The sequence below is a fragment of the Mobula birostris genome, chromosome 16 (genome assembly GCF_030028105.1).
Source record: "Mobula birostris isolate sMobBir1 chromosome 16, sMobBir1.hap1, whole genome shotgun sequence".
Lineage (NCBI taxonomy): Eukaryota > Metazoa > Chordata > Chondrichthyes > Myliobatiformes > Myliobatidae > Mobula > Mobula birostris.
In genome coordinates, this window is record NC_092385.1 from 602,941 (window position 1) to 731,522 (window position 128,582).

The 128,582-nt window shown below is 45.3% G+C and overlaps 1 long non-coding RNA gene and 2 pseudogenes across 1 annotated transcript; 1 reads left to right on the top strand and 2 right to left on the bottom strand.

Annotated features, from left to right (window-relative positions):
* The first annotated feature begins 26,070 nt into the window (after positions 1 to 26,070).
* LOC140210912 (uncharacterized) lies at positions 26,071 to 114,721 on the top strand (annotated as a pseudogene).
* LOC140210917 (uncharacterized) lies at positions 34,745 to 79,734 on the bottom strand. Its single transcript, XR_011889336.1, has 3 exons — positions 79,658 to 79,734; positions 56,682 to 56,935; positions 34,745 to 36,474 (listed from the first exon to the last, which is right to left on the bottom strand). It is a non-coding gene; the product is annotated as an uncharacterized lncRNA (long non-coding RNA).
* Positions 50,746 to 55,872, bottom strand: LOC140210908 (uncharacterized; annotated as a pseudogene).
* Positions 114,722 to 128,582: the final 13,861 nt, after the last annotated feature.

Below are 128,582 nucleotides of genomic sequence, written 5' to 3' on the forward strand. Positions count from 1 at the left end.
GGAATCAACATTTTGGTCTAAGACCCTTCATTGGGACTCTTGATACCCACATATCTGGAAAATCAACAAGCAAAGGGAATAGAAAGTAGTGCAAAATAGGGAAAACCTTTGACAAAATTTAGTTCAAGGCTCAAAAAACTCTGTCAAACAGAGCTCAACAGTAAACAAATACAAAAAAGACAATAAACACTTTCATCAATACCGACATTGACTTTTTTAATATAAAAAAATCTTGGTCCCATTTGAATCAGTAAAGTTTACAAAGATAAATAAGAAATTTAGAAAACTTTAGAAAAGACTATTTACACTCAAACCCACTTAGATTAACACTATCTTGGACAGAAACAGGAAGAGAAATAACACACATGAAAAAAAATCACACAACAGTCAGATAAAACTTCTAAGTATATACTTTCAGCAAAAGTAAACAGGATTCAGCACTCTATGTGTGTATATGCAATCGTGATAAGAAATACAGACCAGAAATCTTAAATGAGAGGCCAACTCATAAAAATGAATCATCACTATGGGAGAAAACATTAACTAGTGGAATGAGTATGACCCTCCATGGGAGACATCCCAATGATCTGAGCAGACGAGATGGTGACAAGGAAGCATCCAGCACCTGACTGAGAGTTGGAGACCTCTTACCAGAAACAGAGGGGTTCCTTGCAGAAATACAGGACAAGGTGGTTAACAAAAAGAAAACAAAATCGAAAATACATGAAATACAGAGAAACAAGGCAGTAAATGCAGAAAATGCCAAGAGAAACCAGACACAATCCAATATATTCCAGGATCCTGCAGCAGTTTAACTCAATCTGATCACTTACACAGGTACAATCAAGTGGCAAATATCATTCACCAAAATCTTGCTTTAAAACACAAATTCATGAATGCCCTCCATCACTTCATAAAGGCACCATAAATTCACGCCTGATCCAGTTTTAGAATCAAAATCTTACAAATTATATGATAATTAATACATTAAAGACCCCTCACACCCTCTCCATGAACTGTTTGTTCTTCTGCCAACAGGTAAACGTTACAGGAGCATCAAAACTAAAACCACAAGGCTACAAAATGGCTTCCTTCCACAGGCAGTTAGACTGCTAAATAGCTGCTCTACCTGACTCTGCTTTGGACACTTTTAACTTGCACTGGACACCTATAACTGATTTTAACTGGCATGTGGCTGTTGTGTTTTTTCTATTTATTGTTATGTTTATTATTCAGTGTTATGTTTGTTATGTTATGATTGCACTGACCCTGAGGAGCGCTGTCTCATTCTGCCCTGCAGAGCTGATGTATGGTTAGAATGACAATAATTTTTTTTTTTTTGAATCTTTGAATGTTTTGAATTATTTCAAGTAGGACAATCCATAATAACCATCTGGATATAATATTACTGGATAAACAACAGAAACAACTCCCTGAATTGATAAAACAATTCCCAACATACAAACATTCCTCAACCAGTGGAGCACCTCGCCACAGGTATTGTGCCATCAGTCAGACAACAGAAAGATTTTCTCTGTCAATCAGCTTCCAAATGTTGCTACTCTGTCATTCGTTGCCACGCCCCACTGCTGATTCCCTTCTCCTCATCATACGTTCTTATCCCAACCATCATCCAGAGCCCCAAACTCTGCCCTGTGCAGACCCGCCTCTGGTTTCTGACCCTGCTCTGTTGAACATCCAACTAATGGTTTCCCATTCTGCTTTCAGTCTTTAGAGGACAGTTGTGTTTTCTATCAACCCTTTAGAAGCAGGGAGAAAAAAACATAATGTGGAAATGAGTCATGATTAAGGGGGTTAACTACCTATGTCATTCTTCCTCAGCCCAGAGACTTGAGGGGCGAAGAGCATCAAGACAGAACTGCAGTCAGCTCGACTTCTTCAGTCTGTAGAAAATTCAAGGGAAACCTCTTCACCCACACTATTTGGAACCCATCACCACAGGGAGAGCGAGAGAGGAACAACAGGGGAGGATTTAAAAGGACTGTCGTGGAACTGAATCACTGGCAGGGTCCAGCTGGCCTGAGTTGACTTTCTACTGTGCACTAGGTGTGTTATAAGTTCACTAAGTACCAGAGACAGAGGTTAAAATAAACTGATTTGTTTGTCTCAGATCCAGAATATTAAACACCAGTCCCATTAAAGGTGAATATGCAGCAGAAGAAACTCCTCCCATGCCCAGTGACCAGGGTGCAGAACTGGGTGTGGTGAGCAGCAGCAATAATTGCAGAGTTCAGCACCGACAGTCACTCTCAAAATTGCATTCAGCAACGGTGATGGACAAATACTGTATACAGCATGGTTTCACTTATCGAAACTTCCTCCCCAGTGTGAACCCGGTAGTGTGTCACAAGTGCAACTTGCTGTAAGGTTTCACTGCTAATGTAATGGCCTCTCTGCAATGTTTCACTGCCAAGGTAATGGTTTCTCTGTAGCAGCAATGTTTAGGTTACGACTAGAGATAACAGGGTTTTGGAGTGCGGGGCTATCCAATGACAGAAATGTTCTTTCTTGTGAGTCTGGAAGAGAGATTTTCATGGTCTTTTGCTGGGGAAAGATGAGAAGACACGAATGGAGAGAGTGGGCCATTTTTCTTTTTTTTTGTGTGTACTTCACTAACCCTATGGTCAAAGTAACAATTATAAAGCTCAATCGTTTAATCACATACTGTGTACTGTTTGTTATTTCAGGTTACTGATTTGTAACAGGGGACACTGCACAGCATCCACCCAAACGAGATTTCTTAAGTTTGCAAACATGAGAAAATCTGCAGATGCAGGAAATTCAAGCAACACACACAAAATGCTGGTGGAATGCATCAAGCCAGGCAGCATCGATAGGAACAATTACAGTCGACGTTTTGGGGCGAGACCCTTCACCAAGACAGTCCTGACGAAGAGTCTGGACCCGAAAAGTCGACTGTAATTCTTCCTATCGATGCTGCCTGGCCTGCTGCATTCCACCAGCATTTTGTGTGTGTTTCTTAAGTTTGGCCGGGCTGGGGGGCTATCATCCTCTATATTAAGCTGCTAGCCAAAGCGAGAGTTACATGAGGTTAGATGACTGAGTGAATCGCTTCCCACATTCAGAGCTGGTGAAAAGCTTCTCCCCAGTGTGAATGTGGTAGTGTGACATAAGGATAGATAACTGAATGAATCCTTTACGACATTCACAGCAGGTGAATGGCCTCTCCCTAGTGTGAACTTAATGATGCATATTTGGTTGATTTGGCTGAGAGAATCTCTTCCCAAAGTCTGAGCAGATGATCAGCCTCTCCGCTGTGTGAACTCATTGATGTACCTTAAGTTGAGATGACGAGGTAAATCCTTTCCCACAGACCGAGCAGGTGAATGGCCTCTCCCCAGTATGAACTGACCAGTGTACTTGTGAGATGACTGAGTGAATCCCTTCCCACAGTCTGAGCAGGTGAAAGGCCTCTCCCCAGTGTGAACTCGCTGCTGAGCCATTAGGTCAGATGACCAAGTGAATCCTTCCCCACAAGTTCAGCAGATGACCAGCCTTTGCCCAGTGTGAACTGACTGGTGTGTCTGCAGCTGGGAAGACCAACTGAATCCCTTCTGACACACAGAACAGGTGAATGGCCTTGACCCAGTGTGAACTTGCTGATGTACCTTCGTGAGATGACCTTGAATCCCCACGGTCCGAAAAGGTGAACAGCCTCTCCCCTGTGTAATCAGATAGGCATGCCAGTCAGTCAGATGATCGAGTGAATCCCTCCCCACAGTCTGAGTAGGAAGGATGGTCGAGTGAATCCCTTGCTTCACTTCTTAAATACGTGGACAGAGACAGCAAAACTGGTATGTTCTGCTCGAGATTCATGTAGATAAATTCCTTGTTGTTTTTAACCTGAAAAAAGATTTACAAAATTCATCAATGAGTAAAGGACAACATTTCAAATGAGATCACTTGAGTTACCAAGATGTGATCTGGCATCACACTGTTACAGTGAAGTTCAACCTCTTGGAGAGATTATCTTCTAACTGGGAACAGAGCTGGTATCTAGAATGATCATCCAACTCTCTGATGCTCTTCTTGTCTCTACAAGAATGGGGCATTACTTCCGTCACCAATTTGTGACTTGGCTCAGTTTGACTCTCTCCATTGGTGTTATTCCCTGTTCCCACTGAGCTGCATGGGTTCCTGGCCCCACAGGAACTGAAACACTCTCACACAAATAGCCTTTGTTGACGTGCAGCTGGGATTTTCTTTTATCTACTGTCAATTTAAAGTGCCAGTTTTAAAGCCATGTAAACATTTCCTACCCAGATGAATGGTTGCTCCGCACAGCTGTTAAAAGGAAGAAAATGAATATTAATATGATTTCATATTATTGTCACAGAGTCATGGAAAAGTACAATACAGAAACAGGCCCATTGGCCCATCTAGTTTGTGTTGAGCTATTTAAACTTTCTACCCCCGTACCCCTACCATCCAGGTACCTATACAAACCCCTTAAATGTTGAAATTGAACTCGCATGCACCAGTTAGGCTGTCTGCTCATTCCACACCTGGATGATCATCTGTGTGAAGAAGTTTCCCCCCATGTTCCCTTTAATGTTTCGCCTTTCACCCTTAATCCATGGCCTCTGGTTGTAGCCCCACCCAATCTCAGTGGAAAAAGCCAGCTTGCATTTACCCCATCTATAACCCTCATAATTTTGGTACACCTCTATCAAATCTCCCCTCAATCTTCTACATTCCAAGGAATAAAGCCCAGACCTGTTCAATCTTTCCTTATAACCCAAGTCCTCCAGACCTGGCAACATCCTTGCGAATTTTCTTTGAACTCTTTCAACCTCTTTTACATCTTCCTGTAGGTTGGTGACCTGGCAACATCCTTGCGAATTTTCTCTGAACTCTTTCAACCTCTTTTACATCTTCCTGTAGGTTGGTGACCAAAACTGCACACAATACTCCATATTAAGCCTCACCAATATCTTGTACAAAATCAACATAACATCCATCTCCTGTACTCAATTTATGAAGGCCCATGTGCCAAAATCTTTCTTTCCGTCCCTATCGAACTGTGACACCACTTTCAGTGAAATATAGACCTGTATTCTGAAATCCCTTTCTTCTACAACACTCCTCAGTGCTCTACACTGAGTAAGTCCTACACTGGTAGGTCCTACCAAAGTGCAACACCTCGCACTTGTCTGATCAAATTCCATTTCCCATTTCTCAACCTATTTTTCCAGTGGGTCCTGATCGCACTGCAAGCCATGATAATCTTCCTTGCTGTCCACTGCACCACCAATCTTGGTGTCATCCACAAATTTGCTGATCCAGTTAACCATCATCCAGATTACTGATATAGATGACAAACAACATCAGATCCAGCACTGATCCCTATGGCACACCACTAGTCACAGGCCTCCGGTCAGAGAGGCAACCATCTGCTACCACACTCTGACTTCTCCCAAAGACAGTGTCTCATCCAATTGACTATCTCATCTTGAATGCTGAGTGACTGAACCTTCTTGACCAAGCTCCCATATGAGACTTTGTCAAGTGCCTTGCTAAAGTCCATGTAGACAACATCCACTGCCTTGCCTTCATCCACTTTCTTGATAACTTCATAGAGAGACTCTATAAGATTGGTTAGTTATGACCTACCATGCCTATCCTTAATCAGTTCACATCTATCCAAATACTTATATACAGTATCCGGTTCCTGCACATACGTTCCAATGACTTTCCCACTACTAATGTCAAGCTCACCAACGTACAATTTCTTAGTTTATTTTAAGAGACTTTCTTGAACAGCGAAACAACATTGGCTGTCCTCCAATCCTCCAGTACCTCTCCTGTCACTAATGATGATTTAAATATCAGTGTTGTCCAAGGGAAGGGCAAGGGCCAATACAGCTTGGCAGCGGTGTCATTGCAGAGCAATCTGTGATTCTCCTTCACCTTGTCTGCTGGGGCAACCTCATGCCTTCTTTTATTTCTTTCATAAGTGTTCACTTGAATTTCCTGTACTTCATAAGTACACCATTTGTTCCTATTTGCCTGTACCTGGTATGTACCTCCTTTTTATTGATCTGGGAGATGGAAGCCAAAGGGGTGATCGAGCTGCATGGTGGGAGGTGAGGGTAGGTGGAGATTAAACTAAAGTTGCAGGGGGAATGGGAGCCTGATTAACAGAACAGATAGTGGAGGGGTTGTGGAGACAGATGTTGTTCAGCATTCAGACAAAGTCTGAATGAAAACTTTGAGCATAGTGCAGTGAATATGCTGAGCCCGGTATATTTCAATACAAGGAGCAGCGTAGGAAAGGCGGATGTGTTCAGGGCATGTATCAACACCTGGAATTATGACACTAGGATCTGGCAACTGTGGACTGGGACAGGCTTCTTTATGGTAAAGGTGTGCTTGGTAAATGGGAGGCCTTCAAGGCGAAATTTTGAAAGTAAAATGCAGGTATGTGCTTGTCAGAATAAAAGGTAAAGATAGAAACTGTAGGGAACCTTGGTTTTCAAGAGATATTGAGACCCTGGTGAGGCACAAAATGGAGTTGCATAACAGGGATAGGCAGGGAGGTTCTCATGGAGTATAAGAAATGCAAGAGAACAAATAAGAAATAAATCAGTTTGGCTGATTGCCCTCGCAGAAAAGATGAAGGATAATCCTAAGGGATTCCAGAGATAGATTAGGAGCAAAAGGAGAGATAGATTAAGAGCAAAAGGACTGCAAGGCACAAAGTTGGTCCTCCAGAAGACCGGAATGGCAATCCACGTGTGAAACCAAAGCAGATGGGGGAGATGTTAAATATTTTTTTTCATCTCTGTTTACTCAGGAGATGGACACAGGGTCTACGGGAGTATGGAAAAGCGGCATTAAAATTGTGGACCCTGTACAGATTAAAGAAGAGGAGATGTTTGCTATCCTGAGGCAGATTAGGGTGGATAAATCTCCAGGGCATGACAAGGTGTTCCCTCAGACCCTATGGGAGGCAAGTGCAGAAATAGTCGGGGCCCCAGCAGAGATAATTAAATCATCCTTAGTGACAGGGGAGTTATCAGAGGATTGTAGGACAGCCTAGGACAGATGTCGTGGTGCACCTCGGTACCAATGACATAGCAAGGAAGAGTGAGGCAGTCCTGGAGAGTGCGTATAGAGAACTTGGTAGGAAGTTGAAAAGCAGGACCTCGAGGGTGGTAATCTCAGGATTGCTACCTGTGCTACGTGCCAGTGAGGGTAGGAATAGGATGCTCTGGAGGATGAACAAGTGGCTGAGGAACTGGTGTAAGGGGCAGGGTTTCAGATTTCAGGATAATTGGGACCTCTTCTGGGGCAGGTGGGACCTGTACAAGAGAGACAGGTTACACTTGAACTGCAGGGGGACCAATATCCTTTCAGGGAGGTTTGTTAGTGCTATTGGGGAGGCTTTAAACTAGATCTGCAGGGGGACGGGAACCAAAGTGCCAGAGTTGACAGTGTGGCTGGGGTGAAAATAAATGATGTTAAAAGTTCAAGCAAATCCGCTAATAGAAAGGTTGTGAGTGGTAGTAAAAATCTTCTGAGGTGTATATATTTCAATGCTAGGAGTATTGCGGGGAAGGCGGATGAGTTGAGGGCATGGATTGACACGTAGAATTATGACGTTATAGCAATTAGACCATAAGACAAAGGAGCTGAAGTAGGCCATTCGGCCCGTCGAGTCTGCTCCGCCATTTTATCATGAGCTGATCCATTTTCTCCTATTTAGTCCCACTCCCCTGCCTTCTCACCATAACCTTTGATGCCCTGGCTACTCAAATACACCCAATGACTTGGCCTCCACTGCTGCCCGTGGCAACAAAGTCCATAGATTCACCACCCTCTGACTAAAAAAATTTCTTCGCATTTCTGTTCTGAAAGGGTGCCCTTCAATCCTTAAGTCATGCCCTCTCGTACTAGACTCCCCCATCATGGGAAACAACTTTGCCACATCCACTCTGTCCATGCCTTTTAACATTCGAAATGTTTCTATGAGGTCTCCCCTCATTCTTCTAAACTCCAAGGAATACAGTCCAAGAGCGGACAAATGTTCCTCATATGTTAACCCTCTCATTCCCGGAATCATTCTAGTGAATCTCCTCTGTACCCTCTCCAACGTCAGTACATCCTTTCTTAAATAAGGAGACCAAAACTGCCCACAGTACTCCAAGTAAGGTCTCACCAGCGCCTTATAGAGCCTCAACATCATATCCCTGCTCCTATACTCTATTCCTCTAGAAATGAATGCCAACATTGCATTCGCCTTCTTCACTACTGACTCAACCTGGAGGTTAACTTTAAGGGTATCCTGTATGAGGGCTTCCAAGTTCCGTTGCATCTCAGAACTTTGAATTCTTTCCCCATTTAAATAATAGTCTACCCGTTTATTTTTTCTGCCAAAGTGCATAACCATACACTTTCCAACATTGTACTTCATTTGCCACTTCTCTGCCCATTCTTCCAATCTATCCAAGTCTCTCTGCAGGCTCTCCGTTTCCTCAGCATTACCGGCCCCTCCACCTATCTTTGTATCGTCAGCAAACTTGGCCACAAAGCCATCTATTCCATAATCCAAATCGTTGATGTAAAAAGAAGCAGCCCCAACACGGACCCCTGTGGAACACCACTGGTAACCGGCAGCCAACCAGAATAGGATCCCTTTATTCCCACTCTCTGTTTCCTGCCAATCAGCCAACGCTCTATCCACGTATGCAACTTTCCCGTAATTTCATGGGCTCTTATCTTGTTAAGTAGCCTCATGTGTGGCACCTAGTCAAAGGCCTTCTGAAAATCCAAATATACAACATCCACTGCATCTCCCTTGTCTAGCCTACTGGTAATTTCCTCAAAAAATTGTAATAGGTTTGTCAGGCAGGATTTTCCTTTAAGGAATCCATGCTGAGTTCTGCCTATCTTGTCATATGCCTCCAGGTACTCTGTAACCTCATCCTTGACAATCGACTCCAACAACTTCCCAACCACAGATGTCAAGCTAACAGGTCTATAATTTCCTTTTTGCTTCCTTGCCCCCTTCTTAAATAGCGGAGTGACATTTGCAATCTTCCAGTCCTCCGGAACCATGCCAGAATCTCTTGACTTTTGAAAGATCATCGCTAATGCCTCCGCAATCTCCACAGCTACTTCCTTCAGAACACGAGGGTGCATTCCATCTGGTCCAGGAGATTTATCTACCTTTAGCCTATTCAGCTTCCTGAGTACTTTCTCTGTTGTAATTGTGACTGTGCACACTTCTCTTCCCTGCCACCCTTGAGTGTCCGGTATACTGCTGTCTTCCTTAGTGAAGACTGATGCAAAATACTTGTTCAGTTCCTCTGCCATCTCCTCATCTCCCATTACAATTTCTCCAGCATCATTTTCTATCGGTCCTATATCTACTCTCACCTGTCTTTTACTCTTTATATACTTGAAAAAGCTTTTGGTATCCTCTTCGATATTATTTGCTAGCTTCCTTTCATAGTTAATCTTTTCTCTCTTAATGACCTTCTTGGTTTCCTTTTGTAAGGTTTTAAAAACTTCCCAATCCTCTCTCTTCCCACTAATTTTTGCTTCCTTGTATGCCCTCTCTTTTGCTTTAACTTTGGCTTTGACTTCTCTTGTCAATCACAGTTGCATCCTGTTTCCACTCAAAAATTTCTTCTTTTTTGGAATATACCTATCTTGCACATTCCTCATTTCTCGCATAAACTCCAGCCACTGCTGCTCTGCCATCTTTCCCGCCAGTGTCTCTTTCCAGTCAACTTTGGCCAGTTCCTCTCTCATGCCACTGTAATTTCCTTTACTCCACTGAAATACCGACACATCAGATTTCGGCTTCACTTTTTCTAATTTCACAGTGAACTCAATCATGTTATGATCACTGCTTCCTAAGGGTTCCTTCACCTCAATCTCTCCAATCACCTCCGGTTCATTACACAATACCCAATCCATTACAGCCGATCCCCTAGTGGGCTCAACAACAAGCTGTTCTAAAAAGCCATCTCGCAGACATTCTACAAATTCTCTCTCTTGAGATCCAGTGCCGACCTGATTTTTCCAATCTACTCGCATGTTAAAATCCCCCACAATTATCATAATACTGCCCTTCTGACAAGCCTTTTCTATTTCCAGTTGTAATTTGTAGTTCACATCCCTGCAGCTGTTTGGAGGCCAATAAATAACTGCCATCAGGGTCCTTTTACCCCTGCTATTTCTTAGCTCAACCCATAAAGATTCTGCACCTTCCGATCCTATATCACCTCTTTCTGATGATTTAATATCATTTCTTACCAATAAAGCCATGCCTCCCCCTCTGCCTACCTTCCTATCCTTCCGATACACCGTGTATCCTTGGATGTTCAGCTCCCAGAGACATGCATCCTTTAGCCAGGTCTCAGTGATGGCCACAATATCATACCTGCCAATCTGTAGCTGTACGACAAGATCATCCACCTTATTCCTTATGCTGCGTGCATTTAAGTACAACACCTTAAGACCAGTATTTGGTACCTTTTGCTTTGATTTCACTGCAACTTTATTGCACTGCAACTCATCCCAATGGCTACAAATTTGCCCTATCACCTGCCTGTCTTTCCTGACATCTTTACTGCTCACTATCTTAGATTTATTTCTGTTTTCCCCTTCCTCCGCTCTATCATTCCAGTTCCCATCCCCCTGCCAAATTAGTTTAAACCCTCCCTAACAGCTCTGTTAAACTTTCTCGCCAGGATATTGGTCCCCTTCGGGTTCAGGTGTAACCTGTCCTTTTTGAACAGGTCATACTTCCCCCAGAAGAGATCCCAATTATCCAAGAATCTGAAGCCCTGCCCCCTACACCAGTCTCTCAGCCATGCATTCATCTGCCTGATCCGACTACTCTTGCCCTCGCTAGCATGTAGCACAGGTAGCAATCCCGAGATTACTACCCTGGAGGTCCTGCTTCTCAGCTTCCTTCCTAAATCCTAACTCCTATTAGTGAAACTTGGCTACAGGAGGGGCAGGACTGGCAGCTTAATATTCCAGGGTTCCAATGTTTCAGATGTGATCGAGGCAGAGGAATGAAAGGTGGGGGAGTAGCATTGCTTGTTAGGGAAAATATTACAGCAGTGCTCAGGCACGACAGATTAGAGGGCTTGTCTACTGAGTCCTTATGGGCGGAGCTGAGAAACAGGAAAGGTATGGCCATATTAGTGGGATTGTAATACAGACCACCCAATGGTCAACGAGAATTGGAAGAGCAAATCTGCAGAGAGATAGCAGGCAACTGCAGGAAACATAAAGTTGTGGTGGTAGGGGATTTTAATTTTCCATATATTGATTGGGACTTCCATACTGTTAGGGGTCTAGATGGTTTAGAGTCTGTAAAATGTGTTCAGGAAAGTTTTCTAAATCAATATATAGAGGGACCAACTAGAGGGGATGCAATATTGGATCTCCTGTTAGGAAACGAGTTAGGACAAGTGACGGAAGTCTGTGTAGGGGAGCACTTTGGTTCCAGTGATCATAACACCATTAGTTTCAACTTGATCATGGACAAGGATAGATCTGGTCCTAGGGTTGAGGTTCTTAACTGGAAGAAGGCCCAATTTGAAGAAATGAGAAAGGATCTAAAAAGCGTGGATTGGGACAGGTTGTTCTCTGGCAAGGATGTGATCGGTAGGTGGGAAGCCTTCAAAGGAGAAATTTTGAGAGTGCAGAATTTGTATGTTCCTGTCAGGATTAAAGGCAAAGTGAATAGGAATAAGGAACCTTGGTTCTCAAGGGATATTGCAACTCTGATAAAGAAGAAGAGGGAGTTGTATGACATGTATAGGAAACAGGGAATAAATAAGGTGCTTGAGGAGTATAAGAAGTGCAAGAAAATACTTAAGAAAGAAATCAGGAGGGCTAAAAGAAGACATGAGGTTGCCTTGGCAGTCAAGGTGAAGAATAATCCAAAGAGCTTTTACAGGTATATTAAGAGCAAAAGGATTGTAAGGGATAAAATTGGTCCTCTTGAAGATCAGAGTGGTCGGCTATGTGCGGAACCAAAGGAAATGGGGGAGATCTTAACTAGGTTTTTTGTGTCTGTATTTACTAAGGAAACTGGCATGAAGTCTATGGAATTAAGGGAAACAAGTAGTGAGATCATGGAAACTGTACAGATCGAAAAGGAGGAGGTCCTTGCTGTCTTGAGGAAAATTAAAGTGGATAAATCCCTGGGACCTGACAGGGTGTTCCCTCGGACCTTGAAGGAGACTAGTGTTGAAATTGCAGGGGCCCTGGCAGAAATATTTAAAATGTCGCTGTCTACAGGTGAGGTGCCGGAGGATTGGAGAGTGGCTCATGTTGTTCCATTGTTTAAAAAAGGATCGAAAAGTAATCCGGGAAATTATAGGCCAGTAAGTTTAAGGGCAGTAGTAGGTAAGTTATTGGAGGGAGTACTAAGAGACAGAATCTACAAGCATTTGGAAAGACAGGGACTTATTAGGGAGAGTCAACATGGCTTTGTGCGTGGTAGATCATGTTTGACCAATCTATTGGAGTTTTTCGAGGAGGTTACCAGGAAAGTGGATGAAGGGAAGGCAGTGGATATTGTCTACATGGACTTCAGTAAGGCCTTTGACAAGGTCCCGCATGGGAGGTTAGTTAGGAAAATTCAGTCGCTAGGTATACATGGAGAGGTGGTAAATTGGATTAGACATTGGCTCAATGGAAGAAGCTAAAGAGTGGTAGTAGAGAATTGCTTCTCCGAGTGGAGGCCTGTGACTAGTGGTGTGCCACAGGGATCAGTGCTGGGTCCATTGTTATTTGTCATCTAGATCAATGACCTGGATGATAATGTGGTAAATTGGATCAGCAAGTTTGCTGATGATACAAAGATTGGAGATGTAGTAGACAGTGAGGAAGGTTTTCAGAGCCTGCAGAGGGACTTGGACCAGCTGGAAAAATGGGCTGAAAAATGGCAGATGGAGTTTAATACAGACAAGTGTGAGGTATTGTACGTTGGAAGGACAAACCAAGGTAGAACATACAGAGTTAATGGTACGGCACTGAGGAGTGCAGTAGAACAGAGGGATCTGGGAATACAGATACAAAATTCCCTAAAAGTGGCGTCACAGGTAGATAGGGTTGTAAAGAGAGCTTTTGGTACATTGGCCTTTACTAATCAAAGTATTGAGTATAAGAGCTGGAATGTTATGATGAGGTTGTATAAGGCATTGGTGAGGCCGAATCTGGAGTATTGTGTTCAGTTTTGGTCACTAAGTTACAGGAAGGATATAAATAAGGTTGAAAGAGTGCAGAGAAGGTTTACAAGGATGTTGCCGGGACTTGAGAAACTCAGTTACAGAGAAAGGTTGAATAGGTTAGGACTTTATTCCCTGGAGCGTAGAAGAATGAGGAGAGAATTGATAGAGGTATATAAAATTATGATGGGTATAGATAGAGTGAATGCAAGCAGGCTTTTTCCACTGAGGCAAGAGGAGAAAAAAACCAGAGGACATGGGTTAAGGGTGAGGGGGGAAAAGTTTAAAGGGAACATTAGTGGGGACTTCTTCACACAGAGAGTGGTGGGAGTATGGGATGAGCTGCCAGACGAGTTGGTAAATGCCGGTGCTTTTCTAACATTTAAGAATAAATTGGACAGATACATGGATGGGAGGTGTATGGAGGGATATGGTCCATGTGCAGGTCAGTGGGACTAGGCAGAAAATGGTTCGGCACAACCAAGAAGGGCCAAAAGGCCTGTTTCTGTGCTGTAGATTCTATGGTTTCTAAGGTTTCTAAGTTATTTCACTGTTTAACATAGAACGTAGAGCATAGAAATCTACAACATATTACACACCCTTCAGGCCACAAAGTTGTGCCGACCATGTAGCCTACTCCAGAAACTGCCTGGAATTTCCCGAACCCATAGCCCTCTATTTTTCTGAGCTCCATGTACCTATCTAAGAGTCTCTTAAAAGACCCTATTGTATCCGGCTTTACCACCACTGCTGGCAGTGCATTCCACACACCCACCACTCTCTGTGTGAAAAACTTACCCCTGACATCCCCTCGGTATCTATTTCCAAGTATCTTATAACTATGCCCCCTCGTGTTATCCATTTCAGCCCCGCGAGAAAACCTCTGGGTAGCCACACGATCAATGCCCCTCGTCATCTTACACACCTGAAAAAGGCAGGAAACATAAACAAGGAAATTATACATTCCTTTGAGGATTTGTTAGAAGTATACAAAATATAGATAGGGTAAATGCAAGCAGCTTTTTCCACTGAGGTTGGGTGGGACGACAACCAGAGGTCATGGGTAAGTGGGGAAGGTGAAAATTTAACGGAAACATGTGGAAAAGCTCTTTACTGAAATGGTCGTGAGAGTGTGAAATGAGATGTCAGCATAAGCGGTGAACATGAGCTCGATTTCACCATTAAGTGAAGTTTGATAGGTACCTGGATGGTAGGGGTATGGAGGGCGATGGTCCCGGTGCAGGTAGTTGCATTACAACACTCCTCAGTGCCCTACCAGTCACTGTGTAAGACCTCGGTCCTACCAAAGTGCAACACCTCACACTTGTCTGCATTAAATTCCATTTTCCATTTCTCAACCCATTTTTCCATCTGGTCCAGATCATACTGCAAGCCATGATGGTGTTCCTTGCTGTCCACTACACCCCCAATCTTAGTGACGTCCACAAATTTGCTGATTCAGCTAACCATGTTATCATCAGATTACTGATATAGATGACAAACAACAACAGATCCAGCGCTGATCCCTGTGGCACACCAGGTCTCCAGTCAGAGAGGCAATCATCCGCTTCTCCCAAAACCAGTGTCTCATCCAATTTACTATCTCATCTTGAATGCTGAGTGACTGAACCTTCTTGACCAACGTCCCAGGTGAGACTTTGTCAAGCACCTTGCTAAGGTCCATGTAGACAACATCCACTGCCTTGCCTTCATCCATTTTCCTGATAACTTCCTCGAGAAATTCTATAAGATTGGTTAGACATAACCTACCATGCACAAAGCCATGCTGCCTATCCTTAATCAGTCCACATCGATCCAAATACTTATATATCCGGTTCCTGCACATACATTCTAATACCTTTCCCCCTACTGACGTCAAGCTCACCAACGTACAATTTCCTAGTTTATTCTTACAGCCTTTCTTGAACAGCGGAACAACATTGTCTAGCCTCCAATCCTCCAGTACCTCGCCTGGCACTGAGGATGATTTAAGTATCTGTGCTTGGGCCTCGACAATTTCTGCAGTTGTCTTCCGCAGGGTCCTAGGGAACAACTTGTCAGGCCCTGGGGATTTATCCATGGTAATTTGCCTTAAGAAAGAAAACACCTCCACCTCTGTAGTCTGTACAGGGTCCACGAAGTTGATGCTGCCTTGCCTCACTTCTATAGATTCTGTGACCATCTCCTGTGTAAATACAGATGCAAAAAAATCAAAATCTCCCCCACCTATTTTGTCTCCCCATGTGGATTACCATTCTGATTTTCTAGAGGACTAATTCTTTCCCTTGCAATCTTTTCGCTCTTAACATATCTGCAGAATCCCTGAGGAATCTCCTTCACCTTGTCTGCTGGGGCAACCTCATGCTTTATTTTTATTTCTTTCAGAAGTGTTCACTTGAATTTCCTGTATTTCATAACTACCCCATTTGTTCCTATCTGCCTGTACCTGGTATGCACCTCCTTATTTGTAAAAAGGGTTGTAAATTTAGTCAGCTCCATCTTGGGCACTAGCCTACAAGGTATCCAGGACATCTTTAGGGAACGGTGTCTCAGAAAGGCAGTGTCCATTATTAAGGATCTCTAGCACCCCAGGCATGCCATTTTCTCACTGTTACCATCAGCCTGAAAGCACACACTCAGTGATTCAGGAACAGCTTCTTCCCCTCTGCCATCTGATTCCTAAATGGACACTGAACTCCTGGGCACTATCTCACTTTTTTAATATATATTGTTCCTGTTTGTTGCAAGACTTCTAATCTATTCAATATCTGTATACTGTATAAAGAATAATGAATAAAATTTACTTATTTATTTAATTATTACTATTATTATTTTTCTCTATATTTCTTGAGATTCAAAGCAAGAAGGCTGTGAATAGAACGGCCAAGTATTTTTTGAAGCGAAGGCATTTTACTACTCGTGGTAAAGAGAGGCAAGACTGTGCAGGCATGTGACTTCAGCCAGTGGAGCAGGAAAAGTTTGGAGGGAAGACCGCCATATCCAGCCGGCAGTGTTTGGAGCGTGTAGCGGAGTGAGAGGGTAGCAGAGTGGGTTTGGCTGAAACGGGCTTAGGTGGTATTGGGATGAGGCGAGGTAGGTTTACCTGTGTTAATTGCAGAAAGGAAAGGAAAAACGTGTGTGAGGCCGGTGTTCTGTGCTCAGTGTCAGATGTGTGAGGTCCTGCAGTCTCCCAGCCTTCCGGACGGCCATATTTACATCTGGTGGGTCGAGCTGAAACTCCTAAGGAACCGAGTTAGGGAACTGGAGATGCAGCTCGATGACCTTCGTCTGGTCAGGGAGAGCGAGGAGGTGATAGAAAGAAGTTATAGGCAGGTGGTCACACCAGGGCCACGGGAGACAGACAAGTGGGTCACAGTCAGGAGAGGGAAGGGGAAGTGTCAGGTACTAGAGAGCACCCCTGTGGCTGCACCCCTTGACAATAAGTACTCCTGTTTGAGTACTGTTGGGGGGGACAGCCTACCTGGAGGAAGTGACAGTGGCCGTGCCTCTGGCACAGAGTCCAGCCCTGTAGCTCAGAAGGGTAGGGAAAGGAAGAGGATGGCAGCAGTAATAGGGGACTCTATAGTTAGGAGGTCAGACAGGCGATTCTGTGGACGCAGGGAAGAAACTCGGATGGTAGTCTGCCTCCCAGGTGCCAGGGGCCAGGGTGTTTTAGATCACGTCCAAGATATCCTGCAGCAGGAGGGAGAACAGCCACAGGTCGTGGTACATCTTGGTACCAATTACCTGGATGAGGACGTGGAGGGATGGGTTAGTAATTTTGCTGATGACACAAAGGTTGGGGGTGTTGTGGATAGTGTGGAGGGCTGTCAGAGGTTACAGCAGGACATTGACAGGATGCAAAACTGGGCTGAGAAGTGGCAGATGGAGTTCAACCCAGATAAGTGTGAAGTGGTTCCTTTTGGTAGGTCAAATATGATGGCAGAATATAGTATTAATGGTAAGACTGTTGGCAGTGCGGAGGATCAGAGGGATCTTGGGGTCCGAGTCCATAGGACACTCAAAGCTGCTACACAGGTTGACGCAACACACACAAAATGTTGGTGGAAAGCAGCGTCTATAGGAAGAAGTACAGTCGATGTTTTGGGCCGAGACCCTTCGTCAGGACTAACGGAAAAAAAAAGCAGTAAGAGATTTGAAAGTGGGCGGGGGAGGGGGAGATCCAAAATGATAGGAGAAGACAGGAGTGGGGAGGAATGGAGCCAAGAGCTGGACAGGTGATTGGCAAAAGGGATACAAGGCTGGAGAAGGGGGAGTATCATAGGACAAGAAGCCTGAGAAGAAAGAAAGGGGGAGGGGAGCACCAGAAGAAGATGGAGAACAGGCAAGGAGTTATTGTGAGAGGGAAAGAGAGAGACAGAGAGAGAGAAAAAAATAATTTTAGGGTTGGGGTAAGAAGGGGAGAAGGGGCATTAACGGAAGTTAGAGAAGTCAATGTTCATGCCATCAGGTTGGAGGCTACCCAGATGGAATATAAGGTGTTGTTCCTCCAACCTGAGTGTGGCTTTATCTCAACAGTAGAGGAGGCCATGTATTGACATATCGGAATGGGAATGGAACGTGGAATTAAAATGTGTGGCCACTGGGAGATCGTGCTTTCTCTGGCGGAAAGAGCGTAAGTGTTCAGCAAAACAATCTCCCAGTCTGCGTCGGGTCTCGCCAATATATAGAAGGCCACATCGGGAGCACCGGACACAGTATATCACCCCAGCCGACTCACAGGTGAAGTGTCGCCTCACCTGGAAGGACTGTCTGGGTCCCTGAATGGTGGTAAGGCAGGAAGTGTAAGGGCATGTGTAGAACTTGTTCCGCTTACAAGGATAAGTGCTGGGAGGGAGATTGGTGGGAAGGGATGGGAGGGGGGGACTAATGGACAAGGAGGTTACATAGGAAGCGATCCCTGAGGAAAGCAGAAAGTGGGGGGAGGGAAAGATGTGCTTGGTGGTGGGATCCTGTTGGAGGTGGCGGAAGTTACGGAGAATTATATGTTGGACCTGGAGGCTGGTGGGATGGTAGGTGAGGACAAGAGGAAGCCTATCCCTAGTGGGGTGGCGGGAGGATGGAGTGAGAGCAGAAAGTTTCCCATCCGGACACTTCACGCCATTGCACGGTAGCTACTCTGACCGTGACTGTGAGGAACTGCAGAGACCTTTGGATACAGATCAGCACATCACAGAAACCATTCTCTCTTCTAGACTTCCCAGTCCCATGGTAAAGCAGGCAGCGAAATCATCGGTGGTGCGCAAGTGGAACAGGTCAAAAGCTTTAAGTTCCTCGGGGTCAATATCACAAATGACCTGACTTGGTCCAACCAAGCAGAGTTCCCTGCCAAGAAGGCCCACCAGCGCCTTTACTTCCTGAGAAAACTGAAGAAATTTGGCCTGTCCCCTAAAACCCTCACTAATTTTTATAGATGCACCGCAGAAAGCATTCTTCTTGGGTGCATCACAACCTGGTATGGAAGTTGTCCCGTCCAAGACCGAAAGAAGCTGCAGAAGATCGTGAACACAGCGCAGCACATCACACAAACCAATCTTCCGTACTTGGACTCACTTTACACCGCACGCTGTCGGAGCAGTGCTGCCAGGATAATCAAGGACACGACCCACCCAGCCAACACACATTTCGTCCCTCTTCCTTCCGGGAGAAGGCTTAGGAGCTTGAAGACTCATACGGCTAGATTTGGGAACAGCTTCTTTCCAAATGTGATAAGACTGCTGAACGGATCCTGACCCGGATCTGGGCCATATCCTCCAAATATCCGGACCTGCTTCTTAGTTTTTTTGCACTACCCTACTTTCCATTTTTCTATTTTCTATTTATGATTTATAATTTAAATTTTTAATATTTACTAATTTTTACCATTTTTAATATTTTTAATATTTAATATTTGTAATCCAGGGAATGGGAAGCGCAGAATCAAATATCGCTGTGATGATTCTACGTTCTAGTATCAATTGTTTGGCGACAATAAAGTATAAAGTAAAGTAAATCAAAGGTCCCCGCAACCTGGGATGTTCTCCTTTCTCTCCCTTCTCAATCGGGGAGAAGACACAACAGCTATAAAGCTCAAGGAGAAATGCGGGGAGCTTCAGGAAGCGAGGCGGGTTGGGGAGTTTAACAGGACTCAGTGGCCAACATCAGATTTCCCAACAAAACATGGAAGAAGCATCTCCACCCATCCAGGGTATAAGAGCACACATCTTGCATCACAAAGCAGAGGGCGGGGCAGATCTGTGGTAAACAGACTCACGTGACCATTTCAATTCTGTGGAAACAGACAGCCTGGGCTCCTAGTTCAGATCGTTCAATCCAGATTAAGTGAAGTCTACACATATTTGATGAGCCTGGATAACTCGTTACTAAATGAGTAATTGGCCCTCAGTTTGGGGCTCACGGCCAATATCAGATCACCCCGCTTGGGATCGGTCTCAATAATCACCGATGGGAAAGTGATATCTTCGGCCCACAGATAGTGATTCCATCCCAGGAGACGAGGATCCCTTTCCAATTCTGCGGTCGATGAGCGGAAAGGAAAACACTGTGAGTAACCAACAGTGAGCACGCGCAAAGTGATTGTTGTGTCATCTGAAGGGCGGGGCCTTGGAGACAGACGCACAGATGCTGCCCATCTGCGGTTAAATGGGAGGGGTGAACGGGATCACGTGACCGGTTGGGTCTTCCACCCCAGGCAGAGCTTCCAGCTACCCACCACTCTGTGGAAAGAAATAAACAGACGGAGCTTTGGAATGTCAGAGGGAAACTTAACTGAACTATTGTCATTTTTGAGGAAAGCAAATAAATACAAAAGGCTTCAATCTCACATTATGATCTGCGGTAACTGGGATCAGATGACCAGTGGTGGGTCTCCCATACCAATATCAGAATCAGGTTTAATAGCACCGGCATATCTCGTGAAATTCGTTGTCTCCGCGGCAGCAGTAGAACCTAATTCATAACAATAGATTTTAACAACTGTGAATTACAAAAATATACATATTAAATAGTTAAATTATATGAGTAGTGCAAAAATAAAAATAAAAAGATGTAATAAACTCTTTCAATTGTGTGGAAATTCTGAAGCAAAGCTTAACTAAACTGTACACATTTATGAGAAGCTCAGAAAAATAGAAAAGGCTAAATTCTCATATGAATGGGTCATACACCCAGAGATATTGGCTGCCCTTACGCAGGTCAAGACAGTGGAATAGACCAAAAGACCATAAAATATTGGAGCAGAAGTAGGCCATTTGGCCCATTGATTCTGTTCCGCCATTCCATCATGGGCTGATCCAATTCTTCCAGTCATCTCCACTCCCCTGCCTTCTCCCCATACCCTTTGATGCCCTGGCTAATCAAGAAACTATCTATCTCTGCCTTAAATGTACTCAATGACTTGGTCTTCACAGCTGCTCATGGCAACAAATTCCACAGATTTATCACCCTCTGACTAAAGTAATTTCATCGCATCTCTGTTCTAAATGGACGTCCTTCAATTCTTTGCCATATCTAATCTATTAAAGCCTTTTAACTTTCAAAACTTTCTATGAGATCCCCCCCACCACACACTATTCTCCTGAACTCCAGGGAATACAGCACAAGAGCTGCCAGACGTTCCTCATATGGTAAACCTTTCATCCCTGGAATTATTCTCGTGAATCTTCTCTGAACACTCTCCAATATCAGTATATCATTTCTAAATAAGGATCCCAAAACTGCACACAATAGTGTGTGTGATCTCTCGAGTGCCTTATAGAGCCTCACCATTGCATCCCTGCTCTTATATTCTATTCCCCTAAAAATGAATGCCAACATTGCACTTGTCTTCTTCACCACCAATTCAACCTGGAGGTTAACCTTTAGAGTATCCTGCACAAGGACTCCCAAGTCCATTTGCATTTCTGCATTTTGAATTCTCTCCCCATCTAAATAATAGTCTGCCCATTTATTTCTTGCACCAAAGTGTATGACTGTACACTTTCCAACTTTGTATTGCATTTGCCACTTCTTTGCCCATTCCTCTGAACTATTAAGTCTCTCTGACAGCTCTCTGTTTCCTCAACACTATCCACTCCTCCGCCTATCTTTGTATCATTGGAATTTTAGCCACAAATCCATTAATACCATAGTACAAATCATTGACATACATCATACATACATGTCAAATCATTGACATACATCGCAAAAAGCAGCGGTCCCAACACCGACCCCTGTGGAACTCCACTGGTAACCGGCAGCTAGTCAGAATAGGATCCCTTTATTCCCACTCTCTGTTTTCTGCTGACTGGCAATGCTCCACCCATGCTAGTATCTTCCCTGTAATTCCATGGCCTCTTATCCTGCTAAGCAGCCTTATGTGTGGCACCCAGTCAAAGGATTTCTGAAAATCCAAGTACACTATAGCTACTGCATCTCCTTTGTCTACCCGGCTTGTAATTCCCTCAAAAAATTGCAGTAGGTTTCTCAGGCAGGATTTTCCTTTCAGGAATCCACGCTGGCTTTGACATATCTTGTCATGTGTCTCAGGTACTCCATAATCCCATCCCTAACAATCGATTCCAACAACTTCCCAGCCACTGATGCCAGGCTAACAGGACTATAGCTTTTTTCCTTCTGCCTCCCACCCCTTCCTAAATTGTGGATAATATTTGCATTTTACCAGTCATCTGGTACAATGCCAGAATCTGTCGATTCTTGAAAGATCATCATTCATGCCTCCGCAACCGCTCCAGTTACTTCCTTCAGAACCCGAGGGTGCATTCCATCAGGTCCAGGAGCTTTATCTACACTCAGACCATTAAGCTTCCTGAGCACCTTCTTAGCCGTAATTTTCACTACACAAACTTCACTTCCCTGACACTTTTGAATGTCCGATATACTGCAGACGTCTTCCACTGTGAAGACTGATGCAAAATACTCATTCAGTTTCACTGCCATCTCTGCATCTCTCATTACAATATCTCCAGTGTCATTTTGTATTGGTCCTATATGGATCCTTGACTCCCTTTTAATCTTTATATACTTAAAAATGCTTTTAGTATCTTCTTTGATATTCGTCACCTGCTTGTTTTCATAATTCATCTTTTCCTTCCGAATGACCTTCCTAGATTTCTTCTGCAACTTTTTAAAAGTTCTCCAATCCTTTATCTTCCCTTTAGCTCTGGCTTCCTTGTATGCCCTCTCTTTTGCTTTTACTTTGGCTCTGACTTCACTTGTCAGCCATGGTAGTGTCCTTCTTCCCTTTGAAAATTTCTTCTTATTTGGAAAAAAAATCTGTCCTGTGCTTCCCTCATTTTTTGCAGAAACTTCAGTCATTGCTGCACTGTTGCTCTTCCTGCAAATGTCACTTTCCAGTCAACTTCGGCCAGTTCCCCTCTCATGTCATTGTAATTTCCTTTATTCCACTGAAATACTGACACACTGGATTTCATTTTTCCCTCTCAAACTTCAATGTGAACTTGATCATATTGTGATCACTGTTCCCTACGAGTTCCTCGACCTTAAGCTCCCTTACCACCTCCGGATCATTGCACAACACCCAAATCAGCACAGCCGATCTCCAAGTGGGCACAACAACGAGCTGTTCTAAAAATCCATCCTTCAGACAAATTCTCTCTCTTGACGTCCAGTACTGACATGGTTTTTCCAATCCACTTTCCTGTTAAAATCCCCAACGATTATCATGACATTGCCTTTCTGAGATGCCTTTTCTATCTCTTGCTAAATTTGTAATCCACATCCCGGCTGCTGTTTGTAGGCCTGTATACAACTGTCATTAGTGTCCTTTTACCCTTGCCATCTTGTCATTCCTTAATTCAACCCGTAGAGACTCTACACCTTCCAATCCTATGTCACCTCTTTCCAATGATTTAGTATTATTTCTTGTACACAGGGCCACACCACTTCCTTTACCTACTAACCTATCTTTCTGATACACCTTATATCCTTGGACTTTCAGATGGTAATCGCAACCATTGTTTAGCCAAGTTTCAGAGATGGCCACAACTCATATTTGCCAATCTGTAGCTGAATTTCAAGATCGTCCATTTTATTCCTTATGCTGCGTGCATTCAAATACGACACTCTCAGTCTGTATTTGTTGCTTTCTGTTTTAATTGCACCACGCCTCCATTGCCCTGTAACTCATGCCACTGGTTTTGATTAAGCTTTATCTCCTGTCTGTTCTTTCTATAATCTCTGTTGCACGCTACCTTTGATTTATTTCTGTTTTCCCCTTCCTCAGCTCAATCACTCCGGTTCCGATCCCCCTGCCAAATTAGTTTAAACCCTCACTAACAGCTCGATTAAATGTACCCGCTAGGATATTGGACCCCTTTGGGTTCAGGTGTAACCTGTCCTTTTTGTACCGGTCGTACCTCCCCCGGAAGAGGCCCCAGTGATCCAGGAATCTGAAGTCCTGCCCCCTACACAGGTCTCTCAGCCACACATTAATACGTCTGATCATGCTATTCCTTCATCGCTAGCACGTGGCGCAGGCAGCAATCCTGACATTACTACCCCAGAGGTCCACAGGGGTCTGTGTTGGCAATGCTTATGTTTACGTTCCATGTCAATGCATCGGATGACAGTATTGATGGCCCTGTGGCCAAATTTACGAATGAAGTCGAATATTGAAAGGACTGGATAGAGAGATCGTGGAGGGCTGTAGTTTCTGGTTATCACAATGCCGATAAATTCAAATTAAATATACAAACGATAGGTTTGCTCCGCGGCTTGAGTTTCTAAATTGGAGATTGGCGCTTTATTCACAAAAACTTCATAGCCCACAGTGACTGTACACTGATCCCAGCAATGGAACCCGCCACTGCAGCCCCACAATGCACTATGTACTGATTGCAAAGCTACGAAATTGCATGTGAATTGCCTCCCCTCCCCGAACTCCACTCTCTCTGCGTCATCAGCAGACTGGGACATCTCACATCTCGCTGCCTCCGCCAGGCCATTAAACTGAAATACTGTGCTCGGGGACTGATCTCTGGGGAAATCCAAACACTACCTCCTTCCAGTCTGATAACGACCCACTCATCCAGCCACCCACTACTGGCAGTTTATCAGTCTCCAACGAAAAAGCCTAATCACCTTCTCCTGAGGTTCAATACCATTGCTGACTCTGAGTTTACCACCGTCAAATGCCAGGAGGGACATAATAATCAGAAAGTCTCCAGCCGCAGCCGTGTAAATAAAATGTGATCTTAGCTGGTGTGTGGCGCATGCTCAGAATGCGAAGGAGACGGACAAACTGAGCCAAGTCACAGACTGATGAAGGGTAGGAATGATTCATTCTGATACAGAGAGGGAAGCAGAGAGCTTGATATTGTGTCTGATGCCTGAACTGTGGCTAGTTAGAAGATGAAGTCTTGTTCCTCCAAATTGTTTTGAGCTGTGACAGTGTTTTTTTCAGGAGGCACCATGGAGACTAAAATTAGCTAAGTTGAAATGCTGTCCATCAACCACTGACGTGTTTTGTAAACTTTTAACAGTGTCGGAAAGTCAAAGGATTTGTGTATGGGAATCACAAACACAACAGTACGTTAGTTCCGCTGTATCTCTCAGTTCATCAGCGCTTGAATGCCGCCGATCCTTGAATGTGGAGGTGAAGATGCTGGAGAAGACAGCGCCCCGCTCGCTACAAGAAGAGCCCGAACACGTGTCCATGTCCGTAATCTGATTGGATACATTGCCATGACGTTTTTAGCAGTGAGATGTCATTCATTGGCTCTCATTTTGGAAGGGCTTCATTTGGCCATTGCAGATACACCAACAGCTTCTCACTGGGAAGCGGCCTTTCGCCTGCTTCATGTGTGCCAAGAGACTCATTCAGTTAACCCAACTTGTGGTGCTCCAGTGAGTTCACAATAAATAGAAGCCACATTTCTGTCCAGAGTGAGCAAAGAGTTTTACTCAATCATCCCAGCTGCTGCAACACCAGCAACTTCACATCAGGGAGGAAGTTCAAATCAGCTCTGTGATAAATATTCAACTATCACGGTGACTGAAGGCAGCTGCAGGTTCATGAGGGACTGTTACTGTCAGAATCTGCAGTTCTTGCGGCTGCTCATCACACCCAGAACTGAACCCTGGTCGTTTTGGGTCATTTCCACTCACTTCAAAGGACTGTGCCTCAGACGGCTGGGTTGTTGCAGTGCACCTCTAACGTCTCCATAAGGTCTCCATAGGGCTCCATAAAGAGATGGGGCCTAGAGTTTACGAGATGGAGGAGGAGGAAGAGGAATCAGACCAGCAGGATGTGGCTACGAAAGAAAGATTAGAAACTTTTGGAAACTGGTTGATCGAAAAGAAAAGGTGGTTGATTTCTGCAAAATACTGGTGGATATCAATAGATCAGGCAGCAAATGTGGAGAGGAATAAATAGACAATATTTAGGCCGAGCCCCTTTGGCATGCCTAGACTGTGTACTGTTCAGTTGTTGCCTGAACTGCAGAGTTCCTCCAGCATTTTGTGTGTATGTGTCCACATTTCCAGCAACAGCAGAATCTCTTGTGTTTTGTATCTGCATTTGTAAGAAGGTTCTACTTTGACATTAGACACGCGGAAAGTTTGCTGATATTAAGTGTATTGTTTATGGGAGCTGCTTCCTGCATTAAAAGAGCTGCTGAGTTTTCTACACAAAAAAACTGAGGTATGGACATGGAGCCGGTGCTTGCAGAAACTTTTAATGGCACCGTGATTACCCAGAAAGCTCTGCGCCACAATTTTCGCCTCCGCCGAAGCACCGATCGAATGCGCAGGCGTCAGGGCTGCGATGTTGCCGAATACTGCGCATGCGCATAGTACTCAAAAGGCCTTGAAAAATCGGTTCCAGGTAAGACAAGGTTTGTGGGCGAGTATTTTTTCAACACCGACTGCGGGATAATTGCTGTGAGTTCCGGACGCCGTGACCCGCAATCCCGGGACAGTCCTACTCTCGTCCCTCTCTCTCTCAGCCCTACCATCCGTACATGGGCCCCGGGGAGCTTCCGGCTGATGAGGGAATGGGAACCGATGGATCTCAGACAGAGCTGAGCTCCAGCTGTCTAAATGCAAGGATTGGGAACTCGGAGAAAGGGAACAAAATCTTTTACATCAGCTGTAGAGAAAATCACCTTTGTTCTTCCTCCAGTCACAAACGAGAAAATCTGCAGATGCTGGAAATCCGAGCAACACACACAAATTGCTGGAGGAACTCAGCATTAGTACTTTTTAACATAGATGCTGCCTGGCCTGCTGAGTTCCTCCAGCATTCTGTGTGTGTTGCTTGTTCTGCCTCCTCTTGTTCTGGACTTTTCTACCCATGAGAGCATGTTGTGACCCATTGTCTCTGGGTATACAAGTAGTTTTCACATCACAAATGTGCCAGACTCCAATGAGACAGATTACTGCCCTTCCCTTCATATTCATTGGCATTGCCATCAATGAGTTCACCACCGTCAGTTACCTGGGGGAGGGTTCAGGGGAAATATTTATGTACAATACAGAAACTGCTGTTACCTGTGTGTATTGTGGCAATGCAAAAGTTGCTGGAGAATTTGCAAGTGGGAGGAAGTAGAGTGATATTTGGAAATCTGACTTTTTAAAGCGTCGTTTAGCAAGCAAATCAGAAATGGACAGTGTGCAAAAGCGGGAGTGAGGAAATCCTTCATAACCCTCTACAGGCCTGCTATATAGGTTGTGTGAGAGTGTAAATGAACTTGATCAAACCCAGAGGATATCAAAGTTCTTATTAACAGTGATTTACTAGCTGTTAAAATAAATATCTCTATTTAAAATTCAGTGTGCACATGTTGTCACTGGGTAAAAATTGCACACCACAAGATATTTTGGCAGACATTACAAATTAGACGGGACATTGGTGGGAAGGTGGGGGGACCTCCAGTGTCCTTGATGCCGTCACCTACAAGATGTGCATCCAGCTGCAGCTTGTAACCCTGCACATTAGGGAGTTGGAGCTGGAAATGAATGAATTCCAGATCATCTAGGAGTCGAAGGGAGTGATTGATATGACATGAAGAGAGGTGAGTTGCACCCAAGGTGCAGGAAACTGGGTGAGAGTCAGGAAGGGGAATGAGGTTAAATAGGCATCGCAGAGTACTCTTGTGGCTATCTCTCACAACAGCAGGTGGATCACTTTAAATACTGTTAGGGGGGATTTCCTAGCAGAGGAATCTCAAAGGGCTGGTAGGGGATTTGTTAGTTAGGGAATCAAAACTAGCAGAGAGCAAATATCCAAGTGGTAAGGCTTACTAGTGCTAGTGTGTGGTGGGGGTGGGTGTGTGGTTAAACTACAGTTGCAGAGGGGATTGGAGCCAGAATGCCAGAACAGATAGTGGAGAGGGTGAATTAAAATGACTTGTATCCTTAATATACATGAGGAGTAGAAATCTTTTCCATCCAAATGTGTAATGTGTAATTTCTAGTAATTTACAATAAATAGTTAGTACATAGGACAGGCATTAAAACATAGAAATACAATTGCATCAGTATGAATTAATCAGTCTGATGGCCTGGTGGAAGGAGCTGTCCAGGAGCCTGTTGGTCCTGGCTTTTATGCTGTGGTACTGTTCCCCAGATGGTTAGCAGCTGGAACAGTTTGTGGTTGGGGTGACTGAGCTCCCCAATGATCCTTAAGGCCTTTTTACACACCTTTATAAATGTCCTGAATAGTGGAAAGTTCACATCTACAGATGCACTGGGCTGTCCGCACCACTCTCTGTAGAGTCCTGCGATTAAGGGAAGTACAGTTTCCATACCAGGCAGTGATGCAGCCAGTCAGGATGCTCTCAATTGTGTCCCTGCAGAAGGATCTTAGGATTTGGGACCGATACCAAACTTCCTCAAGCATCTGAGGTGAAAGAGGCACAAAGCCACATACCACACAGCCAGTATGTACAGACCACATGAGATCCTCGGTGATGTTTATGCTGAGGAACTTAAAGCTGTTCACTCTCTCAACCCCAGGTGCATTGATGTCAATAGGGGTCAGCCTGTCTCCATTCCTCCTGTAATCAAAAACCAGTTCCCTTGTTTTTGTGACATTGAGGGAGAGGTTGCTTTCTTGACACCCAGACAGATGTTGTTCAGACAAAGTCAGCAATCACAAGGTTGAGCATGGTGCGATGAATGTGCTGAGCTGTGTATATCACAATGCAGGAAACATCACAGGAAAGCCAGATGAGCTCAGGGCATGAAATCATGATATTGTAGCCATTACTGGGACTTGCTTGCACCCAACAGTCTGAGGGATTTACAGGAACAAATTTGTAGAGAGATCGCAGACCATGCCAAGAAACAAAGGTTGATTCAGTAAGTGATTATAACTTTCCATATATTGACTGGGGCTCCCATATTTAAAAGGCCTAGATGAGGTAGAGTTTGTCAAATATGCCCTTAATCAGTACGTAGAACTCCTGATGTAGAAGTGTGCAATAGCTGTTACGGAATGATCCAGGGCTGGTGACAGAAATTAGTGATCATTGTTATGTACCCCATAACTGGGTTGCCAAACCAGCAGAAATGGACCACTTAGTTGGAGTCTGGATTACTGGAACTAAGAAAGTTTTATTAAAGAAATAAGTAACACAGTATTCTAATCGTAAGGATATAAATGCAATGGGTTAGCAATGATAAAACACACATGTACACAGAACTAGGATAATAGGATCAATCAAGCTCTATCGCAGTTTAGGGGTAAAATGATCAGTCTCAAGTGACGCAGAGTTCAGTTCAGCTCAGTACAGTTCGTGGCAATTGCTGTTGTGCCGTTGGAGAGAGAGAGCGAATGATGATATTCAAATCAGATTCAAACAGACCTTTGATGTTCCTTGCAGTTAGCTTTCGGGCGAGCCCTTTTTAATGTCTTCTGAGGTCATTGACTGTGACCCCTCCGTTCCAGATACGATCGTTCTTCCGCGGTGAACCCGGCACCCAGGCAAGGGCGGACACACACACCAGGTTCCCGCCGATCGTACCTTTTCACCCTGTGCATCTATGGTCGGTCCCGCGACCAGATCAACAAACTTCCACCAACTTGTGGGGGCACACCGCACTTCCAGGCTCTCGTGATCTCGTGGTCTCTTGCCTTAGCGAACCTGTTCCTTTTATCCCCCTGCTGGGGTATCGCCTGTCCATCAAACTTCAAAAACTTCAGGTTCAAAGCAACCGGTCTGTCAATACTCGGAACTGTGTCTCTTTTCGTTAATCTCTCTCCTCTCTCATTAACATTTTGAACGCTTCTCCCTTTGTCTCTCTTATTTCTCTCATCAGTATCAATCTTCTGATAACTTGGTTTTTCGTCACACCCCTACCCTTCAAAGGATTTTTACCGGGGTAAAAATTATAGGCATGAATACATTATTAGATACACACTAATATACAGGGTCATCAGCTATTCGGCTAATACAGAGAACTTTAAGTTGTCAACACCTTGACAGACAGTCAGCAATCACCTTTCCGTTCCTTTTATATGTGTTATTTTGATATCCTCTAAGACCAGGCTCCAACTTAGCAAACCTCATAGTGGCCAAAAACACTAATGAGTCGTGATCAGTGTAACTTCTCAGTGGTTTTCGTCCCGGACACAGGTAACAAGGGTCGTCCCATACCAACTTAGCATTCTTTGGCAAGAGCTTAGTAAGAGGGAGGGTAATATCCGCAAAGTTTTTGCAAGACTTCCGATAGTACCCCACCATCCCCAAGAACCTTCTCAGGGCTCCCTTGTCTGTTAGGGTGGGGACTTCAGAGATATCCCGCACCTTAGCCTGCATCGGTGCCAGCTGCCCCTGTCTTACCACAAATCCCAGATAAGTGATCTTTCCGTGGCTGAATTCACTTTTTGCGAGGTTCACTGTCAGGCTGGCTTCAAACAGCTTTTTAAGCAGTGCCACACTGTACTCCTCCCACGTGTCACTCCAGACCACTAAATCGCCAATGTACGCTTCTGCGCTCTTTAGCCCTTTTGTCACTGAATTAATCATCCTATAGGGGTGTTGCTCACTAGGCTAATCTGATGTGACGACAACACCATGTCCCGGCTCTTTGCATCGCCATGGGGCATCCGGACATACGTGTGCGTGCCGTTTAATTAGCTTTATTGGCAGCAGCTCGCTTTGTTCGGGGGTTAAGTGAGAGAACTCATCAGCAAAACCGGCCAAAACAATAGAGTTCTCCCATCTGGCCGGCACCACACTTATCTTTTCAAAATGGGTCTTCCCCTTATCAGGTGGCACCCTAGCCTCATTAATTTTCGTGATAACACCGACTAGGTTTGTTCGCCTATCGTGGCAAGCTGTTAACATATCAATAGCCTGTAATTGTGTTAGCTCACGTGTACAATAGTCAAATCTGCGGGCACGGTACGTGGTCTCCATTTCCTCATTAGTACTCCCTCCTTCACGTAATAGCCCACTGGCTTCCTTTTTAATTCTGCTTCAGAGAGAGCTGTCTCCGCCAAAACCATCAGCTCCTCGTCTGGCTCCTGTGCCTGTACAAACTCCTTCCTTGCTAATGATAAGTCTACCTTAACTTCCGTTTCACTACGCAAACAACAGGAATTCTGCAGATGCTGGAAATTCAAGCAACACACATCGAAGTTGCTGGTGAACGCAGCAGGCCAGGCAGCATCTCTAGAAAAACGCAAACAACAGGAATTCTGCAGATGCTGGAAAAAACGTAAACAACGTCCTGACGGAGGGTCTTGGCCTGAAACATCGACTGTACCTCTCCCTAGAGATGCTGCCTGGCCTGCTGCGTTCACCAGCAACTTTGATGTGTGTTCTGTTTCACTACGCTGCTTCTTTTCACTTTCTAACCCCTTCTGACACAAGGCTGGTAAAAACGTCTCAGCCAAAGCTATATTAGCTTCGGCAGCCTTTCTGGACGTGCGCCGAGTCACTGCGCAAACGGGATAAACCTGTGAGTCCATGGCCGGGGCCTCAATGCTGGCAGGCTGACTTGTCAGTCTTTCTGCTGGGTACACCTCTCTGCCGGCGAGGTCATTACCGAGTAAGACCTCCACGTCTTCCATCGGTAGTTCGGGCCTCACCCCGATCGTGACCGGTCCAGAGACCAAGTCGCTTTTTAGGTGTATCTGGTGCAAAGATACTGCTTCAGTCCCTTTCCCAATGCCTTTTATCACCCTGACCTCCCCAGTCTGGGTCTCTGAACTAAAGTCTAACACATTCTTTAATATCAATGACTGACAAGCTCCAGTGTCTCTCCAGATCCGCACTGGAACTGGGTTTAGCCCCTCCCTCACCGACACCAATCCGGCCGAGATAAACCTCTCGCGCCCTTCCTGAACTTTATCAGACCTCTTCTCCCCTAGCGGTTTGTTTACCAGCTCAATACAGCCAGTCGGAACCGCCGTTTTTCCTTTCCCCGTCTCCTTCTTTGGGGCAAAGCACCTGGACGCAAAGTGTCTGACTTTCCCACAATTATAGAAACATAGAAACATAGAAAATAGGTGCAGGAGTAGGCCATTCGGCCCTTCAAGCCTGCACCGCCATTTATTATGATCATGGCTGATCATCCAACTCAGAACACCGCCCCAGCCTTCCCTCCATACCCCCTGAACCCCGTAGCCACAAGGGCCATATCTAACTCCCTCTTAAATATAGCCAATGAACTGGCCTCAACTGTTTCCTGTGGCAGAGAATTCCACAGATTCACCACTCTCTGTGTGAAGAAGTTTTTCCTAATCTCGGTCCTAAAAGGCTTCCCCTCTATCCTCAAACTGTGACCCCTCGTTCTGGACTTCCCCAACATCGGGAACAATCTTCCTGCATCTAGCCTGTCCAATCCCTTTAGGATCTTATATGTTTCAATCAGATCCCCCCTCAATCTTCTAAATTCCAACGAGTACAAGCCCAGTTCATCCATTCTTTCTTCATATGAAAGTCCTGCCATCCCAGGAATCAATCTGGTGAACCTTCTCTGTACTCCCTCTATGGCAAGGATGTCTTTCCTCAGATTAGGGGACAAAAACTGCACACAATACTCCAGGTGTGGTCTCACCAAGGCCTTGTACAACTGCAGTAGTACCTCCCTGCTCCTGTACTCAAATCCTCTCGCTATAAATGCCAGCATACCATTTGCCTTTTTCACCGCCTGCTGTACCTGCATGCCCACTTTCAATGACTGGTGTATAATGACACCCAGGTCACGTTGCACCTCCCCTTTTCCTAATCGGCCACCATTCAGATAATAATCTGTTTAACTATTATTGCCACCAAAGTGGATAACTTCACATTTATCCACATTAAATTGCATCTGCCATGAATTTGCCCACTCACCCAACCTATCCAAGTCACCCTGCATCCTCTTAGCATCCTCCTCACAGCTAACACTGCCACCCAGCTTCGTGTCATCCGCAAACTTGGAGATGCTGCATTTAATTCCCTCATCCAAGTCATTAATATATATTGTAAACAACTGGGGTCCCAGCACTGAGCCTTGCGGTACCCCACTAGTCACCGCCTGCCATTCTGAAAAGGTCCCGTTTATTCCCACTCTTTGCTTCCTGTCTGCTAACCAACTCTCCACCCACACCAATACCTTACCCCCAATACCGTGTGCTTTAAGTTTGCACACTAATCTCCTGTGTGGGACCTTGTCAAAAGCCTTCTGAAAATCCAAATATACCACATCCATTGGTTCTCCCCTATCCACTCTACTAGTTACATCCTCAAAAAATTCTATGAGATTCGTCAGACATGATTTTACTTTCACAAATCCATGCTGACTTTGTCCGATCATTTCACCGCTTTCCAAATGTGCTGTTATCACATCCTTGATAACTGACTCCAGCAGTTTCCCCACCACCGACGTTAGGCTAACCGGTCTATAATTCCCCGGTTTCTCTCTCCCTCCTTTTTTAAATAGTGGAGTTACATTAGCCACCCTCCAATCCTCAGGAACTAGTCCAGAATCTAACGAGTTTTGAAAAATTATCACTAATGCATCCACTATTTCTTGGGCTACTTCCTTAAGCACCCTGGGATGCAGACCATCTGGCCCTGGGGATTTATCTGCCTTCAATCCCTTCAATTTACCTAACACCACTTCCCTTCTAACATGTATTTTGCTCAGTTCCTCCATCTCACTGGACCCTCTGTCCCCTACTATTTCTGGAAGATTATTTATGTCCTCCTTAGTGAAGACAGAACCAAAGTAATTATTCAACTGGTCAATTATAACATACGACCCCAAGAGACTTCCTACCAAACTGCTCCCGGTCTACCTTATCCTTCTCACTAGCCCCCGGCTTACTTTCTGACTTTTCTGGCGGACTCTCCCCGCCGTCCTGACTACTCTTCTGGTAGCCTTTACTCGGGGCAAACTTCGTTTTATGTGTCAACGCGTACTCATCCGCTAACTTAGCAGTTGCGGCTAAAGTGTCTGCCTCTTTCTCATCTAGGTAGGGTCTCATACCTTCAGGGACACAACCTTTAAACTGCTCAGTCAGGATCAGCTGTAGCAGTCTGTCATAATCCCCATTGACCCCTTTCGAGGCGCACCAACGCTCACAATACACCTGCATCTCACGGGCAAACTCTAAATACGTGTGGCCCCACTGCTTCCTCGCATTCCGGAACCTCTGCCGGTATGTCTCCGGGACCAACTCATAAATCCTGAGTATGGCCTCTTTCACCACCTCATACCTCTGGGCATCTTCTGCGGACGAAGCCGAGTAAGCTTGTTGGGCTTTTCCTTTAAGTACACTCTGAAGCAAAACAGCCCACCTATCCCTCGGCCAGTCCTGACTTGCAGCAACTTTTTCAAAATGGAGAAAGTACCGATCAACATCGGTCTCCTCAAATGGGGGAACCAGCCTAACCTCCTGGGTCGCCCTGAACCCTCCACCTTGGTTCGGCATGGGCCCCTGTGCTATCATCATCTTTAACTTCTCCAGCTCAAATTCTCTTTCCCTCTGTTTCTCTCTCGCTTCTCGTTCTAACTGCCTGTCCCTCTCTTCTCGCTCCAACTGCCTGTCCCTCTCTTCTTGCTCCAACTGTTCTATTCTCTCTTCACGTTCTAACTGCTTCTCTTCTCGCTCCAGCTGCTTTACCCGGAACTCGTGCTCGAGTCTCAGTTTTTCAATCTGCAGCTGTACTGCTTCTCCTCCAGGTTTGCTCATAGATACCACTTCCAGCTCCCCTTGGGGAAACACACCTTTAGATACATAATGCTCTGTGATAGCTCTGTGCATCTCCACTCTCCTCATTGTCGACTTCCCCTTAAAAAGATTCAACCGTTTGGCCACAGCTGCCAATTCCGCTTTCCTGGCATCCTCGAATGCCTCCGCGGTCTGCGCCTTTAGAAATTCCTCAATCTCCATTTCTGCTGTTTGCCTTTTCTTTCTTTTGGGAATTTTAACCCAATCAATTTACCGCGTCCCAAATTTAGCGTTCAAAATCCCGGACGAGAACCCCACTTATGTTACGTACCCGGTAACTGGGTTGCCAAACCAGCAGAAATGGATCACTTAGTTGGAGTCTGGATTACTGGAAATAAGAAAGTTTTATTAAAGAAATAAGTAACACAGTACTCTAATCGTAAGGATATAAATGCAACGGGTTAGCAATGATAAAACACACGTACACAGAACTAGGATAATAGGATCAATCAAGCTCTATCGCAGTTTAGGGGTAAAATGATCAGTCTCAAGTGACACAGAGTTCAGTTCAGCTCAATACAGTTCGCAGCAATCGCTGTTGTGCCGTTGGAGAGAGAGAGAGCGAATGATGATATTCAAATCAGATTCAAACAGACCTTTGATGTTCCTTGCAGTTAGCTTTCGGGCGAGTCCTTTTTAATGTCTTCTGAGGTCACCGACTGTGACCCCTCTGTTCCGGATACGATCGTTCTTCCGCAGTGAACCCGGCACCCAGGCAAGGGCGGACACACACACCAGGTTCCCGCCGAATGTACCTTTTCACCCTGTGCGTCTATGGTCGGTCCCGCAACCAGACCTCCAAAACTCCCACCAACTTGTGAGGGGACACCGCACTTCCAGGGTCTCGTTATCTCGTGGTCTCTTGCCTTAGCGAACCTGTTCCTTTTATCCCCCTGCTGGGGTATCGCCTGTCCATCAAACTTCAAACGGTTCAGGTTCAAAGCAACCGGTCTGACAATACTCGGAACTGTGTCTCTTTTCGTTAATCTCTCTCGTCTCTCATTAACATTTTGAACGCTTCTCCCTTTTGTCTCTCTTATCTCTCTCAACAGCATCAATCTTCTGATAACTTGGTTTTTTGTCACATCATAATGCCATGAGATTCAAAGTAAATATGGAAAAAGAGATGTCTGGACCATGGGTTGAAATTCTAAGTTGGAGAAAGGTTAATTTTGATGGTATCAGAAAGGATCTAGAGGAACAAATTTGTAGACAGATTGCAGACTATGCCAAGAAACAAATGTTGGTATAGTAAGTGGTTTTAACTTTCCAAGTATTGACTGGGTCTCCCATACTGTAAAAGGTCTAGCTGGGGTAGAGTTTGTCAAATGTGCCCTTAATCAGCATGTAGAATTCCCAACGTACAAGTGTGCAATAAGCTATAAGGAAATGATCCAGGGCTGGTGACAGAAATTAGTGTCTGGGAACACTCTGTATCTAGTGATCATAATGCCATGAGATTTTAAGTAAATATGGAAAAGAGGGAGCATTTTAGGTGCTTGAAAGTGTATACCGAGGGGATGTCAGGGGTGAGTTTTTCACACACAGAGTGGTGGGTGAGTGGAATGTGCTGCCAGCAGCGGTGGTCGAGGCGGATACAAGAGGGTCTTTTAACAGCCTCTTAGATAGGTACATGGAGCTCAGAAAAATAGAGGGCTATGTGTTAGGGAAATTCCAGGCAGTTTCTAGAGTAGGTTACATGGTCGGCACAACTTTGTGGCCTGAAGGGTGTGTAATATGTTGTAGGTTTCTATGTTCTATGTTAAACAGCGAAACAACATTGGCTGTTCTCCAATCCTCTGGTACCTCCCACATCACCAAGGATGATTCAATTATCTCTGCTACGGGCCCTGACAACTTCTGCACTTACCTCCCGTAGGGTCCGAGGGAGCACCTTGTTGTGCCCTGGAGATTTATCCACCCTAATCTGCCTCAGGATTGCAAACATCTCCTCTTCTTTAATCTGTACGGGGTCCATGATTTTAATGCTGCTTTTCCACACTCCCATAGACCCATCACCTGAGTAAATAGAGATGAAAAAAATATCTAAGATCTCCCCCATCTGCTTTGGTTCTACACATGGATTGCCGTTCCGGTCTTCCAGAGGACCAACTTTGTGCCTTGTAATCCTTTTGCTCTTAATCTATCTCTCCTTTTGCTATTAATCTATCTCTAGAATCCCTGAGAATTATCCTTCGTCTTTTCTGTGCGGACAATGTCATGCCTTCTTTTAGCCATCCTGATTTATTTCTTATTTGTTCTCTTGCATTTCTTATACTCCATAAGAACCTGCCTGCCTATTCCTGTTGTGCAACTCCGTTTTGTGCTTCACCAGGGTCTCAATATCGCTTGAAAACCAAGGTTCCTTACAGTTTCTATCTTTACCTTTTATTCTGACAAGCACATACCTGCTTTGCACTTCCAAAATTTCGCCTTGAAGGCCTCCCACTTACCAAGCACACTTTTGCCATAAAGCAGCCTGTCCCAATCCACAGTTGCCAGATCCTAGTGTCATAATTCCAGGTGTTGATCCATGCCCTGAACACATCTGCCTTTCCTATACTGCTCCTTGTATTGAAATATACCGGGCTCAGTGTATTCACTGCACCATGCTCAACTTTTTCATTCCTGACTTTGTCGGAGGTCTGCACAACATCTGTCTCCACAACCCATCCACTATCTGTCTGTTATTCAGACTCCCATTCCCCCTGCAACTTTAGTTTAACTCCCCCTTCCCCACCTCCCACCATGCAGCTTGATCACCCCTTTGGCTTTTCATCTCCCAGATCAATAAAAAGGAGGTGCATACCAGGTACAGGCAAATGGGAACAAATGGGGTACTTATGAAATACAGGAAATTCAAGTGAACACTTATGAAAGAAATAAAAGAAGGCATGAGGTTGCCCCAGCAGACAAGGTGAAGGAGAATCACACATTGCTCTGCAACGACACTGCTGCCAAGCTGTATCGGCCCTTGCCCTTCCCTTGGACAACATCGATGGCGTGGAGAGGGGAGACTTGCAGCATGGGCAACTGCTGGTCTTCCATACATCCTTGCCCAGGCCTGTGCCCTGGAAACCTTCCAAGGTGCAAATCCATGGTCTCACGAGACTAACGATGCCTATTTAATTTAAGTGATGGGTGACAGATTGGAGCACAGCCAATGTTGCTCCGCTGTTCAAGAAGGGCTCTAAAATAAACTAGGAAATTATACGTTGGTGAGTCTGACATCAGTAGTGGGAAAGTTATTGGAATGTGTGTGCAGGAACCGGATATATAAGTATTTGGATCGATGTGGACTGATTAAGGATAGGCAGCATGGCTTTGTGCATGGTAGGTTATGTCTGTCCAATCTTTTAGAGTTTCTCGAGGAAGTTATCAGGAAAGTGGATGAAGGCAAGGCAGTGGATGTTGTCTACATGGACTTTAGCAAGGCACTTGACAAAGTCTCATATGGGAGGTTGGTCAAGAAGGTTCAGTCACTCAGCATTCAAGATGAGATAGTCAATTGGATGAGTCACTGTCTTTGGGAGAAGTCAGAGTGTGATAGCAGATGGTTGTCTCTCTGACCGGAGGCCTGTGACTAGTGGTGTGCCACAGGGATCAGTGCTGGATCTGTTGTTGTTTGTCATCTATATCAGCAATCTGGATGTTAACATGGTTAGCTGGTTCAGCAAATTTGTGGATGACACCAAGACTGGGGGTGTAGTGGACAGCGAGGAAGACTATCATGGCTTGCAGTGTGATCTGGATTGGCTGGAAAAATGGGTTGAGAAATGGAAAATGGAATTTAATGGAGACAAGTGCAAGGTGTTGCACTTTGGTAGGACCTAGGTCTTACACAGTGACTGGTAGGGCACTGAGGAGTGTTGTAGAAGTATGGGATCTGGGAAAATAGGTCCATGATTCACTGAAAGTGGTGTCACAGTTAGATAGGGAGGGAAAGAAAGATTTTGGCACATTGGCCTTCATAAACCAAAGTACTCAGTACAGGATGTTATGTTGACGTTGTACAAGACGTTGGTGAGGCCTAATTTGGAGTATTGTGTGCAGTTTTGGTCACCAACCTACAGGAAAGATGTAAAAGAGGCTGAAAGAGTTCAGAGAAAATTCGCAAGGATGTTGCCACATCTAGAGGACTTGGGTTATGAGGAAAGATTGAACAGGTCAGGATTTTATTCCTTGGAACATAAAAGATTAAGGGGAGATTTGATGGAGGTATACCATTATTATGAGGGGTATAGGTAGGTTAATGCAAGCTGGCTTTTACCACTGAGATTGGGTGGGACTACAACCAGAGGCCATGGGTTAAGGGTGAAAGGTGAAATGTTAAGGGGAATATGAGGGGAAACTTCTTCACACAGATGGTCATCCGGATGTGGAATGAGCAGCCAGCACAAGTGGTGCATGCGAGCTCAATTTCAACATTTAAGAGGTTTGTACAGGTACCTGGATGATAAGGGTATGGGAGTAGACTAAGATTCGCTCGAATTCCTTTTAACAGCTGTGCGCACCAACCATTCATCTCAGCAGGAATTTTCTACATGGCGTTAAAACTGTGGCACTTTAAGTAATAATATATAAAAGAAAATCCCAACTGCACGTCAAGAAAGACTATTTGTGTGAGAGTGTTTCAGTTACTGGGGCCAGGAACCCATGCAGCTCAGTGGGAACAGGGAATAATACCAATGGAGAGAGTCAAACTGAGCCAGGTCACAGATTGGAGATGGCAGAAATGCCCCATTCTTATAGAGACAGGAAGAGCATCAGAGAATTTGGTCATTCCAGATACCAGCATTGTGTCCAGTTAGAAGATGATTTCTCTCTCCAACTTGGGTTGAAACTCACTGTAACAGTGTGATGCCAGATCAGACCGTGGCAAATCAAGTGATCTCATCTGAAATGTTGTCCTACACCCATTAACGGATTTTTAAAATCCTTTTACAGGTTAAAGAGGAGAAGGAATTTGTCTCCAGGAAACTCCAATACGGAATCTCCAACACGGCACATCATTTTTGCTGTCTCTTTGTGGATATTCACACCGGGCAGAGGCTGGCCATCTACTGAACTTCTGGGAAAGGATTCACTTGGTCACCTGAAGAAATGGCTCACCTGCAAGTTCACACCGGGGAGCTGCTGTTCACCTGCTCAGACTGTGGGAAGGGGTTCACTCGGTCATCCAACCTACAGAGTCACCAGCGAGTTCACACCGGGGAGAGGCTAGTCACCTGCTCAGACTGTGGGAAGGGATTCACTTGCTCATCTAAACTGAAGGTACATCAGCGAGTTCACACTGGAGAGAGGCCGTTCACTTGCTCAGACTGTGGGAAGGGTTTCACTTGCTTATCCCAACTGAATGTACACCAGCGAGTTCACACCGGGGAGAGGCCGTTCACCTGCTCAGACTGTGGGAAGGGATTCATTCGGTCATCTGACCTGATGGCTCACCAGCGAGTTCATACCGGGGAGCGGCCATTCGCCTGCTCAGACTGTGGGAAGGGATTCACTTGCTCATCTAAACTGAAGGTACATCAGCGAGTTCACACTGGAGAGAGGCCGTTCACCTGCTTAGACTGTGGGAAGAGATTCACTCAGTCATCCGACCTACAGAGTCACCAGCGAGTTCACACTGGGGAGAGGCCGTTCACCTGCTCAGACTGTGGGAAAGGATTCACTTTGTCATCTCACCTACTGACACACCAGCGAGTTCACTCTGGGGAGTTCACCTGCTCTGAATGTGGGAAGGGATTCACTCAGTCATCCCACCTACAGAGACACCAGTCAGTTCACACTGGGGAGAGGCCATTCACCTGCTCAGACTGTGGGAAAGGATTCACTCAGTCATCCGACCTACAGAATCACCAGCGAGTTCACACTGGGGAGAGGCCATTCACCTGCTCAGACTGTGGAAAAGGATTCACTCAGTCATCCACCCTACGGAGTCACCAGCGAGTTCACACTGGGGAGAAGCCATTCACCTGTTCAGAATGTGGGAAGGGATTCACTTACTCATCTAAACTGAAGGTACATCAGCGATTTCACACTGGAGAGAGGCCATTCACCTGCTCAGACTGTGGGAAGGGATTCACTCAGTCATCCGACCTACAGAGTCACCAGCGAGTTCACACTGGGGAGAAGCCATTCACTTGCTCCGTCTGTGGGAAGAGATTCACTCATTCATCCAACCTGCAGAGACACCAGCGAGTTCACACTGGGGAGAAGCCGTTCATTTGCTCAGACTGTGGGAAGGGATTCACTCAGTCATCCCACCTACAGAAACACCAGTCAGTTCACACTGAGGAGAGGCCATTCACCTGCTGTAGCTTCAATCAGTAATCTAACCTTGTGACATGCTACTGGGTTCACACTGGGGAGGAATTTTCAATAAGCTGCATGCTGATATTTGTCCATCACCGTTGCTGAATGCAATTTCAGAGTGACTGTCGGTGCTGAACTCTGCAATTATTGCTGCTGCTCACCACACCCAGTTCTGCACCCTGGTCACTGGGCATGGGAGGAGTTTCTTCTGCTATATTCACCTTTAATGGGACTGGAGTTTAATATTCTGGATCTGAGACAAATAAATCAGTTCTATTTTAAACTCTGCCTCTGATACTTAGTGAATTTATAACACAACTAGTGTACAGTAGAGAGTCAACTCCGGCCGGCTGGACCTGGCCAGTGATTCTGTTCCATGACAGTCCTGTTAAATCCTCCCCTGTTGTTCACCTCTTGCTTTCCCTGTGGTGATGGGTTCCAAACAGTCACCACTCTGTGGGTGAAGAGGTTTCCCTTGAATTCTCTGCAGACTGAAGAAGTGGAGCTGACTGCAGTTCTGTCTGAGATGTTCATCACCCCTGAAATCTCTGGGCTGAGGAAGAATGACATTGGTAGTTAACCTCTTTATTCAGGGCTCATTTCCACATTATGGGTCATTTTCTCTGCTTTTAAAGGGTTGTTAGAAAACACCACTGCTCTCTAAAGACTGAAAGCAGAATGGGAAAGCATTGGTTGGATGTTCAATGGAGCAGGGTCAGAAACCAGAGGCGGGTCTGCACAGGGCAGACTTTGGGGCTGTGGACGATGGTCGGGGTAAGAACATATGATGAGGAGAAGGGAATCAGCAGCGGGGCATGGCAACAAATGACAGAGTAGCAACATTTGGAAGCTGATTGACAGAGAAAATCTTTCGATTGTCTGACTGATGACACAAACAATACCTGTAGTGAGGTGCTCCACTGGTCAAGGAACGTGTGTTGGGAATGGTTTATCTATTGAGGGGGTTGTTCCTGTTGTTTATCCTGTAATATTATATCTGGATGGTTATTATGGATTGTCCTATCTGAAATAATGTATTATCATATAATTTTTAAGATTTTGACTCTAAAACTGGATCAGGCTTGAATTTATGGTGCCTTTATGAAGTGATGGAGGTCATTCATGAGTTTATAATTTAAACCAAGATTTCGGTGAATGATATTTGCCACTTGATTGTACCTGTGTAAGTGATCAGATTGAGTTAAACTGCTGCAGGATCCTGGAATGTGTTGGATTGTGTCTGGTTTCTCTTGGCATTTCCTGCATTTATTGCCCTGTTTGTTTGTACTGTGTATATTTTTGATTTTTTTCTTCCTTTTTGTTAACCACTTTGTCCTGTATTTCTGGGAAGAGGTCTCCAACTCTCAGTCAGGTGCTCGATGCTTCCTTGTCACCATCTCGTCTGCTCAGATCAATGGGATGTCTCCCATGGAGGGTCATACTCATTCCACTGGTTAATGTTTTCTTCCACGGTGATGATTCATTTTTCTGAGTTAGCCTCTCATTTAAGTTTTCTGGTCTGTATTTTTTTATCACAATTGCATATACACACATGGAGTGTTGAATCCTGTTCAGTTTTGATGAAAATATATACTTAGAAGTTTTATCTGACTGTTGTGTGATTTTTTTTTTCATGTGTGTTATTTCTCTTCCTCCTTCTGTCCAAGCTGGTGTTAATCTAAGTGGGTCTCAGTGTAAATAGTTTTTTTCTAAAGTTGTCGTTTTGGTTCTTATTTATCTTTGTAAATTGGGACCAAGATACTTCCATAAAAAAAAAAGTTAATGCCGGTTTTGATGAAAGTGTTTATTACCCTTGTTGTATTTGTTAACTATTGAACTCTATTTGGCAGGTCTTTTTAAACCTTGAACTAAATTTTTTCAAATGTTTTCCGTATTTTGCACTACTTTTTATTTTCTTTGCTTGTTGATATTCCAGTACGTGGGTGTCCAGAGTCCCGACGAAGGGTCTTGGCCTGAAATATTGATTCCCATCCATAGATGCTGCCTGACATGCTGAGCTGCTCCAGCACTTTGTGTGTAGTTCTCTAGATTTCTAGCATCTGCCGGTCCTCTTGTTTCCCAGATACTTACTGTATATGTTTCTTGAGAGAACAAGCCAAGAACAAGCTGGTGGTGGGGTTGTGTGGCTCTATTGGTAAAATATTAAATAAAATCATTAGAAAGAGGTGGCATAGGGTTGGAAGGTGTAGAATCTGTGGATAGGATTAAGGAACAGCAAATTTAAAATAAAAATCCCTGATGGGAATTGTATAGAGACCCCCAAACAGTAGTAAGTATGTGGTGCACAAATTACAAAGGGAGATAGAAAATGTGTTACAATAGTCATGGGGGATTGTCATGCAGGTGATTAGGAAAATTAGGATGGGGTTGGTCTCAAAAGGAGGAATTCCAAGAATGCCTGCAAAATGCTTTTTTAGAGCAGCTCGTGGTTGAGCCCACTTGGGGATCAGCTATTCTGGATTGGGTGTTGTAATGAACCAGAATTAATTCGGTCACTTAAGTTTAAAGAACCCTTCGGGGCAAGTGATCTTAATCTGATCAAGTTCACCCTGACAATAGAGAAGGAGAAGCTAAAGTCAGATGTGGAATAAAGAGAATTAGAGAGGCATGAGAGTAGAATTGGTCAAAATTGATTTGAAAGGAACACAGGCAGGGATGAAAACAGAGTAGCAATGGCTGGAATTTCTGGAAGCAATTCAGAAGGCACAGGATATACACATCACAAAGAGGAAGTAGTATTCTGAAGGTAAGGTCACAAAACCGTGTCTGATAAGAGAAACTAAAGACAACATAAAAACCAAACAGAGGGCATAGAGCAAAAATTTCTAGCAAGTTAGAGGATTGGGAAGCTTTTAAAAACCAACAGCATGCAACTAAAATAATTAAGAAGGAAAAGATGGAATACATAGGTGAGCTAGCCAGTAATATTAAAGAGGATACAAAATTTTTCTTCAGGTACATATAGTAAAAGAGAGGCGGAAGTGGATATCAAACCACTGAAAAATGGTGCTGGAGAGGTGGTAATGGGGTGGGGTGCAAGTTGATGGCAGATGAACTGAATAAGCATTGTACATCACTCTTATCTGTCGAAGACACTGGCAGGAATATGGAATTCCCAGATGTCAGTGGTCAGAATGTGTAAAGTTACATTACTCGGGAGAAGGTTCTTGGGAAACAAAGATGGTCTGAAGGTAAGTAGGTTACCTGGACCAAATGGTGTACACCCCAGAGATCTGAAAGTGGTGGCTGAAGAAATGTGGAGGCATTAGCAATACTCCTTTGAGAATCGTTAAGGAAATTATATCCTAAGAAGTTTTTTCCTTCACTACTCCCTCTCTCTCAGTTTCATCTATCACCTACAACTTCTTCCACCCTTTTCACCCCCACACTTCTTGCTCTGATGTCTCATCTTTTTTTTCCCAGTCCTGATGAAGGGTCTCGGCCTGAAACGTCAACTGTTTACTATTTCCCATGTAAGTAGCAGTATAAGACCATAAGACATAGGAGTAGAATTAGGCCATTCAGCCCATCGAGTCTGCTCCGCTGTTCTATCATGTCTGATCCCGGTTCTCGCTCAACCCCATGCACCTGCCTCCTTGGCATATCCTGTAATGCCCTGACTGATCAGCAAACTATTAGCTTCTGCCTTAAATGTACCCACAGACTTGGCCTCCATCGCCATCTGTGTCAGAGAATTCCACAGATTCACTGCTCTCTGACTAAATAAAATCCTCCTTAACTACTCTAAAATGTCGCTCCTCAGTTTTGAGGCTGTGCCCTCTGTTATGGCTACCCCCACCATACGAAAAGTCCTCTCCTCATCCACACTATCTAGACCTTTCCACCTTTGGTGGGTTTCAGTGAGATTTACCCCCCCACCACCCATATTTATTAAACATAGGTCAGTGCAGGAGTACAGACCCAAGGCTGGCAAACGCTCCTCATATCTTAACCCCTTCATTCCCGGATCATCTTCTTGAACATCCTCTGGACTCTCTCCAATGACAACACACATTTTCTAGGGTAAGGACATGTTCAGCACAGCTTTGTGAGCTGAAGGGCCTGTATTGTGTTGCAGGTTTTCCATGTTTCTAAGGTGCTGCACGTGAAGCTGCTTAACAAGGTCACAGGAAAGATACTAGTATGGATAGAAGATTGGCTGACTGACAAGGGAGAAAGAGTCAGAATAATGTGGAGAATTCTGTTTTGCTGTCGGTACTAATGGTGCTCCATAGGGGTCAGTATTGAGACAGCATCTTTTCATGTTAAATCTGAATGATATGGATGATGGAATTGATACCTTGGTGACGAACTTTGCAGTTGATACAATGGTAAGTACGGTACAGGTAGTTCAGAGCAAAGCGGCAGTCTGCAGGACTTCGATAGGTTTGGAGAACAGGCAACGAAGTAGCATATGAAATGCAGTGTATGTAAGTATACACTGGTAGAAAGAATAAGGGCGTAGAAAAAAAGTAAATGGGAGAAAATTAAAAAAATAAGAGGTGCATAGGTACTTGGGAGTCCTTGAGCAGGAGACCCTAAAGGTTTGCTTGCAGATTGAGTTGATTAAGGATGACAACTGTAATGTTAGCATATAAGAGCAAGGATGTGACACTGTAGCTTTATAACGCATTGCTCAGATCGCTCTTGGTGCATTGTGAGCAGTTTCCGACCTCCAATCTGAGAAGAAGATGTGCTCGTATTGGAGCAGGTCCGGAGAAGGTGCACGAGAATGATTCCAGGAATGAAAGGGTTAACATATGAGGAGCATTAGATGGCTTTGACCCTGTACTCGCTGGTCTAGAAGAAAGAGAGGGGATCTCATTGAAACCTATTAAATATTGAAGAGCCTCAACAGAGTGGCTATGAAGAAGATGCACCCTATACTGTGAGTCTGGGACCAGAAGCCACGGGCTCAATAGATAGGGCATCCACTGAGAGCAGAGATAAGGAAGAATTTCTTTAGTCAGGGGGTGATATACCTTCGGAATTCATTGCCACGGACGGAGTAGAGGCCAAGTCATTGAGTGTATTTTAAATGGATGTCCAAAGATTATGGGGAGAAGGCAGGAGAATGGGTTGAGAGAGATAACCAATTGGACACGAAGGAATGACGGAGCAGGAGCAGACTCGATTGGCTGAGCGGCCTCTGTCTCATATCTCATGGCCTGAAGAAGAGGCGAGTGAGGTTGCATTGGAGTTAGGGTATCCACACCTGGATTATTGTATTCAATTTTGTTCATTTTGCTATAGGAGAGAGGACGTCAAACTGGAATGAGTGCAGGGGAGATTTACGAGAATGGTGCTGGTACTGGAGGGACTGAGTTCTGGAGAGAGGTTGGGCAGGTTGGGACTTCACACCTTGAAGTGCAGGAGATTGAGGCTGACCTTATGCAGGTGTTCCAAACCATGAGTGTACAGAAATATGGAATGTGCGCAGTCCTTTTCCCCACTTTTGTGGAATCAACAAACAGAGGGCACCGGTTCAAGGTGAGAGAGGATTGATTTAATAGGGATCCCAGGGGAAAATTATTAATCCACTCTCCCTTCCGGTTCATTGTCTAACTAACTCGATGAGTGCACTCTCAGGTTGGAGGAGCAACACCTCATATTACATCCGGGTAGTTTACAACCCGAAGGCATGAACATCGAGATCTTTAACTTCTACCTCCACCTCTTCTTTTCATCAACACACTACCCGTCCCCTCCATTCTGTCTCCCCACTTCTCTCTTCTCCACTGCGGATCGTCTCCCTCTGGTTCCTCTTTTACCTCCTTTTTTCCCGTTGTCCACTCTCCTATCCTATCAGATTCCTTCTTTTCAGCCCTTTGCATTTTCCACCTACCACCTCGCAGTGTCTCACTTCATCTCCCACCTCCCCGACCCACTCACCTTCACTCTTATCTGGCTTCACCGATCATCTACCAGCTTGGACTCTTTCCACTCCCCGCACCATCTTCTTCCTGCTTCTCCCCACTTCCAGTCCTGATGAAGGGTCTCGGCAGGAAATCTCTGTTTTCCTTTATACACCTCTATCGAAGCTACCTGACCTCCTGACTTCCTCCAACATTTTGTGTATGTTTCTCTGCATCTCCAACATCTGCAGAATCTCATCGGGTCAGAGTGCAGAATGCAGAGACGACATCGGGTTTCACTAATGTCGAGGAGGCCACACCTGGAAAACTGGAAACAGTAGATGACCCCAACAGTCATGATGTTGAAAAGTTGCCTCATATGGAAGGACAATTTGGGACCCTGACTAGTGGTGAGGAGAGTGGTTTGGGGCAGAGTTGGCTTCCAACCCCCTACACCCCTCCTTATCGCTGTAAACCTCTTCCTTTTGTGGACAACACTTCCACTTGGTGGTGATTTGCCGCAATAACAGGACCCCCGATCTGTGGACTCCATTGTCACCAAGTGCCGCTCTGCCGCAATAACGCTGAGAGACAGAAATGTGACGCTGCTGCCTGCTGAAATGTTTATTCAAGATTCAGGGTTGTTTAATTCCATTTCCAGCAGATAAGTGTAAATGAGATCGAAATAATTATTACTCCGGCTCCAATGCAGCACAAAAACACAATAGTAAAAACAGATATCCGCAGTTTATATACTGTGAACAGTTTGATTGTGAATCAAGCGACGCTCAGCATAGATTGTCTGCACATAAGATGGCAGACAGGAAATGATGAAGTAGAGGTGTTTGGTGGTGTGGAAGGGTGGGTTAGTGGGTAGAGATATTTATCAGCCTTTCTGCTTGGGTAAAATAGCTGTCCCAGAGGCTGGTAGTCGTGGTGAGGATGCTGCGTAGTCTACCCCCTGATGGGAGTGGGACAAACAGTCCATGAGCGGGATGGTTGGAGGTAGATTATGAAAATCAGGTTGGTGCTTGATCTCAAGAGAGGGAATTCGGAAAATACCAATAAGATGCCTTTTAGAACAGCCTGTAATTGTGCCCACTAGAGAAAAGCTAAGTCTGGATTGGGTGTTGTTTACTGAACCAAATTTGATCAGAGAGCTTATGGTAAAGGACACGTGGACGCAGTGATGATAACATGTTACAATTCACCCTGCACTTTGAGAGGGAAAAGGTACAAGATGCATCATTATTAGTGGAGTGTGGGGAACTACGGAGGCACGGGAGAAGAGCTCACCAAAGTTGACTGGAAGGGGACACGAACAGGGATAACGGCAGAATAGCAATGGCTGGAGTTGCTCAACTTGACAGCCTCAGGGTTGAAGAGAAACACAGCATATTCCACCTGCGTAGCTCCAACTTGAAGGCATGAATATCGATTTCTCCTTCCAGTACAAACAAATTACTGCCCATCGCCTTTCCTTCTACTCTCTACTCTGGGCATTCACCTGAAAAGTTATGTAAATATGATGTTACCATTGTATTCATTGATGTTATATTGTATTCATAAGGATACAATGTTGAGACGTTCTAAGGCATTGGTTAAACCACGCGAACTACCATGAGCAGTGTAGGGACTTACCTCAGGAAAAATGTGCTGGAATTGGACAGAGTCCAGAGGAGGTTCATAAAAATGATTCCGAGGCTGACAGGGTTAACGCGTGAGGAGCATTTGATGTCTCTGGGCCTGTATCCAATAGCGTTTAGAAAAAAAAAATGAGGGAGGCTCTCGAATACCGAAAAGCTGAGAAAGAGTTTATGTGGACAGGATTTTTCCTGTAGTGGGGGACCAGGGGAACCCGCCCACAGAATAGCGGGACCTCCGTTTAGAATAGAGATGGAGAAAAATTCTCCCGCTGTGTCTTATGATCTGATGATTATTCAATACGACCGTGTATGATCTAAGATCCTGTGTCCATTCCTCTCGCTCCTAATTAATTAATTATCTATCTCCACCCCAAAAATACCCAGCCAACCGGCCTTCATACCTTCCGGGCAGTGAATCCCAAAGATTGTACACTCTGATAGATACCTCATTGAACACAAAGCGAAATTAAATAGAAGATATAAAATTCCAGGAACTTTCACACATTTCCATTTGACGTGAGCATCCATCGTCGACCCTCTCTGTGGCTCTCTAACTTACAAGGAGAGATACTCTATCAGGATGCTCCACAAATACCCTATCGTTTGTGAATATGTTCTAAATTCAGGGCCAAATCATCTCACCTCTGCTAGTAAATCATCCCATGTATTACACTGGTAAAACTGCTCTGGCTGGCTCCATAGCTACTCTTAAGATTTCTTTCTGCTTGGGCATTAAAACCCTGCATAGGATTCCAGGTGTGGCCTCACTAACACCCTGTACAATGGTAGCTGCACCGGCCCAGTACATAATCTCTCCTCCAGGGGTCGGCAACCTTTTTGCCTCTGTGGGCCGGATCGCGTATTAATGAGCCGATGGTGGGCCAGTTAAATACCATTAACAACCTGAAATATGGGAATTATCCATTTAAACATATCTAGTTATGTTTTGCCTCAAATTAATGAATAACACATGCTAGAAAATCATTTGTGCTTAACCAAGTATGCCAATCGGTAAACAAACACTCAGTTTAGTTTTCTGTCCCACCATTGCTGGTGCCCCGTCAGTTGTGATGCCAATTAACTTCGACACATTAAGTTTCATTTCTGACATTTTCAGCAAAGCTTCAAAAATGTATGCTCCAGTAACCGTGCCCTTTACAAGAATTAATTGAATAATCTCTTCAAAAATTTGAAAAGTTGAGGTCACTCCTCGCAAAAACACTGCAAGTTGAGCAGTGTCTCTCAAGTCTTCACTCTCATCAGGCGCAATTGAAAAAGAATGCAATTCGTTGCAGGCATCCCTTAAATAACTTTTAACATCTGCTGACGTTTCCTCAACTCGCCTTCTGATCGTTCTTGCTGACAGGCTGATAGATGCAAATAAAGATTTCTTTTCAGGACAAACAATATCCACCACTGCCAGTAAACGTTCTTTGACAAACTCTCCATTTGTAAAAGGTTTCATCTTTTCTGCAATACGTTTTGAGACTTTCGTAGCTGGCACGGGTATTTCCTTCATTTTCACCGCTTTTTCGGCACTCAGCGTCTACCTTGCTGCGTTTTGCATTCATTGCCATTGGAATTTTTTTCTTTGACTTTATTTCGAAACGCGAGTTATTCAACAAGTATCGTAGCACATGTAAATATTTGGATATTTAGCGTGGATGTCTTGTTAAGACACAGTGACGCTGTTTCTGTTTACAAATTTGAACGATCCATCTGAAAACCTGCGTGTGCACGGAGAGTATCTAATAATACATAGTAATAAGGTAGTCCACCTTCCCGTCATTGGTATATACCAGTGTGGTTTGGAACAAAAAGAACCTGGGGCCGGTGTAACTAGACACCATGCATGTCCATCAGTGTGGCCGCGTGTAACGAAGCAAAAATCGCTCGCGGGCAGGTCAAAATACCTTCGCGGGCCGTAGGATGCCTACCGCTGCTCCACTCCCTGAGCGGTGATGGCCAAAATACAATCTGCCTTTTGAACTACCTGATGCAGAATCACAACGTCGTCATTAGATTTCTTTCCTCTATTTCTGTGTTATCAGCAGATTTGGACATCTCTCATCTCGTTCCCTCCTCCAGGCGGTTAAGCAGTGAACATGTCTATTGAGCATACGAACATGTACCAGAGCATGTCTGTAGGGTTAGTACTTTGCTCTGGGTGTAAGATGTGGGAATCCCGGCGATCGTCCAGTCTCCCAGATGGCCAGATCTGCGCCAGATGCACCGAGGTACAGCTTCTGGGAGACCGTGTTAGGGATCTAGAGCTGCGGCTTGATGACCGATAGCTTATGTAACGCTCAGGTCTGTCGGCTCGTGTTTATCTAGGGGAAACCCCGTCCGCCCGTCCAACCGTGTCTCATGGTTTGCGTATTTGCTGTGTAATGCCACCTGGTACAAACTCACACATCAAATATCAGACAGCACACAATGTACGATTTGCAGATTGCACTTTATAAATCGCACTGGAACTATGTAATTAATAGAGATACAATATTAAAAGGGAAAGCAAAAGGCGCCAGACTTATCAGAGTTCAACCACTTCGTGCACAACCGTTGGAGCTCAGTTAACGGGGTCCTCTTTCCACCATGAGATCCCCTCTGACCCCCTTGACTCGCCGCTCGGGACCAACCACGGTGGTCGGCCAGAGCGCTGCCACCACATCCTTCCTGTTCGGGTCTCCTCACGAAACACCTGCCAAACCACCCGGTTCCCAGCCATATGAGACAGAATATCACCCACAAAAAAAATCACATGGTTACTCATTGATTCGTTCACTCTCTTATCAATGAGGGAGAGGGAGAACTCCTTACATCGCAGTTATTATTACAGAAAAGCCACTTTTATTATAACATAACAAAGAAGCCATTTTAGGAGCCTTTGTAGTAACATAAAAGAAGAAACCCCTTAGGTAGAAAAGACTATTTACACTGAGACCCACTTAGATTAACACTACCTTGGACAGAAGGAGGAAGAGGAATAACACACATGAAAAAAATCACACAACAGTCAGATAAAACTAAGTATATATTTGGATCAAAAATGAACAGGACTCAGTACTCCATATATGTATATGCGATCGTGATAAGAAATACCGACCAGAAAACTTAAATGAGAAGCTAACTCAGAAAAATAAATCATCAATATGGAAGAAAACGTTAACCAGTGGAATGAGTATGACCCTCCATGGGAGACATCCCAATAATGTGAGCAGACTAGATGTTGACAAGGAAGCATTGAGCACCTGACTGAGAGTTGGAGACCTCTTCCCAGAAACAGAGGGGTTCCTCGCAGAGATACAGGACAAGGTGGTTAACAAAAAGAAAATAAAAATCAAAAATACATACAATACAAACAAGGCAATAAATGCAGAAAATTCCAAGAGAAACCAGACACAATCCAATACATTCCAGGATCCGGCAGCAGTTTAACTCAATCTGATTACTTACAAAGGTACAATCAAGTGGCAAATATCATTCACCAAAATCTTGCTTTAAAATACGAACTCATGAATGACCACGATAACTTCATTAAGGCACCATAAATTCAAGCCTGATCCATTTAAGGACAGGAACTCACAATTTATATGAATCAGTACATTATTACAGATAGGATAAACCAAAATAACCATCCAGATATAATATTACTGGATAAACAAGTAGGAACAACTCCCTCAATAAGTATAACCATTCCCAACACACACGTTCCTCAACCAGCAGAGCACCTCACTACAGGTATTGTTTGTGTCATCATTCAGACAACCAAATTATTTTCCCCGTCAATCAGCTTTCAAATGTTGCTACTCTGTCATCCATTGCCACGCCCCACTGCTGATTCCCTTCTCCTCATCATACGTTCTTACCCTGACCATCGTCCAGAGCCCCAAACTCTGCCCTGTGCAGACCCGCCTCTGGTTTCTGACCCTGCCCTGTTGAACATCCAACTAATGGTTTCCCATTCTGCTTTCAGTCTTTAGAGGGCAGTGGTGTTTTCTAACAACCCTTTAGAAGCAGGGAAAATGACCCATAATGTGGAAATGAGCCCTGAATAAGGAGGTTAACTACCAATGTCACTCTTCCTCAACCCAGAGATTTCAGGGGCGAAGAACATCTCAGACAGAACTGCAGTCAGCTCAACTTCTTCCCCCTGCAGAGAATTCAAGGGAAACCTCTTCACCCACAGAGTGATGACTGTTTGGAACCCATCACCACAGGAAGAGCAAGAGGTGAACGACAGGGAAGAATTTGAAAGGACTGTCATGGAATAGAATCACTGGCAGGGTCCAGCCGGCCTGAGTTGACTCTTTACTGTACACTAGGTGTGTTATAAATTCACTAAGTACCAGGCAGAGTGTAAAATAGAACTGATTTATTTGTCTCAGATTCAGAATATTAAACTCCAGTCCCATTAAAGGTGAATGTGCAGCAGAAGAAACTCCTCCCATGCCCAGTGACCAGGGTGCAGAACTGGGTGTGGTGAGCAGCAGCAATAATTGCAGAGTTCAGCACCGACGGTCACTCTCAAATTTGCATTCAGCAACAGTGATGGACAAATATCCAGCATGCAGCTTATTGAAACTTTCTCCCCAGTGTGAACCTGGTAGTGTGTCACAAGTGTAAATGCTGTGAGGTTTCACTGCTAATGTAATGGCCTCTCTGTATTGTTTCACTGCTGAGCTAATGGTTTCTCTGTAGCAGCAATGTTTAGGTTACAACTAGAGACAACAGGGTTTTGGGATGCGGGGCTATCTAATGAGAGAAATGTTTTTCTTTCTTGTGAGTCTGGAAGAGAGAATTTCATGGTCCTTTGCTGGGGAGAGATAGATAGATAGATAGATATACTTTATTGATCCCGAGGGAAATTGGGTTTCGTTACAGCCGCACCAGCCAAGAATAAAGCATAAATATAGCAATACAAAAACCACAAACAATCAAACAACAAAATGCAAACTATGCCAGATGGAAAAAAGTCCAGGACCAGTCTATTGGCTCAGCTGGTCCCTGGAATGAACAATGTGACCACGCTTCTGTCCCGCGTGTCAGGATGTAACTATTTCCAGCGCTAAAAACCGAAATAAAACTCTCTCTACCAGCATGTTAGAGAGAATGCAGCTTCGACGTGTTACTGTGAAAAAAAAATAACGTAAGTTAATAGTAAGAAGAAAAATGTAAGAATCTCATCGGAACGGCTGTAACAGGCTGCATGCACAACCGGCGCATGCGCACTTATTAACAAGATGACAAGACACGAATGGAGAGAGTGGGACCTTTTTCTTTTTTTTTCTTTACTAACCCTACAGTCAAAGTAAGAACTATAAAGCTCAAACATTTAATCACATATTGTGTACCGTTTGTTATTTTGGAGTACTGATTTGTAACAGGGGACACATCATGCAGCATCCACCCAAACAAAATTTCTTAAGTTTGGCCAAGCTGGGGGGCTATCACCACCAATATTAAGCTGCTACCCAAAGCCACAGTTACACAAGGTTAGATGACTGAGTGAATCGCTTCCCACATTCACAGCAGGTGAGCAGCCTCTCTCCAGTGTGAACTCAATGATGCACATTTGGTTGATTTGGCTGAGAGGATCTCTTCCCAAAGTCTGAGGAGGTGATCGGCCTCTACCCAGTGTGAACTCGCTGGTGTCTCTGTAGTTGAGATGACTGACTGAATCCCTTCCCACACACTGAGCAGGTGAACAGCCTCTCCCTAGTGTGAAATGACCGGTGTGTCAGTAGGTGAGATGACAAAGTGAATCCCTTCTCACAGTCTAAGCAGGTGAATGGCCTCTCTCCAGTGTGAACTCACTGATGTACCTTCAGTTGGGATGAGCAAATGAATCCCTTTCCACAGTCTGAGGGGGTGATCGGCCTCTACCTGGTGTGAACTTGCTGGTGTCTCTGTAGATGAGATGAGCAAGTGAATCCCTTCCCACAGAGTGAGCAGGTGAACGGCCTCTCCCCAGTGTGAACTGACTGGTGTCTCTGCAGGTGAGATGACAAAGTGAATCCCTTCCCACAGTCTGAGCAGGTGAATGGCCTCTCTCCAGTGTGAACTCGCTGATGTAGCTTCATTTGGGATGAGGAAGTGAATCCCTTCCCACAGTCTAAGCAGGTAAATGGCCTCTCTCCAGTGTGAACTCGCTGATGTACCTTCAGTTTAGATGAGCAAGTGAATCCCTTCCCACAGACTGAGCAGGAGAATGGCCTCTCCCCAGTGTGAACTGAGTGGTGTCTCAGTAGGTGAGATGACACAGTGAATCCCATCCCACAGTCTGAACAGGTGAATGGCCTCTCCCCAGTGTGAACTCGCTGATGTACCTTCAGTTGGGATGAGGAAGTGAATCCCTTCTCACAGTCTGAGCAGGTGAATGGCCTCTCTCCAGTGTGAACTCGTTGATGTACCTTCAGTTGGGATGCAGAAGTGAATCGCTTCCCACAGTCCAAGCAGGTGAATGGTTTCTCCCCAGTGTGAACTCGCTGGTGTATCTGTAGATCAGATGATCGAGTGAATCCCTTCCCACACACTGAGCAGGTGAACGGCCGCTCCCCAGTGTGAACTGACCGGTGTACTTGTAGGTTAGCTAACTGTGTGAATCCCTTCCCGCAGTCTGAGCAGATGAATGGCTTCTCCCCAGTGTGAACTCGCTGATGTACCTTCAGTTGGGATGAGTGAGTGAATCGCTTCCCGCAATCTGAGCAGGTGAATGGCCTCTCCCCTGTGTGAATTCGCTGGTGTACCAGTAGATCGTATAACCGAGTGAATTCCTTCGTGCAGTTTGAGCAGCTGAATGGCTTCTCCCCAGTGTGAACTCGCTGATGTACCTTCAGTTGGGATGAGCAAGTGAATCCCTTCCCACAGACTGAGCAGGTGAACGGCCTCTCTCCAGAGTGAACTCGCTGATGTACCTTCAGTTGGGATGACTGAGTGAATCCCTTCCCACAGTCTGAGCAGGTGAATGGCCTCTCCCCGCTGAGATCTCGCTGGTGTCTCTGTAGGTCGTATGACCGAGTGAATCCCTTCCCACAGCCTGAGCAGGTGAACGGCCTCTCTCCAGTGTGAACTCGCTGATGTTCCTTCAGTTTATATGAGCAAGTGAATCCCTTCCCACAGTCTGAGCAGGTGAACGACTGCTCCCCAGTGTGAACTCGCTGGTGAGCCATTAGGTCAGATGACCGAGTGAATTCTTCTGCACAAATTCAGCAGATGACCAGCCTCTGCCCAGTGTGAACTGACTGGTGTGTCCACAGGTGGGAAGACAGACTGAATCCCTTCTCACACACAGAACAAGTGAATGACCTTGCCCAGTGTGAACTTGTTGATGTACCTTCAGTTGAAATGACTGACTGAATCCATTCCCACTGTCTGAGCAGATGAATGGATTCCCCCGGTGTAAAATGACGGGCGTGCCAGTCGGTCAGATGATCGAGTGAATTCCTCCCGACTGTCTGAGCAGGAAGGATGATTGAGTGAATCCCTTGCTCCACTTCTTAAATATCTGGACAGATTCAGCAAAACTGGCGTGTTCTGTTCGAGATTCCTGTAGACAATTCCTTGTCATTTTTAACCTGTAAAAAGATTTACAAAATCCATCAATGGGCGTAGGGCAACATTTCAGATGAGATCACTTGAGTTGTCAAGGTGTGATCTGACATCACACTGTTACAGTGAAGTTCAGCCCAAGTTGGAGAGAGAAATTATCTTCTAACTGGGCACAGTGCTGGTATCTGGAATGACCATCAAATTCTCTGATGCTTTTTCTGTTTCTATAAGAATGGGGCATTTCTGCCATCTCCAATCTGTGACCTGGCTCAGTTTGACTCTCTCCATTGGTATTATTCCCTGTTCCCATTGAACTGCATGGGTGTCTGGCCCCACAGTAAATGAAACACTCTCACACAAATAGCCGGCAGTGCATTCCACGCACCCACCACTCTCCGTGTGAAAAACTTACCCCTGACATCCCCTCGGTATCTATTTCCAAGCACCTTAACACTATGGCTCCTAGTATTTGCCATGTCAGCCCAGGGGAAAAACCTCTGGCTATCCACACGATCAATGCCTCTCATCATCTTATAAACCTAAAAAATGCTCTAAACATAAACAAGGAAATTATACATTGCTTTGTGGATTTGTTGGAAGTATACAAAATTATGAGGGTATAGATCAGGTAAACGCAAGCAGCATTTTCCACTGAGGTTGGGTGGGATGAAAACCAGATGTCATGGGTAAGTGGCTTCCCCATTTAACAAAAATTTAACGGGAACATGTGGAAAACCTCTTCACTGAATTGACTGTGACAGTGTGGAATGCGATGCCAGCACAAGTGGTGCATGTGAGCTCAATTTCACCATTTAAGAGAAGTTTGGATAGGTACCTGGATGGTAGGAGTATGGAGGGCTATGGTCCCGGTGCAGGTCATTTCATTAGACAGCATCAAAGTTTTCAGCATTGTCTAGATGGGACAAATGGCCTTTTTCTGCACTGAACTTCTCCATGCTTCTTTGACAGAGAAGCTAGCCAAACTTGATTGGAAGGGGAAGCTGGTAGGAATCATGATGGAGCAGCAATGGCTGGAGTTTCTGGGAGCAATTCAGGAGGAGCGTAGTAGATACATCCCAATGAAGCACTCTAAAGGACACAATCATGGGTGAAATGAGAAGCCAAAGCCAACATAAAAGCCAAAGAGAGGGCAAATAATAGAGCAATAAATATTGGGAAGCTTTTAAAAACCAACAGAAAACAGCAAAAAAAGTCAGATGAGGTGAAGACATGGAATTACGATATTGTAGTCATTAATGAGTCTTGGTTCCACCCAACAGCCTAAGGAATGTAGAGGAACAACACATGCAGGGCCTCAATATCTCTGGAAAACCAATGTTCCCTGCATCAGTTATATATCGACCTTTATTTTCGCAGCAACATACAAACTCTACACACTCAAAATTTCACTTCTGAAGGCCTCCAACTTACCAAGTACTCCTTTGCCAGAAAATAGCCTGTCCCAATCCACACGTGTCAGATCCTTTCTGATACCATCAAAATTGACCTTTCTCCAATTTAGAATCTCAAATCGTGGTCCAGACTCCACTTTTTCTATACTTACTTGGAACCTCATGGCATTATGATCACTAGATACAAAGTGTTCCCATACACTAATTTCTTTCACTAGCCCTGGATCATTTCCTTATAGCTTATTGTACACTTCTACATTGGAAATTCTACATGCTGATTAAGGGCACATTCGACAAACTCGACCCCATCTGGTCCTTTTACAGTATGGTGCCCCAGTCAATATATGGAAATTAAAAATCGCTTACAATCTCAACCTTTGTTTCTTGGCATAGTCTGCGATCTCCCCACAAATTTGTTCCTCTAAATCCCTCAGACTGTTAGGTGCAACTAACTCTCAGTAAAAATCTAGAAAATAGGTGCAGGAGTAGGCCATTTAGCCCTTCGAGCCTGCACCGCCATTCAGTATGATCATGGCTGATCATCCAACTCAGAACCCTGTACCTGCCTTCTCACCACACCCCCTGATCCCTTTAGCCACAAGGACCATATCTAACTCCCTCTTAAATATAGCCAGTGAACTGGCCTCAATTGTTTCCTGTGGCAGAGAATTCCACAGATTCACCACTCTGTGTGAAGAAGTTTTTCCTCATCTCGGTCCTAAACGGCTTCCCCTTTATCCTTAAAATGTGACCCCTTGTTCTGGACTTCCCCAACATCGGGAATAATCTTCCTGCATCTAGCCTGTCCAATCCCTTTAGAATTTTATACGTTTCAATAAGATCCCCCCTCAATCTTCTAAATTCCAGCCAATATAAGCCCAGTCAATCCAGTCTTTCTTCATATGAAAGTCCTGCCGCCCCAGGAATCAATCTGGTGAACCTTCCTTGTACTCCCTCTATGGCAAGAATGTCTTTCCTCAGATTAGGGGACCAAAACTGCACACAATACTCCAGGTGTGGTCTCACCAAGGCCTTGTACAACTGCAGCAGTATCTCTCTGCTCCTGTACTCGAATCCTCTTGCTATGAATGCCAGCATACCATTCGCCTTTTTCACTGCCTGCTGTACCTGCATGCCCAATTTCAATGACTGGTGTACAATAACACCCAGGTCTCATTGCACCTCCCCTTTACCTAATCCACCACCATTCAGATAATAATCTGTTTTCCTGTTTTTGCCACCAAAGTGGATAACCTCACATTTATCCACATTAAATTGTATCTGCCATGAAATTGCCCACTCACCTAACCTATCCAAGTCACCCTGCATCCTCTTAGCATCCTCCTCACAGCTAACACTGCCGCCCAGCTTCATGTCATCCGCAAACTTGGAGATACTGCATTTAATTCCCTCATCTAAGTCATTAATATATATTGTAAACAACTAGGGTCCCAGCACTGAGCCTTGCGGTACCCCACTAGTCACCGCCTGCCATTCTGAACAGGTCCCGTTTATTCCCACTCTTTGCTTCCTGTCTGCCAACCAATTCTCTATCCATATCAATACCATACCCCCAATACCGTGTGCTTTAAGTTTGCACACTAATCTCCCGTGTGAGACCTTGTCAAAAGCCTTTTGAAAATCCAAATATGCCACATCCACTGGTTCTCCCCTATCCACTCTACTAGTTACATCCTCAAAAAATTCTATAAGATTCGTCAGACATGATTTCCATTTCACAAATCTATGCTGACTTTGTCTGATGATTTCACTGCTTTCCAAATGTGCTGTTATCACATCTTTGATAACTGACTTTAGCATTTTCCCCACCACCGATGTCAGGCTAACCGGTCTATAATTCTCCGGTTTCTCTCTCACTCCTTTTTTAAAAAGCGGGGTTACATTAGTCATCCTCCAATCCTCAGGAATTAATCCAGAATCTAACAATGGCATGTGGCAAAGGAAATGTCGCAGTAGTTATGGGGGATTTCAACATGCAGGTGAACTGGGAAAATCAGGTTGGTACTGGACCCCAGGATAGGGAGTTTGTAGAGTGCCTACGAGATGCATTTTTGGAGCAGCTTGTACGAGAGCCGACCAGGGATAAGGCTATTCTGGATTTAGTGTTGTGCAATGAACAGGAATTGATAAGTGATCTTGAAGTAAAGGAGCCATTAGGAGGTAGTGACCATAATATGATAAGTTTTTTATCTGCATGTTGAGAGGGATAAGGGCAGATCAGAAGTGTCAGTACTGCAGTTGAACAAAGGAGACTATGGAGCCATAAGGGAGGAGCTGGCCAAAGTTGACTGGTCGGATATCCTAGCAGAAAAGACAGTGGAACAGCAATGGCAGGTATTCTTGGGAATAATGCACAAGGTGCAAAATCAGTTCATCCCCCAGAGAAGGAAGGATTCAAAGGGGGGAAAGTGGCCACAGTGGTTGACAAAGGAAGTCAGAGATAGCATAGCATTAAAAAAGTATAACAGAGCTAAGGTGAGTGGGAAGACGGATGATTGGGAAATTTTTAAGGAGCAACAGAACTTAACTAAAAAGGCAACACGGGGAGAAAAAATAAGATATGAACGCAAGCTAGCTAGGAATATAAAGGAGGATAGCAAAAGTTTTTTCAGGTATGTGAAGAGAAGGAAGATAGTTAAGAACAAATTTGGGCCCTTGAAGAATGAATTGGGAGAAATTGTTATGGGAAACAGAGAAATGGCAGATGAATTTAATAAGTACTTTGGATCTGTCTTCACTAGGGAAGACATAAGCAATCTCCCAGATGTATGGATGGGCCAAGGATATAGGGTAACAGAGGAACTGAAACAGATTGACATTAGGAAGGAAACGGTGATGAGTAGACTGATGGGACTGAAGGCTAACAAATCCCCGGGTCCAGATGGTCTGCATCCTAGGGTACTAAAGGAGGTGGCTCTGGAAATTGTGGATGCATTGGTGATCATTTTCCAATGTTCCTTAGATTCAGGATCAGTTCCTGAGAATTGGTGAATGGCTAATGTTATCCCACTTTTTAAGAAAGGAGGGAGGGAGAAAACAGAACTATTGCCCTGTTAGCCTAACATCAGTAGTGGGGAAGATGCTAGAGTCCATTATTAAAGATGAAATAGCGGCATATCTTGATAGCAGTGATAGGATTGGGCCGAGCCAGCATGGATTTACCAAGGGCAAATCACGCTTGACTAATCTATTGGAATTTTTCGAGGATGTAACCAGGAAGATAGACGCGGGAGATCCAGTGGACGTGGTGTACCTTGACTTTCAGAAGGCATTCGATAAGGCACCACATAGGAAATTGGTGGGTAAAATCAGAGCTCATTGGGGGGAGGATATTGACATGGATGGAAAACTGGTTGGCAGATAGAAAGTAAAGGGTAGCAGTGAATGGGTGTTTCTTGGAATGGCAGGTGGTGACTACTGGGGTGCCACAGGGCTCAGTATTGGGACCACAGCTGTTTACGACTTACGTCAATGATTTAGAGGAAGGCATTGTGAATAACATCAGCAAGTTTGCTGATGATACTAAGCTGGGTAGCAGTGTGACATGTGATGAGGGTGTTAGGAGAATTCAAGGTGAATTGGATAGGCTGGGTGAGTGGGCAGAAACTTGGCAGATGGCGTTTAATGTGAATAAGTATGTGGTTATTCACTTTGGGAGCAAGAACAGGAAGGCAGATTATTATCTGAACGGTGTGGAGTTAGGTAAGGGAGAAATACAAAGAGATCTAGGAGTACTTGTTCATCAGTCTCTGAAGGTGAATGAGCAAGTGCAGCAGGCAGTGAAGAAGGCTAATGGAATGTTGGCCTTTATTACAAAGAGAATGGAGTACAAGAGCAGGGGAAATCCTTTTGCATTTGTACAGGGCCCTGGTGAGACCACACCTGGAGTATTGTGTGCAGTTTTGGTCTCCAGAGTTAAGGAAGGACATCCTGGCTGTGGAGGAGGTGCAGCGTAGGTTCACTAGGTTAATTCCTGGGACGTCCGGACTGTCTTACACAGAGAGGTTAGAGAGACTGGGCTTGTACACGCTGGAATTAAGGAGATTGAGGGGGGATCTGATTGAGACATATAAGATTATTAAGGCATTGGACAAGATAGAGGCAGGAAATATGTTCCAGGTGCTGGGAGAGTCCAGTACCAGAGGGCATGGTTTAAGAATAAGGGGTAGGTCATTTAGGACAGAGTTGAGGAGGAACTTCTTCTCCCAGAGAGTTGTGGAGGTGTGGCACGCGCTGCCTCAGAAGGCAGTGGAGGCCAATTCTCTGGATGCTTTCAAGGAGGAGCTAGATAGGTATCTTATGGATAGGGGAATCAAGGGTTATGGGGACAAGGCAGGAACCAGGTATTGATAGTAGATGATCAGCCATGATCTCAGAATGGCGGTGCAGGCTTGAAGGGCCGAATGGTCTACTTCTGCACCTATTGTCTATTGTCTAAACAGTTTTGAAAAATTATCACTAATGCATCCACCATTTCTTGGGCTACTTCCTTAAGCACTCTGGGATGCAGACCAACTGGCCCTGGGGATTTATCTGCCTTTAATACCTTCAATTTACCTAACACCACTTCCCTACTAACATGTATTTCCCTCAGTTCCTCCATCTCACTGGACCCTCGGTCCCCTACTATTTCTGAAAGATTATTTATGTCCTCCTTAGTGAAGACAGAACCAATGTAGTTATTCAATTGGTCCTTGTTCCCCATGATCAATTCACCTGTTTCTGACTGTAAGGGACCTACATTTGTCTTAACCAATCTTCTTCTTTTCACATATCTGTAAAAGCTTTTATAGTCAGTTTTTATGTTCCCTGCCAGCTTTCTCTCATAATCTTTTTTCCCTTTCCTAATTAAGCCCTTTGTCCTCCTCTGCTGGACTCTGAATTTCTCCCAGTCCTCAGGTGTGCCACTTTTTCTGGCTAATTTGTATGTTTCTTCTTCGGAATTGATACTATCCCTAATTTCCCTTGTCAGCCACGGGTGCACTACCTTCCCTGGTTTATTCTTTAGCCAAACTGGGAAAACAATTGTTGTAGTTCATCCATGCGATCTTTAAATGCTTGCCATTGCATATCCACTGTCAACCCTTTAAGTATCATTTGCCAGTCTATCTTAGCTAATTCACGTCTCATACCTTCAAAGTTACCCCTCTTTAAGTTCAGAACCTTTGTTTCTGAATTAACTATATCACTCTCCATCTTAATGAAGAATTCCACCATATTATGGTCACTCTTACCCAAGGGGCCTCGCACAACAAGATTGCTAACTAAACCTTCCTCATTGCTCAATACCCAGTCTGGAATGGCCTGCTCTCTAGTTGGTTCCTCAACATGTTGGTTCAGAAAACCATCCCGCATACATTCCAAGAAATCCTCTTCCTCAGCACCCTTACCAATTTGGTCCACCCAATCTATATGTAGATTGAAGTCACCCATTATAACTGCTGTTCCTTTATTGCACGCATTTCTAATTTCCTGTTTAATACCATCTCCGACCTCACTACTACTGTTAGGTGGCCATTACAGTTAGTAATGGCTACAATATCATAATTCCATGTCCTTTTTGTTTTACAAAATTCCTTTATTACAAATATCGGTGCTATACAATATATACAAAACAGTGACTAACACAATTACTTCACTACAAATAGACAATCCATGTCCTGGGCTCATCTGGCTTTCCTACTATGCTTCTTGGATTGTGATATACACAGCTTAGGACAGTCATTGCACCATGCTCAAACTTTTGATTGCTGACTTTGTCTGAGATCTGAACAACATCTGTCTGGTGTCAAGAAAACAACCTCTCCCTCAATGTCATAAAAACAAAGGAGCTGGTTGTGGACTACAGAAGGAATGGAGACAGGGTAAACCCTTTTGACATCAATGGATCTGCAGTTGAGAGGGTGAACAGCTTTAAGTTCCTTGGCATACACATCACCAAGGATCTCACCTGGTCTGTACATACCGGCTGTGTGGTGAAAAAGGCACAACAGTGCCTCTTTCACCTCAGACTGTTGAAGATGTTTGGTATGGTTCCCCAAATCTCAAGAACTTTCTACAGAGGTATACTTGAGAGCATCCTGAGAGGCTGCATCACTGCCTGGTATGGGAACTATACTTCCCTCAGTCGCAGGACTCTGCAGAGTGGTGCGGACAGCCCAGCGCATCTGTAGATGTGAACTTCTTACCATCCAGGATATTAACATTATTGTGTAAAAAAGACCCGTAGGATCATTGGGGAGCTCAGTCACCCCAACCACAGACTGTTGCAGCTGCTATTATCCGGGAAACGGTCCTGCAGCATAAAAGCCAGGATGAGCAGGCTCTGGCACAGCTTCTTTCACCAAGGCCATCAGAGTGATTCATTCATGTTGATCCAATTGTATTTCTATGTTATATTGAATGTCCTATGTACATATTAATTACTATAAATTGCACACTTAGACAGAGATTTCTCCTCCTCGTGTATATGAAGTATGTAAGTAATAAAGTCAATTCAATTCAACCTCTCCACTATCTGTTCTGTCACTCTGGCTCCAATCCTCCCTGCAGCTTTAGTTTAACCACCCACCCCACAGGGAAGCACTAGCAAGCCTTACCACTGGGGTATTAGTACCCTTCAGGTTTTGTTCCCCTAACTAATGGATTCCCTATCAGCCCTTTGACTTTCCTGTGCCTGGTAATTCCCCCCAACACCTGTTGTTGTGTGGGATCTCCTCTGGATTTGATCGAGTTCATCCGCACTCTCACACAATTTCAGTCACAGACCTGTAGTGGGTAATGAAGGATTTCCTCACCAGAGCATTTGCTCACCGTCCATACATAATTTGCTTTCTGAATGATGCTTTAAAAAGTCAGATTTCCAAATATCTCTCCACTTGTTTCCACTTGCAAATTCTCCAGCAAATTTTGCATCACAATACACACAGGTAACACCAGTTTCTGTATTGTACCTACGGTAAATATTTCCACTGAACCCCACCCCCCCCCCGCCCCAGGTGACTGACGGCGGTGAACTCATTGATGACAATGCCAATGAATATGAAGGGAAGAGCAGTAGTCTGTCTCTTGGAGTCTGGCACATTTGTTAAGTGAAAGCTACTTGTTGCCAAGGACAAAGGTGGTTGATATCATTACGTACCCAGAGAGAACGGGTCAGAACATGTTCTCACCGGTAGAAAAGCCCCAAACTCAGCAGGCCCGGCAGTATCTATGGAAAAGAGTACTAAGGCTGAGTCACTCCAGCAATTTGTGTGTGTTGCTTGGATTTCCAGCATCTGCAGATTTTCTCTAGTTTGTGAATGTTTCAGAGGAGGACTTTCCAGACTGATCTGGTTTGGGATGGCTTAGTGAGTGCAGTATCTCATTGTTTAGCATTTTCATAAACAATGGTTTTTATTTTATTAATGCAAACCAGAATTGCCAATGGGGTGTACACACAGTGTATCAGTCAACAGAAGACCTCTAGTCCCAGCAGTCTTTGTCTCCTGATAAACTCAACACTCTGACAATGTAGACATAGATACCCCTTCCTCTGAAAGTCAGGAATCATTCAGACAGCTGATCGCTGAGAGGAGTTATGTTTCTTGGTCATAAAAGTTCATCCAGAGTCGGCTGTATGGAGTTAGGGGTGTCCCAGTGAAAGATGCGGACGGCCGAGCTCTCTGCGCTGTCCCTCTGGCCTCCAGCCAGTGCCGGCGCCGCTGGACTGTCAGAGACGTGCATGCGCGCTGTTGACATTGAGTGTTGCCAGCTGCAGGACTGTACGGGCATCGGCGAGGAAGGGGCTGATCTCAGGTTTCTGGAAATCGGAGGCCAGTTGCAGTGGGAAACGGCCGGGATCGAGCTCTGTTGGATGGCTGGAGGCTCCGGGCTCTCCAGTCCTGCAGCCCCGGTTTTAGCTCTGCACCCGAACCCGGGGTGTGGGATCAGTTAGTTGTGGTTCCCAAGCTGGGAGGGCAGAATGGGTTTGGGGTGAAGGTGATCTGTTTGTGTGGGTTGAGCTTATGGGTGGATTTTTGGGTGTGTGGTGAGTGGTGAGTGATAGGAAATTGGGAGAATTTGAGATGTTTGAACGCTCCATGACCCGGGAGGACAGGTCCTGAGACAAGTTAGGTTGTGAAGAAGAGAGGCAATGGATCAGACAGCGCTGATCACGTGTCCTTTCAGGAAGCATCTCTTCAGATTAATTACAATCTAATCTTGCTGTTAACATTGTCTTTGCCTGTACAAAACTTCCACGGCCCATAGGCGCGACTCGAGTAGCAGCAGTACCGTCAATGGATACGATAAATATTCCCATTTCAGCCTACTACAACTAAAAAACACAACTGCTTCCAAGGTCAGTACAGTCAACAAAGATGTCTTAATGCGTTTAAATGAACTATCGCCAGTTAAAACTGACGGAAACAACACAGTCTGTGCTCAGAAGCGTCGAGGACGCCTCGAGGAAGCGTGGGGGCAGAGTGGGGTTACAAGTGCGTTTAAGAAACGGGGTTTTAAACTCCCTATACTGTATCGACTACCTTGCTGGCGAACGTGCAGTCTCTGGTGAGTAAAATCGATGATCTCAGAGCCAGGGTGCGGAGTCAGAGGGACATTAGGACCACGTGTGTCCTTTGTTTCATGGAATCCTGGTTAACCCCTTCCATACTGGATGCAGCGATTCAGATCGACGGGTTTACTATACATTGTCAGAGTAGATCTACAGAGTGTCTCAAGAGCACGGGTGGAGGAGTATGCCTCATGATCAACTCTTCTTGGTTCACAAGTATATCAGTGCTGTCCAAATTCTGCTCACCAGACCTGGACTATCTAGCAGTTAAATGTCGTCCTTTTTACTTACCACGGGAGTTCTCTGGGGTCACTCTGGTAGCAGTTTGCATTCCATCTCAGGCCAATGTCAAGCAGGCTTTAGATGATCTGATCAATGGGATCAACATGCACGAAACAGCGCACCCTAACACCTTCACCATCGTTTTGGGAGATTTAAACAAAGCAAGTCTGAAAAAAATCCTAAGCAACTACCATCAACAGATCACTTGCAATACCAGACGAAACACCACTGGACCATTGCTACACCACCATCAAGAATGCCTACTGTGCTATTCCACATCCTCACTTCGGGAAGTCTGATCACCTGGCTGTACTTCTACTCCCTGAGTATAGGCAGAGACTGAAGATTGCAGCATCAATAGTGACGACCAAGAAGGTATGGACCTTAAGGACTGCTTTGAATTGGTGGACTGGACTTTATTCAGCGATTCATCTTCAAACCTGGATGAGTATGCTGCAGTTGTTACCGACTTCATTAAAACCTGTGTGGGTGAATGTGTGTACACAAATACTGTACATTTCCAAACCAAAAGCCGTGGATAAAGAAGACTGCTGAAGACTAGATCTGTGGCATTCAAATCTGGTGACCCAGGCCTGTATCAGAAAAGCAGGTATGATTTGCGAAGAGTTATTTCAAGGGCGAAGAGACGATTTTGAATGAGGTTGGAGGCAACATCAGATGCACGGCAACTCTGGCAGGGTCTGTAAGACATTACTTCCTACAAAGCGAAACCCATTAGCATGAATGGCAGCGATGCTTCACTACCAGGTGAACTCAACGCCTTCTATGCACAATTTGAAAGGGAGAATATAACTACAACTGTGAAGATCCCTGCTGCACCTGATGACCCTGTGATCTCCGTCTCAGAGGCTGATGTTAGACTGTCTTTAAAGAGGGTGAACCTCGCAAGGCAGAAGATCCTGATGGAGAACCTGGTAAAGCTCTGTAAACCTGTGCCAACCAACTAGCGGAAGTATTCAAGGACATTTTCAACCTCTCACTGCTATAGGCAGAAATTCCCACTGGCTTCAAAAAGGCAACAATTATACCAGTGCCTAAGAATAATGTGGGCTGCCTTAATGACTATCACCTGGTAGTCCTCACATCGACAGTGATGAAATGCTTTGAGAGATTCGTCATGATTAGACTGAACTCCTGCCTCAGCAAGGACCTGGACCCATTGCAATTTGCCTATCGTCACAATAGGTCAACAGCAGATGCAATCTCAATGGCTTTAGACCACCAGGACAACTCAAACACCTACATCAGGATGCTGTTCATTGAGTATAGCAGCATTTAATACCATCATTCCCACAATCCTGATTAAGAAGTTGCAGAACCTGGGCCTCTGTAACTCCCTTTGCAATTGGATCCTCGACTTCCTAAGCGGAAGACCACAATCTGTGCGGATTGGTGATAACATCTCCTCTTCGCTGACCATCAACACTGGCGCAATTCAAGGGTGTGTGCTTAGCCCACTGCTCTACTCTCTGTATACACATGACTGTGTGCCTAGGCATAGCTCAAATACCACCTACAAATTTGCTGATGATACAGCCATTGCTGGTAGAATCTCAGGTAGTGATGAGAGGTGTACAGGAGTGAGATATGCCAACTAGTGGAGTGGTGCCACAGCAACAACCTGGCACTCAACATCAGTAAGACAAAAGAGCTGACTGTGGACTTCAGGAAGGGTAAGACGAAGAAACATATACCAATCCTCATAGAGGGATCAGAAGTGGGGAGAGTGAGCAGTTTCAAGTTCCTGGGTGTCAAGATCTCTGAGGATCTAACCTGGTCCCAACATATCGATGTAGCTATAAAGAAGGCCAGACAACAGCTATACTTTATTAAGCGTTTGAAGAGATTTGGTATGTCAGCAAATACACTCAAAAACTTCTACAGTTGTACCTTGGAGAGCATTCTGACAGGCTGCATCACTGTCTGCTATGGAGGGGCTACTGCACAGGACCAAAAGAAGGTTGTAGATCTAGTCAGATCCATCTTGGGTACTAGCTTACAAAGTACCCAGGACATCTTCAGGAAGTGGTGTCTCAGAAAGGCAGCATCCATTATTAAAGACCTCCAGCACCCAGGGCATGCCCTTTTCTCACTGTTACCATCAGGTAGGAGATACAGAAGCCTGAAGGCACACACTCAGTGATTCAGGAACAGCTTCTTCCCCTCTGCCATCCGATTCCTAAATGGACATTGAATCTTTGGACACTACCTCACTTTTTACAGTATTTCTGTTTTTGCACTTTAAAAAAGATCTATTCAATATATGTATGCTGTAATTGTAATGTTTATTTATTATTATTTTCCCCCTGCTGGATTATGTATCGCATTGAACTGCTGCTGCAAAGTTCAGATCACATGTAGGTGATTAATAAACCTGATTCTGACTCTGATCTATTTCATTATCTCAATCATTTATATGCAGCATAAATGGAAGTGGTCCTAACACTGACCCCTGCAGAACACCATTAGTCACTGGTAGCCAACAAGAAAATGATCCTTCTATTCTCATTCGGCTGCCTCCTACCAATCAGCTAATGTTCTAACCATGTTAGTAACATTCCTGTAATACCACGGGCTCCAAACTTGGTAAGCAGGCTCATGTGTGGCACCTTGTCAAAGGCCTTCTGAAAGTCCAAATATACAACAACCACTACATCCCCTTTGTCTATCCTACTTGCAATCTCCTTAAAGAATTCGAACAGGTTCGACAGGCATGTTGACTTTGTACTATCTTGTTCTGTGTCACCAAGTACTCCATAACCTCATTCTTAACAATTGACTCCAACATCTTCCCAAACACTGAGGTCAAGCTAACTGGTCTATAATTTCCTTTCTGCTGTTTGGAACTTCAGCTTGTTTTCAGCAGCTAAGCGGAGCACATTTGATCACTGTATCATTGCTGTGTGGGATCTTGCCCAGCACAGTTGGCTGCCATGTTTCCCCACAGTGTAGCAGGAACAAAATGTAAAAGTATAAAATAGAAACTGCTGGGAACTCAGTATATCGGCTACTTCTGTGAAAGGAAAAATAGTGGAAGACCCAGTTACACGATTGGACTGTCCAAGGTGCTGCGATCGGCTGAATATTACCAGCATTCTCTTTTTTACTTTAAATTTCCTACAACTGTAGTTCTTTTCCTCTTCATTTTAATGCACAGATAGTAACTGATTGCAAAATGTCTGCAACACCCCAAATTGTGTAAATGCCACCCCATTCCACCAGTTTGTTAGTTCTGAGTTCATTCTGACCCTGGTGTAAAACAGTCCATACAGTCAATGCTGACAGCATCCTTTCCTCCCACTGGCATTCTGTTGCCTTTACTCCTGACGCCACTGTTTCTACACTGACAAGCGGTGACCACAGAGTGATGAAAAAAAAATGTAACACTTCTTGCAGCTCTGACGGGCTGTTACCCTGGAAACGGAGGAAGTGGCTCACTAAAAATAACTGAAAAGGGAAACAAACTCAACATTGTATGCTGTGAGTTCATTATGACAAAGGTTAACAATGCAGCCATTTTGTAACGGTGAAACTAAAATTGTAAAGGTTGTTTTTAACCATGCCTCGTGCTGTATTCAATTAATTCTCTAGTAGTTCTGGCTAACAAAAAATGATTCCTGCTTAGCAATTAATAATATATTAACCTCTGCCATAAATATTCCCAATGACAGCCTCAACCACCATCTGTTGCAACAAACTCTACACATTGACCACTCTTTGGCTGAAGAAGTTTCTCTCATATCAGATTTAAAGGGAAACTTCTTTATTCTGAGGCTATTCTCTCAGACACCAGACTCTCCATCTGATGGAAACAACCTCTCCATGTCCACTGTATCCAGGCTGTTCAGAATTCTGTGGGCTTAAATAAGATCCCGTTCACCTCTATACTTCTGAACTCCATAGAGTACAGGCCCAGAGTCATCAAATGGATGTCATACATAAACCCTCACATTCCTGAGATTACTCTTGTGAACCATGTGAGCAACAGTTGAACTGAACACATTTCCAGGAATAACAGGGAAAGTGGTACCAGGATAATTCACAGGGAAAAGTTGTGGTTTCTTTACTGTTCCACTAAGCATCACAAAACAAGCGCCTGAGCACTGGCTCATTTCCAAAGGAACAAAGTTAGCGACTTGGGTTCACAACTGTTCGTCAGAAGGGCTTTAACCATATCCTGTTGTTAGTGCAGATTTCCAGCATCTTGAGTTTCTGTCTGATTTCCACCGACTGACTGACAGGTCCAAACACAGTTGTTTGTTTCTACTGTTACAAACACAGAACAGCCTCCCCCTGTGAGGGATGGAATGATAACTCAACCTCTCCTCAGTATAGCAGTCATTGCTTCCAAAGGAACTCCAGAACCAAACAACTGAGCCCAGAAAATAAATACTCACTCAACACCTCATAAACCTGAGCAGCTTGAACCCCGGGTCCATTGAACTTGGATCCCAGGACCATTGTATGGTACTTGGATCCCAGGACCAACCACACAGATTCACACAGCTGAATCTGTCACTCACCAACCCCTGAATCCCCAAATATCGTCCCCACATCTCACAGTGAGCGGTGTAATCAGAAATCCCCCCACAACCAATGCCTAGCACCCCAAGACTTCTGATTCATTGTGGAAGGAGGAACATCCAGCCCCATCTGTTGAAGTAGTGACCTGGGCCAAATCACAAATACTGACAGTTCTATATGCTTGGAGTCTACATCCCAGAATAGTAGCTCAAGCACAGATTTTCCCAGGACTCCTTGTTGCAGTAATATGCCGCAGTGTTTCAGCCATTAAGTGTTCAAAAGCTAACACACCTACATCAACCTGTGTCAGAATGGGAACCTGATGATCCTCTGACTGGGCCGGAGATCCGGCTGGAAACCCTGGGTGTGTATCACTAGATAGCAGGGATACGTTTCACATTGTCTCCAGCAGCTAAACTGAACACATTGTATCGTTATCTTATTGTTAAATGACATCTTGCCCAGTACAATTGGCCGTCACATTTTCTGTAGGCTAACAGGAATAAAAGACGTTTACTATAAAATTGACATTAAAGTGCTGGAAACTCAGTACATAAGATTGAATGTGTGTAAAGAGAAACTGTGGAAGACCCAGAATCAGAACTGGGACTGTCCAAGATGCTGCCCGATCTGCTCAACGTTTCCAGCATTTTCTCTTTTTACTTCAAATGATGCACATCTACTGACTGGTTACGAGATGTTTCTGACGGCCTGAACAAAGTTGCACAAATGTAATTCCTACATTCATTAGTTTTCTTTTCATTCTAACACAGAGGTAATACAGTCAATACAGTGAATGGTCACAACATCCTCCCCACCCCACTATCAATCTGTTCCATCTGCTCCCGAGGCCACTAACTCTTAATGAGGGGAAGTGACCAGAGAGCAATAAAAATGTGCACCACTCCCTGCAAGTCAGGTGGAGTGTTACCCTGGCAACATAGAATGTGATTCTCCAAAAATGACTGAGAAAGAAAATAACAGTCTCTACTTTAAATGCAGCAAATTTCCTCATGACAAAGATTAATATAGCGGCCATTTTACAACATTTAAACTAAAATCGTAATGGCTGTCTTTACCCTACCTCGTGCTGCATTCAGTAAATCCTCCAGTAGTTCCAGGTAATAAACACCAATTTCAGAAATAATTCAGTGAGGCAAAATACTTCACAATGAAGACAACGTAGAAGAAAGATGGTTGATATATAATCATTGGTGGGAAACAGACTGGACAGAGTTTGAACAAGATGGTTGACATATATCATTGAGGTGGTGGGATACAGGCTGGACAGAAGTTGAGGACGCTGCTGAGGACTCGTTGACTCTGCCTTCATAGCAGGCGACACGCGGCGCATGTGGAAGGGCATTCAGGAAAGATCACCAACTACAGGACAACATCACCTGACTGTGCGGGTGATGCCTCCCTCCCAGATGCACTGAACAACTTCTACGCTCATTTTGAGACAGAAAATGACTTGGCGGCAAGGAAGACCAACCCTCCTCCAAATGACCAGGTGCTGTGTCTTACCGTGGCCAATGTGAGGAGAACCCTGTGCAGGGTCAACCCACGGAAGGCTGCTGGACCAGATAATATTCCTGGCAGAGTGCTGAGAGGATGTGCCGACCAGCTAGCAGATATCCTCACTGACATCTTCAACATCTCCCTGAGCAGCGCCATCGCTCCTACGTGCTTCAAGGCCGCCACCATCGTCCCCTTGCTGAAGAAGTCTTCAGTGTCCTGCCTCAATGATTACCATCCTATTGCACTCACATCCATCATCATGAAGTGTTTTGAGAGGCTCGTCATGAGGCACATCAAGACCCTGCTGCCCCCTCACTGGACCCCCTGTAGTTCGCGTACCATCCCAATCATTCAACAAATGACGCCATTGCCATCACCCTCCACCTGGACAAAAAAGACATGTACGTTCGAATGCTGTTCATAGACTTCAGTTCAGCATTCAACACAATCATTCCTCAGAAACTGATTGGAAAGCTGAACCTACTGGGCCTGAACACCTCCCTCTGCAACTAGATCCTAGACATCCTGACTGGGAGACCTCAGTCAGTCCGGATCAGAAGCAGCATCTCCAACACCATCACACTGAGCACGGGGGCTCCCCAGGGCTGTGTGCTCAGGCCACTGCTGTTCACTCTGCTGACCCACGGCTGTGCTGCAACACACAGCTCAAACCACATCATCAAGTTCGCCGATGACACAACCGTGGTGGGTCTCATCAGCAAGAACGATGAGTCAGCATACAGAGAGGAGCTGCAGCAGCTAACGGACTGGTGCAGAGCCAACAACCTATCTCTGAATGTGAACAAAAACAAAAGAGATGGTTGTTGACGTCAGGAGGACACGGAGCGACCACTCTCCAGTGAACATCGACGACTCCTCCATAGGGATCGTTAAGAGCACCAAATTTCTTGGTGTTCACCTGGCAGAGAATTTCACCTAGTCCCTCAACACCAGCTCCATAGCAAAGAAAGCCCAGCAGCGTCTCTACTTTCTGCAAAGGCTGAGAAAGGTCCATCTCCCACCCCCCCATCCACACCACATTCTACAGAGGTTGTATTGAGAGCATCCTGAGCAGTTTCATCACTGCCTGGTTCAAAAATTGCACCATCTCAGATCGCAAGACCTGCAGCAGATAGTGAGGTCAGTTGCGAAGATCATCGGGGTCTCTCTTCCCACCATTACAGACATTTACACCACACGCTGCATCTGCAAAGCGAACAGCATTATGAAGGACCCCACGCACCCCTCATATAAACTCCTCTCCCTCCTGCCATCTGGCAAAAGGCACCAAAGCATTCAGGCTCTCACACCAGACTATGTAACAGTTTCTTCCCCCAAGCCATCAGACTCCTCAATACCCAGGGACTGGACTGGCACCAACCTACTGCCCTCTACTGTGCCTATTGTCTTGTTTATTATTTATTGTAATGCCTGCACTGTTTTCCAGAACGAGGGGCCACAGTTGTCTTGTTTATTATTTATTGTAATGCCTGCACTGTTTTCCAGAACGAAGGGCCACAGTTTGAGGATAGAGGGGAAGCCTTTTAGGACCGAGATTAGGAAAAACTTCTTCACACAGAGAGTGGTGAATCTGTGGAATTCTCTGCCACAGGAAACAGTTGAGGCCAGTTCATTGGCTATACTTAAGAGGGAGTTAGATATGGCCCTTGTGGCTACGGGGGTCAGGGGGTATGGAGGGAAGGCTGGGGCGGGGTTCTGAGTTGGATGATCAGCCATGATCATAATAAATGGTGGTGCAGGCTCAAAGGGCCGAATGGCCTACTCCTGCACCTATTTTCTATGTATGTTTCTATGTTTTGTGCACTTTATGTAGTCCTGGGTAGGTCTGTAGTCTAGTGTAGTTTCTGTGTTGTTTTACGTAGTTCAGTGTAGTTTTTGTACTGTTTCATGTAGCACCATGGTCTTGAAAAACATTGTCTTATTTTTACTGTGTACTGTACCAGCAGTCATGGTCGAAATGACAATAAAAAGTGACCTAACTTGACTTGAACAAGATGGTTGATATATATCATTGAGGTGGTGGGATACAGGCTGGACAGAGTTTGAACAAGGTGGGTGATATATATCATTGAGGTGGTGGGATACAGGCTGGACAGAGTTTGAACAAGATGGTTGATATATATGCAAGCAACTTTGATGTGTGTTGCTTGAATTTCCAGCATCTGCAGAATTCCTGTTGTTTGCGTGGTTGATATATATCATTGAGGTGGTGGGATAAATGCTGGACAGAGATTGAACAACATGGTTGATATGTATCATTGAGGTGGGATAGAGGCTGTACAGAGGTTAAACACTATAGTTGATATATATGACACCGAAGACAAGATTTACACTGTACCTCTGTACATGTAAAAAAACTGATTCCCCATTTTAACCGTGTGAGAATATTCCACAGCCTGGGGTGCTCCTTTGGAAATTCTGGAGGGAGTGTACACATTTCCGAAAAACCCAGATCAATGAAAAACACAGTTTGAACACCAAACTCATGGGTCTATTTCTACTGTTGCAAACACAGAACAGCCCATTTATTCAAGGCCTATCACTGTGAGGGATGGGATATTAACTCATCCTCTCCTCAATATAGCAGTCATTACTTCCAAAGGAACTCCAGAAATAAACACCTGCGCCCAGAACAGAAATACTGGCTCAACACCTCATAAACCTGGGCAGCTTGATCCCTGGGTCCATTGTACTTGGATCTAAAACTGTGATATCCCAGGACCCAACCTCACAGGGTTACACTGCTGAATCTGCCACTCACCGACCCCCAAATCCTCCTACATCGTCCCCACATCTCACAGCGAGTGGTGTAATCAGAAATTTCCCCACAACCAATGCCCAATGCCCCAAGCCTTTTGAATCATCGTGGAAGGAGGAACATCCAGCCCCCATTTGTGGAAGTACTGACCTGGGCCAAATCCCAGATACTGACAGGTCCATATGCCCAGTGTTTCCCAGGATTACAGCTCAAGCAGCAACTCGCCCAGGACTCCTTGGTGCCAGTAATATGCTGCAGTGTCTCGGCCATTCAGAGTTCAAAAACTAACACTCCGACATCAACCTGTGGCAGAACAGGAAACTGATGATCTTCTGACTGAGCCAGAGATTGGGCTGGAAAACCTGTGCGCAGGGCACCAGCAGGCAGGTATACATTTCACATTGTCTCCACCAGCTAAACTCTACACATTTTATCATTATCCTATTGTTAAATGAGATCTTGCCCAGCACAATTGGCCATCACATTTCCTGTAGGCTAACAGGAATTAAACACGTTTAATATAAAATTGAAAGTAAAGTGCTGGAAACTCGGTACATCAGATTGGATGTGTGTAAAGAGAAACTGTGGAAGACCCAGTATCAGAACTGGGGTTGTCCAAGATGCTGCCTGATCTGCTCAACGTTTCCAGTATTTTCTCTTTTTACTTTAAATGATGCACAACCATTAACTGATTACAAGATATTTGTGACAGCCTGAACAAAGCTGCACAAATGTAATGCCAATATCCATTAGTTTTCTCTTCAATCCAATACAGGGATAATACAGTCAATGCACACAACATCCTCCCTACCCCACTATCAATCAGTGATTTCTGCTTCCAAGCCTCCTTCCGACAAAGGTTAACTCAGCGGACATTTGGTAACTTTGAAGCTAAAATCTTAATGGCTGTCTTTACCCTACTACGTGCTGTATTTAATAAATCCTCTGGTAGTTCCAGGTAACAAACATCCATTTCAGAAATAACTCAGTGAGGCAAAATACATCACAATGAAGACAACGGTAGAAGAAATATTGTTGATATATAACCATTGATGGGATACAGGCTAGACAGAGGTTGTACAAGATGGTTGATGTATATCATTGAGGTGATGGGATACAGACTGGACAGAGGTTGAACAAAATGGTTGATCTATATCATTGAGGTGGTGGGATACAGATTGGATAGATGTTGACCAAGATGGTTGATATATATCATTGAGCTGGTGGGATACAGACTGGACAGAGATTGAACAAGATGGCTGATATATCTGATTCAAGTGGTGGGATACAGGTTAACCAGAGATTATCCCAGATGGGCAGGGAATTGAGTTGACTTTATTACTTATATCTTTCATATACACGAGGAGTAAAAGTCTTTACTTTTCGTTTCCATCTAAATATGCAATGTGCAAATTATAGTATATAGTATGTACAACAATATAACATAAAAATATAACTATTTTGTCAGCATGAATTAATCAGACTGATGGCCTGCTGGAAGAAGCTGTCCCGGAGCCTGTTGGTCCTGGCTTTTATGCTGCGGTACCATTTCCCGGATGGTAGCAGCTGGAACAGTTTGTGGTTGGGGTGACTCGGGTCCCCAATGGTCTGAGGTGAAAGAGGCTCTGTTGTGCCTTTTTCACCACACAGCTGGTATGTACTGACCATGTGAGATACTCAGTGATGTGTATGCTGAGGAACTTAAAGCTTTACATCCTCTCAACCCCAGATCCATTGATATCAATAGGGGCTACCCTGTCTCCATTCCTCCTGTAGTCCACAATCAGCTCCTTTGTTTTTGCGACATTGAGGGAGAGATTGTTTTCTTGACACCACTGTGTCAGGGTGATGACTTCTTTTCTGTAGGCTGCCTTTTTGTTAATTGAGATTAGGCCAATCAGTGTACAATCGTCAGCAAATTTTATTCGTTGTTTGGAGCTGTGGGTGGCAACACAGTCATGGGTGTACAGAGAGTAAAGGAGGGGGCCAAGGAGACAACCCTGTGGGGTATGTGTGATGTGGGTCAGAGAGACAGAGGTGAGGGAGCCCACTCTTACCACCTGCCGGTGATCTGTCGAGAAGTCCAGGATCCAGCTACACAAGGCAGGGTGAAGGCCAAGGTCTTTGAGCTTCTTGTCAATACTTCACGCCTTCGTTTGGCTACTGCTCTGCCCATGACTGCATGGAACTGCAGAGAACTTTGGAGAGTACAGAACATCAGAGAAACAATCCTCCCCTCCATGGACTCTTCCTACTCTTCCCCTGCCTCGGAAAAGCAGGCCATGTACTCAAACATCCTCACACCGGGACACTTTTGCTGCAAACCCGCTCCCCCATCGGGGAAGAGATACAAAAGCATTAAAGTGCGTGCCACCAGGCTCAAGGACGGCTACCTGTCTGCAGTTATTAGCCAAATGAATGATAAAATGGACTCGACCTCATAATGTAACTCGACGTGACCCTGCACATATGTCTATCCACACTGCACTTCCTCTGCAGCCATAATGCTTTGTTACAGTTATTGCTTTGTCGTATATCAGCTCAATGTACTGTCGTAATGTATCGATCTCTGTTGATGGTACGTCAGGCAAGATTTTCACTGTAGCTCAGTACGTGATGATAATAAACAAATTCCTCATTTTAATTGTGTGGAAATATTAGACAGACTGAGCTTCTGCTCTGGAACCACAGAAGGAAACTTAACTGTTGTCATTTCTGAGAAATGCAAATAAATGGAAAAGGCTTCAATCTCGCATTACGAACTGCGGTAACTGGCATCAGGTGACTGGTGGTGGGTATCCCTTACCAATTATCAGAATCAGGGTTAACAGCACCGGCATATGTCATGAAATTCGTTGTCTCTGCGGCAGCAGTAGAACCCAATTCATAACAATAGATTTTAACAATTGTGATTTAAAATAGGAATATACATATTAAATAGTTACATTATATAAGTAGTACAAAATAAAAAAATAAGAAATGTAATAAACTATTTTAATTGTGTGGAACTACTTGACTGACTGGGTTGTTGCTTTGGAAATTCTGGAGTGAAGCTTACCTAAACTGCACACATTTATGAGAAGCTCAGATAAATAGAAAAGGCTAAATTCTCACATAAATGGGTCATACACCCAGAAACATCGGCTGCACTTCAGCAGGTAAAAACAGTGGAATGAAACGTGCTGAAAATATTGCAGAAAAATCATATTGTCCACCCACAAGGAGAGGATGTGACAGATCCGGAAAGGATGGGACTGCCTTGTCTGGACAGGCGGAAGATTAAGCTACACGTACATGTAGAGCAGTGACCCACAGATGCTGCAGATCCGCGGGAAAACGTGAACAGGAAACGGGATCAGGTGACGGGTGGAGGGTGAACCGGTTGACTCTGCTCCTCGCCCCTCACACGCTGCCCGACCTGTCCACTGCATTTCCCACATTATTACATATTTACACCAGATACGTATTTACTTTTTCCCTCTATATCTTCCCTGTCCCTTTCGCTGCACCTCCAGGTCACAGAGTCACCAGTTCGATTCCCATCCCGCTCCAACACACAATTCAGACCCAAACAGGAAATGTGCAGGTTTCATTTAAATCAGTCTATGTTTATAAACACTAATTTCTATTCACATTCCTCCGGCCTGACAGGACAGCAACACTGAAACATCAAGTGAGCAAGAGAAGGAGGTGGCCATTCAGCCCCTCTAACCATCAACAAGATGGCGGCTGCTCTCCCATCTCAGCCACATGTTTCTGCCCGATCCTTATTCCCTCGATCCCTCCTGTCTCCACACATCTGTCGGCCTCTGTTTTATGTGAGGATGATCACTGAGTCTTCACCGCCCTCTGTGGTGGGGATTTACAGACATTCACCACCCTCGGAGTGGAGACATTTCCCCTCATCTCAGTCCCGGACAGTCCACCCTCTTTTTCAGAGACTGGGATCCCTGGTTCAACAGGTAATGATGTTGTGCATTTCAATGTGTTCACCTCTCAGTCCTCGATTCTCTAAATGAAAGGGTTATCACATTTGATCTTTCTTCACGATGACCCCACCACTCCAGGGATCAGTCTGGTGAATCTTCATTGCACTCTCTGGAACAAATACTCTCTAACCTCTTTGTTAATCCTCTATGGCATTAATTTCCATCTTCTGCAGTCCCGTGTTGCCCCAATAACTCACCTCCCACCCCCGTCACTATTTCCACCTTCCCACCTCCCCCCTCACCTGGATCCACCTCTCACTCCCCAGCTCTTGCTCCATCCCCACCCCTCACTCCTTTTCTCAATTTCCCGTCCACTCTCAGTCCAGAGGGAGGATCTCGGCCGATGCTGCCCGACCCACTGAGTTCCTCCGGCAGTTTGTTCTTTGGTCTACATAACCCGTGTTAGTAAGGGGAGCGGGATTTTACACCATATTCCAGGAACAATCTCAACAAAACCCTAATAATTGTCACTTTGTCCGGACCATTGGCCCCGCTTGCAGGGCAACAGTCTGCCGGTGTTTGCCGCCCAATGTGGTGAATCCCTCTGCTCGCCACCACCGTGGGCTCAGACATTTCCACAGATGAGCCCCTCCTGTCCCCACCGGGTCAAACATCCTGTCCGCCCCCTCTCTCACCATCTTCATCCTTTCAATAAAATATCACTCCTCCTACCCCGGGGAACCGACGGGCCGAGTGGTCTCCTCCTACCTCTCAGCGATACATCAGACTCCGGTCGCAGGAGACGCTTCACAAACGCCCCAACTTCCCTCGGAGGGAAATGGAAATAAATCAAAATGCGGGACATTTACTTTGGGATTTGTCCAGCTTTGACGGAGAGATCGCAGCGGAAGCCGAAGTCAGCGGGGGTAACACCTTCTCGGCTTGTCAGCCTCCGCTATTGGGTGTAACCAGTGATTGACATCGCCTCGCACCAATTGGAATTGCGCAGCGCGTCAATCGCGGTGGGGGAAGGGGATGGTCACGTGATTAGTAGGCCAGCTCTCCAGCGCGTGGGGGAAGTAAGACCGCGCACGTGAGGGCAGATCCCGGTGTGGGGAGCCCATGTGTGACGTCAGGCGCGTGGGTGTGGTTGTGTGACGTCACCTGTGTGGGCGCGCTTGTATTTAAAATCACCTAAATGGACGTTTCTTATAATTTCAGTGGGACAACAACATTAATAAAAGTTGCTGGTGAACGCAGCAGGCCAGGCAGCATCAATAGGAAGAGGGACAGTCGACGTTTCGGGCCGAGACCCTTCGTCAGGATCTCGGCCCGAAACGTCGACTGTACCTCTTCCTAGAGATGCTGCCTGGCCTGCTGCATTCGCCAGCAACTTTTACGTGTGTTGCTTGAAATTCCAGCACCTCCAGATTTCCTCGTGTTTGCAACAACATTAATCACGGGTTTCATCACTGAATCCAGTGTTGTGAGATGTAAAGTCCCCTGTCATGTGTCCGGCTGTGCCGTGTTGTTGGTGGAGTGGGCAGTGTGGTGTTTGTCTCGATTCTGGTCACAACAGGAGAATTGCCAGCGGGGTCCACACACAGTGTATTAGTCAACAGAAACCCTCTCGTCCCTGCAGTCGTTGTCTCCTGGTAAACTCAACACCCTGACAATGTAGATCATGGATACCCCGGCCTCTCAAAGTCAGGGAATCATTCTGACAGCTGATTGCTGAGAGGAATTATGTTTATTGGTCATTAAAGTTCGCCCAAATTCGTTTGGACGGATTTGATGTGGAATCGGGGGTGTCAGAGTGAAAGGGCCGGACGGCCAAACTCTCTCCGTTGTCCAAACAACCTTCCAGGTGAGGCGACACTTCACCTGTGAATCTTCCGGGGTCGCCCATTGTGTCCGCTGCTCCCGATTCGGCCGCCTCTGCACTGGTCATACCAGCTCCTCCGCAGTTGGGCGGGGGAGGGTTGTTTTTGGGAGGGGGTCGATGTTATTGTTCCCTTTTGTGCAGGAGGGGTGGGTTTGGGGGTTGATGATCGGGATGCCATTCTTTTTTATGCGGGGGGGGTGGGAGTTTGATGTTTCTCTCTGAACGGCTTTCATGTTCTTTCAACCAACACACATCAAAGTTGCCGGTGAACGCAGCAGGCCAGGCAGCATCTCTAGGAAGAGGTACAGTCGATGTTTCGGGCCGAGACCCTTCGTCAGGACTAACTGAAAGAAGAGCTAGTTAGAGATTTGAAAGGGGGAGGGGGAGATCCGAAATGATAGGAGAAGACAGGAGGGGGAGGGATGGAGCCAAGAGCTGGACAGGTGATTGGCAAAAGGGATATGAGAGGATCATGGGACAGGAGGCCGAGGGAGAGAGAAAAGGGGGAGGGGGTAAACCCAGAGGATGGGCAAGGGGTGTAGTGAGAGGGACAGAGGGAAAAAAAGGAGAGAGAGTGAAAAAGAATGTGTGTGAATAAATAACGGATGGGGTACGAGGGGGAGGTGGGGCATTAGCGGAAGTTAGAGAAGTCAATGTTCATGCCATCAGGTTGGAGGCTACCCAGACGGAATATAAGGTGTTGTTCCTCCAACCTGAGTGTGGCTTCATCTTTACAGTAGAGGAGGCCGTGGATAGACATATCAGAATGGGAATGAGACTTGGAATTAAAATGAGTGTTCTTTCTTTGTTTCATGGCTGTCCACTACTCCCGTCGACTCAGGCCTAGGGGGCCGCGTCGGGCACGATGACGGACTCTCCAGTTCTCCCTCTCCCTCATCAGTATGTTCAGTTCACCTACATTAGCCGCGCCGCTGACTTCTAGGAGTGTGTTGACCATAGTCTCTGGAAAAGAAGAAAAAATCAGAGTTGTATGTGGATAAAGGCGTTGATAATAAATTAACCTTTGAACTATCCGCTCCGAGCGGGACTTCCCGGTGTCCAAACATTTTCATTCCCATTCCCGTTCTGACGTGTCAGCTCATTGCCTCCTCTTATGCCAAGATGAGGCCACCCTCAGGTTCCAGGATCACAACCTTATATTCCGCCTGGGTACCTCCAACCTGATGGCATGAATATCGATTTCTCCTTCTGGTGAACAAATCTCCCCCTCACCCCTCCCTCCCAATTCCTCTCTTCCTCTCTGACTTTGCACGTTCTCTCACCTGCTTATCACTTCTCTCTGGGTCCACTGCTCCATCCTTTTCTCCTATTCTCCACTGTCCCCTCCTATCAGATTCTACTTTATTCTGCTCTTGAGCTTTACCGCCTACCTGGCTTCACCTATCACCTTCCAGCTAGACATTTCCTCGCCCGCCCCGATTTTATTCAGATATTTCCCCCATTCCATCTTAGTCCTCAAGGAGGGTTCAACTGGAAACGTCGACTGATGACTCTTTTCGATAGATGCTGCCCCGCCTGCTGAGTTCCGCCAGCATTTTGTTTGTGTTGCTTTGGATTTCCAGTATCTGCAGACTTTGTCTTGTTCGTGATTTACCTCTCCGTTGTCCCGCCCGCCTCCGGCCACTGGTGGCGCTGCACGGACCTCCGGCCACTGGTGGCGCTGCACGGACCTCCGGCCACTGGTGGCGCTGCACGGACCTCCGGCCACTGGTGGCGCTGCACGGACCTCCGGCCACCGGCGGCGATGCACGGACCTCCGGCTACTGGTGGCGCTGCACGAACCTCCGGCCACCGGCGGCGATGTGCAGACCTCCGGTCACGGGTAAACCCAAAATATTCTGCAGATGCTGGGGTCAAAGCAACACTCACAACACGCTGGAGGAACTCAGTAGGTCGGGCAGCATCCGTGGAAATGATCAGTCAACGTTTCGGGCCAGAACCCTTTGTCAGGACTGTAGTGGGAAGGGGCAGAGGCCCTATAAAGAAGGTGGGGGGAGGGTGGGAAGGAGAAGGCTGGTAGGTTCCAGGTGAAAAACCAGTAAGGGGAAAGATAAAGGGGTGGGGGAGGGGATAGGCAGGAAAGGTGAAGAAGGAATAGGGGAAAACACAATGGGTAGTAGAAGGAGGCGGGACCATGAGAGAGGTGATAGGCAGCTGGGGGAGGGGGCAGAGTGAAATTGGGATAGGGGAAGGGAGGGGGTGGGAATTACCGGAAGTTGGAGAATTCTGTGTTCATACCAAGGGGCTGGAGACTACCTTGATGGTATATGAGGTGTTGCTCCTCCAACCTGAGTTTAGCCTCATCATGGCCGTAGAGGAGGCCATGTATGGACATATCTGAATGGGAGTGGGAAGCAGAGTTGAAATGGGTGGCTACTGGGAGATCCTGTCTGTTGTGGCGGACGGAGCGGAGGTGCTCGACAAAGCGGTCCCCCAATCTGCGTCGGGTCTCACCGATGTAGAGGAGGCACCGGGAGCACTGGATGCAATAGATGACCCCAACAGACTCACAAGTGAAGTGTTGCCTCACCTGGAAGGACTGTTTGGGGCCCTGAATGGTGGCAAGAGAGGAGGTGTAGGGACAGGTGTAGCACTTACGCTTACAGGGATAAGTGCTGGTTGGGAGATCCGTAGGGAGGGATGTATGGATCAGGGAGTCGGGGAGGGACCGATCCCTGCGGAGGGTGGAGAGGGAAAGATGTGCTTAGTGGTGGGGTCCTGTTGAAGGTGGCAGAAGTTGCGGAGGATAATGTGCTGGATCTGGAGGCTGGTGGGGTGGTAGGTGAGGGCAAGGGGAACTCTGTCCCTGTTGTGGGAGGATGGGGTGAGGGCCAAAGTGAGGGAATGGAGGAGATGCGGGTGAGGGCATCATTGATGATGGCAGAAGGGAAATCACGATCCTTAAAGAAAGAGGACATTTGAGATGTCCTGGAACAGAAAACCTCATCCTCAGATCAGATGCGGCGGAGACGGAGGAACTGGGAATGCATTTTTGCATGTGGCGGGGTGGGAAGAGGTATAGTTGAGGTAGTTATGAGAGTCAGTGGGCTTGCAGAAGATGTCAGTGGACAGTCTGTCTCCAGAGATGGAGACCAAGAGATCGAGAAAGGGGAGAGAAGTGTCCGAGATAGACCAAGTGAATTTGAGGGCTAGGTGGTAGTTTGAACTAAAGTTGATGAAATTGACGAGCTCAGCATGGGTGCAGGAAGCAGCAACAATGTAGTTGTCAATGTGGCGAAAGAAAAGTTGGGGAGCAGTACTAGAATAGGTTTGGAGCATAGACTGTTCCACATAACCAACGAAGAGGCAGGCATAGCTGGGGCCCATGCGAGTGCCCATAGCTACACCCTTGGTCTGAAGAAAGTGGGAAGAGCGAAAAGAGAAGTTATTAAGTGTGAGTACCAGTTCTGCCAACCGGAGGAGGGTAGTGGTGGTTGGGAACTGGTGAGGTCTATTGTCCAGAAAGTAGCGGAGGGCTTTGAGGCCTTCTTGATGGGGAATGGAGGTGTATAAGGATTGGACATCCATAGTGAAAATGAAGTGATCGGGACCGGGGAACTGGAAGTTATTGAAGAGGTGGAGGGTATGGGATGTATTCCGGATGTAGGTGGGGAGGGACTGAACTATGGGTGACAAAATGGAGTCCAGGTAGGCAGATACAAGTTCGGTGGGACAGGAGCAGGCAGAAACTATGGGTCTACTGGGATAGTCAGGCTTGTGGATCTTGGAAAGGAGGTAAAACCGAGCGGTACAGGGTGTGGGAATTATGAGTTTAGTGGCTGAGGATGGAAGGTCTACGGAGTTGATAAGGGTGGTGATGGTACAGGAGACAATGGTTTGATGTTTTCTGGTGGGGTCCTGTTCCAGGGGTAAGGGGTAAGTAAGAGGAGGTGTCAGAGAGCTGCTGTTTGGCCTCAGTGAGGTAGAGGTCCATCCGCCAGACTACTACAGCACCACCTTTGTCTGCGGGTTTGATGGGGAGGTTGGGATTAGTGCGGAGAGAGTGGAGGGCAGTGCGTTCAGAGGGAGTGAGGTTGGAACAGGAGAGAGGAGTGGTGAAGTTGAGACAGTTGATCTCTCGGCAACAGTTGGAGATGAAAAGATCAGGTGCAGGTAGAAGGCCCAGGTGGGGTGTCCAGGAGGAGGAGGAGGGTTGAAGACAGGAGAAGGGGTCATCAGTAGGGGGAGGGGAATCCTTGCCAAAGAAGTAGGCTCGGAGACGTAGGCGACGGAAGAAGAGTTCAGCGTCATGGCGGGCACGGAACTCACTGAGGTGTGGACGGAAGGAGACAAAAGTGAGGCCCTTGCTAAGGACAGAACGTTTTGCCTCAGAGAGGGGAAGGTCAGAGGGAATGGTGAAGACACGGCAAGGGTTGGGGCTGGGTTTGGAGGAGGGTGAAGAGTGGGAGGTCTCAGGAGGGAGAGGGGGTTGCGATATTCAGGGAGAGCGGGGTTAGGGGTGGATGAGGGAACCGAGGAATGGAGGGGCAATGAGGGGTAGAGGGAAGGTTGGGAATCACGGAGAGGATAGAGGGTAATGGGGGAATCAGACGGGCGGTAGGACCCAGCGGCAGTAAGAGCGGTCCTGGTCTGGAGAGGGTCGGGACCTCGGTGGCGGAGCCTGTAGCCTGCAGGGCCCCAGAGCTGAGGTCAGAGACGAGTGAGTCCATGGCCTGCCGGGGGGTCTGGTGCCCATGTCCAGGAGGCCGTGGTTCCAGTCGGGGTCAGAGTCGGAGGTGGATGGGTCTTCGGCCTGCGGAAGGCCTGAGAAGTCGAGGTCTGAGGGGTCGGGGTCCAGGCTGGAGCCGGTCGTCGTCGTGGGCTCCAGGCGGGCGAGCTTGCAGTCCTTCTTGGACGCGAGGAAGGAGAAGTAACGGCGGTTGGAGGCGTGAATCCGGCAGAGAGTGTAGGAGAGATCCATGGCAGACGGTGGAGAGCGAGTCCCGGAATGGTGGCAGAGAGAGGGACAGGGCCCGTAAGCCATAGGTGGTGCTGAGGAGAGGCTCCTGCTAAACGCATGTGCGGTGCTGACCGCAGCTGTTGCCGGTGTGTCTCCTATTCGGGTGGTGGAGAGTCGGGACTGACCCCGGGGTTGTGTAAATCGGGGGCCGGGCCGGAGCTCTGCCGGACGACTGGAGCAGGGGTGCTAGGTGCCGGAGCTGTTCGAGGGGTGATTGATAAGTTCGTGGCCTAAGGTAGAAGGCCTAAAGTTAACCAGCTCTCGTAACAAGCACGTACAGTTCAGCTGTTTGAGTGATTATGCAGAAAGTTTGAAGTTAATAACTTTTGTGGTATTTCTGTTTCAGATAATTGAAAATTGCCTGGTTTTCTAAAATTGACTGCTTCCACCTTAGGCCACCAATTTACCAATCTCCCCTCGTATGCCACACCCAATTTGTATACCTGCTCATTTCATATTCTGGGCAACCTCCTTGCCCCATTCATGTGTGTATGTGTATATATGTATATATACACCTATATAATGTATTTGTGTGTATACATATTATTTATATATATGAATAGGGCTTCTTATAATGCAAGCACTAAACCAAGATGAAAGAAATATATGAATTCCAGAGGTCCACAGAAATATAGTGATAGTTAAGACATTAACAAGATTAGAGCCTATCACTGCATATCAGTGTATAGCTGGTACAATAAAACATATAATACTTAACTTAATAATATGACAAAGTATTGCACGTTTGCACTCACTAATTATCATAAAATATAATTAGCAAGTAAAGTAACGTTGCTTGCTTAGAAGCCATAGGGGTATTAGTGAGAAAATTTTACTTTTGTATTAGCGAGTTCGATGTCAATGCATCAGATGACAATATTGATGACCCACTGGCCAAATTTACGAATGAAGTGGAATATTGAAAGGACTGGATAGAGAGGTCGTGGAGGGCGATAGTATCTGGTTATCACAATGCCATAAATACAACTTAAATATACAAACGATAGGCTTGCTCCCCGGCTTGAGATTCTTAATTGGAGGATGGCACTTTGTTCACAAAATCCTCATAGCCCACAGTGACTGCAGACTGATTCCAGCAATGGAACCCACCACTGCAGCCCTACAGTGCTCTCTGTACTGATTGCAAAGCTACGAAATTGCATGTGAATTGCCTCCCCTCCCCCAATTCCACTCTCTCTGCGTCATCAGCAGACTGGGACATCTCACATCTCGCTGCCTCCGCCAGGCCATTAAACTGTGAACAACTGTGGTCAGGGACTGATCTCTGGGGTACTCCAAACGCTGCCTCCTTCCAGTCTGAAAACGACCCACACATCCAGCCACACACCACCGACAGTTTATCAGTCTCCAACGAAAAAGCCTGATCACCTACTCCTGAGGTTCAATACCCATTGGCTCGTATATGTCCAGGGGAAATCCCACCCAGCACCTGCCTCAATGCTTCCCTCGCAGTCGGTCGCCGCCCATATCAATCCCAAACATCAATCATCAGCCAGCACACCCAGTACATTTTACCAAGTACACTTCATAGATATTACTAAGTCTATGACATTAATATAAATTCGATACAGAAAAGGAAGTAATGAAAAAAAGGTGCCGAGACTTCACAAAGTCCAAGTTCTTTGTGCGCAGCCGTTGGAGCTCAATCAATTCCTGATGACCACCCGGATCCTGTCGACTCACGGCTCGGGACCACCCGGAGTGATCGACCGGAGCCTTTCCGCACGTCCGCCGTCCTCCCCGTCTCTCCTCCGACTCCCCGTCTCTCCACCGACTCCCCGTCTCCCCGTCAAAAACCCCCGCACGTCCGCCGCCCTCCCCATCTCTCCTCCGACTCCCCACCAAAAACACCGTCCACTGTCCTCTCCGTCTCTCCTCCGACTCCCCCCCAAAACTCCGTCCTCCCCGTCTCTCCGCCGTCCTCCCCGTCTCTCCTCCGACCCCCCCGTCTCTCCTCCGACCCCCCCGTCTCTCCTCCGACTCCCCGCCAAAAACACCGTCCACCGTCCTCTCCGTCTCTCCTCCGACTCCCCGTCTCTCCACCATTCTCCTCGTCTCTCCTCCGTCCTCCCCATCTCTCCTCCGACTCCTCGTCTCTCCACCGACTCCCCATCTCTCCTCCGACTCCGCGTCTCTCCTCTGACTCCCCGTCTCTCCACCGACTCCCCATCTCTCCTCCGACTCCCCGTCAAAAGCCCCGTCCAGCGTCCTCCCCGTCTCTCCACCGTCCTCCCCGTCTCTCCTCCGACTCCCTGCCAAAAACCTCGTCCACCGTCTCTCCTCCGACTCCCCGTCAAAAACCACGTCCACCGTCCTCCCCGCCTCTCCTCCGACTCCCCCCCAAAACCCCATCCACCGTCCTCCCCGTCTCTCCTCCGACTCCCCAGCAAAAACCCTGTCCACCCTCCTCCCCGTCTCTCCTCCGACTCCCCACCAAAACCCCGTCTCTCCTCCGACTCCCCGCCAAAAACCCCGTCCACCGTCTCTCCTCCGACTCCCAGCCAAAACCCCGTCTCTCCTCCGACTCCCCGCCAAAAACCCCGTCCACCGTCCTCCCCGTCTCTCCTCCGACTCCCCCCCAAAACTCCGTCCTCCCCGTCTCTCCGCCGTCCTCCCCGTCTCTCCTCCGACCCCCCCGTCTCTCCTCCGACTCCCCGTCTCTCCTCCGACTCCCCCGTCTCTCCTCGACTCTCCGCCAAAAACACCGTCCACCGTCCTCTCTGTCTCTCCTCCGACTCCCTGTCTCTCCACCATTCTCCTCGTCTCTCCTCCATCCTCCCCGTCTCTCCTCCGACTCCCCGTCTCTCCTCCAACTCCCCGTCTCTCCACCGACTCCCCATCTCTCCTCCGACTCCCCGTCAAAAGCCCCGTCCAGCGTCCTCCCCGTCTCTCCTCCGACTCCCTGCCAAAAACCTCGTCCACCGTCTCTCCTCCGACTCCCCATCAAAAATCCCGTCCACCCTCCTCCCTGTCTCTCCTCCGACTCCCCGCCAAAACCCCGTCTCTCCTCCGACTCCCCACCAAAAACCCCGTCCACCGTCTCTCCTCCGACTCCCAGCCAAAACCCCGTCTCTCCTCCGACTCCCCGCCAAAAACCCCATCCACCGTCCTCCCCGTCTCTCCTCCGACTCCCCCCAAAAACCCCATCCCCAGTCATATGAGACAGCATTGTATCCGGAAACAAAATGACGTATGACCACCCATTGGCTAATAGCACCCTGCTGTCTGTACTAACCCAAGCAAATGTCTAGCTGGAGACTTTCTCAGCATTTAACATAACAAGGAAGCATTCCCCAGTATAACATAACAAAGAAACCATTTTAAATTTAACATACAAAAAAGAAAGACCCCATACACGAAAAAAGGTGGTTAATTTCTGTAAATTACTGGTAGAAATCAACAGATCAGGGAGCAAATGTGAAGAGGAATAAATAGACAACGTTTAGGCCGAGCCCCTTCAGAATGCCTAGAGTGTGTCCTCCTCTGCTTAGTTGTTGCCTGAACTGCGGAGTTCCTCCAGCATTTTGTGTGTGTGCGTCTCTGTATTTCCAGCAACTGCAGAATCTCTTGTGTATTATATCTGTATTTGTAAGAGGGTTGTAATTTGGCAGTAGATACACGGAATGCCTGTTGATATTGTGTATATTGTTTATGGGAGCCACTTTCTACGTTAAAACAGCTGCTGAGTTTTCTATACACACAAACAGAACTGGGGTATGAACATGGAACGGGCTGGCAGAAACCTTTAATGGCACCGTGATTACCCAGAAAGCGCTGCATTAAAAATTTCGTCGCTAAAGCACCAATCAAATGCGCAGGCATCAGGGTTGCTGATGCTCCCGAATATCACGCATGCGTGCATGATTGAGAGGATCAGCTGCAGGTAAGAATGAATCTCCAAGTGGGGGTTTTCTACACTGACTTCGAGACAATTGCTGTGAACTCCAGACACCGTGGCCCGCAATCCCGGGACAGTCCTGCTCTCATCCCTCTCTCTCAGCCCCACGATCCGTACACGGACCCCGGGAGCTACCGGCTGATGGATCTCTCAGATAGAACTGAACTCCAGCTATCTAAATGCAAGGATTCAGAACTCAGATAAGGGGAACAAAATCTTTTACATCACCAGTTGAGAAAATCACCTTTGTTCTACCTCCAATCACAAACAAGAGAAACTTTGCAGATGTTGGAAATCCAAGCAACAGACACACACACAAATTGCTGGAGGAACTCAGCATTAGTACTCTTTTCCTTAGATGCTGCCTGGCCTGCTGAGTTCCTCCAGCATTTTGTGTGTGTTGCTTGTTCTACCTCCTCTTGTTCTGGACTTTTCTACCCGTGAGAACATGTTTTGACTTATTCTCTCTGGGTACATAATGATATCAAACAGCTTTGCCCTGGGCAACGAGTAGCTTTCACATCACAAATGTGCCAGGCTCCAATGAGACAGACTACTTCCCTTCCCTTTATATTCATTGGCATTGCCGTCAATGAGTTCACCACCATCAGTCACCTGGGGGAGGGTTCAAGGGAAATATTTATGTACAATACTGTCACAATGGTGGGGGCATAGGGAGCAAGGGTGGACCCAAATGCATCTTGTGGGGTTACTTATGTTTAGTTTATTGTTCAATACCATGAGAGCAAGGCAGGAGCAGGAGTAGCGAACTGGACAAGGACTGAGGACTACAACCAGGCTGGGACCAAGGGTCTGGGCTAGGACTCGGAATCGGCTCCCAGAACTAGAGGAGACATGAAGAGGCTAGGGTATGGACTCCGAGCCCAAGACTGGGCAAGGAACCTGTACCTGGGTCTTGCCTTGGGCTCGGACCCCAGAACCAGGCATGGACATGACATGGGCTAGGGAGAGGAGGAACATGGAAAACAGAGCCTCGGTCTCGGGAGAGCAGGTACATGGAACCATGGACACATACACAGAACACAGAGTCAGGACCCCTCCTTGGAAACAGGACATAGGGCCGGGACTCACACACAGAACAGAGAGCCGGGACCCCTCCTTGGGTACAGGACATAGGGCCGGGACTCATGACCCTCCGTGGGGCAATGGCAAGATGGCCTGACCTACCCCACAGAGGCGAGGACAAGACAAGACAAGACGACCCCCGCGGGGCAACGGCAAGACGGCCAGACTTACCCCACGGAGGCGAGGACAAGACAAGACATGACTCCCTGTGGGGCAATGGCAAGATGGCCAAACTTACCCCACGGAGGTGAGGACCAGACAAGTCAAGACATGACCCCCCGCGGGGCAACGGCAAGACAGCCTGACTTACCCCACGGAGGCAAGGACAAGACGACCAACACGAACGAACACCAGACAGTACCTATCTAGCTCCGTTGACGGAACTAGACCGAAGTGCAGGCAGGGACTGCAGACGAGGGCTAGAGGCAAGAGGGGCAGAGAAGGGATTCAGACAAGGGGGTAGGACAGGAATCACAGACCACCAGGGCCAGGACTTGACTCAGAACTGGGAAGCCGCCAGGGCCAGGACTTGGACTTGGAGCTTGAATGCCACCAGGGCCAGGACTTGACTTGGAGCCTCCGGGTAGTGGCGAGCTCTCGACTCGGCCCAGGAACAGTAGACCGCGGTTCTTGATTCCCTCTAGCGGGTTAACTGACGGACCCACCTCGGTGAGGAAACTTTGCAGGCTCGCTTTGGCGAGGTAACTGGATAAGGTTGCTCCGGTGAGGAGAGGCGAATTACTGGCACTCGGTTCGGCAGAGACTAGGCTTGCTCTGGCCAGATAACATCGGCACACCGTACCTTGGATGACTTTGCAGACACTCCCGCGCCGAATGGCTGAAAGCCGGAAACTGTAAACTACTGGTTCAGCCGAGCATTAATTGCCTCTAATCACCAAAGTCGAGGGACACGGGAAAACAGGGAATCAACAGTCCGGATCATAACATAAACAAGGTAAATTTAAAGGGGCCCCGATCCGGACCATGACAAATACAGAAACTGGTGTTACCTGTGTGTATTAGAAAATAGAACATAGAATAGTACAGCGCAGTTCAGGCCCTTCGGCCCACATTATTGTGCCGGCCCTCAAACCCTGCCTCTCATATAACCCCCCACCTTAAATTCCTCCGTATACCTGTCTAGTAGTCTCTTAAATTTCACTAGTGTATCTGCCTCCACCACTGACTCAGGCAGTGCATTCCACACACCAACCACTCTCTGAGTAAAAAACCTTCCTCTAATATCCCCCTTGAATTTCCCACCCCTTACCTTAAAGCCATGTCCTCTTGTATTGAGCAGTGGTGCCCTGGGGAAGAGGTGCTGGCTATCCACTCTATCTATTTCTCTTATTATCTTGTACACCTCTGTCATGTCTCCTGTCATCCTCCTTCTCTCCAAAGACTAAAGCCCTAGCTCCCTTAATCTCTGATCATAATGCATACTCTCTAAACCAGACAACATCCTGGTAAATCTCCTCTGTACCCTTTCCAATGCTTCCACATCCTTCCTATAGTGAGGCGACCAGAACTGGACACAGTACTCCAAGTGTGGCCTAACCAGAATTTTATAGAGCTGCATTATTACCTCACGACTCTTAAACTCTATCCCTCGACTTATGAAAGCTAACAGTCCACAAGCTTTCTTAACTACCCTATCCACCTGTGAGGCAACTTTCAGGGATCTGTGGACATGTACTCCCAGATCCCTCTGCTCCTCCAAACTACCAAGTATCCTGCCATTTACTTTGTACTCTGCCTTGGAGTTTGTCCTTCCAAAGTGTACCACCTCACACTTCTCCGGGTTGAACTCCATCTGCCACTTTACAGCCCACATCTGCAACCTATCAATGTCCCTCTGCAATCTTCGACAATCCTCAATACCATCTAGAACACCACCAACTTTTGTGTCATCTGCAAACTTGCCAACCCACCCTTCTACCTCAACATCCAGGTCGATAATAAAAATCACGAAAAGTAGAGCTCCCAAAACTGATCTTTGTGGGACACCACTAGTGACAATCCTCCAGTCTGAATGTACTCCCTCCACCTCGACCCTCTGCCTTCTGCAGGCAAGCCAATTCTGAATCCACCTGGCCAAACTTCCCTGGATCCCATGCCTTCTGACCTTCTTAATAATCCTATCGTGTGGAACCTTGTCAAATGCCTTACTAAAATCTATATAGATCACATCCACTGCACTACCCTCATCTATATGCCTGGTCACCTCCTCAAAGAACTCTGTCAGGCTAGTTGGACATGATTTGCCCTTCACAAAGCCATGCTGACTGTCCCTGATCAGACCATGATTCTCTAAATGCCCATAGATCCTATCTCTAAGAATCTTTTCCAACAGCTTTCGCACCACAGACGTAAGGATCACTGATCTATAATTGCACGGACTATCCCTACTACATTTTTGAACAAGGGGACAACATTCGCCTCCCTCCAATCCTCCAGTACCATTCCCATAGACAACGAGGACATGAAGATCCTAGCCAGAGGCTCAGCAATCTCTTCCCTTGCCTCGTGGAGCAGCCTGGGGAATATTCCATCAGACCTCGGGGACTTAGCCATCCTAATGTATTTTAACAACTCCAACACCTCCTCTCCCCTAATATCAACATGCTCCAGAACATCAACCTCACTCATACTGTCCTCATCGTCATCAAGTTCCCTCTCATTGGTGAATACCGAAGAGAAGTATTCATTGAGGACCTCGCTCACTTCCACAGCCTCCAGGCACATCTTCCCACCTTTATCTCTAATCGGTCCTACCTTCACTCTTGTCATCCTTTTGGTCTTCACATAATTGAAGAATGCCATGTGGTTTTCTTTTACCCTACTTGCCAAGGCCTTCTCATGCCCCCTTCTTGCTCTTCTCAGCCCCTTCTTAAGCTCCTTTCTTGCTACCCTATATTCCTCAATAGACCCATCTGATCCTTGCTTCCTAAACCTCATGTATGCTGCCCTCTTCCACCTGACTAGATTTTCCACCTCACTTGTCACCCATGGTTTCACCCTACTATTCTTTATCTTCCTCACTGGGACAAATTTATCCCTAACATCCTGCAAGAGATCTCTAAACATCGACACATGTCCATAGTACATTTCCCTGCAAAAACATCATCTCAATTCACACCCTCAAGTTCTAGCCTTATAGCCTCATATTTTGCCCTGCCCCAATAAAAATTTGCCTGTCCTCTCTGATTCTATCTTTTTCCACGATAATGCTGAAGGCCAGGGAGTGGTGGGCACTGTCCCCCAGATGCTTACCCACTGAGAGTGCCATAGTCCAGTCCGTGAAGTCCGTGTTCTGGTTCACGGTCTAGTCCATGGTTCCTTGTTCCGGGATTTCTGGTTTTCCCCAGTTTCTGTTGTGGGCACATGTTTCTCGTTTTGGGGCTGAGACATAAATACCTCTGCAAACCAGAGATTCCCTGCTGGACTGTCCTGTTTCCCTCCTTGTCTTTTCCCCCCTCGCCTGACTTTCTGTCTGGATACCTCGCCTGACTCTCTGCCTGCTCACGTAGCCTGGATACCCCGCCCGTACCACTGAAGTATTACCACCGGAGCAAGACTGGAGGCTTGTTAGGTCAAGATAAGGAACTGCCTTTCGTTATGTGGAATTGTCTCTCTGTGTCCACGCCTTCTCTAGGTGGGTCTGGCCGTTTGCTGCCACCTTGTGTTGGGATCCATCTCTTCATGTTCAGCATTCTGTGTATGAGTCCCGGCCCTACGTCCTGCTCCCAAGGAGGGGTCCTGGCTCTGTGTTCCATTCTCCCGTCTCTCCTAGTCCAAGGTTCCGTGCTCCTGAAGGCTCTCGTCCAGTCCGTGCCTAGTCCAGTCCTATTGGAGTCCTGTCCATGTGCATTTACCTGTCCTTGTGTCTCGCCCTACCCAGGAGTTCCACACCCAAGCTATGTCCAGTCCTGTAGCCTCGTCTTGTCCTCCCCTAGTTCTGGAGTCCGAGCCCGAGTCAAGTCCCAGGTTCTGGGTCCTTGCCCAGTCTCTGGCTCGGAGTTCATATCCAAGCCTCGAAGTACCCTAGACCCAAGACCCCAGCCTGTCTCCAAGCTCAAGCCTCAAGACCAAGACCCCAGCCTCAAGCCTCAAGACACCAAGCCTGTCTCCAAGCCTCTAGACTCAAGATCCCAGCCTCCAGTCCTGCAGTCATGTCATGTCTATGCCTGGTTCTGGGCCCTGAGCCCGAGGCAAGACCTAGGTTTTGGGTCCTTGTCCAGTCTCTGACTCGGGATCCAAGCCCTAGTCTACGTTCTTGTCCCTATTCCTTGTCTGTATCCTGTCATTGTCCTACTCTAGTCAAGTCCTGTTCCTTCTACTTCAGTGTCTGTGTCTTGCATTTGGGTCCGTTCCCAATGCCCCCATTATGACAGAGAGATCTGTGACCTGACCCGGTTCGTTACCTAATACTAGATCTAGTATGGCATTCCCCCTCGTCGGCTTGTCAACATACAGTGACAGGAATCCGTCCTGGACACACTTAACAAACTCTGCCCCATCCAAACCCTTGGAACTAATCAGGTGCCAATTAATATTAGGGAAGTTAAAGTCAATCATGATAACAACCCTGTTATTTTTGCACCCTTCCAAAATCTGCCTCCTAATCTGCTCCTCGGTATCTCTGCTGCTACCAGGGGACCTATAGAATACTCCCAATAGAGTAACTGCTCTCTTCCTGTTCCTGACTTCCACCCATACTGATTCAAAAGAGGATCCTGCTACATAACGCCCCCCCGTAGCTGTAATAGTATCCTTGACCAGTAATGCCACCCCTCCTCCCCTTTCCCCCCTCTCTATCCCTTTTAAAGCACTGAAATCCAGGAATATTGAGAATCCATTCCTGCCCTGGTGCCAGCCAAGTCTCTGTAATGACCACTACATCATAATTCCATGTATGTATCCAAGCTCTCAGTTCATCACCTTTGTTCCTGATGCTTCTTGCATTGAGGTACACACATTTCAGCCCTTCTACCTTACTGTCTTTACACTGTTTATTCTGCTTCTCTTTCCTCAAAGCCTCTCTGTATGTTAGATCTGGCTTTACTCCATGCACTTCTTTCACTGCTCTATCGCTCTGGGTCCCATCCCCCTCGCAAATTAGTTTAAACCCTCCCAAACCATGCCAGCAAACCTACCTGCAAGGATATTGCTCCCCCTCGAGTTCAGGTGCAACCCATCCAATCTGTACAGGTCCCACCTTTCCCAGAAGAGATCCCAGTGATCCAGAAATCTAAAACCCTGGCCCCTGCACCAACTCCTCAGCCACACATTCAACTGCCATCTCCTCCAATTCTTACCATCTCTGTCACGTAGCACTGGCAGCAATCCTGAGAACGCCACCCTTGAGGTCCTGTTCTTCAGCGTTCTGCCTAGTTCCCGAAACTCACACTTCAGGACCTCATCCCTCTTCCTGCCTAAGTCGTTGGTCCCAACATGTATCACGACTTCTGGTTGTCTCCCCTCTTGTACCAGGATGTCGTGCACCCGGTCAGAGACATCCTGGACCCTGACATCCGGGAGGCAACAAACCATGCGGGTGTCCTTCTCACGTCCAGAAAATCTCCTGTCGGCTCCCCTGACTACAGAGACTCCAATGACGACAGCTCTCCTCTTCTCCGAACCACCCATCTGCACCACAGGGTCAGACTCAGTGCCGGAGGCCCTGCCACCGTGGCTCACACCTGGCCGGTCGTCCCCGCCAGCAGTATCCAGGACGGTAAACTTATTATTCAGGGGAATGGCTGCAGGGGTGTTCTGCACTATCTGTCTGCTCACCTTCGCTTTTCCCCCTCTGACTGTCACCCAACAACTCGCTTCTGGCAGCCTAGGTGTGACTACCTCCCTGTAGCTCTTATCTATGACTGCCTCATTCTCTCTTATGAGTCAAAGGTCATCCAGCTGCTGCTCCAGATTCCTAACACGGTCTTCCAGATCGCCCAGCCGTATGCACTTCTGGCAGATGTGATTCTGCGGGAGAGGGGAGTTCCCCCAAGACTGCTACATCTCACATGAGAGGCATATCACCATCTCAGGATGCATTGTAAAGACGAACTGGGAACAAGCTGATTGTGCTGATGCAAAAGTTGCTGGAGAATTTGCAACTGGGAAGAAGTGGAGTGATATTTGGAAATCTGTCTATTTAAAGTGTCATTTAGCAAGCAAATCAGATATGGACAGTGTGCAAAAGCTCTGGCAAGAAAATCCTTCAAATCCCACTACAGGCCTGCTACATAGGGTGTGTGAGAGTGAAGATGAACTCGATCAAACCCAGAGGAGATCAAAGTTCTTATTAACAGTGACTTGTTCGCTGTTGAAATGAATACCTCACTATATAAAATTCACTGTGCACATGTTGTTGTCACAATGCAAAAAAATGCACAGGACAAGATTTTTGTGCCTACTGGTCATTATAAATTAGAGGGGAGATGGGGAGAACTCTAGTGTCCCTGACCTACAAGATGTGCATCCAGCTGCAGCTTGTAACCCTTTACTTTAAGGAGTTGGAGCTGAAAATGGATGAATTTCTGATTACGAGGAATTCTGCAGATGCTGGAAATTCAAGCAACACACATCAAAGTTGCTGGTGAACGCAGCAGGCTAGGCAGCAGCTCTAGGAAGAGGTACAGTCGACGTTTCAGGCCGAGACCCTTCGTCAAGACTAACTAAAGGAAGAGCTAGTAAAAGATTTGAAAGTGGGAGGGGTACGGGGAGATCCAAAATGATAGGAGAAGACAGGAGGGGGAGGGATGGAGCTAAGAGCTGGACAGTTGATTGCAAAAGGGATATGAGAGGATCATGGGACAGGAGGCCTAGGAAAAAAGAAAAGGGGGGGAGGAAACCCAGAGGATGGGCAAGGGGTATAGTGAGAGGGACAGAGGGAGAAAAAGGAGAGAGAGAAAAAGAATGTGTGTATATTGTAATGTAAACAGCAACAATGAATATCAATCGAGACAGGTTATATAAAAATAACCAAACATTTATAACACCGATAAACGATAAGGGAAAAAAAACAAACAAAAACTTTAACTGGAAGTTAACAGATATGCAGCCGTTCACCAACTCGCCACTAGGCTCTGGTTCTTAAAGCGTTAAATGCGAAAACAGTTCTTAAAGCGATACAGTCAGATATGGTTCTTAAAGTGATAACTTTGAAAGTCCAACAGACTTACACATTCAATTGGGAGAGACTTCTCTGGAGAAGGATTTCTTCACAGACGCAACTCTACTGCTGGTTCTGTCCACAGGATTCATGATGCCGAAAATAAACAGTTTAAATCAACTGACCTTAAATTCCTTTAGAGAGAGAGAGCACACCTTTGCATGAACTCCTTGCTCTTTTGGCAAGGGTTATCTCGATGCAGGTTGCTACTCCAACGAAGACTCAATAAGGTCGATCCTTTATTAAACTGCCAAATGATGCCGACTTCTCTCGATCCTTGGATGAATTCTTCACTCTCCCCTCGAAAGTTGGAATTGAGTAAATCAACACATCTAGCAAAAATTTCCAGTCCAAATAATATGGCATTTTGCAACAGAACACACAACCATTTTAAAAATGAAACTGCATCACCAAAAACAAACACGCACCAGAAACAGAGATACAGCATGTTCTACCTGGATATCTACAAACTCAAAAACCAACTGCGTCACCTGGGTCGACCCGTATATAGTCACAGGGTCACATGTCATCACGTGACCTCACATCGGCAGGAAAATCACATCAGGTGACCTCCAAAAGACCATTGCATATTTCTGACAAAAAACGGATCTCCTTGAGCATGTAACACCTCCCTCCAAAAAAAAAATTTTGGTCTCGTGAAGACCAAAATTTTAACAATTTATACAAAAAAATACAAAGGTATAAAATTTACAAAATACACAATACAGACAATCTTATCTTTCAGCCCTTTACAAACTAATGTACAGTAGGAGTGTTACAAATGTTAAAATATCACTCCAAAAAACAAATTTTCATTGTACATTTAATATTTAGACAAACAATCAGCAATCACATTATCTTTATCCTTAATATGAGTGATCAAAATATTGTACTCCTGTAACATTAAACTCCAATTTAATAATCTTCTACTTTTGTTTTTCATCTTACTCAAAAAGACTAATGGATAGTGATTGGTATAAACGGTGAGTGGTTTATGCGTAGAACCAACATGCACTTCAAAATGTTGCAAAGCTAAAACAAGAGATAACAATTCTTTTTCTATTGTTGAATAATTTCTTTGATGGGCATTAAATTTCTTAGAAAAATAAGCTACCGGACAATCAACTTCATCATCATCTTTTTGAAGCAACACTGCTCCTACAGCTTCATCACTAGCGTCTACAGCTAACAAAAATGGTTTTTCAAGGTCAGGAGATTTAAGTACAGGTTGACTACATATTATAGCTTTCAATTTATCAAATGCCTCCTGACAAGACTCTGTCCAAACAAACTTCTCATTTTTCTTCAAGAGATTAGTTAATGGAAGAGCAATGTTTGCAACATCCTTACAAAATTTTCTGTAATATCCTACCATACCCAAGAATCTTCTGAGAGTTTTTCTACCAGTTGGAGTGGGTACTTCTAAAATTGCCTGAACTTTTGCTTGAACAGGTGCTAAATTTCCCAGACCCACAACATAACCAAGGTAAGTCACTGTGGAATGATCAAATTCACTTTTAGCTAAGTTAATAGTTAAGTTTGCTTTTGAAAGTCTCTCAAATAATTTCTCCACCGCCATAACATGTACTTTCCACGTACTATTCCCTGTAACCAAATCATCGATATAGGCATCTGTATCTTTTAATCCCTGAATCACGCCATTAATCATCCGCTGAAAAGTAATTGGTGCATTCTTCATCTCAAATGGAAGAACATTATATTCATATAACCTAGATGGGGTTACAACTGCTGAAATCTCTCTACCTCTATCTGTCAATGGAACACACCAATAACCTTTTAACAAATCAATTTTTGTAAGGAATTTGGCCTGTCCAACTTTATCCACACAATCATCTACCATAGGAATTGGATATGTATCAGTCTTTGTCACAGCATTCACCTTTCTGTAATCCGTACAAAACCTAATACTATTGTCTGGCTTAGGCACCATAACACACGGTGAACTCCAATTCGAATTAGAATGTCTAGTAATATTATTCTCTAACATATACTTAATTTCTTGTTCAGCAAGTTCACATTTTTCCCTGTTGATTCGATATGGATGTTGTTTTATGGGTTTTGCATCTCCAACATCTACATCATGTGTAGCTACGGTGGTTCTTCTAGGGACGTCTGGAAATAAATCTCCATATCTAAAAATTAACTGTTTCATCTGCTCTCTCTGCTCTGGCTGTAAATGAGCTAATTTTTCATCAATATTTTCCAGAATTTTCGAATTTGGTAACCTGGCTGAAATAATGTTGGGGTTAAAATGAGTTTTCTCTTGTCCCCTACCATGGGAAATTAACTTTGCCATATCTAATCTGTTCAGGCCTTTAACATTCAAAATGTTTCTATAAAATTCCCCTCATTCTCCTGAACACCAGAGAATACAACCTTTCATTCCTGGAATCATTCTCGTGAATCTTCTCTGAACCCTCTCCAAATTCAATATTTCATTTCTAAACTAAGGATCCCAAAACTGCACACAATAGTCTGTGTGATCTTACGAGTGTCTGAAAGAGCCACACCGTCGTATCCCTGCTCTTATTTTCTATAACTCTAGAAATGAATGCCAACATTGCATTCGCCTTCCTCACCACTGACTCAACCTGGAAGTTGACCTTTAGGGTATCCTGCACAAGGATTCTCAAGTCCATTTGCATCTTTAGATTCTGGATTAGTTCCTGACGATTGGAGGGTGGCTAATGTAACCCCGGTTTTTAATAAAGGAGGGAGAGAGAAACCAGGGAATTATAGACCGGTAAGCCTGACATCGGTGGTGGGGAAAGTGCTAGGGTCAGTTATCAAGGATGTGATAACAGCACATTTGGAAAGCGGTGAAATCATCGGACAGAGTCAGCATGGATTTGTGAAAGGGAAATCATGTCTGACGAATCTCATAGAATTTTTTGAGGATGTAACTATCAGAGTGGATAGGGGAGAACCAGTGGATGTGGTATATTTGGATTTTCAAAAGGCTTTTGACAAGATCCCACACAGGAGATTAGTGTGCAAACTTAAAGCACACGGTATTGGGGGTATGGTATTGATGTGGATAGAGAATTGGCTGGCAGACAGGAAGCAAAGAGTGGGAATAAACGAGACCTTTTCAGAATGGCAGGCAATGACTAGTGGGGTACCGCAAGGCTCAGTGCTGGGACCCCAGTTGTTTACAATATATATTAATGACTTAGATGAGGGAATTAAATGCAGCATCTCTAAGTTTGCGGATGACATGAAGCTGGGCAGCAGTGTAGCTGTGAGGAGGATGCTGAGAGGATGCAGGGTGACTTGGATAGGTTGGGTGAGTGGGCAAATTTATGGCAGATGCAATTTAATATGGATAAATGTGAGGTTATCCACTTTGGTGGCAAAAACAGGAAAACAGATTATTATCTGAATGGTGGCCGATTAGGAAAAGGGGAGGTGCAATGAGACCTGGATGTCATTGTACACTAGTCATTGAAAGTGGGCATGCAGGTACAGCAGGTGGTGAAAAAGGTGAATGGTATGCTGGCATTCATAGCAAAAGGATTCGAATACAGGAGCAGGGAGGTACTACTGCAGTTGTACAAGGCCTTGGTGAGACCACACCTGGAGTATTGTGTGCAGTTTTGGTCCTCTAATATGAGGAAAGACATTCTTGCCATAGAAGGAGTACAAAGAAGGTTCACCAGATTGATTCCTGGGATGGTAGGACTTTCATATGATGAAAGACTGGATCCACTAGGCTTGTACTCTCTGGAATTTAGAAGATTGAGGGGGGATCTGAATGAAATGTATAAAATTCTAAAGGGATTGAACAGGCTAGATGCAGGAAGATTGTTCCCGATGTGGGGAAGTCCAGAATGAGGGGTCACAGTTTGAGGATAAAGGCGAAGCCTTTTAGGACAGAGATGAGGAAAAACTTCTTCACACAGTGTGGTGAATCTGTGGAATTCTCTGCCACAGGAAACAGTTGAGGCCAGTTCATTGGCTATATTTAAGAGGGAGTTAGATATGGCCCTTGTGGCTAAAGGGATCAGGGGGTATGAAGAGAAGGCAGGTGCAGGGTTCTGAGTTGGATGATCAGCCATGATCATACTGAATGGCGGTGCAGGTTCAAAGGGCCGAATGGCCTACTCCTGCACCTATTTTCTATATTTATATGTTTCTATCTCTCTATCGCTGCATTTTGAATTCTCTCCCCATATAAATAACAGCCTGCCCCTTTATTTCTTCCACCAAAGTGCATGACCATACACTTTACAACATTGTATTTCATTTGCCACTTCTTTGCCCATTCCCCTAAACTATCTAAGTCTCTCTGCAGGCTCTCTGTTTCTTCAACACCACCTGCTCCTCCACCTATCTTTGCATCATCGGCAAATTTAGCCTCAAATCCATTAATACCGTAGTCCAAATCATTGACATACATCGTAAAAAGCAGCCGTCCCAACACTGACCCTGTGGAACTCCACTGGTAACCAGCAGTCAGTCAGAATAAAAAGTTAAAGTCTGTCCCGAGCCTTGTGTCCCATCAGTTTCTGCCAGTTTATGCCAGTTTCTGTGGCGTGAAGCGACAGAGTACAAGACTCCCCCACCATCCCCGAATAGGACGCCAGTCTATTGCGAGGTTAACCCCCAGCATTTGCCGGTACCCATTTTAAGCTGGGCGGACTGGAGCAGTGTGTGGTTAAGTGCCTTGCTCAAAGACACAACATGCTGCCTTGGCCGAGACTTGAACCCACGACCTTCAGATCGTGAGCCCAATGCCCTAACCACTTGGTCGCGTGCCACACCCTTTATTCCCACTCTCTGTTTTCTGCGGACTAGCAATGCTCCACCCACGCTAGTGTCTTCCCTGTAATTCCATGGCCTCTTATCCTGCTAAGCAGCCTCACGTGCAGCACCTTGTCAAAGGATTTCTGAAAATCCAAGTACACTATACTTACTGCATCTCCTTTGTCTACCCAGCTTGTAATTTCCTCGACAAATTGCAGTAGGTTTCTCAGGCAGGATTTTCCTTTCAGGAATTTTGCTGGCTTTGCCATATCTTGTCATGTATCTCAGATACTCCGTAATCTCATCCCTAACAATCAACTCCAACAACTTGCCAACCAACGATGCCAGGCTAACAGGACTATAGCTTCCTTTCTTCTGCCTCCCACCCTTCTTAAATTGCAAATAACATTTGCAATTTAACAGTTATCCAGTACAATGCCAGAATCTGGCGATTCTTGAAAGGTCATCGTTAAAGCCTCCGCAAACTCTTCATTTAGTTCCTTCAAAACCCGTGGGTGCATTCCATCAGGTCCAGAAGATTTATCCACACTCCGACCATTAAACTTCCTGAGCAATATCATTTAGTCATAATTTTCACCGCACAAACTTCACTCCCCTGACACTCTTGAATGTCCTATATACTGCAGACATCTTCCACTGTGAAGACTGATGCAAACTACTCATTCAATTCCACTGCCATCGCTGCATCTCTCATTACAATATCTCCAGCATCATTTTGTATTGCTTCTGTATCTTCCCTTGACTCTCTTTTACCCTTTATATACTTAAAAAAGCTTTTAGTATCTTCTTTGATATTAGTCACCTACTTCCTGTCATAATTCATCTTTTCCTTCTTAATAACCTTCTTAATTTCCTTCTGCAAGTTCTTAAAAGTTTCCCAATCGTCTATCTTTCACTAGATTTGGCTTCCTTGTATGCCCTCGCTCTTGCTTTTGTTTTATCTCTGAATTTACTTGTCAGCCACGGTAGTGTCCTTCTTCCATTTGAAAATTTCTTCTTATTTGGAAAAAAAATCTGTCCTGCTCTTCCCTCATTTTTCACAGAAACTCCAGCCATCGCTGCACTGTTGTCCTTCCTGCAAATGTCCCTTTCCAGTCAACTTCGGCCAGTTCCCCTCTCGTACCATTGTAATTTCCTTTATTCCACTGAAATACCGACACATTGGATTTTATTTTTCCCTCTCTCAGATTTCAATGTGAACTTGATCACTGTTCCCTACAGGTTCCTTAACCTTAAGCTCCCTGATTATCTCTGGATCATTGCGCAACATTCAAATCAGCACAGCTGATCTCCTAGTGGGCGCAACTGCGAGCTGTTCTAAAACCCATCCTTTAGACATTTTACAAATTCTCTGTCTTGAGGTCCAGTACTGACATGGTTTTTCCAATCCACTTTTTTGTTAAAATCCCCAATGATTATCATGACATTGCCTTCCTGAGATGCCTTTTCTATCTCTTGCTAAATTTATAATCCACATCCCAGCTGCTGTTTTTAGGTCTGTATACAACTGTCATTAGTGTCCTTTTACCCTTGCCATCTTGTCATTCCTTAATTCAACCCATAGAGACTCTACACCTTCCAATCCCATGTCATCTCTTTCCAATGATTTAGTATTATTTCTTGTACACAGGACCACACCACTTCCTTTACCTACAAACCTATCTTTCTGATACACCTTATGTCCTTGGACGTTCAGCTCCCAATGGCAGCCATTCTTTAGCCAAGTTTCACAGATTTGCCAATCTGTAGCTGAATTTCAAGATCGTCCATTTTATTCCTTATGCTGCGTGCATTCAAATACGACACTCTCAGTCTGTATTTGTTGCTTTCTGTTTTAATTGCACCACACCTCCATTGCCCTGTAACTCATGCCACTGGCTTTGATTAAGCTTTTATCTCCTACCTGTTCTTTCTATAATCTCTGTTGCACGCTATCATTGATTTATTACTGTTTTCCCCTTCCGCAGCCCAATCACTCCTGTTCTCATCCCCCTGCTAAATTCGTTTAAACCCTCACTAACAGTTCTATTAAATGTACCCGCTAGGATATTGGACCCCTTTGGGTTCAGGTGTAACCCGTCCTTTTTGTACCGGTCATACCTCCCCCGGAAGAGGCCCTAATGATCCAGGAATCTGAAGTCCTGCCCCCTACACAAGTCTCTCAGCCACACATTAATACGTCTGATCGTGCTATTCCTTCATCGCTAGCACGTGGCGCAGGCAGCAATCCTGACATTACTACCCCGGAGGTCCACAGGGGTCTGTGTTGGCAAAGTTTCTGTTTACGTTCCATGCTAATGCATCGGATGACAGTATTGATGGCCCTGTGGCCAAATTTACAAATGAAATCAAATATAAAAAGGACTGGATAGAGAGGTCGTGGATGGCTATAGTATCTGTTTATCACAATGCCATAAATACAACTTAAATATACAAACGATAGGCTTGCTCCGCGGCTTGAGATTCTAAATTAGAGAATGGCGCTTTACTCACAAAATCCTCATAGCCCACAGTGACTGCAGACTGATCTCAGCAATGGATCCCGCCACTGCAGCCCAACAGTGCACTATGTACTGATTGAAAAGCTACGAAATTGCATGTGAATTGCCTCCCCTCCCCGAACTCCACTCTCTCTGCGTCACCAGCAGACTGGGACATCTCACATCTCGCTGCCTCCGCCAGGCCATTAAACTGAAATACTGTGCTCGGGGACTGATCTCTGGGGAAATCCAAACACTACCTCCTTCCAGTCTGATAACGACCCACTCAATTAGCCACCCACTACCGGCAGTTTATCAATCTCCAACAAAAAAGCTTAATCACCTACTCCTGAGGTTCAATACCATTGCTGACTCTGAGTTTACCACCGTCAAATGCCAGGAGAGACATAATAATCAGAAAGTCTCCAGTCGCAGCCGTGTAAATAAAATGTGATCTTAGCTGGTGTGTGGCGCATGCTCAGAATGCGAAGGAGACGGACAAACTGAGCCAAGTCACAGACTGATGAAGGGTAGGAATGATTCATTCTGATACAGAGAGGGAAGCAGAGAGCTTGATATTGTGCCTCATGCCGGAACTGTAGCCAGTTAGAAGATGAAGTCTTGTTCCTCCGAATTGTTTTAGGTTGTGGCAGTGTTTTTATCGGAAGGCACCATGGAGACTAAAATTCTCTGAGTTGAATTGTTGTCCTTCACCCACTGATGAGCTTTGTAAAATTTTAACAATGTAGAAAAGGCAAAGGATTTGTGTATGGGAATCTGAAACATAAGAGCATGTTAGCTCCGCTGTATCTCTCAGTTCACCAGCGCTTGAATGCCGCCGATCCTTAAATGTGGAGGCAGAGATGCTGGAGAAGACAGCGCCCCGCTCGCTACAAGGAGAGACCGAACACGTGTCCATGTTCGGGATCTGATTGGATACATTGCCATGACGTTATTAGCAGTGAGATGTCATTCACTGTCCCTCATTTTGGAGGGGATTCAGTCGGCCATCGCAGATACACCAACAGCTTCGCACTGCGAAGCGGCCGTTCACCTGCTCCGTATGTGCGAAGAGACTCATTCAGTTAACCCACCTTGTGATGCCCGGTGAGTTAAGAGTTTTACTCAATCATCCCAGCTGATGCAACACCAGCAACTTTCACATCAGGGAGGAAGTTCAAATCAGCTCTGTGTCAAATGTTTAACCATCACGGTGACGGAAGGCAGCTGCAGGTTCATGAGGGACTGTTACTGTCAGGTTCTGCAGTTCTTGTGGCTGCCCATCGTTCCCAGGACTGAACCCTGGTCACTGAGCATCGGAGGAGGCTGCTCTGCTGACGTTAGCCTTAAACTGGAGCGGTGATTAACATCGTGGATCTGTGAAAGATATATCAGTTCTGTATCAAACCTCGTGTCGCAGGTACTTACTGTCTCTACCAAACTCACAGTGTACACTAGAGAGGCCACTTAGTCCATCTGGTCCCTGCCCATGTTTCTGTTCTGTATCAGTATTTTAAAATCCATCTCTGCCATTCCTCTCTCACTCTCCCTGTGATGACAGGTTGCAACTAGTCACCAATCCATGAGAGAAGAGATTTCCCTTGAATTTCATAGAATCATAGATATCTGCAACACATTACAGGCTGTTCGGCCCACAATGTTGTACCGACCACATAACCTATTCTGGAAACTGCCTAGAATTACCCTCGCAGATAGCCCTCTATTTTTCTAAGCCCCAAGTAGCTATCTAAGCTCTTAAAAGACTTTCTTGCATCCTCCTCCACCACCATCACTGGCATTGCATTCCATGCACCTACTGCTCTTTATGGAAAATCATTATCTCTGGCATCTCTCTTGCAACTACTTGCAAACACCTTAACACTATGCCCTCTAGTGTTAGCCATTTCAGCCCTGGGAAAAAGCCTCTGGCTATTCCACAACCAATGCCTCTCATCATCCTACACATTTGCATGAATTCCCTGCATGGTTTTCTCCAGGCTGAATAAGACAATGAGCTCACTGTGGTTTTGACGTTCTTCAGAGCTCTGGACTATGGTGGTTAAACTCCTTCTTCTCTGCTCTTTTCAACGTTTTGGATCATTTTCACTCATTTCAAAGGACTGTGCCTCAGACAGCTGGGTTGCTGCAATGCGCCTCCAAGATCTGACAGCAGACTAGAGAGTGAATCTTCGATGGAGCAGAGTCAGAAACCAAAGAGTTGGCAGCCTGAGTCAGGGCTTTGGGGCTCCAGAAAGAGATGGGGTCTAGAGTTTACGAGGAGGAGGGGGAATCAGAGCAGGATGATGTGGCTACAAATGAAAAGTCAGAAACATTTGGGGACTGGTTGATTGAAAAAAAATGTAGTTAATTTCTGCAAAATACTGGAGGAAATCAGCAGGTCGGGCAGCCAATGTGCAGAGGAATAAATAGACAACGTTCAGACCGAGCTCCTTCAGAAGGTTTAGACTGTGTACTCCTCTGCTTAGTTGCTGCCGACACTTCAGAGTTACTCCAGCATTTTGCGTGTGTGCTTCTCTGTGTTTCCTGCAACTGCAGAATCTCTTGTGTTTTATATCTACATTTGTAAGGGGATTGTACTTTGGCATTAGATACACGGAATGCCTGTTGATATTGAGTATATTGTTTATGGGAGCCGCTTTCTTCATTAAAAGAGCTGCTGAGTTTCCTATACAAAAAAACTGATGTATGGACATGGAACCAAGGCTGGCAGAAGCCTTTAATGGCACCGTGATTACCCATAAAGCGCTGCGTTACAAATTCCGCCGTCACCGAAGCACCGATCAAACGCGCAGGCGTCAGGGTTGTTGACGTTCCCGAGTATCGCGCATGCGCGCAGTACACAAAAGGCCTGGACCGGATCATTCCAGGTAGGAGAAGGTGTCTGGGTGGGTGTTTTCAACGCCGACTGAGGGACAATTGCTGTGGCTGCGGAATCCGTGGCCCTCAATCCCGGGACTGTCCTGCTCTCTTCCCTCTGTCTCAGCCCCACGATCCGTACACGGGCCCCGGGGAGCTTCCGACTGATGAGGGAATGGGAACCGATGGATCTCAGACAGAGCTGAGCTCCAGCTGTCTAAATGCAAGGATTGGGAACTCGGAACAGGACAGCAAAATCTTTCAATCAGCAGTTGCGAAAATCACCTTTGTTCTTCCTCCCATCGCATCTGCAGATGTTGAAAATCCAGCATTTTGTGTGTGTTGCTTGTTCTACCTCCTCTTGTTCTGGATTTTTCTACCCGTGAGGACATATTTTGACTCATTCTCTCTGGGAGGAAAACGATATCAAACACCTTTGCCCCGGGCAACAATTAGCTTTCACATCACAAGGGTGCCAGACTCCAATGAGACAGACGACTGCCGGCCCTTAATATTCATTGGCATTGCCATCAATGAGTTCACCACCGGTAGTCACTTGGGGGAGGGTTGAGGGGAAATGTTTATGTACGATACAAAAACTGGTGTTAGCTGTGTGTATTGTGGCGATGCAAAAGTTGCTGGAGAATTTGCAAGTGGGAGGAAGTGGAGTTATTTTTGGAAATCTGACTTTTTTAAGCGTCATTTAGCAAACAAATCACATATGCACGGTGTGCAAAAGCTCTGGCGAATAAATCTTTCACTACCCGCTACACTGGGTTGTCACTGGGTAAAAAAATGCACAATATAAGCTTTATGTGCACACTGGTCATTACAAATTAGAGGGGATATTGGTAGGAAGGTGGGGAGACCTCCAGTGACCCTGATGCCCTCACCTACAAGATGTGCATCCAGATGCAGCTTGTAACCCTGCAATTTAAGGATTTGGAGCTTGAAATGGATGAATTCCGGATCATCCAGGAGTTGGAGGGGATGATAGATATGACATGAGGAGAGGTGAGTTACATTCAAGCTGCAGGACACAGGAAACTGGTTGAGAGTCAGGAAAGGGAATGAGGTTAAATAACCATTGCAGAGTACTCTTGTGGCTATCCCACACAACAACAGGTGGACCACTTTAGAAACTGCTGGGGGGGGATTACCTGGCAGAGGAAAGTCAAAGGGGTGACAGGGGATTCGTTAGTTAGGGGAACAGAACAAGAGGGGACTAATATCCTAGTGGTAAGTGCTAGTGTGGGCCGAGGGGGTGAAAATTAATTGCAGGGAGAATGGGAGCCAGAATGACAGAAAAGATAGTTGAGAGGGTGAACTCAATTGAATTGAATTTACTTTATTACATACATTCTTCATATTCATGAGGAGTAGAAATCTTTACATTACGTCTCTGTCTAAATGTGCAATGTGAAATTTATAGTAATTTATAATAGATAGTTTGTACATAGGACAGTCAATATAACATAATAGTACAATTGTATCAGCATGAATTAATCAGTCTGATGGCCTGGTAGAAGGTGATGTCCTGGTCTCTGTTGGTCCTTTTGCTGTGGTACCGTTTCCTGGATGGTAGCAGCAGGAACAGTTTGTGGTTCTGGTGATCAGGTCCCCGATATCCTTTGGGCCCTTTTTTCACACCTGTCTCTGTAAATGTCTGGAATAGTGGGAAGTTCACACTACAGATGTGCTGGGCTGTCCGCACCACTCTCTGCAGAGTCCTGCGATTGAGGGAAGTACAGTTCCCATACCAGGCATTGATGCAGCCAGTCAGGATGCTCTCAATTGGGCCCCTGTAGAAAGTTCTTAGGATTTGGGGCCCCATCCCAAACTTCTTCAACTGTCTGAGTTGAAAGAGGTGCTGCTGTGCTTTGTTCACAACACAGCAGGTACGTACAGACCGTGTGAGATCCTTGGTGATGTTTATGCCGAGGAACTTAAAGCTGTTCACCCTCTCAACCCCAGATCCATTGATGTCAGTTGGGGTTAGCCTGTCTCCATTCCTCCTGTCGTCCACAGTCAGCTCCTTTGTTTTTGTGACAATGGCAGAGAGGGTGTTTTCTTGACACCAGTCAGATGTTGTTCAGACCTCAGACAGAGTCAGCAATCAAATGGCTGAGCATGGGGCGATGAATGTGCTCAACTGTGCATATCACAATGCAAGAAGCATCATAGGAAAGCCGATGAGCTCAGGACAGGGAGTTATGATATTGTAGCCATTATTGGGACTTGGTTGCACCTAACAGTCTGATGGATTTAGAGAAACAAATTTGTAGAGAGATTGCAGACCATGCCAAGAAACAAAGGTTGATTCAGTAAGTGATTTTTACTTTCCATATATTGACTGGGACTCCCAAACTGTAAAAGGACGAGATGGGGTAGAGTTTGTCAAATGTACCCTTAATCAGTACGTAGAATTCCTGACGTAGAAGTGTGCAGTAGGCTGTTAGGAAATGATCCAGGGCTGGTGACAGAAATTAGTGATCATAATGCCATGAGATTCAAAGTAAATATGGAATAAGAGAGGTCTGGACCACGGATGGGATCCAGACCTCTTTTTTCAACCTCAGTGGAAAAAGCTGCTTGCATTTACCCTATTTATACCCTCATAATTTAGTAGACTTCTAACAAATCCTCAAAGCAATGTATAATTTCCTTGTTTATGTGTGGAGCCTTTTTTAGATGTATAAGATGATGAGGGGCATTGATCGTGTGGATAGCCAGAAGTTTTTCCCCTGGGCTGAAATGGCTAATACTAGGGGCCATAGTGTTAAGGTGCTTGGAAATATATACCGAGGGGATGTCAGGGGTAAGTTTTTTACACTGAGAGTGGTGCATGCGTGGAATGCACTGCCGGCTATTTGTGTGAGAGTGTTTCAGTTACTGTGGAGCCAGGAACCCATGCAGCTCAGTGGGAACAGGGAATAATACCAATGGAGAGAGTCAGACTGAGCCAGATCACAGATTGGAGATGGCAGAAATGCCCCATTCTTATAGAGACAGGAAGAGCATCAGAGAATTTGATGGTCATTCCAGATACCAGCACTGTGCCCAGTTACAGGATAATTTCTCTCTCCAACTTGGGTTGAACCTCACCGTAACAGTGTGATGCTATGTCACACCTTGACAAATCAAGTGACCTCATCTGAAATGTTGTCTTACATCCACTGATGGATTTTGTAAATCTTTTTGCAGGTTAAAAATGACAAGGAATTTGTCTACGGGAATCTCGAACACAACACTCCAGCTGTCTCTGTCCAGATATTTAAGAAGTGGAGCAAGAGATTCACTCGATCATCCTTCCTGCTCAGACTGTGGGGAGGGATTCACTAGCTCATCTGACCGACTGGCACACCTGTCATTTCACACAGTGGGAAACCCATTCATCTGCTCAGACCGTGGGAACGGAATCAGTCAGTCTTCTCAACTGAAGGTACATCAATAAGTTCACACTGGGCAAGGCCATTCATCTGTTCTGTGGATGAGAAGGGATTCAGTCGGTCATCCCACATGTGGACACACCAGTCAGTTCACACTGGGCAGAGGCTGGTCATCTGCTGAATTTGTGGGGAAGGATTCACTCTGTCATCTGGCCTAATGGCTCACCAGCAAGTCCACACCGGGGAGAAGCCGTTCTCCTGCTCGGACTGTGGGAAGGGATTCACTAAGTCATCTCACCTACTGAGACAACAGTCAGTTCACACTGGGGAGCGGCCGTTCACCTGCTCGGACTGTGGGAAGGGATTCACTCGGTCTTCCACCTTAATGGCTCACCAGCGAGTTCACACTGGAGAGAGGCCGTTCACCTGCTCAGACTGTGGGAAGCGATTCACTTGGTCATCCCAATTGAAGGTACATCAGCGAGTTCACACTGGAGAGAGGCCGTTCACCTGCTCGGACTGTGGGAAGGGATTCACTTGCTCATCCCAACTGAAGGTACATCAGCGAGTTCACACTGGAGAGAGGCCATTCACCTGCTCAGTCTGTGGGAAGGGATTCACTTGGTCATCCCACCTACTGGTACATCAGTCAGTTCACACTGGGGAGAGGCCATTCACCTGCTCAGTTTGTGGGAAGGGATTCACTTGCTCATCCCAACTGAAGGTACATCAGCGAGTTCACACTGGAGAGAGGCCGTTCATCTGCTCAGACTGCGGGAAGGGATTCACTCAGTCATCCCACCTACAAGCACACCGGTCAGTTCACACTGGGGAGCGGCCATTTACCTGCTCAGACTGCGGGAAGGGATTCACTCGGTCATCCGACCTGCTGGTTCACAAGTCAGTTCACAGTGGGGAAGGGCAATTCACCTGCTCAGTCTGTGGGAAGGGTTTCACTTGCTCATCCCAACTGAAGGTACATCAGCGAGTTCACACTGGGGAGAGGCCGTTCACCTGCTCAGACTGTGGGAAGGGATTCACTCAGTCATCTCACCTACAAGCACACCGGTCAGTTCATACTGGGGAGCGGCCATTCACCTGCTCTGACTGCGGGAAGAGATTCACTCGGTCATCTGACCTACAAGCACACCGGTCAGTTCACACTGGGGAGCGGCCATTTACCTGCTCAGACTGTGGGAAGGGATTCACTTGCTCATCCCAACTGAAGGTACATCAGCGATTTCACACTGGGGAGAGGCCTTTCACCTGCTCAGACTGTGGGAAGGGATTCACTTGCTCATCTAAACTGAAGATACATCAGCGAGTTCACACCGGAGAGAGGCCATTCACCTGCTCAGACTGCGGGAAGGGATTCACTCAGTCATCCCACCTACAAGCACACCGGTCAGTTCACACTGGGGAGCGGCCGTTTACCTGCTCAGAATGTGGGAAAGGATTCACTCGGTCATCTGACCTACTGGTACACCAGTCAGTTCACACTGGGGAGAGGCCATTTACCTGCTCAGTCTGTGGGAAGGGATTCACTTGCTCATCCCAACTGAAGGTACATCAGCGAGTTCACACTGGGGAGAGGCCATTCACCTGCTCAGTGTGTGGGAAGGGATTCACTCTGTCATCTCGCCTACTGACACACCAGTCAGTTCACTCAAGGTAGAGGCCATTCACCTGGTCAGATTTTGGGAAGAGCTTCTCTCAGCCAAATCAACCAAATGTGCATCATTGAGTTCACACTGGGGAGAAGCTGTTCACCTGCTGTGAATGTGGGAAGCGATTCACTCAGTCATCTAACCTTATGTAACTCTGGCTTTGGCTGGCAGCTTAATATAGGGGGTGATAGCCCCCCAGCCTGGCCAAACTTAAAATATCTCATTTGGGTGGATGCATGATGTGTCCCCTGTTACAAATCAGTACCCCAAAATAACAAACGGTACACAATATGTGATTAAACGATTAAGATTTATAATTCTTACTTTGACTATATGGTTAGTAAAGAAAAGAAAAAGAAAAAGGGCCTATTCTCTCCATTCACATCTTTTCATCTCTGCCCAGCAAAAGAACAACAAAATCTCTCTTCCAGACACACAAGAAAAAACATTTCTGTCATTGGATAGCCCTGCATTCCAAAACCCTGTTATCTCTAGTCGTAACCTAAACATTGCTGCTACAGAGAAACCATTACCCCAGCAGTGAAACATTGCAGAGAGGCCATTACATTAGCAGTGACTCCTTACAGCATTTTACACTTGTGACACACTACCGGGTTCACACTGGGGAGAAAGTTTCAGTAAGCTGCATGCTGGATATTTGTCCGTCACCGTTGCTGAATGCTATCTTGAGAGTGACTGTCGTTGCTGAACTCTGCTATTATTGCTGTTGCTCACCACACCCAGTTCTGCACCCTGGTCACTGGGCATGGGAGGAGTTTCTTCTGCTGCATATTCACCTTTAATGGGACTGGAGTTTAATATTCTGGATCTGAGACAAATAAATCAGTTCTCTTTCAAACTCTGCCTCTAGTACTTAGTGAATTTATAACACAACTAGTGTACAGTAGAGAGTCAACTCAGGCCGGCTGAGTTTGTCTTTTGAAGCAAGATTTTGGTGAATGATATTTGCCACTTGATTGTACCTGCATAAGTAATCAAATTGAGTTAATCTGCTGCAGGATCCTGGAATGTGTTGGATTGTGTCTGGTTTCTCTTGGCATTTTCTGGATTTATTGCCTTGTTTGTTTGTATTGTATGTATTTTTGATTTTTTTTTTCTTTTTGTTCACCACCTTGTCCTGTATTTCTGCACGGAACCCCTCTGTTTCTGGGAAGAGGTCCTCAACTCTCAGTCAGGTGCTCGATGCTTCCTTGTCACCATCTCGTCTGCTCAGATCGTTGGGATGTCTCCCATGGAGGGTCATACTCATTCCACTGGTTAATGTTTTCTTCCGTAGTGATGATTCATTTTTCTGAGTTGGCCTCTCATTTAAGTTTTCTGGTCTGTATTTCTTATCAGGATTACTGTTGTCTGATTTTTTTTCACGTGTTATTTCTCTTCCACCTTCTGTCCAAGGTAGTGTTAATCTATGAGTGTAAATAGTCTTTTCTAAAGTTTTCTAATGTTCTTGTTTATCTTTGTAAATTTTACTGATTGAAATGGGACAAAGATATTTTCATTAGAAAAGTCAATGTCTGTATTGATGCAAGAGTTTATTGCCTTTGTTGTATTTGTTAAATATTGAGATCTGTTTGACAGGTTTTTTAAATAAATTTTGTCAAAAGTTCTCCCTATTTCGCACTACTTTCTGTTTTCTTTGCTTGTTGGTATTCCAGATACGTAGGTATCAAGAATCCCGATGAAGGGTCTTGCCCGAAATGTTGATTCCCATCCATAGATGCTGCCTGACATGCTGGGCTCCCCCAGCACTTTGTGTGCATTTCTGGCATCTGCAGGTCCTCTTGTTTCCCATATATATATGTTTCTGAAAGACTAAGCCAAGAACAAGCTGGTAGTGGGTTTGTGCGGATCTGTTGGTAAAATCTTAAATAAAATCATTAGAAAGAGGTGGCATAGGGTTGGAACATGTACAATTTGTGGGTAGAATTAAGAAACAGCAAATGTAAAATAAATCCCTGTTGGGAATTGTATAGAGACCCCCAAACAGTAGTAAGTATGTGGTCCACAAATTAAAATAGGAGGTTAGGATGGTGTTGGTGTCAAGAGGAGGAATTCCAAGAATGCCTTCAAGATGTCTTTTAGAGCAGCTTATGGTTGAGCCCACTTGGGGATCAGCTATTCTGGATTGGGTGTTGTAATGATCCGGAATTAATTAGGTCACTTAAGTTCAAAGAACCCTTAGGGGCAAATGATCTTAATATGATCAAATTCACCCTGACATTAGAGAAGGAGAAGCTAAATTCAGATGTGAAAAAAAGAGAATTAGAGAGGCATGAGAGAAAAATTGGTCAAAATTGATTTGAGAAGAAAACGGGCAGGGATGAAAACAAAGCAGCAATGGCTGGAATTTCTGGAAGCAATTCGGAAGGCACAGGGCATATATGTTACAAAGAGGAAGTAGTATTCTAAAGGTATGGTGACAAAACCGTGGCTGATAAGAAAAACCAAAGAGAGGACATAGAGCAAAAATTACTAGGAAGTTAGAGGATTGGAAAGCAGGAGACAGCTAAAGAAAACACAGGAGAGACAAGATGAAAAATTAAGGTCAATAACACCAAGTATCAAAAGTTGTCCAGATATATAAAGAGTAAAAAAGAGACAAGAGTTGATATTGTACCACTGGAAGATGATGCTGACAAGTTAGCAATGGAGCAAAGAAACAGCGGGCGAACGTAATAAGTATTTTGTGTCAATCTTCACTGTATAAGACACCAGCAGTATAAGACCATAAGACCTAGGAGCAGAATTAGGCCATTCAGCCCCATCGAGTCTGCTCCGCCGTTCTATCATGTATGATCCTGGTTCTCATTCAACCCCATGCACCTGCCTCCTCGGCATATCCTGTAATGCCCTGACTGATCAGCAAACTATTAGCTTCTGACTTAAATGTACCCACAGACTTGGCCCCCACCGCTGTCTGTGTCAGAGAATTTCACAGATTTACTGCTCTCTGACTAAATAAAATCCTCCTTAACTACTCTAAAAGGTCGCTCCTCAGTTTTGAGGCTGTGCCCTCTGTTATGGCTACCCCCACCATACGAAAAGTCCTCTCCTCATCCACCCTATCTAGACCTTTCCACATTCGGTGGGTTTCAGTGAGATTTACCCCCCACCACCCACATTTATTAAACATAGGTCAGTGCAGGAGTACAGACCCAAGGCAGGGAAACACTCCTCATATCTTAACCCCTTCATTCCCGGATCATCTTCTTGAACATCCTCTGGACTCTCTCCAATGACAACACACATTTTCTGAGATATGGGTCCCAAATACTCTAAGTGCAGCTTAAGTAGTGTCTTATAAAGTACCAGCATTATCTCCCTGCTTATATATTCTACCTCACTTACAATAAATGACAGCATTGCATTTCCCTTCTTTAACACAGGCTCAACCTAGAAATTAACCTTCTGGGAGTCTTGCCCGAGGACTCATATTTCCTAATGTACTTCTGTTCTTTGAACCTTTTCTCCAATCAGATAATAGTTCACTGTTGTTCCTTTTGCCAAAATGCATTATCGTATATTTCCCAGTATTGTATTCCATCTGCCACTTTTTTGCCCATTCTTCAAATTTGTCTGTGTTCTGCTGAAATCGCATTGCTTCCTCAGCACTACCAACCTCTCCACCTGTCTTTGTATCCTCCGCAAACCTTGCCACAAAGCCATCAATTCCATTATCCAAATCATTGACAAACAATGTGAAAAGTAGTGGACCAAATACTCACCCCTGAAGACCACTAGTCACTGCTAGCCAACCAGAAAAGGTTCCTTTTATTCTCACTCGCTGCCTCTTGGCTGTCAGCCATTCCTCTATCCATGCCAGTATTTCTTCTGATTTTTATCCTGTTAAGCCATCTCATGTGTGACACCTTCTGAAAATCCAAGTAAATGATAACCACCACCTCTCGTTTGTCTTAGTACTTCCGTGAAGAACTCTAACAGATTTCTCAGGCAAGATTTCCCTGTACAGTAGCTATGCTGGCTTTGACTTATTTTATCATTAGTCTCCTAGTACCCCAAAACCTCATCTGTTATAATAGACTCCAACACTTTCCCAGCCACTGAAGTTAGGCTAACTGGACTATAATTTGCATTCTTCTGCCTTCCTCCCTTCTCAAAGAGTGGATTGACATTTGCAATCTTCCTGTCCTCTGGGACCATGCCAGAATCAAGTGATTCTTGACAGGTCATGACCAATGCATCTTTTATCTCTTCAGCAACCTCTCTCAGGACTCTGGGATGTAGTCCATCTGTTCCAGGTGTCTTATTCACTTTAAGAACCTGAGTTTGACTAGCACGTTTTCCTTTGTAATAGCAATGGCACTCACTCCTGCTCCCTGACGCTCACGGATCTCTGGCACACTGCTAGTGTCTTCCACAGAGAAGATGGATGCAAAGTACCTGTCAACTTCATCAACCATCTCTTCCTCATTCTACCTCATGAGCATCATTTTCCAGTGATCCAGAATCAACTCTCGCCTTCCTTACACGTTTTTTATAACTGGCTTATATTATTGTCTAGTTTGCCCTCATAGTTCAGATTTCACCTTATAGTGTCTTTTTTAGTTGCCTGTTGTTGGATTTTAAAAGCTACCCAATTATCTAACACCCTCCTCACTTTTGCAACCTTATATGACCTTTCCTTGGCTTTTATACAGTCCTTAACATCCTTTATCAGCCACGGTAGCCTAGCCCCACTGTTTGAGAACTTCTTCTGCGGAACATATCTATCCTGTACGTTATGAACTATTCCCAGAAACGTCAGCCATTTCTGCTATGATGTCATCCCCACCAGTATCCTTCTCCAATCCACCTGGGAAATCACCTCTCTCATACCTCTGTAATTCCCTTTATTCCATTGCGATAGTATGCATGTGACCTATGCTTCTCCCTCTCAAATTGCAGTAGGAATTCAATCATATCATGATCACTACCTTCTAATGGTTCCTTTACATTTACCTCCCTGATAAGATCTGGGTTATTACACTACACCCAATCTAAGATAGCAGTTCCCTGAGTAGGCTCAACCATCAGCTGCTCTAAAAAACCATTTTGTAAGCATTCAATACATTCCCTCTCTTGCGATCTGACACAAATCTGACTTTCCCAATTCTCCTGCAGATTGAAGTCACCCACTACAATTGTGTCATTGAATTTATTACATAAATGCCAAACATTCAGGAGTATCTGGGGCAGAAGTGAGGATACATGCCTTTACCAAGGAGATAAGGTGTTTTGGAAGCTGAAACGCCCGAAGGTAGATAAGACTCCTGGACCAGAAGGTGAACACCCCAGGGTTCAGAAAGAGATAGCTGAAGAGATTCTGAAGGCATTAGAGTCATAGAACACCACAACACAGGAAAATGCCATTCGGCCAATCAAGTCCATACCAAAGCATTAATCTGCCGAGTTCCAACTGGACCATTGTTGTCCAAATCCTTCTCATCCATAGACCAAAGTGAATCTCTCTTAAAGGTTGAAATCGTCCTTGCCCCTTGCTCTGGCAGCTCGTTGCACACTCTCCCGGCCTCTGAATGAAGAAGTTCCCCTTAGTTTTCCCTTAAAGTAATGAGTAATGATCTATCACAAATCACTCGATTCTGGAACGGTTCTGACGGACTGGAAATTTACAAATGTCACCCCACTCTTTCAGAAGAGAGGGAGGCAGAAGAAAGGAAATTATTGGACAGTTACCCTGATCTCAGTGGTCTGGAAGAGGTTAGAGTGTGTTTTTTGGGGACTGTAATTGGAGACGCATGATGAAGTAGGCCAAAGTCAGCAGAATGGTTGTTAAATCCAATCAAACGCAGTAAAATTCTATCAAAAATGAAGAAAGAACAAGCCCATGTAGTATATTTACAGGAAACTTACCTAAGTGATAATGAGCATGGAAAACTAAAGGGAATGGGCTTCACTAATTTGTTTTTCTCCTGATATAAATCAGGACATAGGAGAGGAGTTGCTATTCTCATCTCAAGTAAGCTAAATTTTGAAAAAGTATTCGAAATGGGAGATAAGGAGGGCAGATATATTCTGGTAAGGGGGAATACAGACGGAAATTCAGTTACTCAATTGAATAGATACGCACCCCCAGGAAGTGATATTAGTTTCTTCCAGAAAATTGCTAATATTATGGGAACGGAAACAGAAGGTCTCTTGATATGTCGGGGAGACTTAAATTTACAATTACAACCAAAGTTAGACTCTTCCAATAGAAAAACCAATGAAACAAAGTCCTTACATAAGAAAGTTAAAACACTTTTTGAGGATATGGAGAGACCTTTTCCCCGACAGAAGAGATTACGCTCATTATTCTGACCCCCCATTCTTTATTTACAAGAATAGACTATTTCATAACATTTGGAAAAGATAAAGACAAAATAATCACCTGTGGAATTGGGACAATAGATGTAAGTGACCATGCACCTATATATTTATCTGTTGATTTTGACCTGCAACCAAAGAATACTATTTGGAAATGAAATTCGACTCTACTCAATGATCCCTATTTTAAAGAACAAATTTAAAAAGAAATTGGTCTTTACTTAGAATTCAATGATAATGGAGAGGTTTCACCTTCCATTCTATGGGCTACTCTGAAGGCTATCTTAAGGGGGAAAATTATAGTGATATCTTCATATAAGAAAAAAGAATGAAGAATAAAACATTAGAGGAATTACAAAATAAGCTGAAGGAACTAGAAAAACACAAATCGAGCTTGGCACAGGATTAGAGGAAATTAAAACAATTAGGAATGAAATTAATAGTTTGGCTACACAAGACATCAGGAAAAAAAATAATGTTTCTGAAACAGAAACACTGTGAAAGTGGATCTAAATCTATGAAAATACTGGCGTGGAAACTGAAAAAAAAAGGTAGCAGAAAATACAATTCATAGAATTAGGGATCCAAGAACAAAAGTGATAAAAAATAAGCTAAGTGAACTTCAAGAAGCTTTTGAAATATTTCACAAAACTCTATATTCCAAAGTTCCAGGGGGGAGCATAACCCAAATTGACACCTTCCTGAATTCTCTGGAGTAACCCACTTTAAGCGAAGAACGAAATAGAACGATGACTGCTGACATAACTGAAGCTGAACTAAAAACTGCAATTAGTAGGCTTAAATGAAGCAAGTCACCAGGATCAGATGGATATACGGCAGAGTGGTATAAAGAATTTAAAATGAATTAATTCCTGTTTTGCTCCCCACACTGAAATGGGCTATAGAAAGGAGCAAATGCCACCCAGCTGGAAGGAGGCGATAATCTCAGCTACACCGAAAGAAGGCAAGGATAAAATGGAATGTGGGTCATTTAGACCAATATCTGTTCTTAATGTGGATTATAGAATATTTACCTCCACCATGAGCAAACGATTAGAAGAGTTTCTACCCACACTGATACATAATGATCAGACTGGATTTATACAACAAGGCCAAACACAAGACAATATACGAGGGACACTTCACATTATGGATCATATGAAAAAAAATGAAATCGAAGCAATGGTGATAAACGTGGACGCTGAAAAAGCATTCGATTCGGTTAATTGGAATTTTCTTTACAGAGTTTTACATGGATTTGGTCTACATGACACAATTATTAAAACTATACAGGCACTATATGACAATCCTACTGCCAGGATTAAAATCAATGGATATTTATCTAATAGTTTTACCCTAGAAAGGGGCACAAGACAGGGTTGTGCATGGTCACCGCTACTCTTCGCATTATATCTGGAACCATTAGCTCAATACACTCAGACAAAATGAAGATATCAGGGGAATTATTATTAAAGGGACAGAGCATAAATTGGACAGTTACGTGGATGACATTTTGATCTATCTAGGGCAACCAACATACTCTTTACCTAAATTGATGCAATCCTTTGAACAATATGGCCAATTATCAGGATACAAGATCAACATAGATAAAACCCAACTACTTTCATATAACTATAGCCCACCAAGAAAAATTGAAAGTAGATATCCTTGGGCATGGCAAACAGAGTCTGTCAAATATTTGGGCATCATTATGCCAAAAGATTTGACAAAATTATCAGAATGCAATTATCAGCCTATATATAAAAAATTAAGCAAGATATAACAAGATGGAACCTAATTCCTTTTCTTGGTCTCAGTTCAAGGATTGAATCTATGAAAATGAATATATTGCCCAGACTACTATATTTCCTTCAGACCCTACCAATAGAGATTAACCAAAATCAATTCAATGAATGGAACAAGATGCTATCAAGATATATATGGCAAGGTAAAAGGCCCAGGGTTCATCTCAAAACTTTGCAATTAGCCAAGGAAAAGGGGGGATGGGGCCTACCTTCTCATAGAGATTAATATTTTGCAGCACAGTTGAGAGCTGTGATATGCTGGTGCAACCCATCATATGACGCTAAACGGAAAAACATTGAAGAGAGGATACTTTCCATCCCTATACAGGCACTTTTGGCTGATAACAACCTACAAAGTTACATAAATACTATTGATAACCCGTGGGTGAAATGGACTCTTAAAATATGGAAAACTATCATAAAAGAATATAAACTAGAGGGAGACATTGCAATTCTTAAATGGTGTGCAGATGACTCGGATTTTACGCCGAATAAACTGGATGCTCGATTTAAGGGCTGGACAGCTAAAGGAATAACAGCTGTTTGCAACATAATGAAAGAAGGAATCCTGTTCAGTTGTGAAATGCTCAAAGAGAAACACATCAGAAAAACAAGACTTCTGTCGGTATTTACAGATGCAACAGTATGTTAATAGGACGGTTAAAAATGTAACCAAGGCAAGTACATGTCTGATAGAGATATTTAGAAAAGCATATAATTCAGACAACAGTAGTAGGATTATTTCAAGCATGTATAAGGGTTTGTCAAATCTTAAAATACATTAGACTTCATACATTAAAACAAAATGGGAGAAGGAAGGAGGGATAATAATATCTGAGGAAGACTGGACAATAATATGGAGGTATCAATGGAAGTGTACCAGTTCACAGAAATGGAGGGAGTTCACGTGGAAAAACTTGATAAGGTATTTTATTACACCCTCTCAGAAATCCCATTACGATAGTAACCTCCCTGTTTGCTGGAGAAATTGTGGAAATCAAAATGCAAACCATTATCATATTTTCTGAGAATGCCCTGTTATCAAAGACTATTGGAGTGGGATACATAATGCCCTACAGGACATCTTTGAATGTGAAATACCCTAAGAGAGTAAGACCATATATTTTGGGTATATACCTCAAGAATGGTTGACAAGGAATAAATACTTAATGAATATACTGCTGGTGGTTGGTAAAAAGACACTTACCAGGAAATGATTATCACAGGAGAGTCCAACTTTAAATGTATGGATGGAAATTACAATGGACATTTAAAAAACGGAGAAGATAACAGCATCTGTTAATCATAAGTTGAACAATTTGATTCATACTGGGAAAATGGTTTAACTACATAACACCTCATAGGCCTGATTTTATTCTCACAGGTCAATGAATATGTTGTAAAAAATAGATCAGTCCCTACTTTGTACATAGTTTTCTTCTTTCGATTGTTTTTTCTTTCCTCTCCTTTCTGTAAGTGTATACCACAGATAAATATTATGTGGAGATTTGTGACAAATATGATTACATGATATACCTGTATATGTATAGTATCTGAAATACATCTTATGGAAATGTTTATTTGATGATGAACTTCAATAAAAAATAAATTACAAAAAAAAGAAAATGAAACGATAAAAAGTATGATCAATGATATTGTTCAAATAAGAGAATCTTTTCCAAAGTACAAAGCTCACAGTAAGTTCATTATCAAAATATCAATATTTTGCCATTTACTACCTTGGGTTCCATTGTCTTGCAGGAACTATCAAGTGAAAGGGAAAAAATACAGTTTTTAAAATTACCGAGAAAAACAAAATAGAGTGCACATCAGAACAACTGTTCTGCAAAAAAAGCGTGCAAGTAAAAAAAACTCAGAAAACATTAGCTATAAAATGTTCGTGAAAGTCTATAACTTTTCAAGGATCTGAATAAAGGAAGATTGACGAAGGAGAAGGATGTGAACCACTGCCTGCTGGATCTACTCAGGCTCTCCAGTCGGTACATTGACCCTCTTCTGTGTGATGGCATAGATTGCCATAACCGGATTGAGAAAGGGAGCAGATGTATACACAGCAAGGAATGCAAGGCCGGAGACTGGGAGACTCACAGGCATATTTCTACGGTCACTGAGATACTTCTTGTTAATAGATGGATTAGTCTATGCCTGTACAAAGACATCAGTGACCACAGTGATGTTATCAAGCAACACACATCAAAGTTGCTGGTGAACACAGCAGGCCAGGCAGCATCTCTAGGAAGAGGTACAGTCGATGTTTCAGGCCGAGACCCTTCGTCAGGACTAACTGAAGGAAGAGTTAGTAAGAGATTTGAAAGTGGGAGGGGGAGGGGGAGATCCGAAATGATAGGAGAAGACAGGAGGGGGAGGGATGGAGCCAAGAGCTGGATAGGTGATTGGCAAAAGGGATATGAGAGGATCATGGGACAGGAGGCCCAGGGAGAAGGAAAGAGGGGGGAACCCAGAAGACGGGCAAGGGGTATAGTGAGAGGAACAGAGGGAGAAAAAGGAGAGAGAGAGAGAAAGAATGTGTGTATAAAAATAAATAACGGATGGGGTACGAGGGGGAGGTGGGGCATTAGCGGAAGTTTGAGAAGTCAATGTTCATGCCATCAGGTTGGAGGCTACCCAGACGGAATATAAGGTGTTGTTACTCCAACCTGAGTGTGGCTTCATCTTTACAGTAGAGGAGGCCGTGGATAGACATATCAGAATGGGAATGGGACGTGGAATTAAGATGTGTGGCCACTGGGAGATCCTGCTTTCTCTGGCAGACAGAGCGTAGGTGTTCAGCAAAACGATTTCCCAGGCTGCGTCGGATTTCGCCAATATATAAAAGGCCACATCGGGAGCACCGGACGCAGTTTATCACCCCAGCCGACTCACAGGTGAGGTGTCGCCTCACCTGGAAGGACTGTCTGGGGCCCTGAATGGTGGTAAGGCAGGAAGTGTATGGGCATGTGTAGTACTTGTTCCGCTTACAAGGATAAGTGCCAGGAGGGAGATCAGTGGGGAGGGATGGGGGGGGTGGAAACGAATGGACAAAGGATTCGCGTAGGGAGCGATTCCTGTGGAAAGAGGTGGGGGGAGGGAAAGATGTGCTTAGTGGTGGGATCCCGTTGGAGGTGGTGGAATTGACGGAGAATAATAGGTTGGACCTGGAGGCTGGTGGGGTGGTAGGTGAGGACCGGGGGAACCCTATTTCTAGCGGGGTGGCGGGAAGATGGAGTGAGAGCAGATGTGCGTGAAATGGGGGAGATGCGTTTGAGAGCAGAGTTGATGGTGGAGGAAGGGAAGCCCCTTTCTTTAAAAAAGGAGGACATCTCCCTCGTCCTGGAATGAAAAGCCTCATCCTGAGAGCAGATGCGGCAGAGACGGAGGAATTGCGAGAAGGGGATGGCATTTTTGCAAGAGACAGGTTGAGAAGAGGAATAGTCCAGATAGCTGTGAGAATCAGTAGGCTTATAGTAGACATCAGTAGATAAGCTGCCTCCAGAGATAGAGACAGAAAGATCTAGAAAGGGGAGGGAGGTGTCGGAAATGGACCAGGTAAACTTGAGGGCAGGTGAAAGTTGGAGGCAAAGTTAATGAAGTCACCGAGCTTAGCATGCGTGCAGGAAGCAGCGCCAATGCAGTCGTCGATGTAGCGAAGGAAAAGTGGGGGACAGATACCAGAATAGGTTTGGAACATAGATTGTTCCACAAAGCCAACAAAAAGGCAGGCGTAGCTAGGACCCATACGGGTGCCCATAGCTACACCTATAGTTTGGAGGAAGTGGGAGGAGCCAAAGGAGAAATTATTAAGAGTAATTCCGCTAGACGGAGCAGAGTGGTGGTAGAGGGGAACTGATTAGGTCTGGAACCCAAAAAGAAGCGGAGAGCTTTGAGACCTTCCCGTTGGGGGCTGGAAGTATATAGGGACTGGACATCCATGGTGAAAATAAAGCGGTGGGGGCCAGGGAACTTAAAATCATCGAAAAGTTTAAGAGCGTGAGAAGTGTCATGAACATAGGTAGGAAGGGATTGAACAAGGGGGGATAAAACTGTGTCGAAGTATGTAGAAATGAGTTCGGTGGGGCAGGAGCAAGCTGAGACAATAGGTCTGCCGGGACAGGCAGGTTTGTGGATCTTGGGTAGGAGGTAGAAACGGGAAGTGCGAGGTGTGGGAACTATAAGGTTGGTAGCAGTGGATGGGAGATGCCCTGAGCGGATGAAGTAGGTGATGGTGTGGGAGAGAATGGCCTGGTGCTCCTTAGTGGGGTCACGATCGAGGGGTAAATAAGAGGAGGCATCCGCGAGTTGTCGCTGTGCCTCGGCAAGGTAGAGGTCAGTTTCTCCCTCTGTCCCTCTGACTATATCCCTTGCCCATCCTCTGGGTTCCCCCCCACCTTCCCCCTTTTCCTTCTCCCTGGGCCTCCTGTGCCATGATCCCCTCATATCCCCTTTTCCAATCACCTGTCCAGCTCTTGGCTCCATCCCTCCCCCTCCTGTCTTCTCCTATCATTTCGGATCTCCCCCTCTCCCTCCCACTTTCAAATCTCTTACTAGCTCTTCCTTCAGTTAGTACTGACGAAGGATCTCGGCCCGAAACGTCGACTGTACCTCTTCCTAAAGATGCTGCCTGGCCTGCTGCGTTCACCAGCAACTTTTATGTGTGTTGCTTGAATTTCCAGCATCTGCACAATTCCTCGTGTTTACAGTGATGTTATCGCTGCCTTTCCAGACCCATCACTGAGCAGAAATGAAAATAATGGTATTGACCATGCTGAGCAAGTCATTGCTAATCCAGGCCGAACACTGAACAAACTGATAATGTTGCTGCTTCTGCAGATTCATCACTGACAGCTGTGGTGATGTCACTGTGTACCATGGTCATCCATTCAAATACATTCCAAGACATTCATATTTTAATTCCTTTACTTTGTCAATAACTCAGCTTTATTTTACATCGTTATTCATGTGTTCACTGAAACCACATGATCGTCCAGCAGTAAAAGTACATCGAGGGTATGAATCACGTGCATCGTGTACATTTGCGTTTTAACTTGTTCACTGCTTGGCGCACAATAGAGATGCTGTCGCACATTGTAGTAGAACTAGCAATGCAGATACATCATTCACGCCGTTTCCACTGCCGCAGAGAGGCGCCCTCAATCACAAATGCCCACTCGATGTCCTCTCCTTACATGATGCCCAGCCGACACTGACTGCAATTATGACTCGCTAAGCAAGAGCAAAAGACGTTTGTAACATATGGAATACCTGCTCACTTCCCAGAAAAGAAAATACGATAGAGACACGGACCGCAATTATGACTCGTTAAGCAAGACCAATTAAGAGCACACTCGTAACATATTGAATTGCCAATACCTGCTCACAATATGCACCCACAACGCCTCATCTATCACATCGACTGATTGTATTTAAAGCATTCTACACACCAGCTTGATTACCGAATGCATGGGCCGAAATCTCGCGCAATTTATCCGCACTTTCCTGAGACAGATATTGTAACAAGGAAACAATGTGTGACTAATAAATAAACAAAGTAACAGAGTAAGCTGCAGGATTTAGGCATCAAATGTTGTTATAATCTTGAAACGTCATCGGGTAAAGATGACCGCAGTTACAGAAACCAATAGTGCTCGCTACGATCGTTCATTGCATTGGGTTGTGTTACACACTGAGTAAACGGGAGAAGTCGAGTGATTTCTGGACACGTATTTTATTTCTGCGAGGTTATGTCTGAACAATACATTGGATAAGCGTATGAAGAACCTAATATGTGAAAGTGTAACAACGGCCAAGATGAGGGATATAAGTTTGGTTTCTTTCGCACATTAGTTGTTCAGCAGCCTATTTTGTATTAGTGCAGCTTTTTCCGATAATTTTAAAATATATATATATATATTACCATTTTCTCCTGTTAGTTCCTGCAATCCAATGGAAATCAAGATAGTAAATGCAAAATATTGATACTTTGATAATGAACTTACTGTGAACTTTTGTACTTTGGAAACGAATCTCTTATTCGAACCATATCGAAAATCATATTTTATCGTTTTATTTTCATTTTGAAAAAACCGATGCCAAAGTGTATTCTGCACGTGCCGAAACGCAACGGGTTAACGACATCTCCACTTGACTGTAAGAAATCTTCTGTGGGATTTCCGCTATTTTCTTTTCTTGTGCTTGTTTGCAGAATGTTCGAAGAAAAAATAAATGAATTAATACATTTGAATTGGTAGCATGCATCACAACGAGTTCAGTATGTTAAACGTGTGTGTACTGGTTTGCGACATACTTTTTGAAGTGTGAAAAATGTAATGCCCGGGTGACAGCAGCTTTATATTTGATGATGTTTCTTCATTATGAGGTTTCCCGGCCTTCACTACGTCCAAAACACCGGATCAAAGCCACCATTACATCACATTTGAGGTTGGGTATCAACTGTTCCACAAAATAGTATCCAGGTTTAAGGTTGAACAACAGAGCGCCCAAGTGAATGCGAGAGTTCATGAAAACGTTGTCTCCATTGTTTTTTGTATTGTCCGCCAAAAAAAATATGTGGGCAATCTCTAGCCTTCCCTAAACCGTGAAGTGCAAACATGGTCGAAAGTGAAGATAAAAAAGCTACAGTGAGATATTTTCCCGCAATCGGCTGGTCATTTGTAACGTCATTATCATAACAATAACAAAAGTTGATGCTTAATGACTCTCTGTTCCACTATTAGTCTGGTCACTCTTTGGCCCTCTCTCTGTTACACTATTAGTCTGGTCACCAATTCGCCCTCTCTCCTTTCCACTAATACGCTTATCACTCTTTGGGCTTCCCTGCGCTCCACTATTAGACTGGCCTATTTTTGGCCGCCTCTCAGTTCCACTATTAGAAGCTCATTCTTTGGCCATCTTTCCGTTCCATTATTAGTCTGGCAACTCTTTACCTTCTCTGCGTTCCACTATTAGTCTCGTTACCCTTTGTCCCTCTCTCCGTTCCACTGTTAGTCTGGTCACTTTTTGCTCCTCTCTCCGTTAACCTTCAGAAAGCAATAATACTAACACCATCAGACTAGTCCGGAAGTTTCTAGCAACTGAGAATTCAGGGAACCTGGCAATGGCCAGTCCTCTGGGTTTACCAGCTTGAGCTGAGAAAAAAGAAAAAATAATAACGTGATTTCTGCAACGTTAGACATGTCCGGCAGAATTCGTGCAAGGAAAATGCTTTAACTTTCCGTTTCGAAACAACTCCTTAGGAATACGCAGCAATAAATCT